At 44.5% G+C, this 143749-nt stretch overlaps 1 protein-coding gene and 22 non-coding genes across 23 annotated transcripts; 1 reads left to right on the top strand and 22 right to left on the bottom strand.

The window, feature by feature from the left end:
• Positions 1 to 45960: 45960 nt before the first annotated feature.
• Positions 45961 to 50280, top strand: LOC137331591 (probable G-protein coupled receptor 139). The gene is made up of 3 exons (XM_067995493.1): positions 45961 to 46087; positions 47113 to 47238; positions 49376 to 50280. Exons 1-3 carry the CDS (start codon positions 45961 to 45963, stop codon positions 50278 to 50280), a joined length of 1158 nt encoding a protein of 385 aa, XP_067851594.1.
• A 37811-nt stretch (positions 50281 to 88091) lies between these two features.
• trnae-cuc (transfer RNA glutamic acid (anticodon CUC)) lies at positions 88092 to 88163 on the bottom strand. Its single transcript has one exon. It is a non-coding gene; the product is annotated as a tRNA-Glu (tRNA).
• A 1826-nt stretch (positions 88164 to 89989) lies between these two features.
• On the bottom strand, positions 89990 to 90061 carry trnae-cuc (transfer RNA glutamic acid (anticodon CUC)). The gene has a single exon. It is a non-coding gene; the product is annotated as a tRNA-Glu (tRNA).
• An 868-nt stretch (positions 90062 to 90929) lies between these two features.
• Positions 90930 to 91001, bottom strand: trnae-uuc (transfer RNA glutamic acid (anticodon UUC)). The gene has a single exon. It is a non-coding gene; the product is annotated as a tRNA-Glu (tRNA).
• An 885-nt stretch (positions 91002 to 91886) lies between these two features.
• On the bottom strand, positions 91887 to 91958 carry trnae-cuc (transfer RNA glutamic acid (anticodon CUC)). The gene has a single exon. It is a non-coding gene; the product is annotated as a tRNA-Glu (tRNA).
• An 868-nt stretch (positions 91959 to 92826) lies between these two features.
• trnae-uuc (transfer RNA glutamic acid (anticodon UUC)) lies at positions 92827 to 92898 on the bottom strand. The gene has a single exon. It is a non-coding gene; the product is annotated as a tRNA-Glu (tRNA).
• Positions 92899 to 93783: 885 nt separating this feature from the next.
• On the bottom strand, positions 93784 to 93855 carry trnae-cuc (transfer RNA glutamic acid (anticodon CUC)). The gene has a single exon. It is a non-coding gene; the product is annotated as a tRNA-Glu (tRNA).
• Positions 93856 to 94723: 868 nt separating this feature from the next.
• On the bottom strand, positions 94724 to 94795 carry trnae-uuc (transfer RNA glutamic acid (anticodon UUC)). Its single transcript has one exon. It is a non-coding gene; the product is annotated as a tRNA-Glu (tRNA).
• An 885-nt stretch (positions 94796 to 95680) lies between these two features.
• trnae-cuc (transfer RNA glutamic acid (anticodon CUC)) lies at positions 95681 to 95752 on the bottom strand. The gene has a single exon. It is a non-coding gene; the product is annotated as a tRNA-Glu (tRNA).
• Positions 95753 to 96621: 869 nt separating this feature from the next.
• trnae-cuc (transfer RNA glutamic acid (anticodon CUC)) lies at positions 96622 to 96693 on the bottom strand. The gene has a single exon. It is a non-coding gene; the product is annotated as a tRNA-Glu (tRNA).
• An 885-nt stretch (positions 96694 to 97578) lies between these two features.
• Positions 97579 to 97650, bottom strand: trnae-cuc (transfer RNA glutamic acid (anticodon CUC)). Its single transcript has one exon. It is a non-coding gene; the product is annotated as a tRNA-Glu (tRNA).
• An 869-nt stretch (positions 97651 to 98519) lies between these two features.
• trnae-uuc (transfer RNA glutamic acid (anticodon UUC)) lies at positions 98520 to 98591 on the bottom strand. Its single transcript has one exon. It is a non-coding gene; the product is annotated as a tRNA-Glu (tRNA).
• An 885-nt stretch (positions 98592 to 99476) lies between these two features.
• trnae-uuc (transfer RNA glutamic acid (anticodon UUC)) lies at positions 99477 to 99548 on the bottom strand. The gene has a single exon. It is a non-coding gene; the product is annotated as a tRNA-Glu (tRNA).
• Positions 99549 to 100417: 869 nt separating this feature from the next.
• trnae-uuc (transfer RNA glutamic acid (anticodon UUC)) lies at positions 100418 to 100489 on the bottom strand. Its single transcript has one exon. It is a non-coding gene; the product is annotated as a tRNA-Glu (tRNA).
• An 885-nt stretch (positions 100490 to 101374) lies between these two features.
• Positions 101375 to 101446, bottom strand: trnae-cuc (transfer RNA glutamic acid (anticodon CUC)). The gene has a single exon. It is a non-coding gene; the product is annotated as a tRNA-Glu (tRNA).
• A 1825-nt stretch (positions 101447 to 103271) lies between these two features.
• Positions 103272 to 103343, bottom strand: trnae-uuc (transfer RNA glutamic acid (anticodon UUC)). The gene has a single exon. It is a non-coding gene; the product is annotated as a tRNA-Glu (tRNA).
• Positions 103344 to 105169: 1826 nt separating this feature from the next.
• On the bottom strand, positions 105170 to 105241 carry trnae-uuc (transfer RNA glutamic acid (anticodon UUC)). Its single transcript has one exon. It is a non-coding gene; the product is annotated as a tRNA-Glu (tRNA).
• Positions 105242 to 106126: 885 nt separating this feature from the next.
• Positions 106127 to 106198, bottom strand: trnae-cuc (transfer RNA glutamic acid (anticodon CUC)). Its single transcript has one exon. It is a non-coding gene; the product is annotated as a tRNA-Glu (tRNA).
• Positions 106199 to 107066: 868 nt separating this feature from the next.
• Positions 107067 to 107138, bottom strand: trnae-uuc (transfer RNA glutamic acid (anticodon UUC)). The gene has a single exon. It is a non-coding gene; the product is annotated as a tRNA-Glu (tRNA).
• Positions 107139 to 108941: 1803 nt separating this feature from the next.
• trnae-uuc (transfer RNA glutamic acid (anticodon UUC)) lies at positions 108942 to 109013 on the bottom strand. The gene has a single exon. It is a non-coding gene; the product is annotated as a tRNA-Glu (tRNA).
• Positions 109014 to 110832: 1819 nt separating this feature from the next.
• On the bottom strand, positions 110833 to 110904 carry trnae-uuc (transfer RNA glutamic acid (anticodon UUC)). Its single transcript has one exon. It is a non-coding gene; the product is annotated as a tRNA-Glu (tRNA).
• An 885-nt stretch (positions 110905 to 111789) lies between these two features.
• On the bottom strand, positions 111790 to 111861 carry trnae-cuc (transfer RNA glutamic acid (anticodon CUC)). The gene has a single exon. It is a non-coding gene; the product is annotated as a tRNA-Glu (tRNA).
• An 869-nt stretch (positions 111862 to 112730) lies between these two features.
• On the bottom strand, positions 112731 to 112802 carry trnae-uuc (transfer RNA glutamic acid (anticodon UUC)). The gene has a single exon. It is a non-coding gene; the product is annotated as a tRNA-Glu (tRNA).
• Positions 112803 to 143749: the final 30947 nt, after the last annotated feature.

The raw sequence follows: 143749 nt of genomic DNA, 5'->3' as shown, positions 1-143749 counted from the left end.
TTAATGCATCAAATTTAATTCTGATAATTATTATTTTATGAACAATGAACAGCCTATCCCTAAAACACTGCCCCGCTATAAAACCGAGGGCAATTAGGGATGGGCAATAAATGCTGGCCTCGCCAGCGACGCCCACATCCCATGATCGAATAAAAAACATAAAACCGATGAGCAGGACCCTGAGCTATTGCAACCCCAACGTGATTCCAACAAAAAGGAATCAGACGCGCTCCTGTTTGCACCACGAGTTCCACACCGAGTGGATGAATTCGGAGAGCCATAGCAGTGAGATCGGTACCGACCGCCGCAGGGACTCTCGGAGTGCGAGAGACGGAAGCATCGGCAGCACCAACGCAAGATTCCCGTTCTCGAATGTAGCCGCTGCCGGCCCTGGCCTGAGCCGTGTCTTGTAACCGCCTGCACGTCTCTTTTTACTGAACGGGACCGATCCAGGTGCAGCTCACACACAGGCTCAGGAATCCCACTCCTGTCAGATTCACGTCTTTAAATGTTGTTTAGATTCAGTGAATTGGGATTTAATTCAATCCTCATCTGCCCTCCATTAGTTCAGTCAGTTCAGGACTTTATCTAAACCGATCGTTGGAGTTCTGTTTTACAGGGTGCCGGCAGTTTAAAACTTTCTCACTCCCACTACTCCCATTAGTAACACTTTTTGCTGCTAACTTCTGCTTAATGCAAAGTGCCCATGAATTGGGGAATTTCTCTTAGGGAATGGGGAACTCTCTCGGATTTGACCCAACCCTCAAATACACAAAGTTATTGTCACTGCTGCTGCACAGGATTAAAGGAAGGGACCGATCCAGAAGCTGTTTAAAATTATTACTGACAAATCAGGGTAAAAAGCAAACGATACATTCTGCTTATCTGCAGGGCTGAGTTCCTGCCAGCTTCTCTGCCTGCCTGTCTCTCTCTCTCCTTGCATATCCGTCTGATGGCGTCTCTGCCTTACTCAAATGCTTTTTGTTTGCTGGCTGCAGTCTTCCCTGCCCAACTGACTGACCAACTACCGGACCGTGTGTCGGAATGAATGACTGTGACTGAGTGTCTGCCCATTTATGGACCTGAACGGCCACATTTCTGAGCTCCTGCCTTCGCTCCATGTCACATGATGAGAACACGCCCATAACCTTCACGACTGAACGCAGGTTTGGTCAGTCTGTTCCCGCAGCTCCTTCGGGAGTTTGATGATTTTGAAATTAATTCTTTTACCTGGGTGACTTATGAAGTTTTGATTAGTGAAATGATTGTGAAAGAGAACGGAGGAGAAGGATTGAAAGTCTTTATGTGTGGGAGAGATGCGATGTTGTTTAACGGAGAAGCAATGCGATTCCAATCAGTGCAGAGAAAGAACTCAGCGGTTCACCTTCTATCTGAACAAATCCTCTGACTTGCTGCTGTGCTGTGGAGATTTCGGTCGTGTAGCGGTTCTCACGTTCGTTTTACACGCGAAAGGTCCTCGGTTCAATCGCGGGCGTGAAAGACTGTTTGGGGACTTGCTCCAGATGAACCTCCAGGAGTAAATTTGTTCTTTGAGAAGGGGCGATAATCGTTCGTTCCTGTTAAATTGAACACCGGCTGCACCAGATTCCTGGTGTCATGAACACTCAAGGTTTTTAACCAGACTCTTAAAACAGTCTGGAAAATGAGAATGGATGAAAATCCATCACTTACGAAGCAAAAAAACTTATTTAATGTTTCACTATCAATGTTAGTATTTCCGTGAGCCTGCAGCAGAAAGTTATCGGATGACCAATGGCGATTACAACAATTATTCATCTTTCACAGACTTTCATTAGTTTCATTAATTAATTTAGTAACGTTCATCGGTCACTGCAACCTCAAGCTTTAGCTCGGTGAAATACCATTTTTGTTTAACATGTGATGTGTTGCGTCTCTCTGGTGTAATCATTTAGCGCGTTCGGCTGCTTACCAATAATTTGGCGACTCAAGACCATCCAGGGACGATACAATATCGAGGATTTCAATGCGTGTTTTCACTGTAAGAAAATGCATCACAAACGAATTTGATGGAGAGGTTAGTGAAATAGTTTGAGTACAACTCGATCTTGCCGTACATCGGATCAGAAAGTGAGATTAGGGACGAGAAATTAAATGTATGCATGAAGGCTGAAGTATTACATTCGTACTTTGAATCTGCCTTTATCAAGGAAGAAGAAGCTGCCAGAATCAATAAAAGAGGAGGTAGTAGAGATACTGGATGGGCTAAAAATTGAAAAAGAGGAGGTACTAGAAAGGCTGGCTGTACTTAAAGCGGATATGTCACCCGGTCTGGATACGATGCATCCTAGGATGCTGAGGGGAGTAAGGGTGGAAATTGCGGAGGTACTGGCCATAATCTTCCAAACGTCCTTAGATATGGGGATGGTGCCAGAGGACTGGAGAATTGCAAATGTTACACCCTTGTGCAACAAAGAGGTGTCAGGTTAAAACTGGAAACTACAAGCCGATCAGTTAAACCTCGATGTTGGGGAAGCTTTTAGAAACGAGAATGCGAGACAAAATTAATAGTCACTTGGACAAGTGTGGATTATTAAAGGAAAGCCAGCAGCGATCTGTTAATGGCAAATCGTGATTAACTAACTTGATTGAGTCTTTGATGAGGTATCAGACAGGGTTGATGAGGGCAATGCGGTTGATGTTGTGTACATGGACTTTAAAAAGGCGTTTGATAAAGTGCCACATAACAGGCTAGTCAGCGAAATTGAAGCCTATGGAATGGGTGGACAGGTGGCAGACAAAATAAAGGTTGATTCTCTATCTCAATACCGTATTCCCGCTCTCTCCCCATACCCCTTGATACCGTTTGTGTCCAGAAATCTATCTATCTCCTTCGTAAATATATTCAGTGACTTGGCCTCCACAGCCTTCTGTGGTAGAGAATTCCACAGGTTCACCACCCTTTGAGTGAAGAAATTTCTCCTCATCTCAGTCCTAAATGACCTACCCCATATCCTGAGACTCTGACCCCTCGTTCTGGACCCCCCTGCCGGGGGAAACATCCTCCCTGCATCCATTCTGTCTTGCCCTGTCAGAATTTTATATGTTTCAATGAGATCCTCTCTCATTCTTCTAAACTCGAGTGAATACAGGCCGAGTCGACACAATCACTCCTCATACGACAGTCCTGCCATCCCAGGAATCAGTCTGGAGAACCTTTGCTGCACTCCCTCTATGGCAAGTATATCCTTTCTTTGATAAGGAGACCAAAACTGCACACAATACTCCAGGTGTGGTCTCACCAAGGCCCTGTATAACTGCAGTACGACATCCTTACTCCTGTACTCAAATCCTCTTGCAATGAAGGCCAACATACCATTTGCCTTCCTAACTGTTTGCTGCACCTGCATGTTTGCTTTTAGTGACTGGTGTACAAGGACAGCCAGGTCCCTTTGTACATCAACATTCCCGAATCTATCACCATTTCAATAATACTCTGCCTTTCTGTTTTTCCTTCCGAAGTGGATAACTGCACATTTATCCACATTATGCTGCATCTGCCATGTTTTTGCCCATTCACTCAACTTGTCTAAATCGACTTGAAGCCTCTTTGCATCTTCCTCACAACTCACAATCCCAGCTAGTTTTGCGACAGCAGCAAACTTGGAAATATTAGATTTGATTCCCTCATATTGTGAATAACTGGGCCCAAGCACTGATCCCTGTGGTACCCCACTAGTCACTTCCTACTCTCTGTTTGTTGTCTGTTAAATAATTTTCAATCCATGCCAGTATATTACCACCAATCCCATGTGCTTTAATTTTGCACACTAACCTCTTTTGTGGGACTTTATCAAAGGCCTTCTAAAAATCCAAATATACCACATCCACTGGTTCCCCCTTATCTATTCTACCAGTTATACCCTCAAAAAACTCCAGTAGGTTTGTCAAACATGATTTCCCATTCATAAATCCATGTTGGCTTTGTCTAATCCCGTTGATATTTTCCAAGTGTCCTGTTATCACATCCTTTGTAATAGACTCGAGCATTTTCCCTCCTAATGATGTTAGGCTAACCGGTCTGTAGTTCCATGTTTTCTCTCTCCCTCCTTTTTTAAAATGGTGGGGTTACATTTGCCACCCTCCCGTCTGCAGGAAATGTTCCATAATCTATAGAATTTTGGAAGATGACAACTAATGCATCCACTATTTCCATGGCTACCTCTTTTAGTACTCTGGGATGCAGATTATCAGGCCCTGGGTATTTATCGGCTTTCAGTCCCATTGATTTCTCCACCCCTTTTTTTTACTAATTCTAATTTCCTTTAATTCCTCCTTCTCAGTAGACACTTGGTTCCCTAGCATTTCTGTGAAGTTACTTGTGTCCTCTTCCATGAAGACAGAACCAAAGTATTTCTTTAATTGCTCTGCTATTTCCTTGTTCCCCATTATAAATTCTCCCGTTTCTGACAGTAAGGGACTCTTGCAAAATTGCAAGACACGTGAAGGAATCTCTCCCAAGCTTCATTTTAAAATCTGTTTGTTCGCAGAACTTGACATTTAAACTATTTTTTTCTTTACTTTAGTCTCTCCCTGTATCTGTCTCATGATTCTCTGTGTTTTCCCCGCATGGACTTCTCAGGCTTCCTTGAACGGCCAAGGCTGATCGAACCTGCAACACGGACAAAGGGTAAAGATAGAAAGACTGAGACGGTAGGAAAAGCAAAGGTGCAACCCAGCTGATGAATTCGTAGCTAATGTCTCCACATTTATGTATCTTTGTCCTCGCAGTGAAAAAATCAGCAATTTGAGTAGAGTACACCTATGGTAAAGTGTATAATATGCGGATGGCGAGACAGACACCAATCGAACCATTGCCAGGGTGATTAAAGTGCCGAATCCTAACGAATAGACCACAAGGTAATTCTGATATTTCTTTGGTGAAAGCAAGCAAGCAAGCAGCCTTTGCTACTTGCCCCTTCGTAATTCAGATAATTTTCGTGCCAGACAAGCTGCTCGCACAAAACGGGAATTTCTGTTAGAACTCCTATCGCGCCAGAAAGTAATGTTCAGGCAGTGACAGCACCAAGTGCAAGTGGGCATGAACATGAAATGGAAAGTGAGGTAAAATACTCCCACAAGCTGCTGACGGACATGTTTCCATTTCCAAAATTCACGCACCCAATCAATGCAGCTCCTTTGAAAGCTGAAAACAACGCAGGTCCCTTGTGCATTATTTGAAGGAACTGGCAATTTAAAGTGGCATCTCCTGCTGCTTCTGTTGGGAGTGAGGGAGAGACACTGTCGATATCTGTGTACAGTTTGATTTTGTACACAACTGTACAGAGAAAGGGTTAATATACCGGGGCTGTGAGATATTGAATATTATTCATATTTAACCACAAGAATATCCGCAGCCAAAAGCTGAAAAGAAGGGAGAGACGAGAGGCCTGAGAATAAACACTGAGCTGAATGAATCACAAAAGAGTGAAAGAAAAATAAATGTCATCAGTTCCACGGTGTCTGGCGGGCAATCTTGAGAGTTCCCTACTTGACTGGTGATTCGGATTCGGCGCCCTCACCATCACGTGATTCGATTCACGGTCAGGGATTTAACTTTAACAAGATTGATGAAGCTATTTAATTAATTACATCAAGCTAATTAAAACTTGTTTGTCGTTATCGCATTGTTTTAATCACTAATAATTAGCTTATAACTTTCTATTTCAGAATGAAGGAGGTGCTGACATGGTTACCGGGAGAGAGAGTCAAAAATTTGACAAGATTTTTGTGCTTTGCATGTGATGAAATTTCGTCATTTTATAGGCTGTATCTTAAGAGTGTGATTAAAAGTCCAGAGCTTATGACACCAGGAATCTGGTGCAGCCGGTGTTAAAATTGACAATTGTAAAGAATCTTACAACACCAGGTTATAGTCCAACAATTTTATTTGAAAATCACAAGCTTTCAGAGATTATCTCCTTCGTCAGGTGAGTGAGTGGGACTCCTTGAACGTTTGGCATTTACAGTCAGAGAACAATACCTGGTGATTACAGATAATCTTTCCAACTGCCCTTTGTCAAGGCAATCAAAGTGTTCAGACAGAGAGGTGTTACCTACAGGATCACCGAATACACAAACGGCCAGAACACAAGACAGAGAGAGAGAGAGAGAGGGAGAAACATCCGAAAGGAAGAGAAAGACAGAGAATGACCCATTGTATTAAAAACAGATAACCTTTATTCGCTGGTGTAGCATGACATGAACCCAAGATCCTGGTTGAGGTCATCCTCATGGGTGCGGAACTTGGCTATCAATTTCTGCTCGACGATTTTGCGTTGTCCTGTGTCTCAAAGGCCGCCTTGGAGAACGCTTACCCGAAGATCGGTGGCTGAATGTCCTTGACTGCTGAAGTGTTCCCCGACTGGGAGGGAACCCTCCTGTCTGGCGATTGTTGTGCGGTGGACACGGGACGCAACCAACAGAGTACCCTTCATCGTCCAGTCCTTCCCTGGAGCGGAGAAACTATGCCATGTTCTCCGGAGCCTTCAACATGTCATCGATGACGACGAACACCTCGCTAAGGCCATCCCCACACCTCCACTACTCGCCTTTAAACAGCCACCCAACCTCAAACAGACCATCGTTCGCAGCAAATTACCTAGCTTTCAGGGGAACAGCGTCCACGACATCACACAACCCTGCCACGGCAAACTCTGCAAGACATGCCAGATCATCGACACAGATACCACCATCACACGAGAGGACACCACCCACCAGGTACATGGTTCATGCTCCTGTGACTCGGCCAACGTTATCTACCTCATACGTTGCAGGAAAGGATGCCCCGGAGCATGGTACATTGGCGAGTCCATTCAGACACTGCGACAATGGATGAACGGACACCGCGCAACAATCGCCAGACAGGAGGGTTCCCTCCCAGTCGGGGAACACTTCAGCAGTCAAGGACATTCAGCCACCGATCTTCGGGTAAGCATTCTCCAAGGCGGCCTTCGAGACACACGACAACGCAAAATCGTCGAGCAGAAATTGATAGCCAAGTTCCGCACCCATGAGAACGTCCTCAACCGGGATCTTGGGTTCATGTCACGCTACACGTAACCCCACCAGCGAATAAAGGTTATCTGTTTTTAATACAACGGGTCATTCTCTGTCTTTCTCTTCCTTTTGGATGTTTCTCCCTCTCTCTCTCTCTGCCTTGTGTTCTGGCCGTTTGTGTATTCGGTGGTCCTGTAGGTAACACCTCTCTGTCTGAACACTTTGATTGCCTTGACAAAGGGCAGTTGGAAAGATTATCTGTAATCACCAGGTATTGTTCTCTGACTATAAATGCGAAACGTTCAAGGAGTCCCACGCTCACCAGACGAAGGAGATAATCTCTGAAAGCTTGTGATTTTCAAATAAAAATGTTGGACTATAAGCTGGTGTTGTAAGATTCTTTACATTTGTCAACCCAGTCCATCACCGGCATCTCCACATCAAAATTGACAATAACAGGCAATTGACGCTGTTTATCACAGGAACGGCCAAACCGGTTCTGCGATCAAGGTGGAAGTAACGCAAGGAGGAATATCTGATATAAAACAAAAGGCAATGGGCTGTGACAAAAATCCACACCGTTTTGCTTTTCCAAAATAAAGGATGTGAAATTTATTCTCTGAACATAGAAACAGTCTGGTCTCGCTCACTACAGAAATCTCCATGTCACAGCGAACCAGCTTTCTGACAACCTTTGCGGCCTCCCTTCGGGCCTTTTGGGGTCATCAATGTCAAGAAGAATTGTGATTTCCGTGAAGCCAATGTAACATTCATTTTTTCATGTGCCTGATATCCGACCGCAGGGTAAACTGTGGACTTCCAGCCCTGCTCAGCTGGCAATGATAACAGCACATTCATTGCATCCAAAACACATATTGAAACCCTGGATCTTTGAGGGGATGAATCCTGAGGAAAAAAATAAAAAAGGCTCGAACTATCAACATTCTGCGCTAACTGATAGCACCACCGAGACAGGTAAATTGGTTATCTGCTAAACCAATAATTCACTGAGCTAAAGCTTGTCTTTGCAGCAACCAATAGAACCGTTGTCTACTGTCAGTTTACTTTTCCAAAATGAATGATTGAAGCTTGAAGGAGTGAAAATCCATCGAGCTGGTCTTCAGAATTAAACCAGCAACTATGAAGTTAAGAGAAACGTGCTGGAGAAATACTCAATTTCAGTGGGGTAACACTGGACCAGAGTAATGTTCAGTTAATATGATTGTCGGGTGGCTCGAGGGTGGATTTGGAATTGCTGAGCGATTTAACTGCGCATTTTCCAGATCTGCTTGGAGCGACATTCCCTTCATCACTTACAGGGACAATTCGATTCTCGGTTTCTTTTCCCCTGACGTTGGAGAAATTTTTTTAAATTGAAAGCGACCTATATCAAAGTGAACCTAGTCACCAACATGCTCACAGATACAAAGCGACCACATAGAAACATAGAAAATAGGAGCAAAAGTAGGCCATTCGGCCCTTTGGGCCTGCTCCACCATTCAAACTGATCATGGCTGATCGTGGAACTCAGTACCGTGTTCCCGCTTTTCCCCCATATCCCTTGATCCCTTTAGCATTAAGAAATATATCTAACTCCTTCTTGAACATATTTGATGACTTGGCCTCCACTGCCTTCTGTGGTAGGAAATTCCATAGATTCACCACTCTTTGAGTGTAGAAATTTCTCCTCATCTCGGTTCTAATTGGCATACCCCATATCCTGAGATTGTTACCCCTGATTCTGGACTCCCCAGCCATCAGGAACATCCTCCCTGCATCTAGTCTGTCGAGTCCTGTTAGAATGTTATATGTTTTGATGAGATCACCTCTCATTTTTCTCAACTCTAGTGAAAATAGGCCTAGTCGACCCAATCTCTCCTCATACGTCAGTCCTGCCATCCCAGGAATCAGTCTGGTAAACCTTCGTTGCGCTCCCTCCATGGCAAGGACATCCTTCCTCAGATAAGGAGACCAAAACTGCACACAATACTCCAGGTGTGGTCTCACCAAGGCCCTGTATAACTGCAGTAAGACATCCCTGCTCCTGTACTCAAATCCTCTTGCAATGAAGGCCAACATACCATTCGCCTTCCTAACTGCTTGCTGCACCTGAATGCTCGCTTTCAACGACTAGTGTACAAGGACACCCAGGTCTCGTTGCACCTCCCCTTTTCCCAATCTATCACCATTCAGATAATAATCTGCCTTTCTGTTTTTGCAACCAAAGTGGATCACCTCACATTGATCCACGTTATACTGCATCTGCTATGTTCTTGCCTACTCACCCAAATTGTGTAAATCACATTGGAACCTCTTTGCACCCTCCTCACAGTTCACATTCCATCCCAGTTTTGAGTCGTCTGCAAACTTGGAAATGTTACATTTAGTTCCCTCATCCAAATCATTGATATATATTGTGAATAGCTGGGGCCCAAGCACTGATCCCTGCGGTACCCCACTAGTCACTTCCTGCCATCCACAAAAAGACCCGTTTATTCCTACTCTCTGTTTCCTGTCTCTCAACCAATTCTCAATCCATGCCAGTGTATTCCCCCCAATTCCCATGTGCTTTAATTTTGCACACTAATCTCTTGTGTGGGACTTATCAAAAGCCTTCTGAAAATCCAAGTACACCACATCCACTGGTTCTCCCCTATCTATTCTACGAGTTACATCCTCAAAAAACTCTAGTAGATTTGCTGACTTTGTCCAATCCCGTTAATGTCTTCCAAGTGCTCTGTTATCACACCTTTTATAATAGAATCTAGCATTTTCCCCGATACTGATGTTAGGCTAACTGGTCTGTAATTCCCTGTTTTTTCTCTTCCTCCTTTTTTAAATAGTGGGCAATTAAAAAAAAAATTGTGGCAATGTCTTTTTATCTGCACAACATTGAATTTGATATTTAACTTAATGGACTGTTTTTTCCTAAAGAAATTTCAGGCACAAATCATGGTTTTGTAAAGAAAACAATCATTTATTATTAAGACACTAGAAAAAATGACATTAGATTTTAAACAAAATCTTGGGTTTATGCCCGATTTTGAACTGCTTTAACAACAATAAAACAACACATTCTGAGTTCCCAATATGCATAACCGTTTGAAAATCAAATGTCTACCTTAGACTAACCCCATAACGAAAGTTATGCACATATGGTTGGCTCAAGCTTGTTGGGACGATTCCAGGTATTTTGATGGATCCCGTTGTAGTGTAGCGTGGCTTTCACTTGTAGCCATCTGCATCACAGGCAATCTGTAACCTGCATCGAGGCATCAAGCTGTGAGGTAGCGAACAGTGATTAAGATTCTACGTCAGGTGCTGCTGCCAGAACTACAACTCTGGGGCGCTGGCTTGTCAACAATAGGTTTCTATAAATACAACCCACAATTGATTAACACTTCATTTGTTTTCTTTCAGTTTCCACAACGTAACCAAGTTAAGTCGGCAGGTGTTCAAACCACCTCCAGCCCTCCTGGAATCGCTCTGGTTAATATGGTGATCTATCTATGCTGTGTGGTCTTTTACAATGTGTCATTATCAATCCTTTTAAGAGTCCTTTTCCATCAGACATGCTGAAGCCGATTTAGTCTCAGGCTTTCGTTTATCAGATTAAGTTTTACTACACAGAGTAGCTGGGAAACTCCTGCAGTGAGTAATGGTCAGGATCAGGGACACAAGACTGAGGGACTTTATTGTGCAGCCTCCAGGCATCACCTTTATAAATGTCAAAATTAAATCCACAAGAGTAATAACCCAGAACAAACATGAACTGTCTGACTTGCTCCATCTGCTGCTGTTCTGCTGGTCAGCACTCTCACACACTTCAGGCTGATCACACAGTCTGTTTGGTTATTTAATGCTTTCTGTGTTCTATTCTCACTCTTGTCTCTACCCTCCTGTCACTTTAGATGTCTGTCCGCCTTTCATTGTGTCTTTTCTCTGTTTATCTCTGTTTATTTTCTGTCTGTTTATCTTATTATTTTTACTTCTACTTCCATTTCTGTCCCTCTGCCGCTGTTTATGTCTCTTTCTTTTTCTATCTGTTACTCTTGGTTTCTTTTCTGTGCGACCCTCTATTTCGTTACCAGTCTTTCCTCTCTGCCTTCTCTGTTTTAGTTTATATCTGGCTCCCTGTCCCTCTCGCTCGTTGTCACTCTCTCTCTCGCCTTCTCTGACTTCACCCATCTTTTTATCTTCCCACGTCTGTCTCCGTATCCTTCTCTCTCTTTTTGTTTGCCTCTGTCTGTCTTTCTCCCTGTGTATCTACTTTTCCCTTTTCTTTCTCTCGATCTGTTCCTTTCTCCTTCCCTTCTCACCTGTCTTTATTTCATTCTGTTTCTTTTTTACTCTCTCCAGCTCTGCTTCTGCATATTTCTTTCTTTCTGTTTCAATTGGAATTCCCTATCTCTTTTTTGCTGTTTCTGAATTTCATTCAATTACTTTCTATCTCTGTATTAATCTTTGTATTTCCCCCTCTCTCTTGTTTTCTATTTTTCGCCTTGCTTTCTAGTCCTCTTTCTCTGATCCTCTTACTGTCTGTTTATATCTGACACTCTCTTGTTCTGCCTCTCTCTCAGTCTCTCGTTAATTTGATTTGATTTCTTCTGTCTATTTACCTCCCTGCTTCTAACACTTTATATTTCTTTTCAGTTTCTCTCGCTCAATCTATCCATGTCTTTGTTCTGTCTCAGAGAGATCTGCTTTCTTTCTCTCTTTATATTTATCTCCTGTCTTAATAACTCTCTATTTCTCTTCGTCTCTGAGTAACTCTGTCTTTGACCCTCTTTGTTTCTATCACTCTCTCACACACCCTCCCTTTTATGTGAATCTGTCGTCATTTTCTGCACTTTTTTAATCGTTACATTTATTTTGTCCCTGTGTTCCCTCTCCGTGTCTCTTTCTATTTTTATTTTTGTCTCCCTCCATATCACTTCTTTTTTGTGGCCCACTTTCTGTCTTCTCGCTGTCTCTTCACTTCTTTCTTTCCCTTTCTGGCTTTTTTTCTGACTATCTACGTTTGTTTCTCCGTCTATATCTCTATCTGTCTTTATGTCTTTTTTGTGGCCTCTCAAGTTTTTTTTCCCTTTCTTTATCGTTCCCCTCCTCAATCACTGTCTATTATTTTGCATTTCCCTACCTCTTCCTTTCTATCTCTCTTTTCCCTGATCCCTCTCTCTATCTCTATATCTGTTTCTGACTTTGACTCTGCCATTCTCTCACTCTTCCTTTCTGACTGTCTGTATTAGTATGTATCCTTGTGTAACTGTGTCCCTTTCCATGCCTCTCTCAATTTCGATCTTTCTTTCTCTTTCTCTCAATCGCACAGACATACAAACACAAACACACACATTCACTCTCCAGGAGCAGCAGTAAATATCCTATGGGGGTAGTTCTATACAATGTAGCTACAGGATAGTAACTAATTTCAGGAGGACATAGACCGACTGGTAAATGGGCAGACACGTGGCCGATGAAATTTAATACAGCGAAGAGTGAAATGATGCATTTTGGTAGGAAGAATGAGGAGAGGCAATATAAACAAAATAGTATAATTTTAAAGTGGCTGCTGTAACAGGGAGACCAATGGGTATAGGTACACACACATTTGAAGGTGGCAGGACAGATTGATAAGGCTCATAAAAAACAGCAAACGGGATCCTTGGCTTGATAAATAGAGACATAGAGTATATATGGAAGGAATTTAAGGTAAATCTTCATAAATCACCTGCTGGGCCTCAGCTGGAGTATTGTACTAATTCTGTGCACTACACTTTAGGAAGGATGTCAAGGCCTTAGAGAGGGTGCAGAGGATATTTACTAGAATGGTACCAGGGATGAGGGATTTACTTTAAGCGGAGAGACTGGAGAAGCTTGGATTGTTCTGCGTAGAGCAGAGAAGGTTATGGGGAGCTTTAGTAAAGCTGTTCAAAATTATGAGTAGCATTGATAGAGTAAATATGGAGAAACTGTTTCCACTGGCAGGAGAGGAGCAACCAGGGGACACAGATTAAAGACAATTGTCAAAAGAACCAGAGGGCAGATGAGGAGGCATGTTTTTATGCAACGAGTTGTTATGGTCTGGAATGAACTCTCTGAAAGGGTGATGGAAGCAGGTTCAATAGTAACTTTAAAAAGGGAATTGGATAAATATTTGAAGGGGAGCAAATTTCAGGGCTATAGGGAAAGAGCGGGGAGTGGGGCAAATTGGATAGCTCTTTCAAAGAGCTGGCAAAGGCACGATGGGTCGAATGGCCTCATCCTGTGCTGTATGATTCTATAATTCCACGATTCTATGTTTGTGTTTGCTACGGGAGTTATGTTAGATGTCGAGAGATCAAGAACCTTCATTTCCATAAGCCTAGTGAGAGGTATTGATCAGGGAAAATTTAGATCGAGAATTATAGAAGGCGAATTCTATATCGGGGGAATATAACAATGATTATACTTGGAAGGATCATGCACTACCTGCAACTCTCTATTTCTCTTTTGATCTCCGTCTTCACCCCTCTGTTTTTTCTCCTTTTTTTTCTCATACTCTGTTTTCCTCTCAAGGTTTACCTATTTCTTTCTCTCCCATCTCGCTCGCTATGTCTCTGTTTATCGCGCCCTCTTTCTCGCTCTCTCGTTCTACCTCTCTTTTCCTCTGTTTTTCACTTTTTGTTCCACGGTCTCTTTCTCTCTCTCTATTTCCCTCCCTTTTTCTCTGTACGTGTATATGTATGTTTCTTTCTGTCTCTCTATTTCTCCCTTTATATCTCTCTCCCTCGTTCTCTTTGTCTCTCTCTCCTTCTGCCTGCCTCTCTCCCTCTGGATATATCTCTCTCTTTCATTCTCCCTCTGTCTCTGTCTCTCTCCCTGACTCTCTCCATCTCTTTCTCCCTCTCTCTCTCTCTCTGTCTCTCTCCCTCTCTCTCCTTCTGTCTGTCTCTTTCTCTCTCTGTCTTTCCCCCTGCTTCTCTCTCTCTCTCTCTCTTTCTCTCTCTCGTCTGTCGGTCCCTGTCTTTCTCTTTCTCTGCCTATCTCCCCCTCTGTGTCTGTCTCGCTCTGTCTGTCTGTCTGTCTCTCTCCCCTCTCGCTCTGTCCATTTATGCAGAGTGCTCCCATTCTGATCAGGCCCACAGCAGCTACTTTGATTGCCAGGTTTGCCCATTTTGCACGGCGGCCATTTAGTTGCAGTCCAGCTTAGCTCTTTGGTGCCGCCATTTTGAGCAGCAATTTATGTGTTGTCTGCAGAGCAAATCCCATCTCAAAAGAGCAGATTATCAATAAAATATAATAGCAGAACCAGATTTAAGATCATTTCAGGACTTTGTGCTGTTAATATAAAATGTACTTTCCGTCCCCTGGGAAGTGTAGGGGATGGAGGATGAAATGGGATTTATTCCAGTGCTTGAAACCATTCAGCTTTTTCTGTGATTTCACTAATTTAACAATTAGATTGAGCGGGTATTTCACCGCGTTCTTCAGCTCCTCGGAATTTAGTCTGGGTCAGGACATAAATACACGTGTTTGTGCAGGAACTGAGAAGCTGCAGCATCTTTGCTGTGTGTTGTGTGATATAAATAGGGTCAGAGAAGGAGGAATAAGACCGAGTGTCTGTTATTCGTGCATCAATGGAAAATACAACCTGTGTCACAAATAACAGTGTAAAACTACCCGATACACTGAAGAGTAAAATGATGGATTTCTTTCGGTTCTCCATCTCTGGGTCCTTGTGATTCTCTCCATTGCTTCGGCCCCGGAGTCCGCTGCGGACTCGACTGGACACTAAAATACGTCTGACCGTCAGAACATTGAGCGGGAAAATCAGGCAGAACGGGACACAAGGGGTTAAAATGCGGTGAAACATCTCAAATGCGGCCCATGCGGTGTAAGTACGGAAACTCGGTTTATTCCTACAACCCATGGGAACATTATAAATTATATGATAATGTTTATATGTAAAGTACCAGGGGACACTCACTGGACAGCCCAGCACACTCACTGTTCCCAGAACCACAGTCCCCGTTCTCTTGATGCAATATTTTGTTTCAGCTTCTCACAACAAATGGTCACAAATTGATCAAAGGTGAAAGCGACTGTGAGACAGACAGAAGCCACCCTGGCTACAAAATCGAATAAGTACAGGAATGACAATGGAAGATAAAACGCATTAATGCGTGTCAATATGGGATCAGAGATAACGACCAGGAGATCGGACGCTGGCATTCCCACCAGGTAACGACTGATACATTTGGAGAGACCCCACTTTTCTCGGGACAGGATCACAATCGCCACCAAGTTAAGTGTAAGAGAGAGAAAATCAAGCAGATCAATTACTGATCAGACCCGGAGCCAAAGCAGAAATTTCCAGCTTTGTTGCTGCATCGAATGGTGGAAAGTGAATCATTGACCTGGGAGCGCTTTCGGGTGGGAATGGAACTAACTGCGTTTCTCTTGCAAAGAGTTCAATGGGCTGAATGGCCCCCTTCTGTGCTGTAACCATTCTATGATTCTATGCTCTTTGGATCCACAATCTCCACATGCTTGCCATGGATTCCAACCCGATCCCTGGCATTTTGATTGGTGTGTCCCTCACGAATCACCCAAACCTTACTGACCTGCATTGGATTCCAGTCTCCTAAGCCTGTTGTTTATTTTTATTCTTCCATGCACTTAAATCCATCAGGGCCTCACCACTCGATATCTCTGGTACCTCCCCCAGCCCCACAGCCCCTGCCAACCACTCTGCTCCTCGACCCCCGGCCGCTTGTAAATCCGCAGTCCATTTGCCCTACTTTTGACAGCGTATGATTCAGGCATATCCACGCTCCAGAATAGCCTCCCTGAGCTCTTCCATCTTCCTTTCCCCCTTTCAGGTGTCTGCCGTAGCTCCGTGGTATTTGTCTCACCTCTGAGGTCAGAAGGTTGTGAGTTCAAGTTACGCTCCAGAGACTTGAACACATAATTCAGGCTGACACTGCAATGCAGTACTTAGGGAGCACAGAACTGTCGGAGGGGTAGCACTGAGAGAGTGCGGTACTGTAGGAGGATCAGTACTGAGGGAATGGAGCACTGTCGGAGGGGCAGTACTGAGGGAGTGCTGCACTGTTGGAGGGGCAGTACTGAGAGAGTGCTGCACTATCGGAGGGACAGTACTAACGGCGCGCTGCACTGTTGGAGGATCAGTACTGAGGGAGTACTGCACTGTTGGAGGGTAAGTAATGATGGAGCGCTGTGCTGTCAGAGGTACTGACTTTCGTAGGACAATTTAATCTGTGGCACCCTCTCAGGTAGATATAAAAAATCACCCGGCAATATTCAAAAAAGGGCAGTAGAGCTCTTTCCGGCGTCCTGTCAACCAATATTATAAAACTGATTTTCTGATCACTTATTTCATTGCATTTATAACCCGTTTTACAGCTCCCAGGGACTGGCGAATCGGATGAAGCTTTATTCGTTGTTCTCTTTTGTTAAAGTCCATAGTCCCAGAGCATAGTATGCAGTTTTGGTGCCCCATTATAAAAGCAACATTAACCATAGAGAGAGCACAGTGTAGTTTCACTTGAATACGACCAGGGAAGGGAAACTTATTAGAAAAGGCTTGAAATACCGGGAATAGAGAAGAGGGAGACTTCAAATTTAAATAGAAACAGGTCATTCGATCCAGCTGGTCCGAGCCAATGTTTATCTTCCAAACGAGATTCCTCCTTCCCTACTTCATCTAACGCTATCAGGATATCCTTCCATTCTTTTCTCTCTCGTGTGTTTATCTAACTTCCCCATTAAAATTCACCTCAACCACTTCATGTAGTAGCAAGTTCCAAAATTCTAACCACTCTGGGTAAAAAAGTTTCTCCTGAATTCCTTGTTGGATTTGTTAGTGATTATTTTATATTGATGAACCCGAGTTTTCTACTCCCCCATAAGTGGAAATATCTTCTCTACCTCGAACCTAACAAACCCCTTCATAATTGTAAAGACCTCTATGAAGGGACCCCTCAACCTTCCCTTTTTTCCAGATCAAAAAGCCCCAGCTTGTTCAGTCTTTCTTGATATTTATAACTTCTCAATTCTGGTACCATTCTTGTGAATCTTTTTTGCCCCTTCTCCAGTGCCTCTATCTCCTTTTTATAATATGGAGACCAGAACTGTGCACAGAGCTGAAACGTTAACTCCGTTTCGCTCTCCACAGATGCAGCCTGTTTTGTGTTTGAAGCATTTTTTGTTTTTATTACAGTATTCTAAGTCTGGTCTAACTAAGGTCCGATACAAGATTAACATATCTTCCCTGCATTTCAATTCTATCCCTCTAGAAATGAATCCCAGTGCTTTGTTTGGTATTTTAATGACCTTGCCCTTCAGTAAGATGGCTGCCTTGCCCCTCAGTGAGTTGGTTGCCTTACTGGTGGATATTTTGATGAGGGCGGGAGTGAATATGTGCATCTCCTTTATTTTAGTGCGATTCAGGGCGGGGATGAATGTTTCCTATCTACACGCTGTGTGTACTGTAATGCACAGGAATTGGCACTGGGACACACAGTGACAGTACAGTACAGAAAAAAAGATAAAGATTGAGAAAGACATTTTGTTTAAGTGTAAAAGCTTGCGTTTGATTCAGGTGCAGGCCTCAATTTTGTGTTTATTCAGTGCCACCATTTTGCGTTAACACAGCACCGGGACATTTATTTCAGGGTACCATCCTTCACTGGGAAAGACACACACTATATAGTGGGCAAGAAATGCACAGTTAAACATAGATACAGATGTTTACAGAGATCAGAAATTGCACAAGCAAAACACATATGCAGCACTTGTCGTTATGTTTAAAAACTGTTCTTTTATTTCAAACTATTGAATAAAGGTTTCTCAAAACTACATCGTGCATCCTCCAATCTGAGTACCAGACCCGACCAATCTGCCGATCTGAGTTTGTACCATTGCATTTCTCTGTTTCTGTTTCAGTGACTCTCTCTCACTTACACCACTCTGTCTCATTCAGTCCTGCTCTGTTTCTCATTCATTCATTCTCTCTCTCTGTTTCTCTCCCCCTTCTGACTTTCTTTCACTTTTTCTTTTTCCACACGACTCTTTGTCTCCCTATCTGCTTTTTTCTCTCTCTCTCGCCTTTTGCCACTATCTGTCTCTCCCTATCTTTCTCACTGTGTTTCCAGTCTGTGCCTCTTTTACTCTGTCTCACTTTCTCTCGCATTATGTCTCATTGTCTCTCTCTTTCACTGTCCCTCTTTTCCTCTGTCTCTCTCATCCCTTATTTCACTCTCCTTGTCTCTCTGTCTCATTCTCTCTTTCCATTCCCGTCTCATTCCCTCTCTGTCTGCCGCTCCCTGTCGCATTCTCTCAGTCTCTCTCTATTTCATTCTATTTGTATACTGTACAAATACAGGAGCTGACACTGAGACACGCACAATTCGTACAGTGCCAGACGGGAGTGAATCGTTCCCTTTACCCATTGTGTACTGTACATGGACAGGAGCTGACAACAAGTTACTGATTCTTTCTCTCCCTTTCTCCTTGTCCCTTTCTATGGCTCCCTCTCTGCTCCTATACTTATCCTGTCTCTCCGCTTCTCTCTGTCGTTCATTCACTCTCCCTCTCTCTCCCTCTGTTGTCTCTCTGAATTTTTCTTGATTGAAAAGTATTGTGATATATTTCAGTATCATTGTTTAAAATAACAACAACAAATCATATTTCAATATCATCTTTATATATTAAAAATTCAGTTAGCGGCTGGAAATCTGTCAGGTAAATCTAATTTCTCAACCTGAAAGATTTTACAGTTTAAAATTGTGCTGGGTCCTGAAGATCAAAAGCCGTTTCCCTTTCAGACATTCCAGCATTTTTAAAGTCCCTGTTATCTTTACAGAGACAGCAGATGGGATTATTCAATGGATATGGACGATTTGTTCGATTCAATAGGATGAGAATTGATTGTGTCCATCATATCTACACAGGATTGAAGTTGTTTACAGTAAACACCCTGAGACAATGAAATGGTTAAACAAATTATGAAAAACTTCAAAATGACAAAACACATAAAGGAAGAGCTGATGGGAGAATATTCAAAATCTTAGGTCGAGGCCAGAGCAGAAGGAAGTTGTCAGCATAATTTCCGTTTCTGTATCTATCGTCTTTGGAGCCGATTCTTTTTAAATTTAGTTCTTTATATGTCTTCGCTGTGCAGTGTGGGATGTGCCAGGTGTCCATGGAGTGCTTGGGCCACAGGGGGAGGGGGAGATAGGCTACCAGGGGACCCAGGCAGCCTGTGTTGTGCAGACAACGGAGAGATGGAGGGATGGGGGGATGTGGAAGGAGAGCTCCAATGTTCAATTAGTTCTGGCCCAGCCCTGTGGGGGTTTGGTGTGAGCTGTGGGTCAGATTTACCTGTTTCCCTGGGAGCCTGTTCTTTGCCCAGTCCTGTGAAAGCTTCGTGAGTAGGATTAGGGTTTGATATTTTCCAAAACTGCGGTGGTAGTCTCAACAAGGGCAAGAGGCAAAGAATTTCAAATCAGCAAAACAGGTCCTTGGAATGTGGCTCGTTCCAACAAGCAGGTCTCCTGGTCAAGCTATCCTGTTCCTGTGCTGTCCTTAGATTAACATGAAAATGGACTGGGGCCTAACAAACAGTTCTCCTGGCCAAAGTAATCGGGTCCTGGGCTGTCCCTGGATTAAAATGACAATGGACGGGCCTCCAAGCGGGCAGACTGAGGGGCATCCCAACATGCCAAAGGCTCAAGCAAGAAGCTCACCTGGGGGAGGATGCGGGGCTAGGGGATGTCGCATCCCAAACCCTTCCCTCTTTCTCTCCAAGCGTGGACACAATCTCTCAGTCAGTCTGTGGTCTTCAGTCTGTCCTGAGTGTCCTTCTGTCTCTCCCAACTTTTCTCTCTGAACTATGGAGCGCATTGTGAACGGAATGGATAGTGAACTGAGTGGGAACATGAGTATTTGTTCAGAGTGGGAATTAGGTGTAGAGGGGGAAGGACAGTGAACAGAGAAGAAGAGATCTGAGAGACCAGGAATAAAAGGATAGGTTAATTGCGGTAAGTAAAGAGTAAGTAAAGTGATAATAATCGGGTATCTAAAGGGAGTTTAGCAAAAAAATGGTTTCTAAATATAACGGACAGGCAGCTGAGACCCATTACCTGCCATTCCTTCGCGATGTGGGAACTTCAGGACGCTTCATGTGTCCTGAAAGGCCAAATGTGCAGGAAATGCCTCCAGTTGCTCGAGCTCAAGCTGAGGATTTTTGAGCTTGATGGGCGGCTGGAGTCACTGCAGAGGATAAGGGAGGCTGAAGTTTTCATGGATCGTATGTTCCAGGATGTGGCCATTCCACAGCCACAGAGAGTTCAGGATAGCAAGTGAGTGGCAATCCAAAAGGGTAGGAAGCATTAGGCAGTGCAGGAATCTTCTGGGTGTGCGCCACTCCCAAACCAGCATTCAGCATTGAATACCAGTGAGAGAGACGACCTCGAAGGAGTGCAGTCCTATGCATGGCACCATGGGGCAAATGGCTGCACAGGGGGGCACAGTAAAATGCAGAAATGCAGTACGCACAGGAGATTCGATAGTCAGTGGAACAGACAGGCGTTTCTGTGACCGCAGATGTGAGTCTCGCATGGTGTGTTGCCTCCCTGGTGCCAGGTTAGAGGACATCACAGAGATGGTGCAGAACATGATGTGGGGAGAAGGGGAACAGCCAGAAGTCGTGGTCCATGTCGGTACCAATGATGTAGGATGTTGATCCTGTGGCAGAAGCTAGGGAGGAAGTTAAATAGCAGGACCTCAAAAGTAGTAATCTCTGGATTACCCCCAGTGCCACGCGCTAGTGAGTACAAAAATGGGAAGAAACGGTAGGTTAATGAGTGGCTAGAGAAATAGTACAATATTAGGTGGGATAAGTCCAAGAGAGAATAAGAGAAGGTCGAAGATAGGTTTAGGGTGCATGTGTGTAAACTCATGAAGCGTGGTAAATAAGGTTGGTGAGCTGCAGGTGCAAATAGCCACATGTGACTATGATGTCATGGCGATAACGGAGACCTGGCTCAAAAAAGGACAGGATTGGGCACTAGATATTCCTGAATACAAGAAGTTCAAGAAAGATGGGGAAGGAAAAAACAGAGGATGTGGTGGCAGTACTGATTAAGTAGAATATTACAGTGCTAGAGGGAGAGGATGTCCTTGAGGGGTCAAGGACAGAATCTATTTAGTTCGAGTTAAGAAAGTATGGAGGTCCCATTGCACGATTAGGTGTTTTCTGCAAGCAACCAACTAGTGGAAAGGATATAGAGGAGCAAATTTGAAGGGAAATTACAGAGAGATGCAAGAACTATAGAGTAGTGATAATGGGGGACTTCAACTATCCTAATATAGATTGGAATAGTAATAATGTAAAGGGCAAAGAGGGGGAGGAATTTCTGAAGTGTGTTCAGGCGAACTTTCTTGATCAGTATGTTTCTGGTCCAACGAGGAAGGAGGCATTACTGGATCTGGGTCTGGACAATGAGGTGCATCAAGTGGAGCAAGAGTCAGTGGGGGAACATTTAGGGAACAGTAATCATATTATCACAAGGTTTAGATTAGTTATGGAAAAAGACAAGGAGCAATCTAGAGAAAAAAATACTTAATTGGAGGAGGGCCAGTTTCAATGTGTTGTGTGCAGATCTGGCCCGGGTAAATTGGAATCAAAGATTGGCAGGCAAAACTGTAATCGAACAATGGGCAGCTTTTAAAGAGGAATTGGTTGGGGTACAGTCTTGGTACATTCCCACGAGGTGCAAAGCCAGAGCTCCCTGGATGACAAAAGAGATAGAGAGTAAAATGAAGCAGAAAGGGGGCGTATGACAGATGTCAGGTTGATAATACAAGTGAGAATCAGGCTGAATCTAGAAAGTAGAGAGGAGACGCGAAAAAGGAAATAAGAGGGCCAAAGATCGAGTACGAGAATACACTGGCGGCTATTATAAAACGGAATCGAAAAGTCTCGTACAGATACTTAAATGGTAAAAATGTAGTGAATGGTGGGGGGTGGGGGTGGGTTGCGTTGGTTAGGCCAAAAAGGAGAATTACGCATGGAGGCAGAGGGTATGGCCGAAGTACTAAATGAATACTTTGCATCTGTCTTTACGAAGGAAGAAGATGCTGCCAAAGTCACGGTAAAAGGGGAGGTAGTTGAGATACTAGAAGGTGTGAAAATTGATAAAGTGGAGTTACTAGAAAGGCTGACCCTCCTGCAAGATGTGGGAAGTCATGGGCACTACCAGTGTCCCTGCCGACCATATGTGCAGGAAGTGTGTCCACCTGCAGCTACTGACCGATCGTATCTCGGAGCTGGAGCTGCTGGTGGATTCACTGCGGAGCATCCGCGATGCAGAGAAACTCGTGGATAGCACGTTTAGCGAGTTGGTCACACCGCAGGTAAAGGGTATACAGGCAGGAAGTGAATGGGTGACCACCAGGAAGAGTAAGAGGTGCAGGCAGGTAGTGCAGGGGTCCCCTGTGGCCATCCCCCTCTCAAACAGATATGCCACTTTGGATGCTGTTGGGGGGGATGACTTATCAGGGGAAGGCAGCAGCAGCCAACTTCCTGGCACCACGAGTGGCTCTGCTGCACAGGCTGGGAGGAAAAAGAGTGGCAGAGCTATAGTGATAGGGGACTCAATTGTAAGGGGAATAGACAGGCGTTTCTGCGGCCGCAACCGAGACTCCAGGATGGTGTGTTGCCTCCCTGGTGCAAGGATCAAGGACGTCTCGGAGCGGCTACAGAACATTTTGGAGGGGGAGGGCGAACAGCCAGCTGTCGTGGCGCACATAGGCACCAACGATATAGGTAAAAAAGGGGATGAGATCCTAAAAGCAGAAAATAGGGAGTTAGGAGGTAAATTAAGAAATAGGACCTCAAAGGTAGTAATCTCAGGATTGCTGCCAGTGCCACGTGCTAGTCAGAGTAGAAATAGGAGGATATTTCAAATGAATACGTGGCTAGAGGAATCGTGCAAGGGGGAGAGATTCAAATTCCTGGGACACTGGAAACGGTTCTGGGGTAGGTGGGACCAGTACAAACCGAACGGTCTGCACCTGGGCAGGGCCGGGACCGCTGTCCTAGGAGGAGTGTTTGCTCGTGCTGTTGGGGAGGGTTTAAACTAAAGTGGCAGGGGGTTGGGAACCTGAGCAGGGAGACAGAGGAAAGCGTAACAGGAAGGCACAGAAGGTATGGAGTAATAGGTAAAGTGTTAAAAAAGGAAAAAGCAGGAACTAAGCGTCACAAAACAGATTTGAAAGTTCTTTATCTGAATGCACGTAGCATTCGTAACAAAATGGACGAGTTAACGGCACAAATAACTACGTATGGGTATGATCTTGTGGCCATTACAGAAACATGGCTGCAGGGTGACAACGACTGGGAATTAAATATACCAGGGTATTTAACAATAAGGAAGGACAGGCAGGAAGGAAGGGGAGGTGGGGTGGCTATGTTAATAAAGGAATTGTAAACAATTTTACAACACCAAGTTATAGTCCAGCAATTTTATTTTAAATTCACAAGCTTTCGGAGGCTTCCTCCTTCGTCAGGTGAACGATGTGAAAATCTGACGAAGGAGGAAGCCTCCGAAAGCTTGTGAATTTAAAATAAAATTGCTGGACTATAACTTGGTGTTGTAAAATTGTTTACAATTGTCAACCCCAGTCCATCACCGGCATCTCCACATCATTAATAAAGGAAGGAATCACTGTAATACAGAGAAATGATATTGGGACAAAGCATCAAGATAATGAAACAGTTTGGGTAGAGATAAGGAAAAGTAAGGGGAAAAAACACTAGTGGGCGTAGTATATAGGCCTCCTAATAGTTGCAACTCTGCTGGAAGAAGTATTAATCAGGAAATAGTCGGGGCATGTAATAAGGGAACAGCTATAATTATGGGGGATTTTAACTATCATATTAACTGGACAAATCAAATTGGGCAGAGCAGCCTTGAGGAAGAGTTCATTGTGTGCATCAGGGATGGATTTCTTGATCCTACAAGGGGGCAGGCAACCTTGGACCTGGTCCTGTGTAATGAGTCAGGATTAATTAATAATGTCCTAGTTAAGGATCCCCTTGGAATGAGCGACCACAACATGGTTGAATTCCGTATCCAATTAGAGGGTGAGAATGTTGATTCTCAAACAAGCGTACTGAGCTTGAATAAAGGAGACTATGATGGTATGAGAGCGGAATTGATTAAAGTGGACTGGGAAATTAGATTAAAGGGTAAGACGGTACATGAGCAGTGGTGTTCATTTAGGGAGTTATTTTACAACTTTCAAAATAAATATATTCCACTGAGGAAAAAAGGGTGTAAAAGAAATGACAGCCATCCGTGGCTAAGTAAAGAAATCAAGGATAGTATCCGACTAAAAACAAGGACATATAAGGTAGCCAAACTTAGTGGGAGGATAGAAGATTGGGAAGTCTTCAAAAGACAGCAAAAAGTAACTAAAGGATTGATTAAGGAAGGGAAGTTAGATTATGAAAAGAAATTAGCAAAAAATATAAAAACAGATAGCAAGAGTTTCTATAGTTATATAAAAAGAAAAAGGGTGGCTAAGGCAAACGTCGGTCCCTTAAAGGATGAGACCGGGAAATAAATGGTGGGAAACATGGAGATGGCAAAAATGCTGAACAAATATTTTGTTTCAGTCTTTACGGTAGAGGACACGAAGAATATCCCAACACTGGACAAACAGGGGACTCCAAAGGGGGAGGAGCTAAATACGAATAAAATCACTCAGGAGATGGTACTCAGTAAAATAATGGGACTCAAAGCGGATAAATCCCCTGGACCTGATGGCTTACATCCTAGGGTCTTGAGGGAAGTGGCAGTAGGGATTGTGGATGCTTTGGTGATAGTTTTCCAAAATTCCCTGGACTCAGGAGAGGTCCCGGCAGATTGGAAAACTGCTAATGTAACACCGTTATTTAAAAAGGGTAGTCGGCAGAAGGCTGGAAATCATAGGCCAGTTAGCCTAACATCTGTGGTGGGTAAAATTTTGGAGTCTATTATTAAGGAGACAGTAACGAAACATTTAGATAAGCATAGTTTAATAGGACAAAGTCAGCATGGCTTTATGAAGGGGAAGTCATGTCTGACAAATTTGCTTGAGTTCTTTGAGGATATAACGTACAGGGTGGATAAAGGGGAACCAGTGGACGTAGTGTATTTAGACTTCCAGAAGGCATCCGACAAGGTACCATATAAAAGATTAATACTTAAGATAAAAAATCACGGGATTGGGGGTAATATTCTGGCATGGGTGGAGGATTGGTTATCGAACAGGAAGCAGAGAGTTGGGATAAATGGCTCATTCTCGGACTGGCAACCAGTAACCAGTCGTGTTCCACAGGGGTCGGTGCTGGGTCCCCAACTCTTTACAATCTATATTAACGATTTGGAGGATGGGACCGAGTGCAACATATCAAAATTTGCAGATGATACAAAGATGGGAGGGAAAGTAGAGAGTGAGGAGGACATAGAAAACCTGCAAGGGGATATAGACAGGCTGGGTGAGTGGGCGGAGATTTGGCAGATGCAATATAATATTGGAAAATGTGAGGTTATGCACTTTGGCAGGAAAAATCAGAGAGCAAGTTATTTTCTTAATGGCGAGAGACTGGAAAGTACTGCAGTACAAAGGGATCTGGGGGTCCCAGTGCAAGAAAATCAAAAAGTTGGTATGCAGGTGCAGCAGGTGATCAAGAAAGCCAACGGAATGTTGGCTTTTATTGCTAGGGGGATAGAATATAAAAACAGGGAGGTATTGCTGCAGTTATATAAGGTATTGGTGAGACCGCACCTGCAATACTGCATACAGTTTTGGTGTCCACACTTAAGAAAAGACATACTTGCTCTCGAGGCAGTACAAAGAAGGTTCACTCGGTTAATCCCGGGGATGAGGGTGTGGACATATGAGGAGAGGTTGAGTAGATTGGGACTCTACTCATTGGAGTTCAGAAGAATGAGAGGCGATCTTATTGAAACATGTAAGATTGTGAAGGGTCTTGATCGGGTGGATGCAGTAAGGATGTTCCCAAAGATGGGTGAAACTAGAACTAGGGGGCATAATCTTAGAATAAGGGGCTGCTCTTTCAAAACTGAGGTGAGGAGAAACTTCTTCACTCAGAGGGTGGTAGGTCTGTGGAATTTGCTGACCCAGGAAGCTGTGGAAGCTACATCATTAGATAAATTTAAAACAGAAATAGACAGTTTTCTAGAAGTAAAGGGAATTAGGGGTTATGGGGAGCGGGCAGGAAATTGGACATGAAGCTGAGTTCGGATCGGTCAAGGCCCTGTGGGTGGCGGAGAGGGCCCAGGGGCTGAGTGGCCGTGTCCTGCTCCTACTTCTTGTGTTCTTTAGATTTGTGGTTGGGATCAGATCAGCCATGATCTTATTGAATGGCGGAGCAGGCTCGAGGGGCCGATTGGCCTACTCCTGCTCCTATTTCTTATGTTCTTATGTTCTGACTATGCTTAAATTAGATAAGTCACCCGGTTCAGATGGGATGCATCCTAGGTTGCTGAGGGAAGTAAGGTAGGAAATTGCAGAGGAATTGGCCGTAATCTTCCAATCCTTAGATACGGGGGTGGTGCCAAAGGATTGGAGAATTGAAAGTATCACACCCTTGCTCAAAAAAGCGTTTATGGATAAACCCGGCAACTACAGGCCAGTCAGTTGAATCTCGGTGGTGGAAATCAGTTCGAAACGATAATCCGGGACAAAGTTAATAGTTAATTGGACAAGTGTGGATTAATAAAGGAAAACCAGCACGAATTTGTGAACCTCAGTCCGTACTATAGACGATTTCATCATTCAAGAATGCTGCTGCGTAGCAGGTACGAGGTCTCTTCACTTGGTTTCCGAGTCTTTGGAAGGTGGCTGCAAATGGCAAATGGCAAGACGGCGTACTGGGAGAGCCCCCCGGGGGCCTGAACACATTTTTTTTTATTTCGCCTGCTCTGTTAAAGGGACCTGCCTAACTAACTTGTTTAACTTGATTGAGTTTTTTGATGATGTAACGGAGAGGGTTGATGAGGGCAATGCGGTTGATGTGTATATGGAGTTTCAAAAGGCGTTTGATAAAGACACAAATAAAAGGCTTGTCAGCAAAATTGAAGCCCATGTAATAAAAGGGCAGTGGCAGCATGGATACAAAATTGGCTGAGTGACAGGCAACAGAGAGTGTGGTGAACGGTTGTTTTTCGGGCTCGTGGAAGGTATACAGTGGTGTTCCCCAGGGGTCGGTAATAGGACCATTGCTTTTCTTGATATATGTTGTAGACCAGAACCACGATGTAGTCACCTCTCGAGTCAACTGACTGAGGATTAGTATCGACAGGCTCAGCACATGGTAGATCAGAACAACGATATATTTCCATATATTCGGGAGGATGAGAGCGATCTGCTATTACCTGGTGACGCCACCAGTAGTGACAATGAAGATAAGACCGTACCAAATCCCAGAAACTAAACGGAGGGAAGTTAACCATGAGATTCAGAGGATGTTGGAACCAGGTGTGATTGAAGAATCACATGGTGAGTGGAATAGCCCGTTGATTTGGTTTCGATACCCGAAACTGAACGAGGATCTAAGTTTGATGCTTTCCCGAGGATGTGTTTGATTGAGAGATTGGGAAAAGCCAATTATCTTACCACTTTCGATATGGGCAAAGGTGACTGGCAGGTCCCTTCAACAGAGTAGGCTTGCCCCGAATGGTGAATAAGAAGCAAGTCGGGGCCTTTTGGGGTGTCGTCGGTTACTACCAGCGCTTTATTCCTGATTTTGCTTCCCTAGCCGCCCCCCACCCCCCAATTCATACGGACCTGACTACATCAAAGGTACCAAACCTGGTACACTGGGAGCCTGAGACGGAAGCTGCTTTAAGGGTCCTGAGCCAAGTGCTGTGTAATGATCCTGTGCTTATGGTCCCAGACTGTAGTCAAAAGTTTGTCTTGCAAACCAATGCCTCCAACGTAGATTTGGAAGCCATACTCTCAAATAGTGAAGGGAGAGGAACATCCTGTGCTTTACCTGAGCAGGAAACCGTTGCAGTGATACGTTATGTTGGAGAAGGAGTGCCTGTCGATTAAATTGGCGGTAGAAACTTAAAATGCTACCTGTTGGGGCGCCGTTTTCTCCTAGTGGCCAATCACGCACCCCTCAAATTGATGCGGTCGAACAGGAAGAAAAATGTCCGGGTTATCCGGTCGCTTCTGTCACTCCAGCCCTTTTGTTTCGAGGTGGCACACCGGACGGGAGGAGCTCACGGGAATTCCGATGCCTTCTCCCGAGTGTATTGCCTCGTGGCGCAGGCCATCAGAGCCCATGGCTCTATGCTGGGGTGGGGGCGGGGGTGGTGGGGGGCGTTGGCGGAGGAGGATGTGCAGTAGAGCAACTGAGGACTCTGATCCCTGAATAAGAGTATGGACCTTTTAAGGAGAACTCCTCTTTAAGAGGAGGGGTATGTTCCTTTTTAAGACACCTCACCCTTAAGAAGTAATTGAGGCTGGAGTGGGTGGAGACCTTTCTCAGTCAGGTGAGAACAAAAGTGAGAGGTCAAGAGAAGTAAAGGTCCACCCCTGAAAAGAGCCCTTGAGGAGTGTTTGTATATGCATATGTATGAAGAATTATCCATCGACTGTGTAGTGTATGTGCAGTTAACCATCGACTGTGCAGTGTACGTAGCAATGCCCATCGACTGTACAGTTGATGCAGTGTTACCCATTGACTGTAGTGCTTGTAGCGTTTCCCATCGACTGTACAGTGTGTAGCGTTTCCCATCGACTGTACAGTGTGTAGCGTTTCCCATCGACTGTACAGTGTGTGTAGCGTTTCCCATCGACTGTACAGTGTGTGTAGCGTTTCCCATCGACTGTACAGTGTGTGTAGCGTTTCCCATCGACTGTACAGTGTGTGTAGCGTTTCCCATCGACTGTACAGTGTGTGTAGCGTTTCCCATCGACTGTACAGTGTGTGCAGTTTCCCATCGACTGTACAGTGTGTGTAGCGTTTCCCATCGACTGTACAGTGTGTGTAGCGTTTCCCGTCCTTTGTACAGTGCATATACTTAGAGCCTTCCAGAGAGTTGCACCGACATTTCCGACGGCTCTGTTACCAGTGTTGGAGCCCAGAAGAGAGAATGGATAGAAGGCTGTTCTCAAGGAAGCAAGTTGTTCAGGAAAGTGTGCAGGAGGTATCGGCTTGGAGGGGATTAAAGATAGGATGGTTTGAAGCTATGGAGGGCATCACATCAAGATGAGAATTGTAAATTGAATTCATTGAGGGATAGAGTGCGATCGTAGGTCATGGTGGATGGTATTGATGGTGAGCAGGAATTGGTGCAGGACAGGGTACGGACAGCACAGCTTTGGACATGGACGAATTTATGGAGGCTGGTGGATGGGAGGCCAGCAAGGCTGAATTCGCGCAGTGAAGTTTGAAGGTGACAAAGGACGGTGTAAGGCTTTCAGCAGGGGAAGGCTTGTGGCAGCGTAGAGTTGACAGTATTCCATACATGGAAGTATGTATTCATGGTGAAGGAGATTACGTGGGAGTTAATATTCAGCTCAGGCTCAAAGGGGATGGCAACATGGCAAATTAGGAACATAGCAACAGGAGTTGGCTATTCAGCCTCTTAAGCCCATTCCAACATTCAGTAAGATAATGGCTGATCTGTATCTTAATTCCAACCACCCGTCTTAGCTCCATACCCCTTAATAGCCTTGCACAGCAAAAATATATTGATGTCAGATTTAGAATGATTAATTGAGCTAGCATCTACTGCTTCTTGCGAGAGAGAGTTCCACACTTTTACAATCTGTTGTGTGACGAAATGTTTCCTAACTTCTCTCCTGAACGACCTGACTCTGATTTTAAGGTTATGCCCCTTTTTACTAGACTCCCCCACCAGAGGAAAATGTTTTTCTCTATCTACCCTATCAATTCCTTTCAAAATCCTAAAAACCTCAGTCAAATGAAGACTGAACCATATATATTCCAGGCAATACAAGCCTAGTTTATGAAATCTCTCCTCATAATCTAAACCTTGCAACCCTGATAACATTCTAATGAATCTGCACTGTACTTCTTCCAAGGCCAATATTTCCTTTCTAAGGTACGGTGCCCAGAACTGAACACAGTACTCCAGATGTGCTCTAACCTGGGCTTTATATAGCTGCAGCAAAACTTCTTTCCCTTTATATTCTAGCTCTCTAGATATAAAGGCTAGTATTCCGTTAGCTTTTTTGATTATTTGAAGCCTTTCCTGATAAGTATATCCTCTCAGATCTGGTATCATCCTTGTGAAACATTTCTGCACCTTCTCCAGTGCATCTATGTCCTCTTTATCAGTCTTTGGTGCCATTATTTTTGCTAATGTTGTTTTCTTGTTTACTTTAACTTTAGTACGTTACAGTCTTTGATGTATTAATAGTTTTGCTGGAATGTAAGGTATATTATCCTCTTCCTCTACTGTGACACAAAATAATTATTCAACAAGTCTGCCATTTCCATATTTTTTTTGCAATATTACCCTTCTTTGTTTTTAAAGGGCCCACATTATCTTTGACAACCCCCTTTTCTTCTAATATAACTGTAAAAACTCTGTGTTAATCTTGACAACCCTCACAACTTTCTTTCGTGTTCCATTTTTGCAGCTCTTACTATCTTTTTGACTTCCTTTGTTGTTCTTCATATCTCTCCCATTCCCTGGATCTACACTATTCTTCACACTTTCGTATGATCTTCACTTTAGCTTTGTTATCACTCACACGTTTTGTCGCTCGTGGCTGTTTTATATGGTAAGTCCAGCTCTTGCCCCTTAGGGATATATACTGGACCTGTATTAAGCTAAATTCTTTTTTGAACACCTCCCACTGTTCATCAGTCGTTTTACCCGATAACAGTTTTGACCAGTTTGCTGTGGTCAGTCTCTGTCTCATCCCGTTAAAGTTAGCCGTACCAAAATCTACAACCTTAGTCACTGTGTTAAGTTTTTCCTTTTCAAACCTAACATTGAATTGGATTATATTATGATCACTGTTAGATAAATGTTCCCTTACTGTTAGATTATTAACTAAGTCTGGCTCATACTCATTACTAAGTCTAATAAAAAGAGCAGGCTAATTGATGTCCAGATACCGACTGTTCCTTTTTTGGGCCTTTCCTCATGTTTTATTTGTAGGAACATAAAAATAGGAGTTGGCCATTCAGCCTATCAAGCCTGTTCCGCTATTCAATAAGATCATGGCCGATCTATATCTTATTTCCATAACTCCTAATGCCCTTGCCTAACATAAATCTATCAATATCAGTTTTGAAACTTTCACTTGACCCTCAGCCTGAAAAGCTTTTTGGGGGAGAGAGTTCCAGATTTCCACTACCCTTTGTGTGAAGAAGTGCTTTCTGACATCAACCTTGAACGGCTTAGCTCTAATTTAATGTTAAGGCCCCTTGTATTGTTCTTCCCTACCAGAGGAAATAGTTTCTCTCTATCTACTCTATCAACTCCCTTGAACATCTAAAACACCTCAATTAAAGTACCCCTTAATCTCATATACTCAAGGAACATTCATCTCTGGCCCCTCCTACGCTGTAAATCCCTTTCCCAAACACTCTCCCCTCTTGCCCCTCCTAAACTGTAAATTCCCCGTCCCACGCACTCTCCCTCTTTGCCCGTCCTAAGCTGTAAATTCCCCTTCCCACACGCACACCCTCCTTGCCACGACCTCACTGTTCCAAATCCAGATTTATCGCAGGCTTTAATTCTCATCCCTTTCTTTCCTGAAGGTGCTGTGTGACGATGAGGCTCGGTCCCTGTCACCGTTTATCCCCTGAAGGTGCTGTGTGATGATGGGGTTCGGTCCCAGTCACTGTTTCTCTCCTGAAGGTGCTGTGTGATGATGGGGTTCAGTCCCACTCACTGTTTCTCCCCCCTGAAGGTGCTGTGTGATGATGGGGTTCAGTCCCACTCACTGTTTCTCCCCCCTGAAGGTGCTGTGTGATGATGGGGTTCAGTCCCACTCACTGTTTCTCCCCCTGAAGGTGCTGTGTGATGGTGGGGTTCAGTCCCAGTCACTGTTTCTCCCCCTGAAGGTGCTGTGTGATGATGGGGTTCAGTCCCACTCACTGTTTCTCCCCCCTGAAGGTGCTGTGTGATGGTGGGGTTCAGTCCCACTCACTGTTTCTCCCCCCTGAAGGTGCTGTGTGATGGTGGGGTTCAGTCCCACTCACTGTTTCTCCCCCCTGAAGGTGCTGTGTGATGGTGGGGTTCAGTCCCACTCACTGTTTCTCCCCCCTGAAGGTGCTGTGTGATGATGGGGTTCAGTTCCACTCACTGTTTCTCCCCCCTGAAGGTGCTGTGTGATGATGGGGTTCAGTTCCACTCACTGTTTCTCCCCCCTGAAGGTGCTGTGTGATGATGGGGTTCAGTCCCAGTCACTGTTTCTCTCCCCCTGAAGGTGCTGTGTGATGATGGGGTTCAGTCCCAGTCACTGTTTCTCTCCCCCTGAAGGTGCTGTGTGATGATGGGGTTCAGTCCCACTCACTGTTTCTCCCCCCTGAAGGTGCTGTGTGATGATGGGGTTCAGTCCCAGTCACTGTTTCTCCCCTGAAGGTGCTGTGTGATGATGGGGTCAGGCCCCTGTCACTGTTTTCCCTCCGGTACCTTGTCAAGTGATAATTCTGAACTTGTGGGCCTGTTCAGCGAGCTGCCAGTTTAAGGGGAGCATCGCAGCCATAATTCCTGGCTGATATTGTCTGGCAAATCTGAGGCCAATGGAAGCACAGCAACAACAACTTGCATTTGCATAGCGCCTTTAACGTAGTAAAACGATCCAAGGCGCTTCACAAGAGCGTTATATCAAAAAATTGAAACCGAGCTGGTTGAAGGCGATATCAGGACAAGTGACCAAAATTGGTCAACGAGCTCGGGGCCGAGGCAACTGAAGGCACAGCCGCCAACGGTGGAGCGAAGGATGTGGGGGATGCACAGGTAAGAGTTTGTGTCACACAGACTTCTCGGAGGTGTGTAGGGCTGGAGGAGGTTACAGAGACAGGGAGGGATGAGGCCTTGGATGGAGGTCAAACAATGTCTACCCGCTATTTTGTTTTACTTGGGCCCACCCTGGCGGCCGCCTGAAATCAAGGCCTTCGGATAGATTGACAGTTGCAAATGAAAGTCACTGCTATTAAACTGAAGCCTGAGGCCAACTTCAGATGGGCCTCGGCCCTCCTCTCTCTTCCTCCACCTCCGCCCCTCCCCTCTTCCTGGCTACAATCATGGCCCGATCCCGAGTGAGAAGGCAACAGTTGTGACTGGGGGCGAGGGCATCGGCCCCAGGGAGGGGTTTTGGTTTGTGGGGGTTCATTGCCTCCCCCCATACCACCACCGAGAGAGGAGATAGCGATGTAAAATCAGACCTTGCAATTCCTCGCAACTCACTCTCCATCCCCTGGATCCCCTCATTGGGTCATAAATAGGTCAGCACATACAGGGGACGTGTGTTACTGACTATTCAATATGTGTGTGTATCGGTGTCACTGCTCGCATAATGCAACCCAGGAGCCTCACACAGCCTGTCGCCCCCTCTCCCTGTAACCAAAACCCTCCAGGGCCTTCTCACAGCCTCTCTCTCCCTCCTCCTGTGGCACAAACCCTCCTGGTCTTTTCGCAGGCTGTCTCCCCCTCCCCTTGAGGCCCTAGCAGCCCACGGACACCTGGCGCATCCCACACTGTCCAGCAACGATAATAAAGGAACTAAAGTTAAACAGAATCTTCTCCAAAGATACAATGCATGCAGAACTGGAATTGGAGCTGACACCTTCCTTCTGCTTTGGTCTGGCCCTTAGGTTTTGTATGTTTCACTGTCTCAGGCTGTATACTGTAAACAGCTTCAATCCTGTGTAGATGTGAGGGACACAATTTAATTGCAACTCTATTTAGTTGAACAAATCTTCCATCTCCATAGAACAATCCCATCTCCTGTCTTTGTAACGATAACAGGGACTTCCAAAATTCTGGAATGCCTGAATGGGAAACAGCTTCTGATCTCAGGTCCCAGCACAATTTTAAACATTAAAATCTTTTGGGTTGAGAAATTAAATTTACCTGACAGATTTCCAGCCGCTAACTCAATCTTTAAAAGATCGTATAAAGAAAACTGAAACTAGCTTATTAACTAGACTAATAAAACTCTAAATAACCGATTTTAAGGCTTGATTTGCTTTAGTTTAGTTAATAATCTAACAACAGAGGCGTGGCAGTGCAGCTCAGACCCGTGCAATGCGCATCCTGTGCCATGTCGGAACTCGAGGACGCTTCCGGTGTCCTGGACAACCACGTGTGCAGGAAGTGTCGTCAGCTGGAGGAGCTGGAGCTCAGGGTTTTGGACCTTGAGCAGCAGCTGGCGTCACTGTAGTGCATCCGGGAGGCTGAGAGTTTCGTGGATAGCACGTTTCAGGAGGTGGTCACCTGGCAGCTTAAGAGAGTGCGGAGGGGGACTGGGTGACCGCCAGACAGACAGGGAGGACCAGGCATCTCACTCTCTAACCAATATTCAGTTCTGAATACTGGTGGGGGAACGGGTTCCCCTGGGGAGTGCAGCCAGAGCCAAGACCAGAACACCATGGGTGGCACAGCTGTACAGGGTGGGGTGGGAGGAGATAGGTCGGGAGAGCAACAGTGGGAGGAGATTCCATAGTTAGGAGAGCAGGCAGGCGTTTCTGCAGCTGCAGGTGCGATTCCAGGATGGTATGTTGCCTCCCTGGTGCCAGGGTCATGGATGTCATTGAGCAGCTGCAGAACATTCTGGGGGAGGCGGGGGGGGGAAGTGGAGGGTGAACAGCCAGAGGTCATGGTCCTTATCGGGACCAATGACAGAGGTAGAAAGAGGGATGAGGACCTGCAGGCAGAGTTTAAGGAGTTAGGAAAAAGATTAAAAAGCAGGACCTCAAAGGCAGGAACCTCCGATTACTCCAAGTGCCACATGCTAGTGAGTATAGAAATAGGAGGATAGATCAGTGGAATGCGTGGCTGTAAAAGTGGTGCAAGCGGGAGGGCTTTAGATTCCTGGGCCATTGGGACCGGTTCTGGGAGAAGGTGGGACCTGTACAAGCCGGATAGGTTCCACCTGGACAGGGCCGGGAACAATATCCTTTCGGGAAGTTTCGCCATTGCTGTCGGGGAGGGTTTGAACTAGCTTGGCAGGGGGATGGGAACATGAGTGTGGATTCAAATGAGATAAAGTCAGAACTGGAAATAGAAGGCAGAAAATTAGTGAGTGAGTCCAGAAGGCAGAGAGAACGAAGGTCAGAAAATAAACAACAGAGGAGTTTGGCAGTCCTTAAATGTATTTACCTCAATGTAAGGAGTATAGGAAAGAAGGCGGATGAGCTGAGGGCACAGATAGACACGTGGCAGTATGATATCTTAACTATTACAGAAACATGGCTTAAAGAGGGCCAGGACTGGCAGCACAACATCCCTGGTTACAGGGTTTTCAGACGCGCTAGAGAGTGGGATTAAAAAGGGAGGGGTGGCAATTTTGGTTAAGGAAACAATTGCAGTTGTGAGGAGGGATGATATTTTACAAGAAGCATGAAATGAGGCCATATGGGTTGAGCAAAAGAGCAAGAAAGGGCAGTCAAACTACTGGGAGTGTAATATAGACGCCCAATCAGTCAGAGGGAGAGAGAAGAGCAAATATGTCGACAAATTTCTGAGAATTGCAAAAACAATAGGGCAGTAATAGTAGGGGATTTCAACTACCCTAATATTAACTGGGATACAAATAGTGTGAATGATATAGAGGGGCAGAATTCTTAAATTGCATACGGGAGATTTTTTTAGCCAGTACATAGCAAGCCCAAAGAGAGAGGAGGTGTGGGGGTGGGGGGGCAGTTCTGGATTTAGTTCTAGGAAATGAAGAGGGGCAGGTGGAAGAAGTAGCAGTCGGGGAGAACTTTGGTGATAATGATCATAATACTGTTAGTTTTAGCATAGTTATGGAAAAGGACAAAGACAAAGCAGCAGTTAAAGTTTTCAATCGGGGAAAGGCCAATTTTACTAAACTAATAAGTGATTTAGCAGAATTAAACTGGAAACAGTTACTTGAAGGTAAATCAGTGTCAGAGCAGTGGGAGACATTCAAAGGGGAGATTCAAGGGGTTCAGAGTAAACATGTTCCCACAAAGAAAAATGGATGGGCTGTCAAACCTAGAGTCCCCTGGATGTCAAGAAGTAATCAGGCTAAGATAACACAGAAAAAGAAAGCCTATGATAGACACCGGGAACTCAATATAACGGAATGCTTAGAGGAGTATACAAAGTGCAGGGGTGAAGTTAAAAAGGAAATTAGGAAAGCAAAGGGAGGGCATGAAAAAAATAGCAGGCAAAATCAGGGAAAACCCAAAGGTGTTTTATAAATACGTTGAGAGCAAGGTGATGACTAAGGAAAGAATAGGGCCTATTAGAGACCAAGAAGGTAAACTATATGTGGAGGTGGAAGAAGTGGGTATGGTTCTTAATGAATACTTTGCATCTGTCTTCACAAGAGAGAGGGATGATGCAGGGATTGAAGTTAAGGAGGAGGGGTGTGAAATATTGGATGGGATAAACACAGTGAGACAGGAAGTATTAAGAGGGTTAGCATCTTTGACAGTCACCAGGGTAAATCACCAGGGCCGAATGAAATGTATTCCAGACTGTTAGAAGAAGCCAGGGAGGAAATAGCGGAGGCTTTAACAATCATTATCCCAACTTCACTGGATACAGGCATAGTCCCGGATGATTGGAGGACTGCTAACTTTGTACCGTTGTTTAAAAAGGGAGCGAAGGATAGACTGAGTAATTACAGGCCAGTCAGTCTAACCTCAGTGGTGAGCAAATTATTGGAATCAATTCTAAGGGACAGGTTAAACTGTCAATTAGAAAGGCACGGACTAATCAAGGACAGTCGCAGGGATATGTTAAGGGGAGGTCGTGTCTGACTAACTTGATTGAATTTTTCGAGGAGATGACAAGGAGGATCGATGAGGGTAGCGTAATTGATGTAGTCTACATGGACTTTAGCAAGGCTTTTGACAAGGTCCCACATGGCAGATTAGTCAAAACAGTAAAGGCCCATGGGATCCAAGGGAATGTGGCAAATTGGATCCAAAATTGTCTCAGTGGCAGGAAGCAAAGGATAATGGTCGACGGGTGTTTTTGTGACTGAAAAGCTGTTTCCAGTGGGCTGCCACAGGGCTCGGTACTAGGTCCTTTGCGTTTTGTGGTATACATTAACGATTTGGACTTAAACGTAGGGGGCATGATTAAGAAATTTGCAGATGGCACAATGATAGGCCGTGTGGTTGATAGTGAGGAGGAAAGCTGTAGACTGCAGGAAGATATCAATGGACTGGTCAGGTGGGCAGAAAAGTGGCAAATGGAGTTCAATCCGGTGAAGTGTGAGGTAATGCATGTGGGGAGACCAAACAAGGCAAGGGAATACACAATAAGTGGGAGGATACTGAGAGGTGTAGAGGAAGTGAGGGACCTTGGAGTGCATGTCCACAGATCCCTGAAGGTAGCAGGACAGGTAGATAAGGTGGATAAGAAGGCATATGGAATGTTTTCCTTTATTAGCCGAAGCATAGAATATAAAAGCAGGGATGTTATGCCAGAACTTTATCAAACACTAGTTAGGCCACAGCTTGAGTACTGCACACAGTTCTGGTCACCACATTACAGGAAGGATGTAATTGCACTAGAGAGGGTACAGTGGAGATTTCCGAGGATGTTGCCAGGACTGGAGAATTTTAGCTATGATGGATTGGATAGGCTGGGGTTATTTTCCTTGGAACAAAGGAGGCTGAGGGGTGATTTGATTGAGGTGTACAAAATTATGAGTGTCCTTGATAGAGTGGATAGGAAGGATCTATTTCCCTTAGCGGAGCAGTCAATAACCAGGGGGCATAGATTTAAAGTGATTGGTAGAAGGATTAGAGCAGAAAAGAGGAAAACATTTTCACCCAGCGGGTGGTGGGGGCCTCAAACTCACTGGCTGAGAGGGTGGTAGAAGCAGAAACCCTCAACTCATTTAAAAATACCTGCATGTGCACCTGAAGAGCTGTGACCTGCAGGCTGCGGACCAAATGCGGAAAAGTGGGATAAGGCTGGTTGGCTCGTTTCTCATCCGGCACGGACACGATGGGCCGATTTGCCTACTTCTATATCGTATATTTTCTATGATTCTATGATTTAATATATTAAAATGCTATAGAAATTTGTTTCATCGTTGTCATTTTAAACAATGAGACTGAAATATTTCACAGTACTTTTCAATCAAGAAAAAAATCAGAGAGCGAGGGAGAGAGACAGGGTGAAATAAAAAAAGCAGAGAAAGAGGGCCAGAGATGTGGACAGGGAGAGAGAAATGTTGACTCAGTGTCAGCGCCTGTACATGTACAGCACACAGATAGAATGAGACAGAGAGACAGGCAGAGAAAGAGAATGAGACAAAGAGAAAAAGTGACAGAGAGGCAGAATGAGAGACAGAAAGGGGGAGAGCGCGAATGAGATTGACAAAGAAAGAGCGATTGACACAGAGAAACAGACATAGTATGGTAGAGAGAGAGACAGAGGGAAAGAGAGACAGAGTCTATAATTGGGAATTAGGTGAGTGAAGGGATTTTTAAGGGTTGATCTTTATCTAAAATTTGACTAAGTTTGGCATCAAGCATTTAACTTAAACTTAATCCTTACTTGCAGTTTTCAGTTAATGGTAAACAAGCAGCCTGAAGTGGCAGTTGGGCACCTAGTTAGTTAGGTGACTGGTTAGAACTGGTAATCTACTGTCAGCTGGGGCTGACTCAGGTGATTGGCATTCCAGCTATCATAAATTCAGAAGGGTTTTGCAAACGCACGGAGTAGCAGCTATCGGTGAAGTCTAGTTTCGACAGAGTCTATAATTCGGAATTTGTTGAGTGAGGGGATTCGGTGCAGTAATGGGTGAGGTGCATTTGATTAGTCAGCGGAGAGGAGCGTGCCGAGAGCGGAGAGGAGCGTACCGAGAGCGGGACACAGCAACAACAAAACATACAGGTAAGGCAGGTAGATGGTTGGTGGTGAGTATCTCTTCTGTGTTCTTCTTTCTTAGGACTGTGGGCTAAATAACTTATAGTATAAAACTAAATAAAAAAAACTAAACTTAACAAGGCCAGTACTTGGTTCAACCTAAAAATAATTTGATTGGCATTGTAGTAATCAATTAAATAAATAGTTATGACAGGACAGGAGATGTGTTAGGCAGCTGCAATATGTGGGAGCTACTGGACAGTTTTGTCCAGGGCGACTACAACTGTGGTAAGTGTTTGCAGCTCGAGGAACTTCGGCTCCGAGTTGAGGAGCTGGAGTCCGAGCTGAAGACATTGCGATGCATCAGGGATGGAGAAATTTACCTGGACACTTTGATGGAGGAGGCAGTCACGCCCCTAGAATTGACACGTGGTCAGGGACAGAAGGGTGTGACTGCGAGTGAGGCAGTTACGGGGATCCAGGAGGAAGCAATGCAGGAGCCTCAGCCTCTGCACTTGTCCAATAGATGGACGAATGCAGGGACTGCAGGGAGGATGAGCAAACTGGCCACAGCAGCGTGGTTCAGGGGGTCATTCAAGTGGGGAAATAAAAAGGAATTTCGTTTTAGTAGGCGACAGTATAGTTAGAGGGATAGACAACGTTCTCTGCAGCCAAGAGCTAGAGTCCCGAAGAATGTGTTGCCTACCCAGTGCTAGGGTAAAGGACATCTCCTCAGGGCTGAAGAGAAATTTGGAGTGGGAGGGGGAGGTTCCAATTGTCATGGTCCATGTAGGTACCAACGAAATAGGTCGGACTAAGAAAAAATGTTCTGCTGGGGAAAGAGGGAGCTGTTCTGTTGGGACAGGCTTCACCTGAACCATGCTGGGACCAGAGTTCTGGCAAACTGAATAACGAGGGCGGTAGAGAAGGCATTAAACTAAATAGAGGGGGGAGTTTAAATTGATAAAGAGAAAAGACAAGGAAGTAGTACAGGAAAGTGATGGGGGTAATGATAAAAAGAGTGTGTCAAAATGTGAAGTCATCCACTTTGGGAGGAAAAATAAAAAAAAGCAAAATATTATTTGAATGGAGAAATACCACAAAATGCTGCAGTACAGAAAGATTTGGGTGTCCTCATACATGAAACACAAAAAGTCAACATAGCAGCAGGAAATCAGGATGGCAAACGGAATATTGGCCTTTATTTCGAGGGGGATGGAGTATAAAAGCAGGGAAGTCGTGCTACAACTGTACAGAGTGCTGGTGAGACCAGACCTGGAGTACTGCATACAGTTCTGGTGCCCTTATTTAAGGAAGGACATACTTGCATTGGAGACAGTTCAGAGGAGGCTCGCTCGGTTGATTCCGGGTATGGAAGGGTTTTCTTATGAGGAAAGATTGGACAGGTTGGGTGTATACTGATTGGAGTTTAGAAGAATGAGAGGAGATCTTATTGAAACATGCAAGATTCTGAGGGGACTCCATAGGGTAGTTGCTGAGAGGATGTTACCCCTCATGGGGGAATCTAAAATTAGGGGACATAGTCTCAGAATAAGGCGTCGCCCGTGTAAGACCGAAATGAGGAGGAATTTCTTCATCCAGAGGGTCGTGAATCTTTGGAATTCTTTACCCCAAAAAGCTGTGGAGGCTGAGACATTGAATACATTCATGGCTGAGTTGGACAAATTTTTGATCAGCAAGGGAGTCAAAAGATATGGGGAAAGGACGGGAAAGTGGAGTTGAGATAAAAATCAGATCAGCCATAATCTCGCTAAATGGTGGAGCAGGCTCGAAGGGCCGAATGGCCTACTCCTGCTCCTATCTCTTATGGTCCTATGGAGGCAGTAAAAGCGAGAGACAATGAGACATCGTGTGATAGGAAGTGAGACAGCAAGAAAAAGGTAGAGAGCAAGAAACAGAGAGCGAAGATGACAGAGAGAGACAAATAATGGCAGAGGGTGAGAGAGAGAAAAAAGCAGACAGGGAATCAAAGATTCATGGAAAAGAGAGAAAGATTTTAAAAAGTGAGAGGGAGAGAGAAACAGAAAGAGGGAAACAATGAGAAACAGTAGGACTGAATGAGGTAAAGAGTGTGTGTGAGAGAGAGACTGAAACAGAAACTGAGAAATGGACTGGTGCAAACTCAGATCGGCAGATTTGGCGGGTCTGCCTTGCAGATTGGTGGATGTAGGATGGAGATTTGAGAAACCTTTATTCAGTAGTTTAAATAAAACAACAGTTTTTAAACAAGGCCTGCATCTATGTTTTATTTGTATAATTTCCAATCCCCGTTCAGACCTGTATCTATGTTTCCGTTTGTATTTCATGCCCTCTGTACAGTGCGTGTCTTTCCCAGTGAGGTGAGGTACTCTGTAATAAATGCTCCAGTGCTGGGTTAACACACAATGGTGGCCCTGAATAAACGCACAATTGAGGCCTGCATCTGAATCAAAATCATTGATTTTACTTTTAAATAAAATGTCTCTGTCAGTCTTATGTGCCTCTTTGTATTGTACGGCCGTTGTGTGCCTCAGTATCAGCTTCTGTACATGTGCAGTACACGGCGGGTGAAAGGGAACGATTCACTCCCGTCTGGTACTGTCCTGTCAGTGTGTGTCTCAGTGTCAGCTCCTGCACATGTACGGCACACTGTGGATAAAAGAGAACGATTCACTCCTGTCTCACAATGCACAGCTCATGTGTTCCTCAGTGTCAGCTCCTGTAATTATACAGTACACAGATAGAATAAGATAGATTCAGAGAGAACGGGAGTAATTTTAACCCCCAAGAGCGGGTGGGTTGGGGGCGGATCTGAGTTTAAAATAACAGCTTTTTGGAGTAGAACAATATGCGTTTGACCCAGGTGCGTTCGGAAGCTTGCGCTTAACAGACACCCAGAAGTCCACCGCACTTAAAGCCGGCGGACCGATACATAAAGGGCAATGTACCTCATTGGAATCGTTGGGGCATTTAATTTCTTGTACATTACAAAGTAAAATTAATTTAACCTTAGCTTCCCATCGCTTCCGATTCATGTCAGGTGAAAGCAGGCGGCAAGGTCCGGGTCCATGAGATTGGTGAGGGCCTTTATTGCACTGCTTGTGAGCCCAGAGGTGAAGGAGTATTCCATCCAAGCCTAACAAGCTCACCTGGCCGACAGGTCACCCAGATCGGAAGACACCATCCCCAAATGGTGGAAACGCCCCCCACCCACCCCATGCTGCTGCCCCTCAACCCGATGCTGGTGGAATCACCACCCACCCCCCGATGTTGGTGACCCCCCCACTGATGCTGGTACCCCGATGCTGGAATCCCCCCCGAGAATGGATGTCCCCAATACTGGATTCCCCCCCCCCCCCCGCCATGGTGGATGCTCCCCGATCTTAAAGGCCAACCCCATTTCATTCATATTTCCGCACCTCCCACCACCCCTCTGATTTGTTCCACCGCCCACGATCTCTCTCCCTCTCGCCACCCTTCTTTCTCTTCCGAGAGGCAGCCAGCTTGTCAATCTGGCTACTTGGTGCGTGGGAAACACGAAGGCACAAATACTGAACTTCCCTTGTGTTGCGATTGCAGATTGCGGCGCACTCCATTGGCTTTCGGGTTTGCCATGCGATTATCTGCTGATGCGCTGGGTTCCCCGCTCCCAGCTAAAACCATGCCCAATGAGGCAGAAAAAGACAGAGGGAATGAGACCGAGAGACAGGCAGGGTGAGTATCGCAGAGAGAGACAGCTGGAGAGAGAGACAGTGAAAGGGAGAGTCAATGAGACACCGTGTGAGAGAAAGTGAGACAGAGGGAAAGAGGTAGAGAGCAAGAAACAGAGAGTGAAAAGGACAGAGATGGACAGATAATGGCAGAGGGTGAGAGAGAGAAAAAAGCAGATAGGGAGTCAAAGAGTCACGGAAAAGAGAGAGAAAGAAAGTCAGGGGGAGAGAGGAACAAAGAGAGGGAAACTGAGAAACAGAGCGAGACTGAATGCGATAGAGGGTTTAAGTAAGAGAGAGACTGAAACAGAAACAGAGAAATGGACTGGTACAAACTCAGATTGCCAGATTGGTCGGGTCTGGTATGCAAGTTGGAGGATGTTGGATGTAGTTTTGACAAATATTTATTCAATATTTTAAATTTAAAAAAACAGTTTTTAAACATAACGACAAGACCTGCACTTGCATTTTACTTGTACACTTTCTGATCTCCGTTCAGACCTGTATCTGTGTTTCCCTTTGTATTTCTTGCCCAGTACAAAGTGTGTGTCTTTCCCAGTGAGGAGAGGTACCCCGTAATAAATGTCCCAGTGCTGTGTTAATACAAAATGGTGGCCCTGAATAAACACAAAATTGAGGCTTGCAGCTGAAACAAAATCACTGCATTTACATTTAAACAAAATGTCTTTCTCAGTCTGTACCTCGTCTCTGTACTGTACGGTTCATGTGTGTCTCAGTATCAGTTCCTGTACATGTACAGTACACAACGGGTAAAAGGGAGCAATTCATTACCGTCTGGTAATGTACGGCCCTTATGTATCTTAATCTCGGCTCCTGTACTTATACAGCACACAGCGAGTCAAAGGGAACGATTCACTCCCCTCTCTGTACTGTACGGCTCATGTGTGTCTCAGTATCAGTTCTCGTACATGTACAGTACGGAGAGGGTAAAAGGATACGATTCACTCCCGTCTGGTAATGTACGGCCTTTGTGTGTCTCAGTGTCAGCTCCTGTACATGTACAGTACACTGTGGACCAAAGAGAACGATTCACTCCTGTCTCACAATGCACAGCTCATGTGTTTCTCAGTGTCAGCTTATGTAATTGTACAATACACAGATAGAGTAAGATAGAGACAGAGAGTTTGGGAGTGGGTAAAAGGGAACGATTCACTCCCATCTGGTCCGTAAATTTTAAGTCTTTTCTATTTTCCCGTGGAAGTAATCCCGGTATTTAAACTCTTCCCTCATAAGTTTCCCTGCCCTGGCCTCATTCGTGTGAATCTACACTGTGCTCTCTCTATGGCTTTAATGTTGTTTCTATAATGGGGCACAAAAATCGCACATAAAACTATGGAACTACGGATTCAACCAAAAAGAATAACTAATAAAGCTTCATCCTCGTCATCAGTCACAGAGAGCAGCAAAACGGATTATGACCAAAGAGTTAAAGGACAAATAACTAATAAAGCTTCATCCTAGTCACTGTTGTTGATCTCCTATTAGTTAGAGGTCTCCCAAAAGGCTGCCTCATACTTGTACAAACCGATTTCCGTGCGATGTCTCTACAAAAATGTCGTTATGTGTTCTACAAGTCGGTGTCCACGAGTAGTTGCCAATGTTAATTTATCTCAACAAATAGGTCCATGATATAAATCTTTTCCTGGCATAAGAATATTCGCCCAGAAATTAATTTTGCTAGTACAGTGGACAACTAATGACACATTCCAATGAAAGTCAACAAAAACTTGTTTTCACAGACCGCCTTTAATGTAACAAACATTCCAAATGGGCTTCACGGAGGAGTGAGGAAAATGGACACAAAAGGAATAAGAAGGTATCAGGAGGATTGGCCAAAACCTTGGCCAGAGAGTGTGTTTAAGGAGGGTGTAAAAGGAGGAAAAGTAAATGGAAAGTTGGAGGGGATAAGGTTGGTTTTAAGGGTAGAATTTAGGTGTCTGAAGAACAATATTGGACCCCCGGCCAATGAAGACGATATTAGGAGGGATATCAAAAGCTTGAAGCAAGAGATGGGTTTCATGGAAGGTCGGAATGAAGGAAAGAAGTTCCCTTTATATACCGCCTTTCAAGACCTCAGGACTTCCCAAAACCGCCAATGAATTAAAAATTGTGAAGTGTAATCACTGTTCTAATGTAAGAAACGCGGCAGCCATTTTGCACACAGCAAGGTCCCACACACTGCAATGAGATAAATGACCAGGAAATCGGTTTCAGTAATGTTGGTTGAGGGATAAATAGCAGCCAGGCCACCGGGGAGAACACCTCATCTGTTTTTTGAATAGTCCCATGGGATCATTTACATCTAACTGAGAGGGAAGATGGGCTCTCGGTTTAACGTGCCACACAAAGGTCGGCACCTCCGACAGTACAGCGCTCTCTCAGTACTGACCCTCTGACATTATAACACTCCCTCCGTACTGCCGCTCTGACATTGCAGCGCTCCCTCAGTACTGACCCTCCAACAGTACCGCACTCCCTCAGTACTACCCCTCTGAAAGTGCAGCAGGCCCTCATGTCTGACCCGCCAACAGTATTGCGCTCCCTCAGCACTACGCTGCAGTGTCAGCCTGGATTATGTGTTCAAGTCTCTGGACTGAGTCGTGAACTCACAACTTCTGGCTCAGAGGCGAGAATGCTTCCACTGAGTCACGGCTGACACCTGAAAGCGGGTGGGGGTGGAGGGGCTTTCTGGAGCGTGAATATGGCTGAAGGTAAAGGAACTGTGGATGCACAGGTGGCCAGAGGTGAAGGAGCAGAATGTTTGGGAGGGATTTTACAGAGATAGTGAGGGGTGAGGCCCTCATGGATTTAAGTGTAAGAAAGAATGAAAATAAACTACAGACTTCGGAGGCTGGAATCCATTTCAGGTCAGTAAGGGCTTGAGTGATTGGTGAGGGATTCACCAAAGAGCCAGGGTGGGGATGGAATCAGTTGTAAGGATGTTGGGGTTGTGGGGTCAAAGATCATGACTTCCCATTTATTAACTTGAGGAAATTGTGGCTCATCTCAAACAGAATGTGGGTCTGACAACACAAATTCATTGGAAGGGTCAAGAGAGGCGAGTGTTTTGTCAGCGTCCGTCTGAAAGCCGGCCAATGTCTGTGGACGATGTCACCAAAGGGCAGCAGGAAGCGGAGGGAGCCAAGGATTGCAGATTTAGAAACATCAGAGATAACGATGATAGGGTGGGAAGAGAAGCTTCTTCTGGCTCTGATCAGAAAGGTGAGTGGAACCAAGCGAGGGGAGTCCCACCACAAGAGGCCAGTGTCCGACGAATGACGAGTTAACGGGTGGGATTGCTGCATGTGTGGAGATGGGGAGGGGTGGGCCATGGAGGAATTTAAACCCAAAGATGAGATTTTAAATATAATGAATGTGGAACTGGGAGCCAGTGAGGGTCAGTGAGGCCGAGCAGGACCTGGTGCTGGTTGGACACGGACAACAGAGTTTTGGACGAGCTCCTGTTTATGGAAGGCGGAGGTTGGGTGGCCGGTCAGGAGTGTATTGGAGGAATGGAGTCTGGAGAGGACAGAGGCATTGGTGAGGGTTTCAATGGCAATGGGCTGAGGAAGGAATGGAGGCGGGTGAGGGAATCAAGGGGCCTTTGTGATGAAGGTCAAATCGGGTCATGAGCTCAGCTCAGTGTTACACGGGACCAATTTTACTGGAGCCGTTAACCAATGTAGAATAAACGGGTAAACATCTGCAGTAAAATAGCGGAGAGAGGAATGTGAATGAGGCACGTTCAGTGTCCGTCCCCTAATATCACCCTCAGTCGTTTCGAGGCTGCAATCCTCAACCTGTCCTTTAACGGTCTCCATGTCAGAGACTAGATATTCAAATTTTAATTGGGAAACTGCAGGAACACGTGGAACTGGTCTGCTTGTGTCCCTGGATTCAGACTAAACTGCGGACGAATCGATAAAATTTATCATTGAATTGGCAGGAGTGAACATGGTCAATACAATTGTATGGAAACTGTAAATGAAGCCGCTCATTATTGCTTTATCAGTGCTGTATGAGCACAGCTTTCAACTTTATTCCCGAGAGAAGTCTGATTAAGATAATGTCTTGAACTTTGAAATGTTTGTGTTATATCACCACATTATTTACATCGGAGTCAAAGTTGCTAATGTAACATGTTTGTTCAAGTAACTATAAGTAATAGCAATGATCAGGGGCATAACCTTGTCAGTAGAGACTTATCCCGTGTATAATTCTGGACTTGTTATAATGGATCAACTCAGGTTGCCTGTTAGAGCTGTGGTTTTCAGGCCAACAGAAGTCACTGCTTCTCTCAGAAATGCATTCTTCATTAATCCGTCAGATAATATTAATTTATTTTCCTGTCCTTGCAGCCGTTGGAGTTCCGGGTAAGCCTTTATATTCACTGCGAATGGTGTAAATCGATGTTAACTCTGCTGATATTTCTTCTCCCTGCATATTTTACACAGCTGAATGATGGAACGTATTAAGTCTCTACTCTTTCATTTTTGTAGGAGCTGCGTTTTATCCGTAATAAACTCGGTATATCCGACCCTGGCATTGTTACTGGCCTATTCTCTGTACTGAATGTATTGTTGAATAATGGTATCTCTTGAACTGCAAAAGGTTCAATCTTGTAGGAGCTGCGTTTTATCCGTAATGAACTCGGTATATCCGACCCTGGCATTGTTACTGGCCTATTCTCTGTACTGAATGTATTGTTGAATAATGGTATCTCTTGAACTTCAAAAGGTTCAATCTTGTAAGAGCTGCATTCTATCCGTAATGGTCTTTGCTTTTCCAACCCTGGCATTGTTATTGGATTATTCTCTGTACTTACTGTATTGCTGAATAATGGCACCTCCTTAGCTTCCAAACGTTCATTATTGTAGGAGTTACATTATATCTGTGATGACATTTTATATCCATTGTTACTGGATTATTCTCTGTAATGAATGTATCGGAATCAGGCGTTAAGAGGTGGTATCAGACCAGGAGGAGCTGTTAACATGTTCCATGTACCATGTTGTGGAACAAACATATGCTGGAATATTAAGATGTTGACGTTTTATTAATTGGACAGTCCCGGTATTTATCGCTTTACATTATAAATACATGAGAAGGAATCTCAATTATTTTGAGATCTGTCTGAAAGAGGCTTTTGATGCTGTTTATTCCATGATTTGTAAATGATATGAACAGTGTAGGTGAACAGCTGGAGACTTGAAGGATCTTTAGAAACATTAAACTATTTCACAGAGGCTTCACTAACAAACTGAGAATAGGATCGGTGGGACACGAGGCTGGTGAACAGAATTCAGGCGCAGGATGATAGGATTTAATCAGATATGAAAATGGACTTAAGAAAGAGAGTAGAGTGAGTGATTGAGAGGGAAAGGGAGAGGCTCTGGTGTGAATAATTAATCAGAATGAACTGCTGAAACTTCCAGTACAATTAAAAATATAAAATGTGATTTGAAGGAGTTATTATGATGTGGTCAGATTGGGTGAGTTTTTATTGTGGGACTCGCTCCTCATGTTTATATCCCTGTCAGGCCCTGTTTTTGTGAATGTTACTTGTTTTCTAAATTAACACCAAATATAATTAAAATTTATTTTCAGTATAGAATCAGTAATTCCTTGATCCTAATGAATTTTTTGGATACTGTATTTTTAAAGCTCGGCTGAATTCAATAAACAACGTGGTTGAATTAATTAATACTTTCAAATTTAATTTTAATTGAATGTACAAAGTAATTTATTGACCACGTTTTATACCCATCACAGGTTCCCTGACACCAATAACCACAGTAATGAACTGTTGATTGTATTAGTTGGATTGTGTTATTGGGACCTATAGATTAGATTCCCTCTAACACTCTGCTGCAGTCTCTCCCTGTGAATCCCAGCCTCTCCTCCCATTGCATTGAATCCTCTGTCTCCTCATCCCTTGTTTCAGTTTGTCCGCTTTCCCAAACCATCTGCTCCTGACTCCCCTCCAGCTCCTGCATGTCCTTTTCCTTGTCTCCTTTCCAATCTCACTCACTGGCTCAGTCTCCAGCTTTCTTTCCCGTTTGCAGCCTGCCTCGTCAGCTTTCTTAACCCTGAGCAATAAACCAGCTGCACCTCCCCCCGTCTCCTTCCCCCCGTTCTCCGTCCTCTCACGTTCCCTACACTTCGCTCTCTTTCCTCTCCTTCTGGAACTCAAATCCGGCTTTAATTCCGCTGGATTCCGAGTGTGTAAAACCCATTCTCCCTTCCCTACCGGCACTGCGCTCTCACTCAGCCCTTCCAGTGGATCCGGTGCTCACTTTATTCATTTTCTTTATTCATCTTCCAATTCATTATTGATCATTGTGTTTAAAAATATCTCTCTGTCTGAAAGCGCTGCCCAGGTCAATCAATCACTTTCCACCCTTCGACGTAGCAACAAAGCTGGAAATCTGACTGCAGATCCTCGCAAACTGCTGCTTTGTCTCCGGGTCTGATCAGTAATTTCTCTGCTTCATTTTCTCTCTCTTACAGTTAACTTGGTGGCGATTGTGATCCTGTCCCGAGGAAAGTGCGGTCTCTCCAAATGTATCAGTGTCTACCTGGTGGGAATGGCAGTGGCCGATCTCATGGTCGTTATCGTTGATGTGATATTGGTGCGGATTAAGGTGATTTATCTCCCATTGTCATTTCTGGACATTACTCCCGTGTGTAGTTTTATTAAGTTCTTGAGTTATGCAGCCACGGTGGTTTCTGTTTGGCTCACAGTGGCTTTTACCTTTGATCGATTTGTGGCCATTTGTTTTGAGAAGCTGAAAACTAAATATTGCACCGAGAGAACGGCGGCTGTGGTTCTGGGAACAGTGAGTGTGCTGGGCTGTTTCGAGAGTCTCCCCTGGTACTTTACATATAAACCTCGATATGTAATTTATAATGTTCCCTGGCGTTGTGTGACTAAAGCCAGCTTCTTTGCTTCCCCCAAGTGGGCCGCATTTGACATGTTTCATCTCATTTTAACCCCTTGTGTCCCGTTCTGTCTGATTTTGCTGCTCAATATTCTGACAGTCAGACGTATTTTACTGGCCAGTCGAGTCCGCAGGGGACTCCGGGGCCGCAGCAATGGAGAGAATCACAAGGACCCAGAGATGGAGAACCGAAAGAAATCCATCATTTTACTCTTTAGTATATCGGGCAGTTTTATACTGTTATGGATGACACATGTTGCATTTTATATTTATGGACGAATTACAGACATTCAGTACTATTATTCCTACTCTGACCCTCGTTATATCACAGAACAGACATCAGTTATGCTGCAGCTTCTCAGTTCCTGCACAAACACGTGTATTTATGTCCTCACCCAGACCAAATTCAGGGAGGAGCTGAAAAACGCGATGAAATATCCATTCAATCTAATCGTTAAATTAATGAAATCATAGAAAGAGCTGAAGGGTTTCAAGCACTGGAATAAATCCCATTTCATCCTCCATTCCCTACACTTCCCAGGGGACGGAAAGTACATTTTATATTAACAGCACAGAGCCATGACATGACCTAAAATCTGGTTCTGATTTCATATTTATTGATAATCTGACCTATTGAGGCGGGATTTGCTCTGCGGACGACACATGAATTGTTGCTCGAAATGGCGGCATTGAAGAGTTCTGCTGGACTTCATCTCAATGGCCGCCCTGCAAAAAGGGCAAACCTGCCAATCAAAGTAGCTGCTGTGGGCCCGATCAGAATGTGTATGCTCCAGATAAAGGGAGAGAGAGAGGGAGGGTGACAGAGAGAGAGAGACACAGAGAGAGACAGACGCAGAAAGACAGAAACAGCGACAGAGGCGGAGACGGAGGAAGAGACAGAGATAGATCGAGAAAAACGAAGTATGAAAGAGAGCGAAAACCAGAAGGGCAGAGATGGAGACCAAAAGGGAAATTGAAATGTGTAGGTGGTGCCGAATCCTTCCAAGTATAATCAGTGTAATATCCCTCCTATATAGATTTCTCCTTCTATAATGCGGGCTCTAAATTACCCCTGACTAATATCCCGTATGCTTTTCAATGAGCCTTATCAATCTGTCATGCGATCTTTAATGGTTTGTGTACCTAAACCCCGGGTCTCTGTGTTCATACACCCCCATCAAAACTGTACCCTTTAGTTTAGATTGCTTCTCCTCAGTCTTCCATCCAAAATGCACCAATTCACAATTATCTGCATTAAATTTCATCTGCCACGTTTCTGCCCATTTCACCAGTCTGTCTATATCCTCCTGAAATCTGCTACTATTCTACATTGTGCAGAAGTATCCCTGTAGGATATTCACCGCTGCTTCTGGAGAGTGTTTAGGTGCCTCTGTTCTTCAGCGTGCTTGGGTGAGAGAGCATGAGAGAGATAGAAAGTGAGTGAACGATAGAGAGTGAGAGAGGAAGTGTGAGTGACGGAGTGGAAGAGAGAGATCAAGTGAGAGAGAGTTTGAGATTGAGCGAGTCAGTGGAAGATAACGTAGGAACATAAGAGCTTAGAAACAGGAGCAGGTGCAGGTCATACGGTCCCTCGAGCCTGCTCCGTCGTTCAATCAGATTATGGATGATCTTCGAGCTCAACTCCACTTTTATCTCCGATCCCCATATCCCTTGATTCCCTTAGAGTTCAAAACTCTATCGATCTCAGCCTTGAATATATTCAACGACTCAGCATCCACAGCCCTAAGGGGTAGATAATTCCAAAGATTCACAAGCCTCTGAGTGAAGAAATTCCTCCTCATCTTAGTCTTAAATGGACGACACCTTATCCTGCGACTGTGCTTCCTGGTTCTCGATTCTCTAGCCAGGGAATCAACCTCTCAGCATCTACCTTGTCAAGCTTCTCATAATTTTATATGTTTCATCGAGATCACCGCTCATTCTTCTAAACCCCAGAGAGTATCCGCCCATTCTATTCAACCTCTCCTCATAATACAATCCTCCCATCCCAGGAATTAATCTAGTGACCCTTCGTTGCACCACCTCTAAGGCAATTATATCCTTCCTTAGATAAGGAGACCAAAACTGTATATAGTACTCCAAGTGAGGTCTCACCAAAGCCCGCTACAATTGTAGTAAGAGTGAGTGAGTGAGCGAATGAGTGAATTTGATAGGAAGAGAGGCATGGAAAGTAAGAGGCACAGTTACACAAGGAGACAAACATACTAATACAAGCAGACAGAAAGGGTGATTGAGAGAATGGCAGAGTCAAAATCAGAAACCGATATAGAGAGAGAGAGATCAGGGAAGACAGAGATTGAAAGGAGAAGGACGGAAAATACAAAATAATAGAGTGACTGAGGAGGAGAAAGGTAAAGATAGGGAAAAAATATGAGACCACGAGAAAGACATGAAGTCAGATTGAGATATAGATGGACAAACACACAGAGATAGTTAGAAGAAAAGACAGAAAGGGAAAAGAAAGAAGTGAAGATAAAAGAAAAAAGTGGGCCAGAGGAAAGAAGTGAGATGGAGAGAGACAAAAATAAAAATAGAAAGTAAGACACGGAGAGAGAACACAAGGACAAAAGAAATGTAACGATTAAAAAGACAGAGAAAATGAAGACAGATTCACATAAAAGGGAGGGAGTGTGTGTGAGCGAGAGATAGAAACTAAGAGGGGTAGAGACAGTTACTCAGAGACGGAGAGCATTAAAGTGAGTTGTTAAGACAGGAGAGAAAATTAAAGAGAGGAAGAAAGCAGTTATGTAAATATATATAGATATTTATAGATATTAATATCTATATATATTTATTTATATATATACACACAGAGGGAAAGAGCGAGAAAGCAGACATGGATGGAAGGAGAGCGTGACACTGACAAAGAATTACAAAGTCATAGAAGCGGAAAGATAAATAGGCAGAAGAAATCAATTCAAAATATCTAGAGACTGAGAGAGAGGCGGAGCAGGAAAGTGGCAGACATAAAAAGACAATTAGAGAAAGAGAGAAAGAGGAATAGAAAGCCGTGAGAAAAATAGAAAACAGGAGAGAGGGGGAGAAACATAAAGTGTGAAGCAGAGATAGAAAGAAATGGAATGAAATACAGAAACAGATGGAAAGAAGTGTTCGAGAAATCAACTGGAAACAGAAAGAAAGAAGTCGACAGAAGCAGAGTTGGAGAGATCGAGAAAGAAACAGAATGAAACAAAGACTGTTGAAAAGGGGAGGAGGAAGAAAGAGATAGAGAGAAAGAAAAGGGAAAAGTAGAAACAAAGACAGAGATAAACAGAGGCAAACAGAAAGTGAGAGAAGGATACGGAGACAAAGGTGGAAAGACAAAAAGACGGATGAAATTAGGAGAGAGACAGCGAGCGATGGGGCTAGGGAGGCAAATGCAAAATACAGAGAAGGCAGAGATAGAAGACAGGCAGCGACATAGAGACAGAGAGACGCGCGTAGAAAAAAGCCAAGAGTAGCAGATAGAAAAATATAGAGACATGAACAGCGACAGCGAGGTGAAAGTTAAAGTAGAAGTGGAAATAACAAAATAGAAAAACATACAGAAAAAAGAAGAGATAAATAATATACACAGAAAACAATGAAAGATGGACAAACATATAAAGTGAAAGGAGGGTAGAGAGGGTGACAATAGAACATAAATAAAAACATTAAATAACCAAACAAGCTGTATAACCTGGAGTGTGTGAGAGTTCTGACGAGCAGAACAGCAGCAGATGGAGCAGGCCAGATAGTTCATGTTTGTTCCGGGGTAACACTCTTGTGGATTTAATTTTGACATTTCTAAAAATGATTCCGGAAGACTGCACAATAAAGCCCCTCAGTCTTGTGTACCTGACCCTGACCATTACTTACTGCAGGAGTGTCCCCACTGCTCTGTGTAGTAAAAATTCTTTTGATAAACGAAAGTCTGATATTAATTCGGCTTCAGCATGTCTGAAGGGAAAAGACTGTCAAAAGATGGAAGGATTGTTAGAAAGATTGTTAACGACACAGTGTAAACAATCACACAGCAGACGATAAATAACCATAGCGACAAGAACGATCCCAGGACGGCTCGATGTCGTTTGAACACCTGCCGACTTAACCTAGTTGCGTTGTGGAAACTGAAAGAAAATAAATGAAGTGTCAATCAATCGTGGGCTGTATTTGTAGAAACCTTTTGTTGACAAGCCACCGTCCCAGAGGTGTGGTTCTGTGTTCAAAAAAAGGTCTTTAAAGGCTGGGCAGAAGTTGAGTGGGGCGAGACACAGATCCACCACGACTGCTTCAACCTCACCCTCGCTTCCTGGCGGCACCACCTCACCTGGGATCTTCCTGACTGCTGGCCACCTCCCAGTTCATGCCTCGATGCAGGTTAACAGATTGTCTTTGAATCAGATGACCTGGTTACAAGAGAGAGCCGTGTTACACTACAATGGTCTCCATCTTCCCGGAAAGCTTGAGCCAACCATAAGGAGATAATTTTCGTTATTGGTTTAGTCTAAGATAGACATTTGATTTCCAAACGGATATGTATTTTGGTAATTCAGAGTGTGTTGTTTTATTGTTGTTAAATCGAATGCTATCGAGCATAAACCCAAGATGTTGTTCAAATTCTAATGTCAATTTTATAGTGTATTAATGATAAATGATTGTTTTTTTTAATAAAGCTATAGTTTGTGTTTGAAGTTTCTTTAGGATAAAGAGCCCATAACATTAAACCTTGGAGATAAAAAGCATTGCCCCAAATTATAATGTAAATTAACTTTGCCCCTTTTTTCTCCTCCATCTGGACCATATGTAACATTCCCAGTGAGCTGCTGGATTCTGTAATAAATCACAATGTACTCTTACCCCTTCTGCTGTGTTACTAAACTGGACAGGGTCCCGCAGCATTTTCCTGCTGTGTTACTGTTACAAATACGGTTATTGTTTCAGATTGAAGAAAAATATGAATATGGAGAAATTACCAGAATCCTAGATCCGATTGAGATTGAGTCCAATTTTACTCTGATTTATTTAATAGGAGCTAGAATTGCATTCTCTACATGAAATGGCTAATTTGACCTTTCCTCCGAATGTCTGGTCTGTCCTTCTCCATAAGCATTACATGGAAATAACCAAATATTAATTGATTATGTTTTTGGAGAAGTTCACATGGTAGTTTAATTACCACACTGCAAAGCTGTCTTTCTTTTAAACACTGGCTAATGCCATTCTCACTCAGTTTGTATCTTTAATTATAGTGCAACAGTGATTTGACAGGAACAGCAAATGAACCCTCTCTGTGTCTCACCATAACAAGCTTTAACTGAAATGTGTGTTTTGTTCATGTATAATATGAGACAATTTTGCATGGTTATAAACATCATACAGTTGACACGTAAGACATGTTGTCTCCAAACTAGATTTAATGTTTACACAAACCCTTTATTGCTTCATTTAATTGCATTAAACTGACACCTTCTTAATTTTCCTTCTCTGTGGAATCCTAACAACCTCTATCACACAGAATTCATTCTCGTAATACATTAATACTGACTTTTATATTCTTAACGCATTTTTCTTATATTACACACTGTGCTCCACATGGGTACAGAGATTTAAATATAAAACAAATCTCCGCCGGAAGGGAATAGGGGAAACATGGAGAGACGGTCTGAAACTGGGGGACAAACATAAACTTAAAGACAAAAATCACCAAAGGAAGGGAAAAAAAGGAAATAACATACAGAGAGAGCCTGAAACTGGTCACGAACACTTCAGGAGAGAGACTGGGAATAACCTGCAGAGAGGGCCTGAAACTGGTCACGGACACCTCAGGAGGGAGAGTGGGAATAACCTGCAGAGAGGGAATGAATTAAGGAATGAACAGAGATTGAGAATGAAAATCACCCAGGAAGAAGAGAGCGAATAAATTAGTATAAGGATCTGATACTTGGAAATGACAAAGATTTAAATCTAAAATTGTGTTCTAGAGTGACACAAGGATAAACACAGCGATAGGGTCTGAAAGTGGGAATACTAATTTCAATAGCAAAATCACGATAGCAGGGAGAGAGGGAAAACATGAAGAAAGGGGCAAATATTGGGAATAAACAAGGACTTAAACATATAAACCACCTCAGGGAGCAGATGTGAAATAACAGAGTGTAGGGGACTGAAAGTGGAGATATGAAGAGAATTATATATAAATATCACCTCGGAAGGGAGAACATACGAACATAAGAATTGCTGGACATAAAATGAGTACGGTCCATCTTGTTCGATACAATGATAACGGAGTTGGTGATTAATCTTAACAATCGATCTCCATCAAAGGTGTAGATTGTGACATGTTGCGATAGTGTAAAACGGGTGAGAGTAAATCGATAGTTCCTGTTACAACTCTCCAATTTTTATTTCATTGAAGTCAATGGAAATAAAATGGGGAGAGATGTAAAACCAGCTGTGGATTCGCTATTACCGTTTTTCACTATCGCACAAGGTCACAATCTACCCCAATGAGTCTACAGCAGACAAAGACATGAGCTGTGGAAAGCTTCGTGAACCTTAGGGCATAAATTGGTCTCCAGCAGACCCAGACATGAACTGTGGAAAACTTTTTGAACCTTAAGGTATAAATTGGTCTTGGGCAGCAGTATAAAACGGGCGGCACCAATCAGCAGCCCCTTCTACAATCAGCCCGATGTCCTTTTCCATTGAAGTCAATTGATGGGAAAATCAGACGAACAACAAAACGGGGTGCTGTTGCACTAACGCACATTTTGCACTGTCGCTCATTTTGCAATATCACTCATTTTTCACCATCGCTCATGTTGCACTATCACTCATTTTGCACTCTCACTCATTTTACGCCATCACTCATTTTTCACCATCGCTCATTCTGCATCACTGCCGAAGACCGATTTTATCCCCAGTTTTTTTCAGATAGCATTGAATTCTGTAATTCATCGGGAGAAACAGTGTGCGATGGGATATCTTGCGATTGGGTTTACAGTCCGCCAGAGGGAAGCTTGTGATGGAATAATTTCATTCCGAAAGTGCTGTTGATGCCAGGGCTCATTCCAGGAACGGGCGCTCCGAGCGATGAGCGCCACTCTCGGGGAGAGCCGATCTATAAACCGCAAGGCCGCAGCTATTTATTTTCTACCCACTAATTTAAACCGGCTGGACACAGAAGAAACCCGTCTGTGGGCCAGAGATTTATCCACCCCGCTACTCGACTTCGATCAGGGCGCAGCACAGGCGGTAGTGGATGGGCCGCCTATCATACATCCAACTCAATTCTCCTTTCCACTGAATTCACGGGGTGTAAAACGGGCGGCCGATTAGCTACCGCCTGTAATTCCGCCCCGCCGAAGTTATATTCATCCATGATAATCCATAGGGCGCAGCCACCAGCCTCCGATTTGATTCGGGGCACTCAGCAGGATCACTGAACATCTGTCAAGCAGCCCAAAGTTTCAAGTCACTTTCCACATTTCGAATAGTCAGACACTTTATCCCTGTACCAATACACTGTTTATTTCTGGGTTCCTCAAATTGAGTCTGCGGAATATAACATATTACTTTTACCCCTATTATCAATGTAACGCAAACTATCTTCACTCGAGCCATTCCGTGTCAGGTCCAACACAGCAACAGCAATGGAACTTGGGCTGATGGGATGTTGATGCGCTTGCAGGAACTGTTTCTGCTCTCATCTCACTTATCCATGCAATGCCTACTGGGTTTAGTCCAGAAACACACACTGGAACGAAACTAGAAACGACGCCATCAGAAACAGTGAAATCTGCAACGGTTCCATGCAGGTCACTGGTGCTGGGATTGGGCTAAAGGTCAGAGTGAGACAGATCAAATTGTTACAATGAAGCTGTGAAAGCCCTGGAATAAGCGGTCATGGCTGCCACTCCCGAAGTAACGAACGCCCTTCGATTCTCCATCAGATCCCTTGCGGCTGCATGAATCACCTTGACTGCCATATTGTCCAGGTTGCTCTGCATGGCCTTACATATCTCCTGTGTTGTCTTACAAATGCGGATCTTGAACTCCCCCAAATGAACGGCCATCTCCAGAATGTGGGAGGTGACTGTCTCCACGGCCTGCACATTAGGTCTGTGCTGCCAAGCCTTAGTTCTGTTGAAGACTGCGGTCCTGGGATCTGGGGCTTTGGGCTCTTCAGCCAAAGGCAGTTATTTCTCGGCCTCGCCAGGGGATGAACAGAGAATTATTTCCAGCTCCTCCTGCTCGGTGCTTCACCCTGTGATATACCCTCAGTCTCACTATAGACATCCTCTCGAGAAGGGGGCATCTGGGCTAGTAATGGAAACGGTGAATCTGGTGCCGCAAAAGATGCTTCGGAGTTACGAAGCTTACTGTCATATCTTTACTTCTTTAAATGGTGTGAGACCTTACAATTAACAACAACTTGCATTTATATCGCGCCTTTAACGTAATGAACCCCCCCAAGTCGCTTCACAGGAGCGTTAGCAGATAAAATCAGAGGACAGCATGTTGGTGACTGGTTGGTGAGTAATACATTTGTTTTGCTCTCTAAGCTAGGGGAGTGGGTTAAGAAGAAATCTATAACTTGCTAATATTGTATTAAATTAATAACTTAAATTAGATAAATAAATTAATTAAAAATAACCAAAAATAAACCGAGTGAATTAATTATATAAAGACTTTAATGAGGCAAATAAATAAAACAAGGTTCTATCGAGATGCCAAGGCAGGTGGTGTGCTATAACTGTAACATGTGGGAGTTTGTGGAAAACAACTTGATCCCAGGCAATACCATCTGCAGTAAATGTCTGCAACTCGCAGAACTTCGGCTCAGACTTGTCCAGCTGGAGTCTGAGCTGCAGTCATTGTGATGCATCAGGGAGCGGGAAGAGTTATGTGGACACTTTTGATTCAGGAAGCAGTCACACCCCTTTGGTTAGGTCCTAGTTTAGATTTGGTCAGTGGTCAGGGACAGGTGGATGTGACTGCGAGTCATGGAGGTAAGGGAACCCCAGATGCAGTGCTGGAGGCGCCTCAGCCTTTGCCCTTGTCTAACAGGTGCAAGATACGGATGTGAACGAAAATATGCAGGGAGGATGGACAAATTGACCATGGAACCATGATAGAGGAGGCCATTCAAGTGGGGGGAGCGAAAAGGAATGTTGTACTATTAGGGGGTAGTATAGTCAGGGAAATAGATACTGTTCTCTGCAGCTGCGATCGGGAGTCCCTAAGGATGTGTTGCCTGCCTCGTGCCAGGGTTAAGGATATCTATTTGCGGCTGGAGAAGAACGTGAGCAGGATGGGGAGGATCCAGTTGTCGTGGTCCATATAGGAACCAATGACATAGGTCGAACTAGGAATGAGGTTCTGCTGAGGGCATTTGAGGAGCTAGGGTCCGAATTAAAATGCAGAACCTGAAAGGTAATAATCTCTGGAATACTACCTGAACAAATTGCTTCCGGACAAAGAGAATAGATGGTTAAATGTGTGGCTGAAAGAGTGGTGTGGGAAGCAGGGTTTTCAATTCATGGGACACTGGCACTGGTGCTGGGAAGAGAGGGAGCTGTTGAATTGGTACAAGTTCCACTTAAACCAGGCTTGGGACCAGTGTCCTGGCGAAACAAATTGCTAGGTAGGTAGACAGGACTTGAAACACGTAAGGGGGGTGGGGTGGGGTGGGTGGGGGTTAGGTAAAGGTAAGTTTATAAGTCTAAATAAAACAGTCACGGCTGTGGAGTAGAGTAGCGATTTGGGTAAAAGCATGCAGAGTGTGTCAAGAAGGGACAGAGTGTTTAACAAAGGTTTTCGGGCATTTGTGACTAAGGTCACATCACGGAAAATTTGTAAAAAGTTAGAATTAAAGGCTCTATATCTGAACGCACGACGAATTCGTAACATGATAGATAATTAATGGGGCAAATAGAGATAAATGGGTTTGATCTAGTAGCCATTATTAAGACGTGGTTGCAGGGTGACCAAGGTTTGGAATTAAATATTGCAGGCTACTTGACGTTTAGAAAAGATAGGCAAAATGGAAAAGGAGGAGTGGTAGACTTGATAATAAAGGATGAAATAAGGACAGTAGTGAGAAAGGATCTTAGCTCAGAAATTCAATATGGGTGGAGCTAAGAAATAAAAAGGTGCAGAAAACACAGGTGTCCCCCTCACAGTAGTTATTGTGTTGGACAGAGTATGAACCAGGAAATGAGAGGAGTATATAACAAGGTTAATTCAATAATCATGGGGGACTTTAATCTTCATACATACTGTGCAAACCAAATTGGCAATGATAGTTTGGATGACGAGTTCATGGAATAGATTAAAAGAAAGGCTTAAAATGTTGCCAAAAAAGAGTAGTAAGCGTGAGGATTGGGAGGGTTTTACAAGTCAGCAATGGCCAAGAAATCGATATTGAGAAGTATGTAAAAAGGAAGTGATTAGCGAAAGTAAACGTCCGTCCCTTAGATCCAGAGATAGGAGAAATTATAATGCGGAGTAAGGAAATGGCAGAGACGTTACACAAATATTTTGTATATGTTTTCACAGCAGAAGACACAAAACATACCGGAAATAGTGAGGAACCAAGGGGCTAATGCGTGTGAGGAACTTAAAGTAATTAAGATTAGTAAAGAAAAAGTACTGGAGAAATTAATGGGACTAAAACCTAACAAATCCCCCGGACCTGATGGCCTACAGCCTAGGAGTTTAAAATAGGTGGCTGCAGAGATAGTGGTGTTGATCTTCTAGAATTCCCTAGATTCTAGAACGTTCCCCGTAGATTGGAGAGTATTCAAGAAAGGAGGGAGAGAGAAAACAGTTAACCTAACATCAGTAGTAGGGAAAATGGTAGAATTTATTCTAAAGGACTTAGTAGTAGGGCACTTAAAAATCATAATAAGATTTGGCAGAGTCAACACGGATTTATGAAAGGCAAATCGTATTTGACAAATCTATTAGAGTTCTATGAGGGTGGAACTAGCAGGGTAGATAAGGGGGAATCAGAGGAGTTAGTATATTTGGATTTTCAAAAGACATTCGATAAGGTGTCACACAAGAGGTTGTTATGCAAAATTAGGGCTCAGAGATTGGAAGTAATATATTTGTATGGATTGAGGATTGGTTAATGGGCTGAAAAGAGGGATAAGGAATAAACGGGTTATTTTTGGGTGGCAGGTTATAACTAGTGGGGTGATGCAAGGTTCAGTGTTTGGGCCTCAGCTGTTTACAATCTATATCAATGACTTAGATGAGGGGACCGAGTGTAATGTATCCAAATTTGCTGACGATACAAAGCTAGGTGGGAAGGTAAGCTGTGAGGAGGACGCAAAGACTTTGCAAAGGGATATCGACAGTTTAAGTGAGCGGGCAAGAAGGTGGCAGATGGAGTATACTGTGGGGAAATGTGAGGTTATTCACTTTGGTAGGAAAAATAGAAAAACGGAGTATTTTTTAAATGATGAGAAACTATTAAGTGTTGTCAGAGGGATTTGGGTGGTCCTTGCACACGTAACACAGAAAGTTAACATGCAGTTACAGCAAACAATTACGAAGGCAAATGGTATGTTAGCCTTTATTGCAAGACGGTTGGAGTGTTAGAGTAACTAGGTCTTGCTACAGGAACGTAGAGATGACGTCGAGAGAGAGACAGAGAGAACAGAACGCCTGGCCAGTGTCAGCTCTCCTTTTCGGGTATTATCTTTTATATTCTGTGACCACTCAGGGAGTGTCAGAGAAACCTAGTGTGTGCGTTTAGATCCTATTTTGGGTATAAAACTGTATGATCTGGTGCAAACTGCATGTCTATATTTAACCAGACGTATAAGCTATATGTATATGATCTAACGACGTGAATAAAGCGAATTGAGAGTTAAGAGAGAATTGACTCTGCTCCTCTTTGTACTAAGCCAATAACTGTAACCGGTGACCTCCGGTCAACACCATAATGGGGCCCAAAAATGCACACTATATTCTGGAGCTACGGGCTTTGACAAAAGAGTATAAGTAATAAATGTTAATCCTAGTCACCAGTCCCAGGGAGCAGTAAAATGGGTTATAATCAAAGAGGAAAAAGACAAATAACTGATAAAGCTTCATCCTACTCAGTGTTGCTGGCCTCCTATTAGATAGAGGACTCCCTAAAGCCTGCCTCAGAGTTGTACAAACCTATTTCAGTGCGATGTCTGTACATAAGCCGAGTTATGTGGTTCTAAAAAAGCGGTGTCCACGAATAGTTGACAACGTTAATTTATTTCAACAAGTCCGTCTATGACATAAATCTCTTTCTTGTACAAGAATATGATCCCAGATGTTACATTTGCTCATAAAATGGGCAACTAATGAACACGTTCCAATGAAAGTTAACAACAACTTGCACGCACAGATCGCCTTTCATGCAATCAACATTCCCGGGCGATTCATGGAGGAGTGAGGGAAAACAGGCACAAAAGGAATAAGAAGATATCAGGAGGACTGGCGAAAACCTTGGTCAAAGAGTGGGTTGAAGGAGGATTTAAAAGGAGGAAAAATAAATGGGGAGTCGGAGGGGATAGGATTGATATTCAAGAGGAGAATTCAGATGTCTGATGGACAAAAATGGACGCCTGGCCAAAGAAGGAGATATTAGGAGGGATGACAAAAGCTTGAAGCAAGAGATGGGTTTCATAGGAGGTCCGAAAGAAGGAAAGAACTTGCCTTTATATAGAGCCTTTCAAGATCTCAGAACGTCCCAAACAGTCAACGAAGTACATTGCGAAGTGTGGTCAGCGTGATAATGTAGGAAACGCGGCAACCATTTTGCAAACAGCGAGCTCTCACACACTGCAATGAGATAAATGATCAGAAAATCGGTTTTAATAATTTTGGTTGTGGGAAAATTATTGGCCAGGACACTGGGGAGAACTCCCTGCACTTTTTTGAATAGTGCCATGGGATCTTTTACTTATACCTGAGAGGGGACCTCAGTTAATGTGTCATCCGAAAGTCAGCACCTCCTACAGCGCATCACTGCATTCGTACTACCCCTCCGACAGTGCAGTGCTCCCTCAGTACTGACCCTTCTACAGTACAGCGCCCCCTCAGTACTGACCCTCCGATGGTGCAGGTCTCCCTCAGTCCTGACGCTCCAACGGTGCAGCACTCCCTCAGCACTGCATTGCAATGTCAGCCGGGACTATGTGTTCAAGCCTGTGGAGTGGAACTTGAACTGACAACTTTCTAACTCAGAGACAAGACTGCTACCACTGAGCCACGGCTGACACCTGAATGTGGGGGAGGGGAATGGAGGGGCTCGTGGTGGGCATCCTGGAGCGTGGATATGGCTGAAGGCATGACTGTGAAATGTAGGGCAAAAGGAACTGCAGATTTACAAGCTCCCAGAGGTGGAGGAACACAGTGTTGGGAGGGGCTGCAGGGCTGCAGGTCGTCAGAGAGGTAGGGAGGGATGAGGCCCTGATAGATTTAAGTGTAAGAAAGAATATAAATAAACTACAGGCTTAGGATACTGGAATTCAATGCAGGTCAGAAAGGGCTTGCGTGATTGGTGAGCCAGGGGTGGGATGGAATCTGCGGCAAGGATTGTGGGACCCAAGTTCATGACTTCCCAATTGATAACCGTAGGAAATTGTGTCTCATCTCAAACAGAATGTGGTTCTAACAACATAAAGTCATTGGATGGGTCATGAGAGGCGATGGTTTCGTCAGCGTTCATCTGAAAGCTGGTCCATGTCTGTGGACTATGTCACCAAAGGGCAGCATGTTGATGAGGGAGCGGAGGGAGCGAAGAATTGGACCTTTAGAGACATCAGAGATAACGATGATAGGGTGGGAAGAGAAACTCTCCTGGCTCTGTTCAGATATTGAGAGGAAACAAGCGAGTGCAGTCCCACCAAAAGAGGCCAGTGTCCGGTGAATGACGAGTTGACGGGTGGGTTACCTGTAGGAGTGGAGATGGGGAGGGGTGGCCCATGGAGGGATTTAAAACCAAGGATGAGAATTCCAAATTTAAGGGATATTGAATTGGGAGCCAGTGAGGGTCAATGAGGCGGAGCAGGACCTGGTGCTGGTTGGTCACGGACACCAGAGTTTTGGACGAGCTCACATTTATGGAAGGTGGAGTTTGTGTGGCCGATCAGGAGTGTATTGGAGGAGTGGAGTCTGGAGGGGACAGATGCATTGAGGAGAGTTTCAATGGCAATGGGCTGAGGAAGGAATGGAGTCTGTGAGGGAATCACGGGACCTTTGTGATGGAGATAAATTGGACCATGAGCTCAGCTCGGTGTTACAAGGGACCAATTTTACTGGAGCCGTTAACCAATGTTGGACAACGGGTAAACATTTGCAGTGAAATAGCGGAGAGAGGGATGACAATGTGGCACGTTCAGTGTCCGTCCCCTAATATTCCCCACAGGAATTTACAGGCTGCATTCCCCATCCCGCCCTTTAACTATTCTCGTGTCAGAGACTCACAATTCATATTTTAACTGGGAAATAGCAGGAACAGAGTGAAACGGGTCTGCTTGTGTCCCTGGATTCAGTCTACGCCCACGGAGAATCGGTAACATTTATAAGTGAATCACCAGAAGTGAACATGGTCCATAAAATTATATGGAAAATATAAATGAATCCGCTCATTATTATTGGTTCAGTCCTATACGAGCACGTATTTTAACTTTATTCCTGGGAGAGTTCTGATTAAGATAATGTCCTGGACTTTCAGATGTATGTGTTATATTCATAACATTATTTACATCGGAGTCAAAGCTGTGATGTAATGTGTTTGTTCAAGTAACTTTAACTAATAGCAGTGATCAGAAGTATAACCATGTCAGTGGAAACTTATCCTGTGTATAAATCAGGGCTTGTTGGAATGGATCATCTCAGAGTGCCTGCCGGAGCTGTGCTTTCCAGGCGAACAGAAGTCACTGCTTCTCACAGAAATGCATTCTTCGGTAATCGGTCAGATAATATTAATTTATTATCCTGTTCTTTCAGCCATTGGAGTTCCAGGTAAGCCGTTATCTTATCTGTTAATGGTGTAAATCGATGATAACTCTGCTGCTGTACTTGGCAAATTAGTTTTCTCCCTGCATGTTTTACACAGTAACATGTTCTATTCTACTGGCTGAATGATGTAATGTGTTAATTCTCTGCTCTTTCGGTCTTGTAGGAGTTGCATTATATCCGTAATGAACTCTCTGTATGCAACCCTGGCTTTGTTACTGGATTATTCTCCGTACTGAATGTATTGTTGAATAATGGTATCTCTTTAACGTCTAAACGTTCGGTCTTGTAGGAGCTGCAACATATTTGTAGTGACCTTTGTATATCCAAACCTGGCATTGTTACTAGATTATTCTCTGTAGTGAATGCAATGTTGAATAATGGTGTTCCCTTGGCTTCGAGACGTCCGGTATTGTAGGAGTTGCATTATATCTGTAATGACCTTTGCATATCCATTGTTACTGGATTATCCTCTGTACTGAATATATTGGAATCAAGCATTTGAGCTAAGAGCTGGTATCAGACCATCAGGAGTTGTTAACAGTTTCATGTTGTGGAACTAACTCATCCTGGAATATGTTTTTATCAGTGTGTTTTCAGTGATTGATAATGAGACAGCTCACGGTCTCAGTGCTACAAGGAGGCAGCACAATGTCCTCCCTCCCCAAATAACATGTTTCCCTTTAACTGGGATTGCAATGTATTTATTGGTTATCACAGTTATGAAATATTATTCCATTAGGTTTGTATCTGACGCCGCTTCAGATGTCTGGCCACTGAGCTGAGTTTGCTGCTGACTCTTGCACATCTCCTGCTCTGCTTCACTGTTGGTGAATTCACTGACGATCATTGGAATTCATTGTAAAACTGAAATGTTTTGATGTCATGTTGTCTCAGTTTGCACTGTATCTGTTGCAATCAGGAGCCCTTCTCTTTATTTGTAGATTATAAGTATGATGTTGGCGTTTTGTTAATTGAACAATCCCGCCATCTATCGCTTTACTGTATAATTACAGGAATCTCAATTATTTTGTGATCTATCTGAAAGAGGCTTTTGATGCTATTTATTCCATGATTTGTAGATGAAGTGAACAGTGTGGGTGAACAGGTGGAGACCCGAATGATCTGTAGAAACATGAAACTATTCCACAGAGGCTTCACTATTTAACAAACTGACAGTGAGAATAGGATCGGTGGACCATGGGACTGGTGAACAGAATGCAGGCACAGGATGATAGAATTTAATTAGATAAGAAAATGGACTTGAGAAAGAGAGTAGAGTGAGAGATAACGAGGCTGTGGTGTGAATAATTCATCAGAATGAACTGCTGAATCTTCCAGTACAATTCAACATAAAAGAGGTGATTTGAAGGAGTTATTATGATGTGGTCAGATTGGGTGAGTTTTTATTGTGGGACTCGCTCCTCATGTTTATATCTCTGTCAGGTCCTCAGTCTGTTTCTATGAACGTTCCTTGTTTTCCAACTTAACACTAAACGTAATTGAAGTTAACTTCAAGAATGGAATCAATAATTTCTTGATCATAAGAATTAATAGGATATTGTATTTTCAAAGCTTGGCTGATATCAATAAACAACGAGCTTGATTTAATTAATACTTCTAAATTTAATTTTAATTGAATGTACAAAGTAAATTTATTGAACACATTTTATATCCAACACAGGCTCACTGACACCAATAACCACAGAAGTGAACTGTTGAGTGCATTAGTTGAATTGTGTTAGTGGGGCCTATAGATTAAATTTCCTCTAACACTCTGCTGCAGTCTCTCCCTGTGAATCCCAGCCTCTCCTCCCAATGCAATGAATCCTCTGTCTCCACATCCCTTGTTTCAGTTGATCCTCTTTCGCAAACCATCTGCTCCTGACTCCCCTCCAGCTCCGACATGTCCTTTTCCTTGTCATACGCCCAATCTCACTCACTGGCTGAGTCCCCAGCTGCCTTTCCCGATTTGCGTCAGCCCCTTTCGGCCCTCATGACCCAGTGCAACAAAACAACTGCACCTCCCCCTGTCCACTCACATTCCCGACACTTCGCTCTCATTCCCTTCCACCTGGAGCCCTAATCCGGCTTTAATCCGATGGATTCCCGGCGTGTAAAAGACAATATCATTTCCCCACCAGCACTGCGCCCTCACTCAGCCCTTCCAGTGGATCCGCTGCTCACATTAATCGTTTTCTGTATCGATCGCCCAATTCATTATTGATCTTTGTGTTTAAAAATATCTCTCTGCCCAAAAACGCAGCCCAGATCAGTGAACCACTTTCCACCGTTTGATGATGAAACAAAACTGGAATTTTTCCCCCAGATCGTCTCAAACTGCTGCTTTGTCTCCGGGTCTGATCAGTAATTTCTCTGCTTCATTTTCTCTCTCTTACAGTTAACTTGGTGGCGATTGTGATCCTGTCCCGAGGAAAGTGCGGTCTCTCCAAATGTATCAGTGTCTACCTGGTGGGAATGGCAGTGGCCGATCTCATGGTCGTTATCGCTGATGTGATATTGGTGCGGATTAAGGTGATTTATCTCCCATTGTCATTCCTGGACATTACGCCCGTGTGTAGTTTTATTAAGTTCTTGGGTTATGCAGCCACGGTGGTTTCTGTCTGGCTCACAGTCGCGTTCACCTTTGATCGATTTGTGGCCATTTGTTGTGAGAAACTGAAAACTAAATATTGCATCGAGAGAACGGCGGCTGTGGTTCTGGGAACAGTGAGTGTGCTGGGCTGTTTAGAGAACGTCCCTTGGAACTTTACATATGAACCTCGATATATAAGTTATAATGTTCCCTGGCGTTGTGTGACTAAAGCCAGCTTCTTTACTTCCCCCACGTGGGCCGCATTTGACATGTTTCACCTCATTTTAACACCTTGTGTCCCGTTCTGTCTGATTTTGCTGCTCAATGTTCTGACGGTCAGACGTATTTTAGCGTCCAATCGAGTTCGCAAGGGATTCCTGGGCCGCAGCAATGGAGAGAATCACAAGGACCCAGAGATGGAGAACCGAAAGAAATCCATCATTTTACTCTTTAGTATATCGGGCAGTTTTATACTGTTATGGATGACACATGTTGCATTTTATATTTATGGACGAATTACAGACATTCAGTATTATTACTCCTACTCAGACCCTCGTTATATCACAGAACAGGCATCAGTTATGCTGCAGCTTCTCAGTTCCTGCACAAATACGTGTATTTATGTCCTGACCCAGACTAAATTCAGGGAGGAGCTGAAGAACGCGGTGAAATACCCATTCAATCTAATTGTTAAATTAGTGAAATCATAGAGAAAGTTAAAGGGTTTCAAGCAATAGAATTAAATCCCATTTCATACACCATCCCCTGGAGACTGAAAGTTCATTTTATGTTAGCAGCACGGAGCCATGAAATGACCTTAAATCTGGTTCTGATATATTTTATTGATTATCTGACCTATTGAGGCAGGATTTGCTCTGCAGGCAGCACATGAATTGTAGCGTAAAATGGCTGCACCGAAGAGCTCAGCTGAATTCATCTAAATGACCGCCCTGCAAAATGGGCAAACCTGCCAATGAAAGTAGCTGATGTGGGGCTGATCAGAATGGGTGCACTCCACATAAAGGGAGGGAGAGAGGGAGAGAGACATTGAGACAGAGAGCGAGAGAAAGAGGGAGGCAGAGACAGATAGACAGAGAGAGACTGAGAGACAGGGTGAGACAGAGACAGAGACAGAGTGAGACGCAGAGAGACAGACAGAGAGAGAGACAGAGTGAGAGACAGAGACAGAGAGAGACAGAGAAAGAGAAAAAGAGAGATGGGGGAGAGAAAGAGAATGAGAAAGAGAGAAACAGCCACACACATAGAGAAAGGGATGGACACAGAGAAAGAGGCAGTGAAACAAAAAGAGAAAAATAGAGGAAAAGAGAGCCCGAATGAGAGAAAGAGAAAACGAGCGATAAACAGAGAGATAGTGAGAGAGGTGGGAGAGAAAGAACGAGGTAAACCGAGAGAGAAAAATAAAGTATGCAAAAGAGAAGGAGAGAGAAGTCCAGAGCAGTGGAGACGGAGACCAAAAGAGAAATGGAGTGTTGCAGGTGGTGCCTATTCCTTACAGTTATAATCACTTTTATATTCACCCTATATTGACCTCCCCTTCGATAATTCCCGCTCTAAATTTCCCCTGACCAATCTTTATAAAGTCAAGGATCCTGTATGTTTTCCTTGAGCATTATCAATCTGTCCTTTCATCTTCAATGATTTGTGTACCTAAATCCCTAGATCGATCAGTCCCTGCATCCCCTTTAAAATTGTACCATTTAGTTCATATTGCCTGTCCTCATGCTTCCATCCAAAATGCATCACTTCACACTTCTCTGCATTAAATTTCATCTGCCACTTGTCGGTCCAATTCACCAGTCTGTCTATGTCCTCTTGAAGTCTGCTACTATCCTGTAACTGCATTGTGTAGTACAACAGCTGCAGGATATTCATCACTGCTTCTGGCGATTGAATGGGTGCGTCTGTTCTTGAGTGTCTGTGAGTGAGAGAGCGACTGCTAGAGCGAGAGAGAGAAAGTGTTGGAGAGAGCGTGAGGGAGTGTATGACAGAGAGAGCGAGAGAAAGTGAGTGAGAGAGTGAGAGAGCGAGAGAGTTAGAGTGAGAGAGGTTGACAGAGAGTGAGAGAGTGAGACGTGAGATAGTGAGTGAGAGAGGGTGAGAGAGTGAGTGAGTGAGTGAGAGCGAGTGATAGGGAGAGCGGCATGTAACGTAAGAGACATAGTTACACAAGTAGACAACATACCAATGCAGGCAGACAGAAAGGGGGAGTGAGAGAATGGCAGATTTAAAGTCAGAAACAGATATAGAGATTTAGAGAGGGAGATCAGGAAAGAGAGAGATAGAAATGAGGAGGGAGGGAAATGCAAGATAGTAGACAGTGACTGAGGAGGAGAAAGGTAAAGATAAGAAAAAAACACGAGAACACTAGAAAGACATAAAGACAGACAAAGATCTAGACGGAGAAAGAAACACAGATAGTCAGAAAAAAGAAAGAAAGGGAAAAGAATGAAGTGAAGAGACATAGAGAAGACAGAAAGTGGGCCAGAGAAAAGAAGTGATATGAAGAGAGACAAAAATAAAAATAGAAAGATAGACACGGAGAGAGAACAAAAGGACAAAAGAAATGGAACGATTAAGAACGCAAAGAAAATTAAGAACGATTCACGTAAAAGGGTGGGAGTGTGTGCGTATGACAGAGATAGAATCAAAGAGGGGAAGGGACAGAGTTGCTCAGAGACGGAGATAAATAGAGTTAATAAGACAGGAGAGAAAAATAAAGACATGAAAAATGCATATATATATATATATCTATATTTATATATATATATATATGTATATCGAGAGAGAGAGAGAGAGAGCGAGGAAGGAGACATCGATGTTTCGAGAGCGAGACACTGACAAAGAATTACAAAGTGTTAGAAACGGAAGCTTAAATAGTCAACAAATCAAACCAAAATAATTAGAGACTGAGAGGGAGGCAGGGCAGGATAGCGTCCGGCGTAAAATAAATAGTAAGAGAAAGAGAGAAAGAGGAATAGAAAGCAAGGAGAAAAATAGGAAGCAGGAGAGGGGGATTATAATGATTAAAACTGAGATTGACAGAAATGGAATGAAATACTGATACAGATGCAAAGAAGAGTTCGAGAAATCAACTGGAAACAGAGAGAAAGAAGTGGACAGAAGCAGAGTTGGAGAGATTGAGAAACAAACAGTATGAAACAAAGGGGAGGAGGACGAAAGAGATGGAGAGAAAGAAAAGACACACAGAGAGAAACAACGATAGAGATAAACAGAAGCAAACAGAAAGAGAGTGATGGATATGGAGACAGAGGTGGAAAGACAAAAAGACGGATGAAATCAGGAGGGAGAGAGAGGGGGGCACAGGGAGACAGATGTAAAAAAGGCAGAATCATAGAAAGTTACCGCAGAGAAGGAGGCCATTCGGCCCGTCGTGTCCGTGCCGGCCGAAAAACAGCTGTCCTGTTTAATCCCACTTTCCAGCACTTGGTCCATAGCCCTGTAGGCTACAGAACTTCGAGCGCACATCCAAGTACTTTTTAAATGACGTGAGGGTTTCTGCCTCTGCCACCCTTTCAGGCAGTGATTTCCAGACCCCCACCACCCTCTGGGTGAAAAAAATTCTCCTCAGCTCCCCTCTAATCCCCTTACAATCACTTTAAATCTATGCCCCATGTTCACTGGCACCTCTGCTAAGCGAAATAGGTCATCTCTCTTCACTCTATCTAGTCCTGTTATAATTTTACATACCTTAACATCACCCCTCAACCTCCTTTGTTCCAAAGAAAACAACCCCATCCTATCCAATTTTTTCTCATAACTAAAATTCTCTAGCCCTGGCAGCATCCTCGTAAATCTCCTCTGTACCCTCTCTCGTGCAATCACGTTTTTCCTGTAATGTGGTGACCAGAAGTGTACGCAGTACTCAAGCTGTGGCCTAACCAGTATTTTATACAGTTCTGTCATAACCTCCCTGCTCTTATATTGTATGCCTCGGCTAGTAAGGAAGGTATCCCTTATGCCTTTTTAACCACTTTATCTACCAGTCCTGCTACCTTCATGGATCTGTGGACGTGCACTCCAAGGTCGCTTTTGATCCTCTACACCTCGAATTATCCTCCCATTTACTGTGTACTGCTTTGTCTTATTTGCCCTCTCCAAATGCATTAACTCACACTTCCTTGGATTGAATTCCATTTTCTCTGCCCACCTGTCCGGTCCATTGATATCTTCCTGCAGTCTACAGCTTTACTCTTCACTATCAACTACACAGCCAATTTTTGTATCATCTGCAAACTTCTTGATCAAGCCTTCTCAAACTTCTCATTCAAGTCCAAATCATTAAAATATACCACAAAAAGCAAGGGACCTTGTATCACAGGGAACAGCCTTCCAGTCACAAAAACACTTGTCAACCATTACACTTTGCTTCCTGCCACTGCGACAATTTTGGATCCAATTAGCCACTTTCCCTTTCATCCCACAGGCTTTTACTTTTTTGACCAGTCTGCCATGTGGGACCTTGTCAAAAGCCTTGGTAAATCCATGTACACTACCTCAAATGCGTTACCCTCATGGCCCCTTCTTATCACCTGCTCAAACAAATCAATCAAATTAGTCAGACATGACCTTCCCTTAACAAATCCATGCTGACAATGACGATCCAGATTCTTTCCCCTCAGTCTGGTTCAGTAATAACTGAAGTCGAATACATTTTAAAGTCCAACACATCTTTAATAGCAGGGTTCTTAGTCTGCAGCATTGATTTGGACTCCTGATAGAGTCCCTCGATGCTGGCAGAGCAAGAACAACAACATACAGAAATCCACACGTTTTTATACAGATGAACAGGGGTTGGAACATACTTAACGAGGGTCAACACCAATCATAAGCCGGGCATAGGTTGCCATGCGAGGTTACATTATTTCCGGCCAATCATAAATCGTCCATGTGCTGATCATGCTGCTGTTAGACATCAAAGGGTATACTTCCTCATCTTCCAACTTGGAATGTTCTTCCCTGTTCCTCCTGTTCCTTATCTCCCAACCTGGAATGTCTTTCAACTTTGGCTAAGCTCGTTACCTATATTGATCTGCCATAAACATGGAGACATTCAGACCAGTCCTTGACTCACATCAAAGACCTATCATTGATAAGACAATGCAGGCCTGCTGACTAAGCAAACATATGGCCCAGCAGGAGGGCCAGGCCACTTGTATCAATCTCAGTTACTAACTAATTAACCCTTTCTAACCATTTTGCATTCTGCTTCTTTGCCACGTAGACATTTTAATATTTTACCAAAAACTGACCACGTCGGGATTCTCTACTATCCTTGATTAACTCGTTCCTTTTTAAATGACGATTTATGCTGTCCTTCAGAATCGATTCCAATAATTTGCCCACCATCGAGGTTAGACTGACTGGAATATAATTACTCGGTCTATCACTTTCTCCCTTTTTAAACAATGGTACGATGTTAGCAGTCCTCCAATCCTCCGGCACCATGCCTGTGTCCATGGGAGATTGGAATATGATTTTAGAGCCTCTGTTATTTTCTCCCTTGCTTCTCTTAGCAGCTGGGGATATATTTCCTCTGTGTCTGGCGATTTATCGACTTTCATAGATGCTAAACATCTTTACCTCATTCAATATTTCATAATCCTCCTCCTTAACTACATTCTCTGCATCGTCCCTCTCTTTTCTGAAGAAAGACGCAATGTATTTATTAAATAACATACACACATCTTCAGACTCCACACATAGGTTTACTGTACTTTCTTTAGTTATCTTTTTACTCTTTGTGTATTTTCAAACATTTTTGGGTATTCCTTAATTTTAGTTGCAGGATTTCTTAATGCCCCCCCCAAATTTGCTTTCCTAATTTCCTTTTTAATATCACGCCTGCACGTTCTATACTTGTCTTGGCTTTCTGCAGTATTGAGATCTCGCTGTCTGACATAAGATTCACTTTTTGACTTATCTTATCCTGTTTGCTTCTTGTCATTCACGGGGCTTTAGATTTGGCAGTCCCGCCCTTTTTCTTTGTGGGAACATGTTTCCTCTGAACCCCTTGAATCTCCCTCTTGAATGCCTCCCACTGCTCTGACACTGATTTACCTTCAAGTAGCTGTTTCTGTCCACTTTTGCTAAATCACTTCTCAGCTTAGTAAAATTGGCCTTTCCCCAATTTAGAACAGTAATCCTGTTCTATTTCTGTCCTTTTCCATAACTATACTAAATCCAACTGAATTATGATCACTACCAGCAAAATGCTCTCCCACTGATACTCCTTCCACGTGCCCAGCTTCATTCCCCAAAACTAAGTCCAGAACTGCCCCTACTTGTTGGGCTTGCTTCGTACTGGCTAAAAAAGTTTTCCTGAATGCACTTTAAGAATTCTGTGCTCTCTATACCTTTTGCACTGATTCGATCCCAGTTAATATTAGGGTAGTTGACATCCCCTACTATTATTGCTCTATTGTTTTAGCACTTCTCAGAAATTTGCTTACATATTTGCTCTGCTATCTCCCTCTGAATGTTTGGTGGTCTATAGTACACTTCCAGCAGTGTGGCTGCCCCTTTTTTGTTCTCCAGCTCAACCCATGTGGCCTAATTTGATGATCCTTTTAACATATAATTCCTCCTCACAGCCATAATTGTTTTTTTGTCACCAATATTGCAACTCCCCCTATTTCTTTATCTCCCTCTCCATCTCGTCTGAAAACTCTGTAACCAGGAAGGTTGAGCTGCTATTCCTGCCCCTGTTTAAGCCATGCTTCTGTACTAGCTAAGATATCGTACTTCCACGTATCTATCTGTGCCTTTAGCTCATCTGCCTTATATTCACTATAATCCTTGCATTGAGGTATATACCATCAAGCATGGCCAAATACTTTTGTTGTCTAGTTTCTAACCTTTGTTTCCTCTGCCTTTAAAACTAATTTTCTGCCTTCCATTTCCAGCTCTGCTTCTCGCCCTTCTGAATCTATGCTCAGGTTCCCATCCCCCTGCCAAGCTCATTTGAACCCTCCCCAACATCACGAGCAAACCACACCACAAGGATATTGGTCCCGGCCCTGTTGAGGTGCAACCTGTCCGACTTGTACAGGTCTCACCTCCCCCTGAAGTGAACCCAATGCCCCAGGAATCTAAAGCCCCCCCTCCTTCCCCATCTCTCCAGCCACGCGTTCATCTGCTTTATCCTCCTATTTCTACAACCGATAGTGCATGGCACTGGGAGTAATCAAGAGATTACTTCCTTTGAGGTCCTGCTTATTAATCTCTTTCCTAACTCCTTAAAATCTGTCTACAGGACCTCATCCCCCTTTCTATCTATGTCATTGGTACCAATATGGGCCATGACCTCTGGCTGTTCACCCTCCCCCTTCAGAATGTACTGCATCTGCTCGATAACATCTTTGACCCTGGCACAAGGGAGGCAATATACCATCCCGGAATCATGTCTGCAGCCGCAGAAACGCCTATCTGTCCCCCTAACTATAGAATCCCCTATCACTATCGCTCTCCTGACCATGCTCTTCCTCCCCTTACAGCTGAGCCACCCATGGTGCTGTGGACTTGGATCTGGCTGCACTCCCCAGAGGAACCCTCTCCCCCACCAGTATTTACATTTGAATACTGGCTAGAGAGTGAGATGCCCTCAGTGGAGACCTGCTCTACCTGCCTCGTCCTCCTTCTCTGTCAGGCGGTCACCTAGTCCCTCTCTGCCTGCACTCTCTTAAACTGTGGGGTGACCACCTTCTGAAACGTGCTATCCATGAAACTTTCAGCCTCGCGGCTGCACTGCAGTGGCACCAGCCGCTGCTCAAGCTCCGAAAACCGGAGCTCAAGCTCCTGCAGTTGATGACACTTCCTGCACTCCAGGAGAGGGAAAGTGTCCTGGAGTTCCCACATGGCACAGGCCGTGCATTCAACTGGTCTGAGGTGCCCTGTATGACTCGATTTATTATATTATTAACTAAACTTAAAAAACCGAAAAAACTTTTTAAAAAACTCACCAGAAAAAAATACTCACCAGCTACTCACCAATCAGCTCCTTCCCTTGTGCTGAATTCACTTCAGGTGTTTTTTTTTTACCTCTCTTCCCGCCGGTGCTCCGCTCTCCGTCCCTTCTCTTGTATTATCCATGATCCGGCGCTCCGCTCTCTCGCTCCTCCTTTTATCGCTGATCCCGCGTTCCGCTCTCTCTCTCCTCTCTCGCTCCTCCTTTTATCGCTGAACACGCGCTCATCTCCCTCTCCTCTCTCGCTCCTCTTATCGCTGATCCCGCCTTCCGCTTTCTCTCTCCTCTCTCGCTCCTCCTTTTATCTCTGATCCCGTGCTCCGTTCTCTCTGCCTGCAGAGAAGGCAGAGAGAGAAGACAGGCAGCGACATAGAAACAGAGAGAGAGAGATGAGTAGAAAAAAAGCCAAGAGTAACAGATAGAAAAGGTTGAGACATAAACAGCGGCAGAGAGATGGAAATTAAATAGAAGTAGAAATAACAAGATAGAAAAACAAACAGAAAATAAAAAAAGGATCAACGATATTACACAGAGAACAAACACAATAAAAGATGGACAACCATATATATTGACAGAAGGGTAGAAACAGGAATGAGAATAGAACACAGAAAGCATGCAATAACCAAACAAACTGTGTAATCAGCCTGGAGTGTGTGAGAGTGCTGACTAGCAGAACAGCAGCAGATGAAGCAGGCCAGACAGTTCATGTTTGTTCCGGGGTAATGCTCTTGTTTATATAATGTTGAGAGTTCTAAAGGTGATGCCTCGAGGCTGCAAAATAAAGTCACCCAGTCTTGTTCAACTGACCCTGACCATTACTTATTGCAGGAGTTTCCCCAGAGCATTTTTGTAGTAAAAATTCACCTGATAAACGAAAGCCTGATATTAAATCGGCTCCAGTATGTCTGAACAAAAAGGATTCTTAAAAAGTGAAAGGACTGTTAAAAGGAGTGTTAAGGACACATTGTAAAAGATCACACAACAGAGGATGGATCGCCAGAGCATCAAGAACGATTCCAGAAGGGCTAGAGGTCGTTTGAACACCTGCCTGCTTAATGTGGTGACGTTGTGGCCGCTGAGACAAAACAAGTGAAGTGTCAATCAATCGTGGGTTGTATTTGTAGCAACCTGTTGTGGAAAAGCCACCGCCCCAGAGGTGTGGTTCTGTGTTAAAAAGGTCTTTGAAAGCTGGCAGAAGTTGAGTGGGAAGAGACACAGATCCACCAGGACTGCTCCAATCTCGCCCTTCGCTTCCTGGCAGCGCCACCACACTTCAATCTTCAAGGCTGCTCCCTGCCTCCCAGTTTGATGCCTCCATGCAGGTTTAGAGACTGCCTGTGAATCAGATGAACTGGTTGCAAGAGAAAGCCATGCGACCCTACAACGGTATCCATCAAAATACCTGGAATCTTTCCGGCAATCTTGAGCCAACTATAAGGATATGACTTTCCATATGGGGTTAGTCTAAGATAAACATTTGATTTCCAAACTGTTATGCATTTTGAGAATTCAGAATGTGTTGTTTTGCTGTTGTTAAAGCAATTCTAAATCGGGCACCAACCCAATATTTTGTTTAAAATCTAATGTCAATTTTCTAGTGTATTAATAATAAATGATTGTTTTTTTTTTATAAAACCCTGGTTTGTGCCTGAAGTTTCTTTAGAAAAAAGACTCCATAAAATTAAATCTTGTGGAGATAAAAAGACATTGCCCCAAATTAAAATGTAAAATCACTTTGCACTTTTTTGCTCCAACATCTGTACCATGTGTAACTTTCCCAGAGACCTGTTGGATTCTATAATAAATCACAATGTACTCTTACCCCCTCTGCAGTGTTACTAAACTGGACAGAGTCCCGCAGCTCTCTTCTGCAATGCTACTGTTACAAATACTGTTATTGCATCAGATTAAATTGAAATATCAATAATGGAGAACGCAAACCTAGATCCGAACTACTTTAACGTTGAGTTCAATTTTACTTTGATTTATTTACTAGAAGCTGGAATTGCATTCTCTACACAAAATGGCTAATTTGACCTTCCCTCCGAATGTCTGGTCTCTCCATCTCTGTAAGCATTATGTCGAAATAACCAAATGTTAATCGATTTTATTTGCAGAAGTTCACGTTTTAGTGTTTAATTCACGCACTGCACCACTGTCTTTGTCTTAAACACCAGATAGTGCCATTCTCACTCAGTTTGTATCTTTAATTATAGTGCAACAGTGATTTAACAGGAACAGCAAATGACCCCTCTCCGTGGCTCTCACCATAACAAGTTTTGACTGGAATGTGTGTTTTGTTCATGACGAAGATGAAACAATTTTGCACGGTTATAATCACCACACTTTAATAGAATAGTAACGGTTGAAACATAAGATATGTTGTCTCCAAACCAGCTATGATTTTTACACAAAGCCTTTGATTCTTCATTAAATTTCATTAAACTGACACCTTCATCCTTACTTTGCCTACCCCGGCAGAATCCTAACGACCTAATCTAAAACAAGTGTAGCCTCTATTAAAATAATACATTCTCATAATACATTAATACTGACTTTTGTATTCTTATTCTTTTTTTACTATATTATACACATGGATATAGAGATTTAAATATAAACTAAATCTGCTCCGGAAGGAGAGAGTGTAAACATGGAGAAACGGTCTGAAATTTGGGAACGACATAAAATTAAAGACATAAATCACCAAAGGAAGGGAAAAAATGAAATTACAAACAGAGAATGGCCTGTAACTGTTCACGAACACTTCAGCAGTGAGACTGGGAATAAGCTGCGAAGAGGGCCTTAAACTGATCACAGGCACGTCAGGAGAGAGACTGGGAATAACCTGCAGAGAGGGAATGAAATTAGGAATGAACAGAGATTAAACATGGAAATCACCTCAGGAAGAAGAGAGCGAATAAATTAGTGGAAGGATCTGATGCCAAGAATCAGCAAAGATTTCAATCTAAAAATGACTTCTGGCAGAGACACAAGGAAAAACACAGAGATAGGATCCGGAAGTAGGAATACAGATTTAGCAGCAAAATCATGATAGCAGGGAGAGAGGGAAAACATGAAGATAGGGGCAAATATTGGGAAGAAACAAGGACCTAAATATAAAAATCACCTCAGGGAGCAGATGTGGAATAAAAATGTGTAGGGGACTTGCGAAAAATAGAGAATTAACCGTAAATATCACCCCGGAAGGGGGGAATTAAACACATAATAATCGCTGGACAAAAGATGAGCAAGGTCCAGCTAGTCCGATACAATGATAATGAAGTTGGTGATTAATCATAGCACTCGATCACCATCAATGGGCTAGATTGTGACACATTGTGATCGTGTAAAAGGGGTGAGAATGAATTGACAGTCCCTTTTACATCTCTCCAATTTTTAATTCATTCAGATGTAAAACCTGCTGCGGATTCCCTGTCACCCGTTTTACACGACCGCACAAAGTCCCAATCTACCCCAATGAGTCGACAACAGACCCAGATATGAGCTATGGAAAGCTTTGTGAACCATAGGGCATAAATTGATTTCTGGCCGTAGTGTAAAACGTTCGGTAACGAATCAGCAGCCCCTTCTACAATCCGCCCGATTTCCTTTAACATTGAAATCAATTGTTTGGAAAATCGGACCAACAATAAAACGGGCTGCTGGTGCTCTATCGCTCATTTTACACTGTCGCTCATTTTGCGCTTTCGCTCATTTTGCACTACTGCCGGAGACCAATTTCAACCCCAGTTTTTTTTCAGAGAGCATTGAATTTTGTAAGTCATCTGGGGAAGTAGTGTGCGATGGGATACTCTGCGATTGTGTGTACAGTCTGCCAGAGAACAGTTTGTGATGGAAAGATTTCATTCTGCAAGTGCTGTTGATGTCAGGGCTGATTCCACGAATGGGCGCTCCCAGCGATGAGCGCCACTCTCGGGGAGAGCCGAGCTCTCAAACACAAGGCCGCAGCGCTTTATTTTCTACCCACTAATTTAAACCGACTGGAGTCAGACGCAACCCGTCTGTGGGCCCGAGATTTCCCCATCCCGCCACTCCACCAGTTGTGTCAGACCTTTAGTTTCTAAAGAAGCAGATTCTAAACGTGCAAAGACAGAAAACCCTGGTGAAAGCAACTCAGAAACAAGGAGGGTAAAATTCAACTTCGACCAGGGCACAACACAGACGGTAATGGATGGGCCGCCCATTATACATCCCACTCAATTCTCCTTTCCATTGAAGTCATGGGGTGCAAAACGAGCGGCCGATGCACTGCGGCCTATAATTCCGCCCCGCCGAAGTTACATTTCATCCCTGATAATCCACAGGGTGCAGCCACCAGCCTCCGACCTGATCCGGGGCACTCAGCCGATTGACTCCAGACTGAAATCATTGAACACCTGTCAAGCAGCCCATATCTTTCCACATCTCGGATAGTCGAACACTTAATTCCTGCACCAAAACATTGTTTAAGCCTGGTCAACTTGAGTATAAGGAATATAACATTTTAATTTATGACTGTTATCAATCTAACGCAAACTATCTTCCCGTCAGCCATTCTGTGTCAGGTTCAATACCGTAACAGCAATGAGACTTGGACATGAGATAAAGAATCAGCCAACGAGGGTAAAATTCAACTTCGACCAGGGCACAACACAGACGGTAATGGATGGGCCGCCCATTATACACCCATTATTGAATGGCGGAGCAGGCTCGAAGGGACGAATGTCCTACTCCTGCTCCTATTTTCTATGTTTTCTATGTTTATGTTTTCTAAGGAATTCAGGAGAAACTTCTTTATCGAGAGAGTGGTTAGAATGTGCAATGTGCTACCACAAGGAGTAGTTGAGGCGACTAGCATAGATGCATTCAAGAGGAAGTTAGATAAGCACACGAGGGAGAAAGGAATAGGAGGATATTCTGATACGGTGAGGTGAAGTAGGGAGGGAGGAGCATAAAAACTGGCTGGACCTGTTGGGCCGAATGGCCTGCTTCTGTGCCGCAGCTTCTACGAGATAGAATGTTGATGTGCTCGCAGGGCCTGCTTCTGCTCTCATCTCACTTGTACTTGCCATGCCTACTGGGTTCAGTCCATAACCACAAACTGGAATGAAACAGCCTCATTAACCACGTCATCAGAAACACTGAAATCAGCAACCATTTCTTGCATGTCATTGGTACTGGGAATGGGCTCGGTTGCGCTGAAGGTCAGCGTGAGACAGACCAAATTGTTACAATGAAGTTGTGAAAGCCCTGAGATATGATGTTGTTAAAGGCATCACACAATTAATCTATGGAAGCCGTAATAGCTGCCATTCAGAAGTAACGAACTCCCTTAGAATCTCCACCAGATTCCTTGCTGCTGCTGGAATCACCTGGACTGTCACATTGTCCAGAGTGATCTGCCTGGCCTCACATACCTCATGCGTTGTCTTACAAATGCGGCTCTTGAACTTCTCCAACTAATCGGCCATCTCCAGAATGTGGGAGATGAATGTCTCCACGGCCTGCACATTAGGTCTGTGCGACCAAGTCTTAATTCTCTTGAAGACTGGGACCCTCAGCCAAGGACAGTTGTTTCTCGGCCTCCCCAGGGGAGAAATATAGAACTATTTCCAGCTCCTCCTGCTCGCTGGTGCTTGGTGCTTCACCCCGTGATATATCCTTAGCCGCACTTTATACATCCTCTCGAAAGGGTTCATCTGGGTTGGTGATGGACACGGTGCAGCAATAGATGCTTTGCAGTTATCAAGCTCACTACCATATCCTTACTTCTTTAAATGGTGGGAGACCTTACAATTAACAACAACTTGCATACATAGCGCCTTTAACTAAAGAAAACACCCCAAGGTGCTTCACAGGAGCGTTATCAGATAAAATTTGGTACCGATCCACAAAATGAGATATTAGGGCAGGTGACCTAAAACTTGGTCAAAAAAAGTTACGTTTTAAGGGGCGTCTTAACGGATGAGTGAGAGGTAGAGAGGCTGAGAGATTTAGAGAGTGAATTCCAGAGCTTCGGGCCTAGGTATTTGAAGGAACTGCCGCGATTGGTGGAGCGATTAAAATCGGGGATGCGCAAAAGGCAGTAATTGAAGGTATGCAGAGAGGGTTATCGGGCTGGAGGAGGTTACAGAGATAGAGGGGGATTTGAACGAAAGAATGTTAATTTTAAATCGAGCCGTTGTCGGAACGGGAGCAAATGTATGTCAACAAGCATAAGGGTGAAGGGTGAACGGGCCTTGGTGTGAGTTTGGATATGGACAGCAGGGTTTTGGATGAGCTCAAGTTTATGGAGGGTGGGATACGGGAGGTCGGCCAGGAGAGCATTGGAATAGTCAAGTCTAGAGGTAACAAAAGCATCGATGAGGGTTTCAACGGGAGATGGGCAGGGCGTAGACGGGCGATGTTACAGAGGTGGAAATAGACCGACTTGGTGAGGAGAGACTATGTGGTCAAAAGCTCAGCACAGAGTCAAATAGGACTCCGACATTGTGAAAAGTTTGGTTCAGCTTGAGACAGTGGCTCAGCAGGTGGATCGAGTCGGTGGCTATGGAATGGAGTTTGTGGTGGGGCCAAAGACAATGGTTTCGGTCTTCCCAATATTTAATTGGAGGAAAATTCATTACTGAATTTCGGACAAGCAGCGTGACAAATCGAAGGCAGTGGAAGGATCGAGAGAGGTAGGTAGGTGAGGTAGAGCTGGGTATGGTTAGAGTACATGTGTGTATCTGATGCTGCATGTAGCGGAGAAATCGGAGGGTGTCAAGGATAGATCCTTGCGGGCCGTTGACCTTCTTCCTCCTAAGTTTCACCACCACATGCTTCGAGTAAGTACAAGACACTTGATGGTGGAATATACAGAACAGACTGTAATCCTTTACAGTGCAGGTGGTCAATTTATACCGTATACAGGAATAGCTCCGGATCCCTCTCTCTTTCGAGCTCTCCCAACTAACTCTGGAACTATCCACCCTTCTTATACACTTCAGTTTTCTGACTTCAAAGGTATACCTCACAGATAAGACTTCATGACTGATCTGTTCTTGGATTCTTTCAAGAACAACTTATTAAATAAACAGTCTTAGTTGAGTACATTCCATAAACAAGACTTCCTGACAAACTGTCCTCGGAACCTTTCAAGAACAGTTTATTGACAGCTTATTTACCTAAACCACCACTCTATACCATGGTTAATTGATCCCTCTACCTATGTTTATTACACTAATCACTAAGTTGTACAATAATCACTCATGGTCGATGCAATCCCAAACACTATCTCTTTGCAACACCCCTTTGTAGATTGTTATCAGACACTTGAAGAAGTCCATCGCCTCTTCTCCCAATTCCCTTCTAGTTTCCTGTTTATCTTATAAAGCCTGTTGCTTTCATAACCATTTGTAGTTATACAGGTTATTTCGATTATTAACCATTAACTCTCCAACATTTCCAACATATTCACCACTTTTTATTTCTTCTTATGCATCATATAGTGAGGTGGACTGTGTATGATGAGATGGACTGTGTATGGTGAGGTGGACTGTGTGTACATTACAGGCTTCAGTTGCTCTTCTGACAGTTGGGTCAATGACATTATCTTCTTTGCCCAACTGCAAAGTGTTAACATGATGATCAGTAACAGAATCTGAGAGGTCACAATGCAAACTATGGGGTGCAATGCAATATTCGAAATTTCCAGTGGCTGATGGTGACCACGCTCGTTACTGCTCCCACTTAGAAACGACTCCCACCCTTGTAATATCTCCCACCCTAGTAACAGCTCCCACCCTAGCAAAGACTCCCAGCCTAGTAACAATGCGACCCAGTAAAGGCTCCCACCCTCTTAACGGCTCCCACCCTAGTAACGACTCCCACCATGAGTGCTTAAACTCACGCTCTGTTCTCGTTTGGATCACCTTTATCTGATCCATATCGTCTTCAGTTCCCAAATCTAACCTCCAATCACTATATTTCAACTTGTTCAGTTCCATCTTCACATGCTCATTACCTATTAATTGTCTACTTTTCTTGATATTTAGTCCCACCTCCATATTACTAATCGAATAGTTAAACTGTCCCACAGTCTTACAATATACCATTGTGGAGCATTCAACAAGGAACCGTCATACATTGATATCGATCAAGTACCGTGTACACAATACAATACATATATATAGTCTGACAATCGATCATATCAATAGTCACAATATTACATTTAGTTCTAAAACATAACAGTCCACGTCTAGCACTATATAACATAGGCTCACAAGTTTCCACACATGGGTTACAATCACCCGAGTTACGTTCTCTCTAATCGGCTGAGTGGGTGGAAAGCTTATCCATCCAAACTTATTATCCAGGCAACTTGTTACATGATAGTGCAGATAGCTGCCTGTTGCGGTATCAAAGGTGGATCCCCAGTCTTCTCGGTCTTTACAAACGTATCGGAGCCCCCCTATAATTAGTCTCACGTCAACATAAGAGTATAGCATTAACATCCTGTGGGATTCACCAGAACTATTGGCAAACCATTTCAGTACACAGTCCGGACAGTAGGGCCCAGGAGCGCAGGTTACCATTAGCAAACTGGCTAAGATGACTAGAAAGTTGACTCCAGCCCAGTAGGGTAATTAAGTGCCTATGGTCTGTTGTAGTGACATTTTCTAGCCATCCATGACAGCTTGAATATCGAGACAGACCACAGCCCAAGATATCTTTAAAGGATCCGAAGTAATTGCTCTTAATTTTATCCCATAAATCTTATGATTCAGTAATTACCATATTTACAAGCTCCTGAGCCATGGCTGATTCAGCCCCGAGCTCACCTTTCATGGGGTGGACCACTGCTTGTACATCTTACAACGCTTTGTAATTTGTTCACGAGGACCTCATTACTCAGCATTAAGGGACGCCGCTCCCAGTGTTACTCAGGCCACTTGGGTATCTAGACGGTCATGTTTTACTCTAATTTGGACACTGGACAAGGACCGTGAACATTTATTATACTTCTGCGACAAATCACATTAGGATAGGATAAATGGTTCACCCTTATAGGAAACGATATCATATTGCCTGCTCTCCCACACAAAAATGTCAGGAGAGTGGAAGTGTTACGTGCAACCTCCCAATATTGCCTGTGTACGTATGTGAAGTATTTACACAGATGTTCATGGCAATATTCCATTGTTGGTTGAAAAGTTTTACGTGTAAGAGGTTTCATTACCATGCCACCACGCAGTGAGAAAGTGACTGAGGATGGTTCCATCATTACCCCAGACCATTGATATCACTCCACACGGAGGCCGAGCCCCTTTTGTGAACAATCTGATAACGGACTTTTTATTGTAAACAATCATAGTGTCCCATACATTCGTCACTGCATCACATAAAAGGCTGCAGCTGCGACGCGCAATCCTCTTTCTTAATACACGTACAAAGTTGTTATTTAATTTACACCGTAAGCACCCTGGCGCAAACATAACAGAAATATAATATTGTCCCCGCATTCCATTGTTGTAAGGACCTTAACTCTGCCGTCCAAAACTGATTCATTGATTCTCAAAGCATTTCACCGAGCAATTATACCAACACAAAGACTCATCTCGGGTCACATCGGTAAAAGCAGTCCCAGAGATACGACAGTGATCATTTACTTCTTCCACCCATTCAGCCCGATGGATAACAAGGCTCGGTTGGACAAAGGCAAACGTTTCATAGGTGAGAGTTTTATTCAGTACCATTGTAAACCAACCATGAGCAAAAACATACCACAGACAAGAGAGTATAACCACGATGCCATTTCTCTGAATCGCATTGGATCGTGGCTCGATTCACGACCAGGGATTCTTTATTAGCGCTCATCTGTAAGAGTAACAACGTTTTCATCGTTCACTTCAACATTTTCTCCTTCTTCTGATTGTTGACAAGGTTCAAGCAGAGTCAAGCACATACTAGAAACCAAAAACAAAAGATACACAATTTTTTGTGGAAGCCGTCAACTTCTTAGCAGGAAGAAGACGGACACAGGCATCACCAACCTGTGCCACACAGCCGTTCACAGCTTTCAAGTTAACTTTTAAAAAAAACTTTGCCGAATGAAGAAGAGCAACATTCCATTCTTCTCTTATAAAGATTTCGTGTCTGCTAAACATGCTCAAAGTTCCGAATACAACTAAACCCAGATTTTTTTTTCGAAGTCGTCTACTCTGACTTTAACACTGTGCAACAATGCTATAGTCCATTCCACTAGATTTCATCAGATTGTTATCACAGAGACAGCAGTAGATCCTTTAAACTTGAGGGAAGGAAACGGAGCGACAGCCAACAGCATCGAAATATTGACAAAGGCTTTTAAAGAGACAATACCATTCAGACAGTCTTTTTACAGAGACAGTGAAAACAAAATAATTTTTACGATGGAATAATGTGTCTCACTCCTGATTTTTTCTCATTTCCCCCTTTTGTGTTCCAAGTGGTTTAATTTGCGTTACACGCGACCATGAGACTCCCAATTACCCAATGTTGACAGCATCTTCAGACAGAAAATCTTCCCACAAACTTTGATCAGCGTCAACACTTTTTAAAGAAAGATAGGCATTTTACAGAAGGCATCAAAGTGCATTGTGTGTCGCTCTAATGGCTTGTTAGATTAAAGAATGATCGGCTGCCCGCTGCTCGATGAGCATTTATGGTGGCGAAAAAGCTAATGTTGATCAGGAACAAGCATTGGGCTCAGTGGTGGGACATTCGTTGGGACCAGAACGACGAGCACCAAGAAAGCAATGTTCCCTGAACTGGAATCTAACCCGGGCCGTGGCGGTGAGAGCGCCAAATCCGAACCACTAGACCACCAGGGAAGCTACGGCTGATGCATGCAAGAGAGGAGTCCAACCTTTTCTTTCCTAATTGTCCCTTTGAAATTCAGGTCTCTTTCGATCCAAAAAAAAGCTGCTGCCCAAAATGGCATTTTCTTTTAGTACATCGGAACATGGAACATTCACGGCACAGCGGGAGGCCATTCGGCCCATCGTGTTTGTGACGGTCATCGAACAACATAAAACACTGGTTCAGACAATGACAGCACCAAGTTCGGGTAGGCATGCACACAAAATGGATGAAAGATGATGGACTTTGGGAGACGATGGGTTTTGCAGATGCCAGGATAAATAAACTGAAAGAGCTCATCAGCCTGCTTCTTTCAGATACTGAATGTCTTTATGCTCAAGAGATGTTCTCACTGCCCATTATCTCCAGTCGCACACTCCTTCCAATCTTGCACACCTCCCTTCGCTTTGTAACCTTGCATTTTTTTACAGTGGGCCTCATTTTGAAGAAAGCGGTGCTGTGATCAGCTGGTGTTGTTAAGGAGATGTAGTGGCAGAAGAGACATAAAAGACTTATATAACAGAGACTGTTCTGACACTGTGAGCTATAGTTAAAGGTTGGCGACAATTAGAGTGTCAGGCAGCAGATCTTTTCCAAATCTGTTAGAAATGGCAACAAAAACCTTCCCACAAACTTTGATCAGTGTCACGACTCTTTAAAAATAAATACTGGCATTTTACAAAAGGCAAGAAAGTACATTGTGTGTCACTCTAATGGGTTGTGAGATAAAGGAATGATGGGCAGCCCCTTGTTGCAACCACAGCAGTGTAAAACTGATAGCGATCAGGAGCAATCACTGGCATCAGAACAAACAGCACTTCACAAGTAACGTTCACTGACCGGGAATCCAACCCGGGCCGCGGCGGTGAAAGCGCCGAATCCTAACCACGAGACCACCAGGGAAGAACATGGCACGATCTTGCAGGCCATCAGTCCAAGCCTCTTTTTCCTATTTGTCTCTGCATTTCACGTCCCTTTCTCCCCAAACAAGCTGCTCGGCCAAAATGGCATTTTCTTTTCGTACATAGAAACACAGAACATTCAGGGCACAGAAGGAGGCCATTCGGCCCATCGTGTCTGCGACGGTCATCGAAGAACATGAAACACTTGTTCAGACAATGACAGCACCAAGTTCGGGTCGGCATGCACTCGAAATGGATGAAAGATGTTGGGCATTGAGGGACGATGGGTTTTGCTGATGCCAGGAGAAATAAACTCAAAGATCTCATCTCCCTCCTTTCAGGTACTGATAATGTTCAAGAGATGTTCTCATTGCCTCAGGCCCATTATCTCCAGTCGCACACTCCTTCCAATCTTGCACATCTTCCTTAGCTTTGAAAACGCTCATTTTTTACACTGGAATTCAATTTGAAGAAAGAGGTGCTGTGATTAGTTGGTGTTGTTAAGGAGATGTCGTGCCAGGAGAGACATAAATGGCGAATGAGAACAGTTACTGTTCTGACACTGTGAGCTACAGTTAAAGGTTGGCGACAATTAAAGTGACAAGCAACAGGTCTTTTCCGAATCTTGGGAGAAATGGCAACAAAAATCTTCCCACAAACTTTGATCAGCGTCAACACATTTTAAAGAAATGTAGGCATTTTACAGAAGGCATGAAAGTGCATTGTATGTCGCTCTAATGGCTTGTTAGATTAAAGAATGATCGGCTGCCCGCTGCTCGATTAGCATTTATGTTGGCGAAAAAGCTAATGTTGATCAGGAGCAAGCATTGGGCTCAGTGATGGGACATTCGTTGGCACCAGAACGACGAGCACCAAGAAAGCAATCTTCCCTGACCGGGAATCGAACCCGGGCCGCGGCGGTGAGAGCGCCGAATCCTAACCACTAGACCACCAGGGAAGCTACGGCTGATGCATGCGAGAGAGGAGTCCAACCTTTTCTTTCCTAATTTTCCCTTTGAAATTCAGGTCTCTTTCGATCCAAAAAAAAGCTGCTCGCCCAAAATGGCATTTTCTTTTAGCACATTGGAACATAGAACATTCACGGCACAGTGGGAGGCCATTCGGCCCATCGTGTTTGTGACGGTCATCGAACAACATAAAACACTGGTTCAGACAATGACAGCACCAAGTTCGGGTAGGCATGCACACAAAATGGATGAAAGATGATGGACTTAGAGAGACGATGGGTTTTGCAGATGCCAGGATAAATAAACTGAAAGAGCTCATCAGCCTGCTTCTTTCAGATACTGAATGTCTTTATGCTCAAGAGATGTTCTCACTGCCTCAGGCCCATTATATCCAGTCGCACACTCCTTCCAATTTTGCACACCTCCCTTCGCTTTGAAACCGTGCATTTTTTTTTACACTGGGCCTCATTTTGAAGAAAGCGGTGCTGTGATCAGCTGGTGTTGTTAAGGAGATGTAGTGGCAGAAGGGACATAAAAGTCTAAAAAAACAGTGACTGTGCTGACACTGTGAGCTATAGTTAAAGGTTGGCGACAATTAGAATGTCAGGCAGCAGATCTTTTCCAAATCTGTTAGAAATGGCAACAAAAACCTTCCCACAAACTTTGATCAGCGTCACGACTCTTTAAAAATAAATACTGGCATTTTACAGAAGGCAAGAAAGTACATTGTGTGTCACTCTAATGGGTTGTGAGATAAAGGAATGATGGGCAGCCCCTTGTTGCAACCACAGCAGTGTAAAACTGATAGCGATCAGGAGCAATCACTGGCATCAGAACGAACAGCACTTTGCAAATAACGTTTCCTGACCGGGAATCGAACCCGAACCGCAGCTGTGAAAGCGCCGAATCCTAACCACTAGACCACCAGGGAAGCACATGGCACGATCTTGCAGGCCATCAGTCCAAGCCTCTTTTTCCTATTTGTCTCTGCATTTCACGTCCCTTTCTCCCCAAACAAGCTGCTCGGCCAAAATGGCATTTTCTTTTCGTACATAGAAACACAGAACATTCAGGGCACAGAAGGAGGCCATTCGGCCCATCGTGTCTGCGACGGTCATCGAAGAACATGAAACACTTGTTCAGACAATGACAGCACCAAGTTCGGGTCGGCATGCACTCGAAATGGATGAAAGATGTTGGGCATTGAGGGACGATGGGTTTTGCTGATGCCAGGAGAAATAAACTCAAAGATCTCATCTCCCTCCTTTCAGGTACTGATAATGTTCAAGAGATGTTCTCACTGCCTCAGGCCCATTATCTCCAGTCGCACACTCCTTCCAATTTTGCACATCTTCCTTAGCTTTGAAAACGCTCATTTTTTACACTGGAATTCAATTTGAAGAAAGAGGTGCTGTGATTAGTTGGTGTTGTTAAGGAGATGTCGTGCCAGGAGAGACATAAATGGCTAATGAGAACAGTTACTGTTCTGACACTGTGAGCTACAATTAAAGGTTGGCGACAATTAAAGTGACAAGCAACAGGTCTTTACCGAATCTTGGGAGAAATGGCAACAAAAATCTTCCCACAAACTTTGATCAGCGTCAACACATTTTAAAGAAATGTAGGCATTTTACAGAAGGCATGAAAGTGCATTGTATGTCGCTCTAATGGCTTGTTAGATTAAAGAATGATCGGCTGCCCGCTGCTCGATTAGCATTTATGTTGGCGAAAAAGCTAATGTTGATCAGGAGCAAGCATTGGGCTCAGTGATGGGACATTCGTTGGCACCAGAACGACGAGCACCAAGAAAGCAATCTTCCCTGACCGGGAATCGAACCCGGGCCGCGGCGGTGAGAGCGCCGAATCCTAACCACTAGACCATCAGGGAAGCTACGGCTGATGCATGCCAGAGAGGAGTCCAACCTTTTCTTTCCTAATTGTCCCTTTGAAATTCAGGTCTCTTTCGATCCAAAAAAAAGCTGCTCGCCCAAAATGGCATTTTCTTTTCGCACATTGGAACATAGAACATTCACGGCACAGTGGGAGGCCATTCGGCCCATCGTGTTTGTGACGGTCATCGAACAACATAAAACACTGGTTCAGACAATGACAGCACCAAGTTCGGGTAGGCATGCACACAAAATGGATGAAAGATGATGGACTTTGAGAGACGATGGGTTTTGCAGATGCCAGGATAAATAAACTGAAAGAGCTCATCAGCCTGCTTCTTTCAGATACTGAATGTCTTTATGCTCAAGAGATGTTCTCACTGCCTCAGGCCCATTATATCCAGTCGCACACTCCTTCCAATCTTGCACACCTCCCTTCGCTTTGAAACCGTGCATTTTTTTTTACACTGGGCCTCATTTTGAAGAAAGCGGTGCTGTGATCAGCTGGTGTTGTTAAGGAGATGTAGTGGCAGAAGAGACATAAAAGTCTAAAAAACAATGACTGTTCTGACACTGTGAGCTATAGTTAAAGGTTGGCGACAATTGGAGTGTCAGGCAGCAGATCTTTTCCAAATCTGCTGGAAATGGCAACAAAAACCTTCCCACAAACTTTGATCAGCGTCACGACTCTTTAAAAATAAATACTGGCATTTTACAGAAGGCAAGAAAGTACATTGTGTGTCACTCTAATGGGTTGTGAGATAAAGGAATGATGGGCAGCCCCTTGTTGCAACCACAGCAGTGTAAAACTGATAGCGATCAGGAGCAATCACTGGCATCAGAACGAACAGCACTTTGCAAATAACGTTCCCTGACCGGGAATCGAACCCGGGCCGTGGCGGTGAAAGCGCCGAATCCTAACCACTAGACCACCAGGGAAGCACATGGCACGATCTTGCAGGCCATCAGTCCAAGCCTCTTTTTCCTATTTGTCTCTGCATTTCACGTCCCTTTCTCCCCAAACAAGCTGCTCGGCCAAAATGGCATTTTCTTTTCGTACAGAGAAACACAGAACATTCAGGGCACAGAAGGAGGCCATTCGGCCCATCGTGTCTGCGACGGTCATCGAAGAACATGAAACACTTGTTCAGACAATGACAGCACCAAGTTCGGGTCAGCATGCACTCGAAATGGATGAAAGATGTTGGGCATTGAGGGACGATGGGTTTTGCTGATGCCAGGAGAAATAAACTCAAAGATCTCATCTCCCTCCTTTCAGGTACTGATAATGTTCAAGAGATGTTCTCACTGCCTCAGGCCCATTATCTCCAGTCGCACACTCCTTCCAATCTTGCACATCTTCCTTAGCTTTGAAAACGCTCATTTTTTACACTGGAATTCAATTTGAAGAAAGAGGTGCTGTGATTAGTTGGTGTTGTTAAGGAGATGTCGTGCCAGGAGAGACATAAATGGCTAATGAGAACAGTTACTGTTCTGACACTGTGAGCTACAGTTAAAGGTTGGCGACAATTAAAGTGACAAGCAACAGGTCTTTACCGAATCTTGGGAGAAATGGCAACAAAAATCTTCCCACAAACTTTGATCAGCGTCAACACATTTTAAAGAAATGTAGGCATTTAACAGAAGGCATGAAAGTGCATTGTATGTCGCTCTAATGGCTTGTTAGATTAAAGAATGATCGGCTGCCCGCTGCTCGATTAGCATTTATGTTGGCGAAAAAGCTAATGTTGATCAGGAGCAAGCATTGGGCTCAGTGATGGGACATTCGTTGGCACCAGAACGACGAGCACCAAGAAAGCAATCTTCCCTGACCGGGAATCGAACCCGGGCCGCGGCGGTGAGAGCGCCGAATCCTAACCACTAGACCACCAGGGAAGCTGCAGCTGATGCATGCGAGAGAGGAGTCCAACCTTTTCTTTCCTAATTGTCCCTTTGAAATTCAGGTCTCTTTCGATCCAAAAAAAAGCTGCTCGCCCAAAATGGCATTTTCTTTTAGCACATTGGAACATAGAACATTCACGGCACAGTGGGAGGCCATTCGGCCCATCGTGTTTGTGACGGTCATCGAACAACATAAAACACTGGTTCAGACAATGACAGCACCAAGTTCGGGTAGGCATGCACACAAAATGGATGAAAGATGATGGACTTTGAGAGACGATGGGTTTTGCAGATGCCAGGATAAATAAACTGAAAGAGCTCATCAGCCTGCTTCTTTCAGATACTGAATGTCTTTATGCTCAAGAGATGTTCTCACTGCCTCAGGCCCATTATATCCAGTCGCACACTCCTTCCAATCTTGCACACCTCCCTTCGCTTTGAAACCGTGCATTTTTTTTTACACTGGGCCTCATTTTGAAGAAAGCGGTGCTGTGATCAGCTGGTGTTGTTAAGGAGATGTAGTGGCAGAAGAGACATAAAAGTCTAAAAAACAGTGACTGTTCTGACACTGTGAGCTATAGTTAAAGGTTGGCGACAATTGGAGTGTCAGGCAGCAGATCTTTTCCAAATCTGCTGGAAATGGCAACAAAAACCTTCCCACAAACTTTGATCAGCGTCACGACTCTTTAAAAATAAATACTGGCATTTTACAGAAGGCAAGAAAGTACATTGTGTGTCACTCTAATGGGTTGTGAGATAAAGGAATGATGGGCAGCCCCTTGTTGCAACCACAGCAGTGTAAAACTGATAGCGATCAGGAGCAATCACTGGCATCAGAACGAACAGCACTTTGCAAATAACGTTCCCTGACCTGGAATCGAACCCGGGCCGCGGCGGTGAAAGCGCCGAATCCTAACCACTAGACCACCAGGGAAGAACATGGCACGATCTTGCAGGCCATCAGTCCAAGCCTCTTTTTCCTATTTGTCTCTGCATTTCACGTCCCTTTCTCCCCAAACAAGCTGCTCGGCCAAAATGGCATTTTCTTTTCGTACATAGAAACACAGAACATTCAGGGCACAGAAGGAGGCCATTCGGCCCATCGTGTCTGCGACGGTCATCGAAGAACATGAAACACTTGTTCAGACAATGACAGCACCAAGTTCGGGTCAGCATGCACTCGAAATGGATGAAAGATGTTGGGCATTGAGGGACGATGGGTTTTGCTGATGCCAGGAGAAATAAACTCAAAGATCTCATCTCCCTCCTTTCAGGTACTGATAATGTTCAAGAGATGTTCTCACTGCCTCAGGCCCATTATCTCCAGTCGCACACTCCTTCCAATCTTGCACATCTTCCTTAGCTTTGAAAACGCTCATTTTTTACACTGGAATTCAATTTGAAGAAAGAGGTGCTGTGATTAGTTGGTGTTGTTAAGGAGATGTCGTGCCAGGAGAGACATAAATGGCTAATGAGAACAGTTACTGTTCTGACACTGTGAGCTACAGTTAAAGGTTGGCGACAATTAAAGTGACAAGCAACAGGTCTTTTCCGAATCTTGGGAGAAATGGCAAAAAAAATCTTCCCACAAACTTTGATCAGCGTCAACACATTTTAAAGAAAAGTAGGCATTTTACAGAAGGCATGAAAGTGCATTGTATGTCGCTCTAATGGCTTGTTAGATTAAAGAATGATCGGCTGCCCGCTGCTCGATTAGCATTTATGTTGGCGAAAAAGCTAATGTTGATCAGGAGCAAGCATTGGGCTCAGTGATGGGACATTCGTTGGCACCAGAACGACGAGCACCAAGAAAGCAATCTTCCCTGACCAGGAATCGAACCCGGGCCGCGGCGGTGAGAGCGCCGAATCCTAACCACTAGACCACCAGGGAAGCTACGGCTGATGCATGCGAGAGAGGAGTCCAACCTTTTCTTTCCTAATTGTCCCTTTGAAATTCAGGTCTCTTTCGATCCAAAAAAAAGCTGCTCGCCCAAAATGGCATTTTCTTTTAGCACATTGGAACATAGAACATTCACGGCACAGTCGGAGGCCATTCGGCCCATCGTGTTTGTGACGGTCATCGAACAACATAAAACACTGGTTCAGACAATGACAGCACCAAGTTCGGGTAGGCATGCACACAAAATGGATGAAAGATGATGGACTTTGAGAGACGATGGGTTTTGCAGATGCCAGGATAAATAAACTGAAAGAGCTCATCAGCCTGCTTCTTTCAGATACTGAATGTCTTTATGCTCAAGAGATGTTCTCACTGCCTCAGGCCCATTATATCCAGTCGCACACTCCTTCCAATCTTGCACACCTCCCTTCGCTTTGAAACCGTGCATTTTTTTTTACACTGGGCCTCATTTTGAAGAAAGCGGTGCTGTGATCAGCTGGTGTTGTTAAGGAGATGTAGTGGCAGAAGAGACATAAAAGTCTAAAAAACAGTGACTGTTCTGACACTGTGAGCTATAGTTAAAGGTTGGCGACAATTGGAGTGTCAGGCAGCAGATCTTTTCCAAATCTGCTGGAAATGGTAACAAAAACCTTCCCACAAACTTTGATCAGCGTCACGACTCTTTAAAAATAAATACTGGCATTTTACAGAAGGCAAGAAAGTACATTGTGTGTCACTCTAATGGGTTGTGAGATAAAGGAATGATGGGCAGCCCCTTGTTGCAACCACAGCAGTGTAAAACTGATAGCGATCAGGAGCAATCACTGGCATCAGAACGAACAGCACTTTGCAAATAACGTTCCCTGACCGGGAATCGAACCCGGGCCGCGGCGGTGAAAGCGCCGAATCCTAACCACTAGACCACCAGGGAAGCACATGGCACGATCTTGCAGGCCATCAGTCCAAGCCTCTTTTTCCTATTTGTCTCTGCATTTCACGTCCCTTTCTCCCCAAACAAGCTGCTCGGCCAAAATGGCATTTTCTTTTCGTACATAGAAACACAGAACATTCAGGGCACAGAAGGAGGCCATTCGGCCCATCGTGTCTGCGACGGTCATCGAAGAACATGAAACACTTGTTCAGACAATGACAGCACCAAGTTCGGGTCAGCATGCACTCGAAATGGATGAAAGATGTTGGGCATTGAGGGACGATGGGTTTTGCTGATGCCAGGAGAAATAAACTCAAAGATCTCATCTCCCTCCTTTCAGGTACTGATAATGTTCAAGAGATGTTCTCACTGCCTCAGGCCCATTATCTCCAGTCGCACACTCCTTCCAATCTTGCACATCTTCCTTAGCTTTGAAAACGCTCATTTTTTACACTGGAATTCAATTTGAAGAAAGAGGTGCTGTGATTAGTTGGTGTTGTTAAGGAGATGTCGTGCCAGGAGAGACATAAATGGCTAATGAGAACAGTTACTGTTCTGACACTGTGAGCTACAGTTAAAGGTTGGCGACAATTAAAGTGACAAGCAACAGGTCTTTTCCGAATCTTGGGAGAAATGGCAAAAAAAATCTTCCCACAAACTTTGATCAGCGTCAACACATTTTAAAGAAATGTAGGCATTTTACAGAAGGCATGAAAGTGCATTGTATGTCGCTCTAATGGCTTGTTAGATTAAAGAATGATCGGCTGCCCGCTGCTCGATTAGCATTTATGTTGGCGAAAAAGCTAATGTTGATCAGGAGCAAGCATTGGGCTCAGTGATGGGACATTCGTTGGCACCAGAACGACGAGCACCAAGAAAGCAATCTTCCCTGACCGGGAATCGAACCCGGGCCGCGGCGGTGAGAGCACCGAATCCTAACCATTAGACCACCAGGGAAGCTACGGCTGATGCATGCGAGAGAGGAGTCCAACCTTTTCTTTCCTAATTGTCCCTTTGAAATTCAGGTCTCTTTCGATCCAAAAAAAAGCTGCTCGCCCAAAATGGCATTTTCTTTTAGCACATTGGAACATAGAACATTCACGGCACAGTGGGAGGCCATTCGGCCCATCGTGTTTGTGACGGTCATCGAACAACATAAAACACTGGTTCAGACAATGACAGCACCAAGTTCGGGTAGGCATGCACACAAAATGGATGAAAGATGATGGACTTTGAGAGACGATGGGTTTTGCAGATGCCAGGATAAATAAACTGAAAGAGCTCATCAGCCTGCTTCTTTCAGATACTGAATGTCTTTATGCTCAAGAGATGTTCTCACTGCCTCAGGCCCATTATATCCAGTCGCACACTCCTTCCAATTTTGCACACCTCCCTTCGCTTTGAAACCGTGCATTTTTTTTTACACTGGGCCTCATTTTGAAGAAAGCAGTGCTGTGATCAGCTGGTGTTGTTAAGGAGATGTAGTGGCAGAAGAGACATAAAAGTCTAAAAAAACAGTGACTGTGCTGACACTGTGAGCTATAGTTAAAGGTTGGCGACAATCAGAGTGTCAGGCAGCAGATCTTTTCCAAATCTGTTAGAAATGGCAACAAAAACCTTCCCACAAACTTTGATCAGCGTCACGACTCTTTAAAAATAAATACTGGCATTTTACAGAAGGCAAGAAAGTACATTGTGTGTCACTCTAATGGGTTGTGAGATAAAGGAATGATGGGCAGCCCCTTGTTGCAACCACAGCAGTGTAAAACTGATAGCGATCAGGAGCAATCACTGGCATCAGAACGAACAGCACTTTGCAAATAACATTCCCTGACCGGGAATCGAACCCGGGCCGCGGCGGTGAGAGCGCCGAATCCTAACCACTAGACCACCAGGGAAGCACATGGCACGATCTTGCAGGCCATCAGTCCAAGCCTCTTTTTCCTATTTGTCTCTGCATTTCACGTCCCTTTCTCCCCAAACAAGCTGCTCGGCCAAAATGGCATTTTCTTTTCGTACATAGAAACACAGAACATTCAGGGCACAGAAGGAGGCCATTCGGCCCATCGTGTCTGCGACGGTCATCGAAGAACATGAAACACTTGTTCAGACAATGACAGCACCAAGTTCGGGTCGGCATGCACTCGAAATGGATGAAAGATGTTGGGCATTGAGGGACGATGGGTTTTGCTGATGCCAGGAGAAATAAACTCAAAGATCTCATCTCCCTCCTTTCAGGTACTGATAATGTTCAAGAGATGTTCTCACTGCCTCAGGCCCATTATCTCCAGTCGCACACTCCTTCCAATCTTGCACATCTTCCTTAGCTTTGAAAACGCTCATTTTTTACACTGGAATTCAATTTGAAGAAAGAGGTGCTGTGATTAGTTGGTGTTGTTAAGGAGATGTCGTGCCAGGAGAGACATAAATGGCTAATGAGAACAGTTACTGTTCTGACACTGTGAGCTACAGTTAAAGGTTGGCGACAATTAAAGTGACAAGCAACAGGTCTTTTCCGAATCTTGGGAGAAATGGCAACAAAAATCTTCCCACAAACTTTGATCAGCGTCAACACATTTTAAAGAAATGTAGGCATTTTACAGAAGGCATGAAAGTGCATTGTATGTCGCTCTAATGGCTTGTTAGATTAAAGAATGATCGGCTGCCCGCTGCTCGATTAGCATTTATGTTGGCGAAAAAGCTAATGTTGATCAGGAGCAAGCATTGGGCTCAGTGATGGGACATTCGTTGGCACCAGAACGACGAGCACCAAGAAAGCAATCTTCCCTGACCGGGAATCGAACCTGGGCCGCGGCGGTGAGAACGCCGAATCCGAACCACTAGACCACCAGGGAAGCTACGGCTGATGCATGCGAGAGAGGAGTCCAACCTTTTCTTTCCTAATTGTCCCTTTGAAATTCAGGTCTCTTTCGATCCAAAAAAAAGCTGCTCGCCCAAAATGGCATTTTCTTTTAGCACATTGGAACATAGAACATTCACGGCACAGTGGGAGGCCATTCGGCCCATCGTGTTTGTGACGGTCATCGAACAACATAAAACACTGGTTCAGACAATGACAGCACCAAGTTCGGGTAGGCATGCACACAAAATGGATGAAAGATGATGGACTTTGAGAGACGATGGCTTTTGCAGATGCCAGGATAAATAAACTGAAAGAGCTCATCAGCCTGCTTCTTTCAGATACTGAATGTCTTTATGCTCAAGAGATGTTCTCACTGCCTCAGGCCCATTATATCCAGTCGCACACTCCTTCCAATCTTGCACACCTCCCTTCGCTTTGAAACCGTGCATTTTTTTTTACACTGGGCCTCATTTTGAAGAAAGCGGTGCTGTGATCAGCTGGTGTTGTTAAGGAGATGTAGTGGCAGAAGAGACATAAAAGTCTAAAAAAACAGTGACTGTGCTGACACTGTGAGCTATAGTTAAAGGTTGGCGACAATTAGAGTGTCAGGCAGCAGATCTTTTCCAAATCTGCTGGAAATGGCAACAAAAACCTTCCCACAAACTTTGATCAGCGTCACGACTCTTTAAAAATAAATACTGGCATTTTACAGAAGGCAAGAAAGTACATTGTGTGTCACTCTAATGGGTTGTGAGATAAAGGAATGATGGGCAGCCCCTTGTTGCAACCACAGCAGTGTAAAACTGATAGCGATCAGGAGCAATCACTGGCATCAGAACGAACAGCACTTTGCAAATAACGTTCCCTGACCGGGAATCGAACCCGGGCCGCGGCCGTGAAAGCGCCGAATCCTAACCACTAGACCACCAGGGAAGCACATGGCACAATCTTGCAGGCCATCAGTCCAAGCCTCTTTTTCCTATTTGTCTCTGCATTTCACGTCCCTTTCTCCCCAAACAAGCTGCTCGGCCAAAATGGCATTTTCTTTTCGTACATAGAAACACAGAACATTCAGGGCACAGAAGGAGGCCATTCGGCCCATCGTGTCTGCGACGGTCATCGAAGAACATGAAACACTTGTTCAGACAATGACAGCACCAAGTTCGGGTCGGCATGCACTCGAAATGGATGAAAGATGTTGGGCATTGAGGGACGATGGGTTTTGCTGATGCCAGGAGAAATAAACTCAAAGATCTCATCTCCCTCCTTTCAGGTACTGATAATGTTCAAGAGATGTTCTCACTGCCTCAGGCCCATTATCTCCAGTCGCACACTCCTTCCAATCTTGCACATCTTCCTTAGCTTTGAAAACGCTCATTTTTTACACTGGAATTCAATTTGAAGAAAGAGGTGCTGTGATTAGTTGGTGTTGTTAAGGAGATGTCGTGCCAGGAGAGACATAAATGGCTAATGAGAACAGTTACTGTTCTGACACTGTGAGCTACAGTTAAAGGTTGGCGACAATTAAAGTGACAAGCAACAGGTCTTTTCCGAATCTTGGGAGAAATGGCAACAAAAATCTTCCCACAAACTTTGATCAGCGTCAACACATTTTAAAGAAATGTAGGCATTTTACAGAAGGCATGAAAGTGCATTGTATGTCGCTCTAATGGCTTGTTAGATTAAAGAATGATCGGCTGCCCGCTGCTCGATTAGTATTTATGTTGGCGAAAAAGCTAATGTTGATCAGGAGCAAGCATTGGGCTCAGTGATGGGACATTCGTTGGCACCAGAACGACGAGCACCAAGAAAGCAATCTTCCCTGACCGGGAATCGAACCTGGGCCGCGGCGGTGAAAACGCCGAATCCTAACCACTAGACCACCAGGGAAGCTACGGCTGATGCATGCGAGAGAGGAGTCCAACCTTTTCTTTCCTAATTGTCCCTTTGAAATTCAGGTCTCTTTCGATCCAAAAAAAAGCTGCTCGCCCAAAATGGCATTTTCTTTTAGCACATTGGAACATAGAACATTCACGGCACAGTGGGAGGCCATTCGACCCATCGTGTTTGTGACGGTCATCGAACAACATAAAACACTGGTTCAGACAATGACAGCACCAAGTTCGGGTAGGCATGCACACAAAATGGATGAAAGATGATGGACTTTGAGAGACGATGGGTTTTGCAGATGCCAGGATAAATAAACTGAAAGAGCTCATCAGCCTGCTTCTTTCAGATACTGAATGTCTTTATGCTCAAGAGATGTTCTCACTGCCTCAGGCCCATTATCTCCAGTCGCACACTCCTTCCAATTTTGCACACCTCCCTTCGCTTTGAAACCGTGCATTTTTTTTTACACTGGGCCTCATTTTGAAGAAAGCGGTGCTGTGATCAGCTGGTGTTGTTAAGGAGATGTAGTGGCAGAAGAGACATAAAAGTCTAAAAAAACAGTGACTGTGCTGACACTGTGAGCTATAGTTAAAGGTTGGCGACAATTAGAGTGTCAGGCAGCAGATCTTTTCCAAATCTGTTAGAAATGGCAACAAAAACCTTCCCACAAACTTTGATCAGCGTCACGACTCTTTAAAAATAAATACTGGCATTTTACAGAAGGCAAGAAAGTACATTGTGTGTCACTCGAATGGGTTGTGAGATAAAGGAATGATGGGCAGCCCCTTGTTGCAACCACAGCAGTGTAAAACTGATAGCGATCAGGAGCAATCACTGGCATCAGAACGAACAGCACTTTGCAAATAACGTTCCCTGACCGGGAATCGAACCCGGGCCGGGGCGGTGAAAGCGCTGAATCCTAACCACTAGACCACCAGGGAAGCACATAGAACGATCTTGCAGGCCATCAGTCCAAGCCTCTTTTTCCTATTTGTCTCTGCATTTCACGTCCCTTTCTCCCCAAACAAGCTGCTCGGCCAAAATGGCATTTTCTTTTCGTACATAGAAACACAGAACATTCAGGGCACAGAAGGAGGCCATTCGGCCCATCGTGTCTGCGACGGTCATCGAAGAACATGAAACACTTGTTCGGACAATGACAGCACCAAGTTCGGGTCGGCATGCACTCGAAATGGATGAAAGATGTTGGGCATTGAGGGACGATGGGTTTTGCTGATGCCAGGAGAAATAAACTCAAAGATCTCATCTCCCTCCTTTCAGGTACTGATAATGTTCAAGAGATGTTCTCACTGCCTCAGGCCCATTATCTCCAGTCGCACACTCCTTCCAATCTTGCACATCTTCCTTAGCTTTGAAAACGCTCATTTTTTACACTGGAATTCAATTTGAAGAAAGAGGTGCTGTGATTAGTTGTGGTTGTTAAGGAGATGTCGTGCCAGGAGAGACATAAATGGCTGATGAGAACAATTACTGTTCTGACACTGTGAGCTACAGTTAAAGGTTGGCGACAATTAAAGTGACAAGCAACAGGTCTTTTCCGAATCTTGGGAGAAATGGCAACAAAAATCTTCCCACAAACTTTGATCAGCGTCAACACATTTTAAAGAAATGTAGGCATTTTACAGAAGGCATGAAAGTGCATTGTATGTCGCTCTAATGGCTTGTTAGATTAAAGAATGATCGGCTGCCCGCTGCTCGATTAGCATTTATGTTGGCGAAAAAGCTGATGTTGATCAGGAGCAAGCATTGGGCTCAGTGATGGGACATTCGTTGGCACCAGAACGACGAGCACCAAGAAAGCAATCTTCCCTGACCGGGAATAGAACCCGGGCCGCGGCGGTGAGAGCGCCGAATCCTAACCACTAGACCACCAGGGAAGCTACGGCTGATGCATGCGAGAGAGGAGTCCAACCTTTTCTTTCCTAATTGTCCCTTTGAAATTCAGGTCTCTTTCGATCCAAAAAAAAGCTGCTCGCCCAAAATGGCATTTTCTTTTAGCACATTGGAACATAGAACATTCACGGCACAGTGGGAGGCCATTCGGCCCATCGTGTTTGTGACGGTCATCGAACAACATAAAACACTGGTTCAGACAATGACAGCACCAAGTTCGGGTAGGCATGCACACAAAATGGATGAAAGATGATGGACTTTGAGAGACGATGGGTTTTGCAGATGCCAGGATAAATAAACTGAAAGAGCTCATCAGCCTGCTTCTTTCAGATACTGAATGTCTTTATGCTCAAGAGATGTTCTCACTGCCTCAGGCCCATTATATCCAGTCGCACACTACTTCCAATTTTGCACACCTCCCTTCGATTTGAAACCGTGCATTTTTTTTTACACTGGGCCTCATTTTGAAGAAAGCGGTGCTGTGATCAGCTGGTGTTGTTAAGGAGATGTAGTGGCAGAAGAGACATAAAAGTCCAAAAAAACAGTGACTGTTCTGACACTGTGAGCTATAGTTAAAGGTTGGCGACAATTAGAGTGTCAGGCAGCAGATCTTTTCCAAATCTGTTAGAAATGGCAACAAAAACCTTCCCACAAACTTTGATCAGCGTCACGACTCTTTAAAAATAAATACTGGCATTTTACAGAAGGCAAGAAAGTACATTGTGTGTCACTCTAATGGGTTGTGAGATAAAGGAATGATGGGCAGCCCCTTGTTGCAACCACAGCAGTGTAAAACTGATAGCGATCAGGAGCAATCACTGGCATCAGAACGAACAGCACTTTGCAAATAACGTTCCTGACCGGGAATCGAACACGGGCCGCGGCGGTGAAAGCGCCGAATCCTAACCACTAGACCACCAGGGAAGCACATGGCACGATCTTGCAGGCCATCAGTCCAAGCCTCTTTTTCCTATTTGTCTCTGCATTTCACGTCCCTTTCTCCCCAAACAAGCTGCTCGGCCAAAATGGCATTTTCTTTTCGTACATAGAAACACAGAACATTCAGGGCACAGAAGGAGGCCATTCGGCCCATCGTGTCTGCGACGGTCATCGAAGAACATGAAACACTTGTTCAGACAATGACAGCACCAAGTTCGGGTCGGCATGCACTCGAAATGGATGAAAGATGTTGGGCATTGAGGGACGATGGGTTTTGCTGATGCCAGGAGAAATAAACTCAAAGATCTCATCTCCCTCCTTTCAGGTACTGATAATGTTCAAGAGATGTTCTCACTGCCTCAGGCCCATTATCTCCAGTCGCACACTCCTTCCAATCTTGCACATCTTCCTTAGCTTTGAAAACGCTCATTTTTTACACTGGAATTCAATTTGAAGAAAGAGGTGCTGTGATTAGTTGGTGTTGTTAAGGAGATGTCTTGCCAGGAGAAACATAAATGGCTAGTGAGAACAGTTACTGTTCTGACACTGTGAGCTACAGTTAAAGGTTGGCGACAATTAAAGTGACAAGCAACAGGTCTTTTCCGAATCTTGGGAGAAATGGCAACAAAAATCTTCCCACAAACTTTGATCAGCGTCAACACATTTTAAAGAAATGTAGGCATTTTACAGAAGGCATGAAAGTGCATTGTATGTCGCTCTAATGGCTTGTTAGATTAAAGAATGATCGGCTGCCCGCTGCTCGATTAGCATTTATGTTGGCGAAAAAGCTAATGTTGATCAGGAGCAAGCATTGGGCTCAGTGATGGGACATTCGTTGGCACCAGAACGACGAGCACCAAGAAAGCAATCTTCCCTGACCGGGAATCGAACCCGGGCCGCGGCGGTGAAAGCACCGAATCCTAACCACTAGACCACCAGGGAAGCACATGGCACGATCTTGCAGGCCATCAGTCCAAGCCTCTTTTTCCTATTTGTCTCTTCATTTCACGTCCCTTTCTCCCCAAAAAAGCTGCTCGGCCAAAATGGCATTTTCTTTTCGTACATAGAAACACAGAACATTCAGGGCACAGAAGGAGGCCATTCGGCCCATCGTGTCTGCGACGGTCATCGAAGAACATGAAACACTTGTTCAGACAATGACAGCACCAAGTTCGGGTCGGCATGCACTCGAAATGGATGAAAGATGTTGGGCATTGAGGGACGATGGGTTTTGCTGATGCCAGGAGAAATAAACTCAAAGATCTCATCTCCCTCCTTTCAGGTACTGATAATGTTCAAGAGATGTTCTCACTGCCTCAGGCCCATTATCTCCAGTCGCACACTCCTTCCAATCTTGCACATCTTCCTTAGCTTTGAAAACGCTCATTTTTTACACTGGAATTCAATTTGAAGAAAGAGGTGCTGTGATTAGTTGGTCTTGTTAAGGAGATGTCGTGCCAGGAGAGACATAAATGGCTAATGAGAACAGTTACTGTTCTGACACTGTGAGCTACAGTTAAAGGTTGGCGACAATTAAAGTGACAAGCAACAGGTCTTTTCCGAATCTTGGGAGAAATGGCAACAAAAATCTTCCCACAAACTTTGATCAGCGTCAACACATTTTAAAGAAATGTAGGCATTTTACAGAAGGCATGAAAGTGCATTGTATGTCGCTCTAATGGCTTGTTAGATTAAAGAATGATCGGCTGCCCGCTGCTCGATTAGCATTTATGTTGGCGAAAAAGCTAATGTTGATCAGGAGCAAGCATTGGGCTCAGTGATGGGACATTCGTTGGCACCAGAACGACGAGCACCAAGAAAGCAATCTTCCCTGACCGGGAATCGAACTCTGGCCGCGGCGGTGAGAGCGCCGAATACTAACCACTAGACCACCAGGGAAGCTACGGCTGATGCATGCGAGAGAGGAGTCCAACCTTTTCTTTCCTAATTGTCCCTTTGAAATTCAGGTCTCTTTCGATCCAAAAAAAAGCTGCTCGCCCAAAATGGCATTTTCTTTTAGCACATTGGAACATAGAACATTCACGGCACAGTGGGAGGCCATTCGGCCCATCGTGTTTGTGACGGTCATCGAACAACATAAAACACTGGTTCAGACAATGACAGCACCAAGTTCGGGTAGGCATGCACACAAAATGGATGAAAGATGATGGACTTTGAGAGACGATGGGTTTTGCAGATGCCAGGATAAATAAACTGAAAGAGCTCATCAGCCTGCTTCTTTCAGATACTGAATGTCTTTATGCTCAAGAGATGTTCTCACTGCCTCAGGCCCATTATATCCAGTCGCACACTCCTTCCAATTTTGCACACCTCCCTTCGCTTTGAAACCGTGCATTTTTTTTTACACTGGGCCTCATTTTGAAGAAAACGGTGCTGTGATCAGCTGGTGTTGTTAAGGAGATGTAGTGGCAGAAGAGACATAAAAGTCTTATATAACAGAGACTGTTCTGACACTGTGAGCTATAGTTACAGGTTGGCGACAATTAGAGTGTCAGGCAGCAGATCTTTTCCAAATCTGTTAGAAATGGCAACAAAAACCTTCCCACAAACTTTGATCAGCGTCACGACTCTTTAAAAATAAATACTGGCATTTTACAGAAGGCAAGAAAGTACATTGTGTGTCACTCTAATGGGTTGTGAGATAAAGGAATGATGGGCAGCCCCTTGTTGCAACCACAGCAGTGTAAAACTGATAGCGATCAGGAGCAATCACTGGCATCAGAACGAACAGCACTTTGCAAATAACGTTCCCTGACCGGGAATCGAATCCAGGCCGCGGCGGTGAAAGCGCCGAATCCTAACCACTAGACCACCAGGGAAGCACATGGCACGCTCTTGCAGGCCATCAGTCCAAGCCTCTTTTTCCTATTTGTCTCTGCATTTCACGTCCCTTTCTCCCCAAACAAGCTGCTCGGCCAAAATGGCATTTTCTTTTCGTACATAGAAACACAGAACATTCAGGGCACAGAAGGAGGCCATTCGGCCCATCGTGTCTGCGACGGTCATCGAAGAACATGAAACACTTGTTCAGACAATGACAGCACCAAGTTCGGGTCGGCATGCACTCGAAATGGATGAAAGATGTTGGGCATTGAGGGACGATGGGTTTTGCTGATGCCAGGAGAAATAAACTCAAAGATCTCATCTCCCTCCTTTCAGGTACTGATAATGTTCAAGAGATGTTCTCACTGCCTCAGGCCCATTATCTCCAGTCGCACACTCCTTCCAATCTTGCACATCTTCCTTAGCTTTGAAAACGCTCATTTTTTACACTGGAATTCAATTTGAAGAAAGAGGTGCTGTGATTAGTTGGTGTTGTTAAGGAGATGTCGTGCCAGGAGAGACATAAATGGCTAATGAGAACAGTTACTGTTCTGACACTGTGAGCTACAGTTAAAGGTTGGCGACAATTAAAGTGACAAGCAACAGGTCTTTTCCGAATCTTGGGAGAAATGGCAAAAAAAATCTTCCCACAAACTTTGATCAGCGTCAACACATTTTAAAGAAATGTAGGCATTTTACAGAAGGCATGAAAGTGCATTGTATGTCGCTCTAATTGCTTGTTGGATTAAAGAATGATCGGCTGCCCGCTGCTCGATTAGCATTTATGTTGGCGAAAAAGCTAATGTTGATCAGGAGCAAGCATTGGGCTCAGTGATGGGACATTCGTTGGCACCAGAACGACAAGCACCAAGAAAGCAATCTTCCCTGACCGGGAATCGAACCCGGGCCGCGGCGGTGAGAGCGCCGAATCCTAACCACTAGACCACCAGGGAAGCTACGGCTGATGCATGCGAGAGAGGAGTCCAACCTTTTCTTTCCTAATTGTCCCTTTGAAATTCAGGTCTCTTTCGATCCAAAAAAAGCTGCTCGCCCAAAATGGCATTTTCTTTTAGCACATTGGAACATAGAACATTCACGGCACAGTGGGAGGCCATTCGGCCCATCGTGTTTGTGACGGTCATCGAACAACATAAAACACTGGTTCAGACAATGACAGCACCAAGTTCGGGTAGGCATGCACACAAAATGGATGAAAGATGATGGACTTTGAGAGACGATGGGTTTTGCAGATGCCAGGATAAATAAACTGAAAGAGCTCATCAGCCTGCTTCTTTCAGATACTGAATGTCTTTATGCTCAAGAGATGTTCTCACTGCCTCAGGCCCATTATATCCAGTCGCACACTCCTTCCAATCTTGCACACCTCCCTTCGCTTTGAAACCGTGCATTTTTTTTTACACTGGGCCTCATTTTGAAGAAAGCGGTGCTGTGATCAGCTGGTGTTGTTAAGGAGATGTAGTGGCAGAAGAGACATAAAAGTCTAAAAAAACAGTGACTGTGCTGACACTGTGAGCTATAGTTAAAGGTTGGCGACAATTAGAGTGTCAGGCAGCAGATCTTTTCCAAATCTGTTAGAAATGGCAACAAAAACCTTCCCACAAACTTTGATCAGCGTCACGACTCTTTAAAAATAAATACTGGCATTTTACAGAAGGCAAGAAAGTACATTGTGTGTCACTCTAATGGGTTGTGAGATAAAGGAATGATGGGCAGCCCCTTGTTGCAACCACAGCAGTGTAAAACTGATAGCGATCAGGAGCAATCACTGGCATCAGAACAAACAGCACTTTGCAAATAACGCTCCCTGACCGGGGATCGAACCCGGGCCGCGGCGGTGAAAGCGCCGAATCCTAACCACTAGACCACCAGGGAAGCACATGGCACGATCTTGCAGGCCATCAGTCCAAGCCTCTTTTTCCTATTTGTCTCTGCATTTCACGTCCCTTTCTCCCCAAACAAGCTGCTCGGCCAAAATGGCATTTTCTTTTCGTACATAGAAACACAGAACATTCAGGGCACAGAAGGAGGCCATTTGGCCCATCGTGTCTGCGACGGTCATCGAAGAACATGAAACACTTGTTCAGACAATGACAGCACCAAGTTCGGGTCGGCATGGATGAAAGATGTTGGGCATTGAGGGACGATGGGTTTTGCTGATGCCAGGAGAAATAAACTCAAAGATCTCATCTCCCTCCTTTCAGGTACTGATAATGTTCAAGAGATGTTCTCACTGCCTCAGGCCCATTATCTCCAGTCGCACACTCCTTCCAATCTTGCACATCTTCCTTAGCTTTGAAAACGCTCATTTTTTACACTGGAATTCAATTTGAAGAAAGAGGTGCTGTGATTAGTTGGTGTTGTTAAGGAGATGTTGTGCCAGGAGAGACATAAATGGCTAATGAGAACAGTTACTGTTCTGAGACTGTGAGCTACAGTTAAAGGTTGGCGACAATTAAAGTGACAAGCAACAGGTCTTTTCCGAATCTTGGGAGAAATGGCAACAAAAATCTTCCCACAAACTTTGATCAGCGTCAACACATTTTAAAGAAATGTAGGCATTTTACAGAAGGCATGAAAGTGCATTGTATGTCGCTCTAATGGCTTGTTAGATTAAAGAATGATCGGCTGCCCGCTGCTCGATTAGCATTTATGTTGGCGAAAAAGCTAATGTTGATCAGGAGCAAGCATTGGGCTCAGTGATGGGACATTCGTTGGCACCAGAACGACGAGCACCAAGAAAGCAATCTTCCCTGACCGGGAATCGAACTCTGGCCGCGGCGGTGAGAGCGCCGAATACTAACCACTAGACCACCAGGGAAGCTACGGCTGATGCATGCGAGAGAGGAGTCCAACCTTTTCTTTCCTAATTGTCCCTTTGAAATTCAGGTCTCTTTCGATCCAAAAAAAAGCTGCTCGCCCAAAATGGCATTTTCTTTTCGCACATTGGAACATAGAACATTCACGGCACAGTGGGAGGCCATTCGGCCCATCGTGTTTGTGACGGTCATCGAACAACATAAAACACTGGTTCAGACAATGACAGCACCAAGTTCGGGTAGGCATGCACACAAAATGGATGAAAGATGATGGACTTTGAGAGACGATGGGTTTTGCAGATGCCAGGATAAATAAACTGAAAGAGCTCATCAGCCTGCTTCTTTCAGATACTGAATGTCTTTATGCTCAAGAGATGTTCTCACTGCCTCAGGCCCATTATATCCAGTCGCACACTCCTTCCAATTTTGCACACCTCCCTTCGCTTTGAAACCGTGCATTTTTTTTTACACTGGGCCTCATTTTGAAGAAAGCGGTGCTGTGATCAGCTGGTGTTGTTAAGGAGATGTAGTGGCAGAAGAGACATAAAAGTCTAAAAAACAGTGACTGTGAGCTATAGTTAAAGGTTGGCGACAATTAGAGTGTCAGGCAGCAGATCTTTTCCAAATCTGCTGGAAATGGCAACAAAAACCTTCCCACAAACTTTGATCAGCGTCACGACTCTTTAAAAATAAATACTGGCATTTTACAGAAGGCAAGAAAGTACATTGTGTGTCACTCTAATGGGTTGTGAGATAAAGGAATGATGGGCAGCCCCTTGTTGCAACCACAGCAGTGTAAAACTGATAGCGATCAGGAGCAATCACTGGCATCAGAACGAACAGCACTTTGCAAATAACGTTCCCTGACCGGCAATCGAACCCGGGCCGCGGCGATGAAAGCGCCGAATCCTAACCACTAGACCGCCAGGGAAGCACATGGCACGATCTTGCAGGCCATCAGTCCAAGCCTCTTTTTCCTATTTGTCTCTGCATTTCACGTCCCTTTCTCCCCAAACAAGCTGCTCGGCCAAAATGGCATTTTCTTTTCGTACATCGAAACACAGAACATTCAGGGCACAGAAGGAGGCCATTCAGCCCATCGTGTCTGCGACGGTCATCGAAGAACATGAAACACTTGTTCAGACAATGACAGCACCAAGTTCGGGTCGGCATGCACTCGAAATGGATGAAAGATGTTGGGCATTGAGGGACGATGGGTTTTGCTGATGCCAGGAGAAATAAACTCAAAGATCTCATCTCCCTCCTTTCAGGTACTGATAATGTTCAAGAGATGTTCTCACTGCCCATTATCTCCAGTCGCACACTCCTTCCAATCTTGCACATCTTCCTTAGCTTTGAAAACGCTCATTTTTTACACTGGAATTCAATTTGAAGAAAGAGGTGCTGTGATTAGTTGGTGTTGTTAAGGAGATGTCGTGCCAGGAGAGACATAAATGGCTAATGAGAACAGTTACTGTTCTGACACTGTGAGCTACAGTTAAAGGTTGGCGACAATTAAAGTGACAAGCAACAGGTCTTTTCCGAATCTTGGGAGAAATGGCAACAAAAATCTTCCCACAAACTTTGATCAGCGTCAACACATTTTAAAGAAATGTAGGCATTTTACAGAAGGCATGAAAATGCATTGTATGTCGCTCTAATGGCTTGTTAGATTAAAGAATGATCGGCTGCCCGCTGCTCGATTAGCATTTATGTTGGCGAAAAAGCTAATGTTGATCAGGAGCAAGCATTGGGCTCAGTGATGGGACATTCGTTGGCACCAGAACGACGAGCACCAAGAAAGCAATCTTCCCTGACAGGGAATCGAACTCTGGCCGCGGCGGTGAGAGCGCAGAATACTAACCACTAGACCACCAGGGAAGCTACGGCTGATGCATGCGAGAGAGGAGTCCAACCTTTTCTTTCCTAATTGTCCCTTTGAAATTCAGGTCTCTTTCGATCCAAAAAAAAGCTGATCACCCAAAATGGCACTTTCTTTTAGCACATTGGAACACAGAACATTCACGGCACAGTGGGAGGCCATTCGGCCCATCGTGTTTGTGACGGTCATCGAACAACATAAAACACTGGTTCAGACAATGACAGCACCAAGTTCGGGTCTGCATGCACACAAAATGGATGAAAGATGATGGACTTTGAGAGACGATGGGTTTTGCAGATGCCAGGATAAATAAACTGAAAGAGCTCATCAGCCTGCTTCTTTCAGATACTGAATGTCTTTATGCTCAAGAGATGTTCTCACTGCCTCAGGCCCATTATATCCAGTCGCACACTCCTTCCAATTTTGCACACCTCCCTTCGCTTTGAAACCGTGCATTTTTTTTTACACTGGGCCTCATTTTGAAGAAAGCGGTGCTCTGATCAGCTGGTGTTGTTAAGGAGATGTAGTGGCAGAAGAGACATAAAAGTCTTATATAACAGTGACTGTGCTGACACTGTGAGCTATAGTTAAAGGTTGGCGACAATTAGAGTGTCAGGCAGCAGATCTTTTCCAAATCTGTTAGAAATGGCAACAAAAACCTTCCCACAAACTTTGATCAGCGTCACGACTCTTTAAAAATAAATACTGGCATTTTACAGAAGGCAAGAAAGTACATTGTGTGTCACTCTAATGGGTTGTGAGATAAAGGAATGATGGGCAGCCCCTTGTTGCAACCACAGCAGTGTAAAACTGATAGCGATCAGGAGCAATCACTGGCATCAGAACGAACAGCACTTTGCAAATAACGTTCCCTGACCGGGAATCGAACCCGGGCCGCGGCGGTGAAAGTGCCGAATCCTAACCACTAGACCACCAGGGAAGCACATGGCACGATCTTGCAGGCCATCAGTCCAAGCCTCTTTTTCCTATTTGTCTCTGCATTTCACGTCCCTTTCTCCCCAAACAAGCTGCTCGGCCAAAATGGCATTTTCTTTTCGTACATAGAAACACAGAACATTCAGGGCACAGAAGGAGGCCATTCGGCCCATCGTGTCTGCGACGGTCATCGAAGAACATGAAACACTTGTTCAGACAATGACAGCACCAAGTTCGGGTCGGCATGCACTCGAAATGGATGAAAGATGTTGGGCAATGAGGGACGATGGGTTTTGCTGATGCCAGGAGAAATAAACTCAAAGATCTCATCTCCCTCCTTTCAGGTACTGATAATGTTCAAGAGATGTTCTCACTGCCTCAGGCCCATTATCTCCAGTCGCACACTCCTTCCAATCTTGCACATCTTCCTTAGCTTTGAAAACGCTCATTTTTTACACTGGAATTCAATTTGAAGAAAGAGGTGCTGTGATTAGTTGGTGTTGTTAAGGAGATGTCGTGCCAGGAGAGACATAAATGGCTAATGAGAACAGTTACTGTTCTGACACTGTGAGCTACAGTTAAAGGTTGGCGACAATTAAAGTGACAAGCAACAGGTCTTTTCCGAATCTTGGGAGAAATGGCAAAAAAAATCTTCCCACAAACTTTGATCAGCGTCAACACATTTTAAAGAAATGTAGGCATTTTACAGAAGGCATGAAAGTGCATTGTATGTCGCTCTAATGGCTTGTTAGATTAAAGAATGATCGGCTGCCCGCTGCTCGATTAGCATTTATGGTGGCGAAAAAGCTCATGTTGATCAGGAGCAAGCATTGGGCTCAGTGATGGGACATTCGTTGGCACCAGAACGACGAGCACCAAGAAAGCAATCTTCCCTGACCGGGAATCGAACGCGGGCCACGGCGGTGAGAGCACCGAATCCTAACCACTAGACCACCAGGGAAGCTATGGCTGATGCATGCGAGAGAGGAGTCCAACCTTTTCTTTCCTAATTGTCCCTTTGAAATTCAGGTCTCTTTCGATCCAAAAAAAAGCTGCTCGCCCAAAATGGCATTTTCTTTTAGCACATTGGAACATAGAACATTCACGGCACAGTGGGAGGCCATTCGGCCCATCGTGTTTGTGACGGTCATCGAACAACATAAAACACTGGTTCAGACAATGACAGCACCAAGTTCGGGTCGGCATGCACACAAAATGGATGAAAGATGATGGACTTTGAGAGACGATGGGTTTTGCAGATGCCAGGATAAATAAACTGAAAGAGCTCATCAGCCTGCTTCTTTCAGATACTGAATGTCTTTATGCTCAAGAGATGTTCTCACTGCCTCAGGCCCATTATATCCAGTCGCACACTCCTTCCAATCTTGCACACCTCCCTTCGCTTTGAAACCGTGCATTTTTTTTTACACTGGGCCTCATTTTGAAGAAAGCGGTGCTGTGATCAGCTGGTGTTGTTAAGGAGATGTAGTGGCAGAAGAGACATAAAAGTCTAAAAGAACAGTGACTGTGCTGACACTGTGAGCTATAGTTAATGGTTGGCGACAATTAGAGTGTCAGGCAGCAGATCTTTTCCAAATCTGCTGGAAATGGCAACAAAAACCTTCCCACAAACTTTGATCAGCGTCACGACTCTTTAAAAATAAATACTGGCATTTTACAGAAGGCAAGAAAGTACATTGTGTGTCACTCTCATGGGTTGTGAGATAAAGGAATGATGGGCAGCCCCTTGTTGCAACCACAGCAGTGTAAAACTGATAGCGATCAGGAGCAATCACTGGCATCAGAACGAACAGCACTTTGCAAATAACGTTCCCTGACCGGGGATCGAACCCGGGCCGCGGCGAGGAAAGCGCCGAATCCTAACCACTAGACCACCAGGGAAGCACATGGCACAATCTTGCAGGCCATCAGTCCAAGCCTCTTTTTCCTGTTTGTCTCTGCATTTCACGTCCCTTTCTCCCCAAACAAGCTGCTCGGCCAAAATGGCATTTTCTTTTCGTACATAGAAACACAGAACATTCAGGGCACAGAAGGAGGCCATTCGGCCCATCGTGTCTGCGACGGTCATCAAAGAACATGAAACACTTGTTCAGACAATGACAGCACCAAGTTCGGGTCGGCATGCACTCGAAATGGATGAAAGATGTTGGGCATTGAGGGACGATGGGTTTTGCTGATGCCAGGAGAAATAAACTCAAAGATCTCATCTCCCTCCTTTCAGGTACTGATAATGTTCAAGAGATGTTCTCACTGCCTCAGGCCCATTATCTCCAGTCGCACACTCCTTCCAATCTTGCACATCTTCCTTAGCTTTGAAAACGCTCATTTTTTACACTGGAATTCAATTTGAAGAAAGAGGTGCTGTGATTAGTTGGTGTTGTTAAGGAGATGTCGTGCCAGGAGAGACATAAATGGCTAATGAGAACAGTTACTGTTCTGACACTATGAGCTACAGTTAAAGGTTGGCGACAATTAAAGTGACAAGCAACAGGTCTTTTCCGAATCTTGGGAGAAATGGCAAAAAAAATCTTCCCACAAACTTTGATCAGTGTCAACACATTTTAAAGAAATGTAAACAATTTTACAACACCAAGTTATAGTCCAACAATTTTATTTTAAATTCGCAAGCTTTCGGAGGCTTCCTCCTTCCTCAGGTGAACGAAATGAAATCCTCGAAATGAAATCGCATTTATAATTCACAGAACATTGCTTGATGATTACAGACAGTTTTTTCAACTGCCCGTTGCCAAGGCAATCAGTGTGCAGACAGACAGTTGTTACCTGCAAGGTCTCAGAATATACAAATCACCAAAAAAAAACAAAACAAAAATAAACAGAGATAGAGAGGTAGAAACATAGAAAAGACAGCAACTGACCCGTTATATTAAAAACAGATAACATTTGTTCGCTGGTGGGGTAACGTGTCGCGTGACATGAACCCAAGATCCCGGTTGAGGCCGTCCTCATGGGTGCGGAACTTGGCTATCAATTTCTGCTCGACGATTTTGCGTTGTCGTGTGTCTCGAAGGCCGCCTTGGAGTACGCTTGCCCGAAGGTCGGTGGATGAATGTCCATGACTGCTGAAGTGTTCCCCGACTGGGAGGGAACCCTCCTGTTTGGCGATTGTTGCGCGGTGTCCGTTCATCCGTTGTCGCAGCGTCTGCATGGTCTCGCCAATGTACCATGCTCTGGGTCATCCTTTCCTGAAACGTATGAGGTAGACAACGTTGGCCGAGTCACAGGAGTATGAACCATGCACCTGGTGGGTGGTGTCCTCTCGTGTGATGGTGGTATCTGTGTCGATGATCTGGCATGTCTTGCAGAGGTTACCGTGGCAGGGTTGTGTGGTGTCGTGGACGCTGTTCTCTTGAAAGCTAGGTAATTTGCTGCGAACGATGGTCTGTTTGAGGTTGGGTGGCTGTTTGAAGGCGAGTATTGGAGGTGTGGGGATGGCCATAGCGAGGTGTTCGTCGTCATTGATGACATGTTGAAGGCTGCGGAGAACATGGCGTAGTTTCTCCGCTCCGGGGAAGTACTGGACGACAAAGGGTACTCTGTTGGTTGCATCCCGTTATGAACCTTCTCTGTCGGTTCAGCCCACAGAAGCTGCTTGGCGGCTTCCCACCTTCGGAAGTCCAGTTGGGAGCCTGAGTCCGACCACAACCACCAGTCACTGAGGCTTATTCATGTATTCAACACATGTGTGACGCAGAGTCTGAAACTGGAGGTTCTGGAAGTCCCTGCACCTGGAGAATTGAGTCTTTATTGGGGTCTTGCAAAGGTCTCAGCCATCGACCTTTGCTGGATGCGATCTACCAAACTCCAGGGCCGTTTGGTCGGTCTTGATCAGCACCCTCCGGTTGTGGCCAATGTAGACAGCGTCTATAGTGCCTCCGCCAACCTGCTTCACACTTTTCAGTTCATTGATCCAACTGCTGAACTTCAGTCGTGAAAGCATCAGAGGGAAAGTCATCGCTCAGGAAACTAGTCCTGTTCCACCCACCACAATCCAAATAGTGGGACATGTGGGTTTGGCGGAGCTTCCTTCAGTGTTTGGCGCATATTCGTGTTCTCCACCACCAAATCCATAGTGGCCAGCTTTACTTATTGCAGGATAATGCCTCACAGGTGAATTGAGGGAGCAATCCCTGCCACAGAGTGAGGACCACTTTCAGAGAGCATCACTGCAGCAGCAGGTTGTGTGGCTGCCATTAATAAAGGAGCAGGGTCTATCGTCCAGTGGATCTTGTATCACCACTTAGCTTGGCTGCGCATCTTGGAGTTCCTTCAGTAACTGCAGCAACAACCACTGCAGATGCCCTTAGATGCTGAGGGCTTCTGTGGCGAGCGAGTGGAGGAGCTGCTTCAGGGTACAAGCATCTCCAGCAGAACTTTCAGGCATTCCCGGATTGGCATGCAAGGAGACACTGTCTCACTTTGCAGCTGAGCCCACCCCATCTACAGGCCCTTTCAGGGACAGCAGTCTTTTCAAAGCTTTCGCCGGACTGCAATGTCTTTGTGTCATGTTAGCCCGTCTTTCCAGATTAGGACCTGGAAAGCAGGGAGCACGCAACAAGTAACCTTCAAGGCCCTCTCCAGCTCTCCCTCTCCAAGCAGTGATTCCTGCCTTTGATAGCCCACCACAGATGTGGATGGATGAGCCATTTCTACTACTTCCATGTGGAAATGGATCACTCGGGACACTTGGGCCTAGGAGACCAGAATTAGTGAGCATCCAATGCATTAGCTCCTTGAGCCTTCATGTTTTCATAATGTAGTTTGGTTTGACCATCAAAGCAACCAGCTACTAATGGGCAAACTGGCAGTTGAGATCAGTATCTTCGACCATCCACACTGAGAGCGAGTGAGTGATAGTCATAGTCATCTTCTTCCTCCAGAAGGACGAACTGTTGGGGATATTTCACCAGTTAAGCCTTGCTCCATCAATTAAGTTTCCACAGGCCTCCTTTGTCACAGCATCTGAACTAGAGCTGCTGGTCCTGAGATCACAGTGTTCTCCAGGTATTGGTGCTGCAGCCATCAGGCTGTTCAGCTTCGATATGGGTGGGAGGCTACATTCAGGATCAATGGACTTCTAGGCCAATCGATATGGATGAGTTCACTTGGCATTTCAACAGGCTCAAGGTTTGAATGCTACAATAAGACATTATATACCTTCAGACTTGATGCGGCGTAAGTCACTGCGCCTCCAGACACACAATTTGACAGTAGTCCGGAGCGCCTACAAACAGGGAGGGGCCCAGACCCGGTACCTCTGTCAACATGACACGTTACTTCCCATTGGTGCTTGAAGCATGGGTTGATATTCTTGGTGCCAATTTTGGTCGGGATGGACAATAAAACAGTCGGCACACTCAGCTAACTTGTAATCCACCCTGACGAGTGGATGATCCACACGTAGGTAGTCCAGAATATCATCAGGAGTTGGGGAGTTAACAAATCAATCTACTTGCTCACATTACTGGACAATCACCAATCTGCTAAAGGACCTCAGGCAGTCAGGGTGGAGACTGGGATAGTCTCTCATTCTTTTGTTTCTAGATTATGTTGTTCAGGATTGCCTGATCTCCAGAATGCTGTAGAAAATTACAGCAGAACGTGATTCTCGTTAAACCTTTCCTGGCCTCACAAACCGTGCTTCTCAGGCACTCCGGTTTTGAATGCTGCCAGTCTGACTTGAGGAGTCCACGGGAGAACACCAAGTCTTTTGAAGACCCTATAAGGTCTATTCGAGATCGAAAAGTTAACATATGTGTGGAGATGGAAGATATGGGTATGGTTCTCAATTAATACTTTGCATCTTTCTTCACAATAACAGGGAATGATGCAGAGATTGAAATTAAGAATGAGTGTGAAATAATGGATGGGATTAACATAGTGAGAGAGGAAGTATTAAGGGGTTTAGCATTTATGAAAGTAGATAAACCGCCAGGCCCGGATGGAATGCATTTCAGGCTGTTAAGAGAAGCAAGGGAGGAAATAACGGAGGCTTTGACTATCACTTTCCAATCCTCACTGGCTCGGCCAGAGGATTGCAGGAATGCTAATGTTGTACGGTTGTTTAAAAAGCGAGAAACAGAAAGACCGAGTAATTAAAAACCAGTGAGTGTAACCTCGATGGTGGGCAAATAATTGGAATCGATTCTGAGGGACAGCATAATCGTCATTTAGAAAGGCACAGGTTAATCAAGGACATTCAGCATGGATTTGTTAAGGGAAGTTTGTGTCTAAATAATTTGATTCAATTTTTTGTGCACTTAACAAGGAGGGTTGATCAGGGTAACATATACGATGTAGTGTACATGGATTTTTGCAAGGCTTTTGACAAGGTCCCACATGGCAGACTGGTTAACAAAGTAAAAGCCCATGGAATCCAAGGGAAAGGGGCTAGTTGCTCCAGAATTGGCTCAGTGGTAAGAACAAAGGGTAATGGTTGATGGTTTTTTTCGTGATTGGAAGGCTGTTTCCAGTGGGTTACCACAAGGCTCAGTACTAGGTCCCTTGCTTTTTGTGGTATATATTAATGATTTGGACTTGAATGTGGGGGGCTTGATCAAGAAGTTTGCAGACGATATAAAAATTGGCTGTGAGTTTGGTAGTGAGGAGGAAAGCTATAGTCTGCAAGACGATATCGATGGACTGGTCAGGTGGGCAGAAAAGTGGCAAATAGAATTCAATCCAGGGAAGTGTGAGGTAATGCATTTGGGGAGGTCAAACAAGGTAAGGGAGTACACAATAAATGGTAGGATATTGAGAAACAAAAGGGACCTTGGAGTGCATGTCCACAGATCCTGAAAGTAGCAGGACAAGTCGATAAGCTGGTTAAAAAGGCATACGGAATACTTCCCTTTATTAGCCGTGGCATAGAATATTAGAGCAGGGAGGTTATGCTGGAAATGTATAAAACATTGGTTAGTCCACAGCTTGAGTACTGCGTACAGTTCTCGTCACTACATTACAGGAAATATGTGATTGCACTAGAGAGGCTACAGAGAAGATTTACGAGGATGTTGCCAGGGCTTGAGAATTTTAGCTATGAGAAAAGATTGGATAGGCTGGGGCTGTTTTCTTTGGAACAAAGGAGGCTAATTGGGAGATTTAATTTAGGTATGTAAAATTATGATGGGACTAGATAGAGTGGATAGGGAGGACCTTTTTCCCTTAGTAGAGGGGTCAGTGATCAGGGGGCATAGCTTTAAAGTAATTGGTCTGCGGATTAGACGGCAGCTGAGGAGAATTTTTTTTTTACCCAGAGGGTGGTGGAGGTCTGGAACTCACTGCCTGAAAGAGTGGTGGAGGCAGAAACCCTCAAATCATTGGCAAAGTAATTGGATGCACACTTGAAATGCCGTAACCTACAGGGCTACGGACCATGTGCTGGAAAGTGGGATCAAGCTGGATAGCTCTTTTTCTGCCGGCACGGACGCAATGGGCCGAATGACGTCCTTCTATGCCGTAACTTTCTGTGGTTCTATGACTCTACCTTTCTTATGGAATCTTCATTCTTCATTCGGACGTACTCCACACACTGCTGGACACAGTCCGAGTGGTACTCAGGGCGAGAAGGGTGGGCACTGCAAGGGAACACACTCTGGCTTCCAGCACAAACAGATCTAATTGATTGTTATTCACGGCTGCTAGATCCAAACAGTAAGGTGAACCTTCAGGATCAGGATCCTGCTAGCTTTTGATTGATGGCCTGGCTTTTGAGATGGAATGTCTATCAGATTCGGGTAGATTAGCAGTATGGTACTGACCGTGGTGGACACAGTACTTGTTTCCCAAACACACCTCTAACATGGAGCCACCCTCCTATCTTTACCAGGTATCACTGCTCAGGTTGGCATTCGTGGGTAATGCTCACTTTATCATAAGTGTCCTGGTCACTTATGATAACGTCCCTTTTAAACTCAACCCTTGTAAACTGCTCCCTTTTAAACTGCCCTCTTGGCAGCTGCTCCCTTGTAAACTGTCCCCTTGTAAAATGATCCCTTGCAAACCGCCCCTTTGTAAATGGATCCGTTGTAAACTGCTCCCTTATAAACTGGTCCCTTGTAAACTGATCCCTTGTAAATTGGTCCCTTGTAAACTGCCCACTTGTAACTTGATCCCTTGTATACTGCTCCCTTGTAAACTGCTCCCTTGTAAATTACCCCCTTGTAAACTGATCCCTTGTAAACTGTCCCCTTATAAACTGTTCCCTTGTAAACTGATCCCTTGTAAACTTTCCCCTTATAAACTGTTCCCTTGTAAACTGATCCCTTATAAACCGTTCCCTTGTCAACTGATCCCTTGTAAACTTTCCCCTTATAAACTGTTCCCTTGTAAACTGATCCCTTATAAACTGTTCCCTTGTCAACTGATCCCTTGTAAACTTTCCCCTTATAAATTGTTCCCTTGTAAACTGATCCCTTGTAAACTGATCCCTTATAAACTGTTCCCTTGTAAACTGATCCCTTGTAAACTGTTCCCTTGTAAACTATTCCCTTATAAACTGGCGCCTTAAAAACTGCCTCCTTGTAAAATGATGCCTTGTAAGCTGATCTCTTGTAAACAGATCCCTTGTAAACTGCGTCTTGTAAACTGTTCCCTTGTAAACTGTCCCCTTTTAAACTGCCCCGTTGTAAACTGCCTCCTTGTAAATTGCCCCCTTGTAAACTGATCACTCGTAAACTGCCCCATTGTAAATTGACCCTTTGTAAACTGATCCATTGTAAACTGATCCCTGTAAACTGATCCCTTTTAAACTGCTCTCTTTTAAACAGCCCCTTGTAAACTGATCCCTTGTAACCTGCTCTCGTGTAAACTGCCCCCTTGTAAACTGATCCCTTGTAACCTGCTCTCGTGTAAACTGCCCCCTTGTAAACTGCCCCCTTGTAAACTGATCCCTTGTAACCTGCTCTCGTGTAAACTGCCCCCTTGTAAACTACCACCTTGTAAGTTGATCTCTTTTAAGCGCCTCTTCATTCTTCAAATAACTCGTCACTTTCCACCCGCCAGCTTGTCTCTTGGGCCTTGTGGGAAGTGTTTGGTCCGTTTCTTTTCCTTGTCCTGATTTGCCTTTGGGTGCAGATTATTGAATATTTTCACGGCTGAGATGAATAGATTTTGGACTCTAGTGGAATCAAGCGATATGAGAATCGGGCGGGAAAGTGGAGTTGAGGTCGAAGCTGAGCCATGATCTGATTGAATGGTGAAGCAGGTTCGAGGGGCCATATGGCCTACTCCTGCTCCTATTTCTGATGTTCTTATGTTCTTATATCAACAAACTGAGTTTTGTGGTGTGCTAAAAGTTAACGTTGCTCGGGAGCCGGTGAGGGAGGGGAAAACCTGTGTCGTGCCCTGCAAAGTCAGGATGCTTATAAAATGTCTTGAAGAGGAGGTCACGTTATCAGTGATTTTCCCTTACATCGTGATAATTAGATTTACATTCTAGCCCATTCGTCCCGTCAATGTTTTGGAACTGGTGTTTCATCCAGTTACTGCTGGCTCAGTAACTGTATTCCAATCCACTGAGCACAGGACGGCCGAAAGGAATGGGATCAGATCCCAGTGAATTAAAGGAATGGGATCAGCTCCCAGTGAATTAAAGGAATGGGATCAGATCCCAGTGAATTAAAGGAATGGGATCAGATCCCAGTGAATTAAAGGAATGGGATCAGATCCAATGGATTAAATGCATGGGATCAGATCCCAGTGAATTAAAGGAATGGGATCAGCTCCCAGTGAATTAAAGGAATGGGATCAGATCCCAGTGAATTAAAGGAATGGGATCAGATCCCAGTGAATTAAAGGAATGGGATCAGATCCAATGGATTAAATGCATGGGATCAGATCCCAGTGAATTAAAGGAATGTGATCAGATCCCAGTGAATGAAAGGAATGGGATCAGATCCAATGGATTAAATGCATGGGATCAGATCCCAGTGAATTAAAGGAATGGGATCAGATCCCAGTGAATTAAAGGAATGGGATCAGCTCCCAGTGAATTAAAGGAATGGGATCAGATCCAATGGATTAAATGCATGGGATCAGATCCCAGTGAATTAAAGGAATGGGATCAGATCCAGTGGATTAAAGGCATGGGATCGGATCCCATGGAATTAAAGAAATGTGATTAGATCCCAATGAATTAAAGGAATGTGATCAGATCGCTGAGAATTAAAGCAATGTGATCAGATCGCAGAGAATTATGGAATGGGATCAGATCCCAGTGAATTAAAGGAATGTGATCAGATTCCAGAGAATTAAAGGAATGTGATCAGATCGCAGAAAATTATGGAATGGGATCAAAACCCAGTGAGTTAAAAACATGGGATCAGATCCCAGCGAATTAAAAGCATGGGATGAGATCGCAGCCAATTAGATGGTTGGAATCAGATCTCAGCAAATTAAATGAATGGGATCAGATTCCAGTAAATTAAAGGCATGGGATCATATCCCAGAGAATTAATTGAATGGGATCAAATCACATCGAATTAAAGGCATGGGATCAGATCCCAGCGAATTAAACGCATATTATCAGATCCCACCGAATTGAATGAATAGGATCAGACACAGTCCCCTCCCCCCACAATCAGACACAGTCCCCTCCCCCAAAAATCAGACACAGTCCCCTCCCCCCACAATCTGACACAGTCCCCTCCCCCAAAAATCAGACACAGTCCCCTCCCCCAAAATCTGACACAGTCCCCTCCCCCAAAAATCAGACACAGTCCCCTCCCCCAAAAATCAGACACAGTCCCCTCCCCCAAAAATCAGACACAGTCCCCTCCTCCAAAAATCAGACACAGTCCCCTCCCCCAAAAATCAGACACAGTCCCCTCCTCCAAAAATCAGACACAGTCCCCTCCTCCAAAAATCAGACACAGTCCCCTCCCCCAAAAATCAGACACAATCCCCTCCTCCAAAAATCAGACACAGTCCCCTCCCCCCAAAAATCAGACACAGTCCCCTCCTCCAAAAATCAGACACAGTCCCCTCCTCCAAAAATCTGACACAGTCCCCTCCCCCAAAAATCAGACACAGTCCCCTCCCCCAAAAATCTGACACAGTCCCCTCCCCCAAAAATCAGACACAGTCCCCTCCCCCAAAAATCAGACACAGTCCCCTCCCCCCAAAATCAGACACAGTCCCCTCCCCCAAAAATCAGACACAGTCTCCTCCCCCCAAAAATCAGACACAGTCCCCTCCTCCAAAAATCAGACACAGTCCCCTCCCCCAAAAATCAGACACAGTCCCCTCCTCCAAAAATCAGACACAGTCCCCTCCCCCAAAAATCAGACACAGTCCCCTCCCCCAAAAATCAGACACAGTCCCCTCCCCCAAAAATCAGACACAGTCCCCTCCTCCAAAAATCAGACACAGTCCCCTCCCCCAAAAATCAGACACAGTCCCCTCCTCCAAAAATCAGACACAGTCCCCTCCTCCAAAAATCTGACACAGTCCCCTCCCCCAAAAATCAGACACAGTCCCCTCCCCCAAAAATCAGACACAGTCCCCTCCCCCAAAAATCAGACACAGTCCCCTCCTCCAAAAATCAGACACAGTCCCCTCCCCCAAAAATCAGACACAGTCCCCTCCTCCAAAAATCAGACACAGTCCCCTCCCCCAAAAATCAGACACAGTCCCCTCCTCCAAAAATCAGACACAGTCCCCTCCCCCAAAAATCAGACACAGTCCCCTCCCCCAAAAATCAGACACAGTCCCCTCCCCCAAAAATCTGAAACAGTCCCCTCCTCCAACGTCTAACACAGTCACCTCCTCCAAAATCTGACACAGTCCCCTCCTCCTAAAATATGACACATTCCCATCCCACAAAATTTGACATAGTTCCCTCCCCCAAAAATCTGACACATTCCCCTCCCCCAAGATTAACTATTTAGATATCTGACATTTTAACAGCATTAGCTCGCCTGTCTACTGAACAGATCACAGAATAATTTCGCCTCGGACGTTGGAGCAAAACGGGCGATAGCGATTAGGCAGCCCTGTTTTGTGCTCGGTCCGATTTCCTTTTCCATTGACTGTTGCTTTTCCCGATGAGATGTTGAACCAGGGCCCCCTCTATCTGTTTCAGTGGACGGAACAGATCCGACAGCACTAAGGCGTGAAGAGTAGGAGAGTCCCCCGATGTTCCAATGAACATTTATCCCCCAACTTTCTGCTCGGGTGTGAAACTGGCGGTAGAAATCAGCGGATTCACAGAAGTTGTTCGATTTTCATTTCAATCATCAGAAACACCAGTTCTACGCCCAAGTGTTAAGTTTTTGTTTGTTCATTCTTGAGCTGTGGGCGTCGCTGGTAAGGCCACATTAATTGCTCACTTCAATTACCCTGAGAAGTTGCTGGTGGGCCTTCTTCAACGGTTGACGTCGCTGTTTCATACAACTGAATGGCTCACTCGGGCACTTCTGAGAGCAGGTAACCTAACAGTCGAACACATTGCTGAGGGATTGGAGGCATATATAGGTCAGACCGGGTAAAGACGGCTGGTTTCCTTCCCAAAAATCATTGATAAACCTGTTTTTAAATGAAACTGGGACAGTTTAATGGTCTGTAATATCACTTTTTAAAAGATCCAATTTCTTTTCAACTGAATTAGAATTCTCAAACTGCCATTTGAACTCAAGTTCGCTGGGTTATTAACACCGTTTCTGGATTATCAGTCCAGTAATATAATCACTACACTACCGTATCGTGATAGGTGGAATCTAGTCCATTAAATGGCCTGATATCTCATTGCAATTTGTTGGGATATGAGAGAGAATTGGTTGCCTGGTGTGCCTACATTACCACAGTTACTCAGCTCAAAAGTACATGAAAGGTGTTAGAAAATGCAAGTATTTTCTTTTCTTCTTCCGATTACTTGTTCAACCCACTATATATATATTATTGCTTCGTGTATAGTGATTATTATGACATGTCTGTGTTGTGATATTTGGCATTAAACCATAGTCGAGTCTCCCGCCCCCTCGATCGGTCAGTCTGTAGATCGGTTCATATTCCTTGTATGTGTTTGTTGTTCTAATCTGACCATTGCTCAGTACAATGGGTTATTGGGTCCCATCTCTTGATTTTTGACGTATGATGAAGACAGTGAGAAGTTTTGGTATTTTGTTATCCCAGAGTGGAGAGGGGAGAAAAACTGCTTATGATGGTGAACTTAAAATAAAACAGAAAATAATATAAATATACAGCAGATCCGTCAGGACCTGAAAAATAGTCTCATCACAAAAAGTTACATCATAAGCAACATGACCAGAAACATCAAACTATCTTCTTTCCACTCAAATGCTGACGAACCAGCTGTGTATTTAGACCATCTTCTGCTTATTTTTTAGGCCCAGAGTAGTTCAGACTGGAGGGCCTGACATGGGTCCTGCCCAATTGCTGCAGTATAATTTCCACTGGTTGAATAAACTTTCACAACGTTTTACTTTATGAGCGGGTGGGTGAATTTATCATTACAAGTTCTTCAATTTCACTCTCTCCAGTCCCCTTGTGTAGTTCCAGCTGTTTAAAAATTCACCCTTCAGTGTGTAAATGACAGGAATCTGTACCAAAGAAATTGTTTCAGCAACGATTGTTTTCTCATTTTGGGAAGGCAGGAAAGTATTGATAATTTACCCAGTTTCCATTGCAGCCCAGACTGAGCCCCACCCTGGGACCTTCCTGTCTGTGATTTTACCCAGATTCCCACTGCAGCCCAGACTGAGCCCCACCCTGGGACCTTACTGTCTGTGCGTTTACCCAGAGTCCCACTGCAGCCCAGACTGAGCCCCACCCTGGGACCTCACTGTCTGTGATTTTACCCAGATTCCCACTGCAGCCCAGACTGAGCCCCACCCTGGGACCTTCCTGTCTGTGATTTTACCCAGATTCCCACTGCAGCCCACACTGAGCCCCACCCTGGGACCTTACTGTCTGTGCGTTTACCCAGATTCCCACTGCAGCCCAGACTGAGCCCCACCCTGGGACCTCACTTTCTGTCCTTTTACCCAGATTCCCACTGCAGCCCAGACTGAGCCCCACCCTGGGACCTCACTGTCTGTGCGTTTACCCAGATTCCCACTGCAGCCCAGACTGAGCTCCACCCTGGGACCTCACTGTCTGTGCGTTTACCCAGATTCCAACTGCAACCCAGACTGAGCCCCACCCTGGGACCTTACTGTCTGTGCGTTTACCCAGATTCCCACTGCAGCCCAGACTGAGCCCCACCCTGGGACCTTACTGTCTGTGATTTTACCCAGATTCCCACTGCAGCCCAGACTGAGCCCCACCCTGGGACCTTACTGTCTGTGCGTTTACCCAGATTCCCACTGCAGCCCAGACTGAGCCCCACCCTGGGACCTTACTGTCTGTGATTTTACCCAGATTCCCACTGCAGCCCAGACTGAGCCCCAACCTGGGACCTCACTGTCTGTGCGTTTACCCAGATTCCCACTGCAGCCCAGACTGAGCCCCACCCTGGGACCTTACTGTCTGTGATTTTACCCAGATTCCCACTGCAGCCCAGACTGAGCCCCACCCTGGGACCTTACTGTCTGTGATTTTACCCAGATTCCCACTGCAGCCCAGACTGAGCCCCACCCTGGGACCTTACTGTCTGTGCGTTTACCCAGATTCCCACTGCAGCCCAGACTGAGCCCCACCCTGGGACCTTACTGTCTGTGATTTTACCCAGAGTCCCACTGCAGCCCAGACTGAGCCCCACCCTGGGACCTCACTGTCTGTGCGTTTACCCAGATTCCCACTGCAGCCCAGACTGAGCCCCACCCTGGGACCTCACTGTCTGTGCGTTTACCCAGATTCCCACTGCAGCCCAGACTGAGCCCCACCCTGGGACCTCACTGTCTGTGCGTTTACCCAGAGTCCCACTGCAGCCCAGACTGAGCCCCACCCTGGGACCTCACTGTCTGTGATTTTACCCAGATTCCCACTGCAGCCCAGACTGAGCCCCACCCTGGGACCTTACTGTCTGTGATTTTACCCAGATTCCCACTGCAGCCCAGACTGAGCCCCACCCTGGGACCTTACTGTCTGTGATTTTACCCAGATTCCCACTGCAGCCCAGACTGAGCCCCACCCTGGGACCTTACTGTCTGTGCGTTTACCCAGATTCCCACTGCAGCCCAGACTGAGCCCCACCCTGGGACCTTCCTGTCTGTGATTTTACCCAGATTCCCACTGCAGCCCAGACTGAGCCCCACCCTGGGACCTTACTGTCTGTGCGTTTACCCAGATTCCCACTGCAGCCCAGACTGAGCCCCACCCTGGGACCTTACTGTCTGTGCGTTTACCCAGATTCCCACTGCAGCCCAGACTGAGCCCCACCCTGGGACCTCACTGTCTGTGATTTTACCCAGATTCCCACTGCAGCCCAGACTGAGCCCCACCCTGGGACCTCACTGTCTGTGATTTTACCCAGATTCCCACTGCAGCCCAGACTGAGCCCCACCCTGGGACCTCACTGTCTGTGATTTTACCCAGATTCCCACTGCAGCCCAGACTGAGCCCCACCCTGGGACCTCACTGTCTGTGATTTTACCCAGATTCCCACTGCAGCCCAGACTGAGCCCCACCCTGGGACCTCACTGTCTGTGCGTTTACCCAGATTCCCACTGCAGCCCAGACTGAGCCCCACCCTGGGACCTCACTGTCTGTGATTTTACCCAGATTCCCACTGCAGCCCAGACTGAGCCCCACCCTGGGACCTTACTGTCTGTGATTTTACCCAGATTCCCACTGCAGCCCAGACTGAGCCCCACCCTGGGACCTCACTGTCTGTGATTTTACCCAGATTCCCACTGCAGCCCAGACTGAGCCCCACCCTGGGACCTCACTGTCTGTGCGTTTACCCAGTTCCCCATTGGGGACCATCCAGTCCCGGGTCACCGGCGGAATCAGCGCTGGGGGACCGGGTGACTGATCCTCGTGACACTGTCGCTGGGCCTCTGACGTCACAATGGGAGACGGCGCTCGCTCAGCTCGAGCCGGAAACCGTTAAAGGGCCGTTAGGATTTAAACCTGGAGCGGGGCCGGTTAAAGGGGAGGGACAGAGAATCGGCCAAAAATGTCCAGACAATGAGACCAATAATGTTTATAAACTGAAATGATCAAATTCCGCTCTCAATCCGGGTCTGGATTGCCACAGCGATTCCAGTTGTCTCCTGCCGTTTGATCCCTCGACAGCCTGAATCAGATTAAAGATTAAACAGGAAATAATCCGAATGCACATCAGTATAAGTAACAGGGAGACTCGAGCTAATATTTCAATCATAATTACAGACAAGTATCACCATAAAAGGGACTGAATCCCATTGATATTTTATTCATTACATTATGCATTAACACAAATACTCACCCGATCCACTCCAGACTCTCGCGGGTCAGTATGAGGGAGCGGAGAGCGGGGACAGGTCGGTCTGTGAAGGAGTTTAATCTCAGGGACAGAAACGTCAGTGACCGGTTTGTTCTGAGGCCAGAGACGAGATCAATTAGTACAAGAATCTGTGAAACCCACACGATCCAGTCTGGGGACCATGGAGAGAGAAATAACAGGAATCAGGGTAAATCCCCAGTGTTCATTAATAACAGTATTACTGATATTAATAAACACTACTTTACTTTTAGTAACATTGACACTAATAATGTACTGTGTTTGTTAATAACAATATTACTGATACTAATAATAATGTAGTGTTAGGCATCCAGTTATTAAAAACACAATCTCACACAGTCTGGTACTTACTGCAGTTTCTGTATTTTACAGTCCGGGTTCCTCAGAGCTGCAGACAGCAGTTTCACTCCTGAATCTCCCTGATTATTTTTATCCAAGAACAGAACCGTCAATGACCGGTTGGTATTCAGAGCGGAGGCGAGATCCTCTGCAAAAGATTCTGTGCGACCGTAATAATTCAGCCTGGGGATCACTGAGAGTGAAAGCGAGAGCGAGACATATAACGAGACAGAGAGAGAAATAACAGGAATCAGGATAAACCACCTGTGTTTATTAATAACACTGTCACTGATACTAATAATCATGTGCAGTGTTAATTAATAACACATTAATAGCATTATTACTGATAATAATAATGTGCAGTGTTTATTAACACTATTACTCATACTAATAATGTACAGTGTTTATTAATAACAGTATTACTGATACTAAAGGTGACATGAGGAAGAAGAACCAAGGGTGACATGAGGAAACACTTTTTTACACAGCGAGTGTTTAGGATCTGGAATGCACTGCCCGAGGGGGTGGTGGAGGCAGATTAAATCATGGCCTTCAAAGGGGAACTGGATAAGTACTTGGAGGTAAAAACAATTGCAGAGCTTCGGGGAAAGGGCGGGGGAGTGGGACTGGCTGGATTGCTCTTGCATAGAAACCGACGTGGACTCGCAAGCTGTATTTTGCTCTTTGTTACTGAATGTTTGGTGTTTCTGCTTCCCTCTCCGACACACGTTGACAGTCCGGTGGCTGAAGCTTGCCCCTAAACCTCAGCAAGAGGGTGGGATGCTCTGACATACAGACTGCTGTAGTTGGTGTCGGCCGACGTGCAAGAAACAGTGAGAAGGAGCCTCTTCAGTGGACGTATCTTGGGCAGTGAGAAAAACAGCAATAAATGTCATTTATTGCAATTAAATTATCAGACTCTTTCAGTGACCTGTATTTACTGATCCGATAATGATTGTCAAATCCCTACTTGTTCAGAGGATCTATTTTAGATACTCCGATCCTGTTATCCTTTGTCACAGTTGTGTAAAATCTGCTTCTTTCTGGTTTAACTGAAATGTTTGTTTTCTTTCATTACTGAGCAACAACACAATCCAAGTCTGTTCTATAATTTGCCGAACAGTTATAGATAAATAAACAGTTACCTCACACCCGGCATTTGTATAGTGCGGGTGCCAGTCACTGGAGCCTTTCACACAGAATGTCGCAGCTCTGTAGATCGAGCTGTTATATTATATCGCAGAATTCGATGACATGAGCCAGCACTGCACAGCCAATTGGGGTCAGTCTTAATGCTTTGTGTGGGTTCCAGTCTCCAAATACATTTTTTTCCACAGCTCCTACTGTGGCCCGTGTTAGTGCTTTATTCTGAGACTCAAACAGGTAGTGAAATGTGTTCAGGAGGTCCCTTTTACCAGTAAAACTCCCTGTATTTCCAATCTGCCTTCAACCATCTCCTTCAACAAGTCAGTAACTCGTCAGGTGGTTTGATGAAGAAATGGACCCAGAATCTCCTTCAGGTGCTGAGCTGACTGTGTGGAGAGGAGAGACCAGCAACAAAATGGAGAAATATCTCAAACCGCCTATCTTCCTTGCTGTGGGCTTCACTGAGGCGTTTCCGGTTGTCACCTGGATCTGGAGTCAGGAATTGTGGGAGGCCAGCTGCAAACTCTTGGATGGTGACATGCGGGAATGTGTACACCACGGTCTGGGCAGAATGATCTCTCTCCAAAAGTTCCATCATGAACCTAGACAGGAACTGGGAAGGTTGCAGTTTGTACTTGTACTCAAATCTTTATTTCTAAACACAATGTTCTTCTCGGAGACTCATGTGAAGGCCATCTCACCGATCTTCAGTAACACATTATGGGGGCTTTCAATCTCTCGGCCATGGTTTTACAGAATACTATAAATATAATAGGAATATAGTTGGGTGATGGTCTTTCTCTCCACTTTTCATGGCCACGGCCTCTTGCCAACATTTCATGTTCCACAAGTGTCCAACGTCGAACAATAGAAATGACCGTTAGCTCAACGAATCGATCAACCAGCTGGGAAATCAATGTTTCAGTTTGTTCCCGGAATGTTTCCTTGTGTTTCTGTTGAACATCTTCAATTAGAGTAGAAAAAAGTGGTTTTCAATGTCAGCTGTATTGAGATAAAACAACTTCTCAATATCATTGTACTATTTAGTAAAATGTTGCAAGACTTCATTAACAGGTTCATTAGAGGAGAGTGTGGGAAATGAAAACAACGTTAATGGAAACCTCGCTTGAAGGTAACCAATGGCTGTGAAAAGTTTCAAATCCTCACTTGATTCCAATATTTATTGAACATGGAGACATCTATGGAGGTGATATTTTCCCTCTGATGGTTATAGCTATCAGCCCTGCCTTGTATTGTAGACCTTTCTTTACAAATCCACCCATGATTCTGGTTATACAGCAGTAGAGGTTCTAGTGGATCGATCTTTGAAACCGTCAGTGGTGCTTACCTGCTGCAGAAATGGCAAATAGAGTGTTGGGTATCAGTGGGAGCAGGACAGACTGTGAATGGACAGAAGTTCGACCGTTACTCTATCAGGCCGAGGGCAGGTTATCTGGGGTAATGTGTGCAATGGGAGAGAGACAGACTGTGAATGGACAGAAGTTCCACTATTACTCTATCAGGCCTAGGGCAGGTTATCTGGGGTATTGTGTGCAACGGGAGAGGGACAGACTGTGAATGGACAGAAGTTCCACTATTACTCTATCAGGCCGAGGGCAGGTTATCTGGGGTATTGTGTGCAACGGGAGAGGGACAGACTGTGAATGTTATTGTATCAGGCCCAGGGCAGGTTATCTGGGGTGTTGTGCGCACTGGGAGGGGGACAGACTCTGAATGGACAGAATTTCCACTGTTATTGTAACAGGCATTGAACAGGTTACCTGGGGTATTGTGTCTAGTCGACTGAACAGGATGAATGATTTGACACAGAGGGAGATGAGAACAATGATTACATGTCAGGAATTAAGGCTGAGGAAAGCGCATAGGAGTTGGATTTGTTTTATTTGGGGAAGAGTCTCAATTATTGAAATATCCGAACGGAGTTCACAAAATTAATGCAGGAAAGACACTTGAGTGACCCCAATTAATTAATAACGGAGATAACTGAAATGGAGATGTCGGGATCAAGAAGGGAATTCAGAATAATAGAGCGGAAGTGTTAATTATTGACATGCGATTTGTGCCAAATTATGTTATTGGGTTCAGGAGCACGTATCAATCAGGAAATTTCTTAGAATTATTTATAAGGGAGCAAGCTTAGGAAGGGGAGAGCTTTTTGTAAAGCATGGTGTGCGATGTGCATCTCAGTAAATAAAAGCTTGTGAACAACAGACGACTTGGTTTCAGTATCCAATCCTTCACCGCCTGAATATTCTGATGTAGCAGGGGGTACCAGGGAAGGACACTAAAGGGGCAGTGTAAGTGGGGTGAAAAGATAATTTGAATGTGTTTCTGTCGATGCACTGAGAGGAGTAGTAGGTGGCGTCCTCTGGAACAGGGACAGGCTTATTTGGGATAGATGGGCTTTTCCTGTCCCTAAACATTCTCCTGTTGTATTGTGTTTTATAAAATGCGAAGAGTTTTTAAGTGGTTATACACAAACGGAAACTGGATGTATACTTTTATTTAACAACCCTGGCATAGACAGGCGTTTCTGCGGCCGCAACCGAGACTCCAGGATGGTGTGTTGCCTCCCTGGTGCAAGGATCAAGGATGTCTCGGAGCGGCTACAGAACATTTTGGAGGGGGAGGGCGAACAGCCAGCTGTCGTGGTGCATATAGGCACCAACGATATAGGTAAAAAAGGGGATGAGGTCCTAAAAGCAGAATATAGGGAGTTAGGAGGTAAATTAAAAAATAGGACCTCAAAGGTAGTAATCTCAGGATTGCTGCCAGTGCCACGTGCTAGTCAGAGTAGAAATAGGAGGATATTTCAAATGAATACGTGGCTAGAGGAATGGTGCAAGGGGGAGGGATTCAAATTCCTGGGACACTGGAAACGGTTCTGGGGGAGGTGGGACCAGTACAAACCGGATGGTCTGCACCTGGGCAGGGCCGGGACCGCTGTCCTAGGAGGAGTGTTTGCTAGTGCTGTTGGGGAGGGTTTAAACTAAAGTGGCAGGGGGTTGGGAACCTGAGCAGGGAGAGAGAGGAAAGCGTAACAGGAAGGGACAGAAGGTATGGAGTAATAGGTAAAGTGTTAAAAAAGGAAAAAGCAGGAACTAAGCGTCACAAAACAGATTTGAAAGTTCTTTATCTGAATGCACGTAGCATTCGTAATAAAATGGACGAGTTAACGGCACAAATAACTACGTATGGGTATGATCTTGTGGCCATTACAGAAACATGGCTGCAGGGTGACAACGACTGGGAATTAAATATGCCAGGGTATGTAACAATCAGGAAGGACAGGCAGGAAGGAAGGGGAGGTGGGGTGGCTATGTTAATAAAGGAAGGAATCACTGTAATACAGAGAAATGATATTGGGACAAAGCATCAAGATAATGAAACAGTTTGGGTGGAGATAAGGAATAAGAAGGGCAAAAAAACATTAGTGGGCGTAGTATATAGGCCTCCTAATCGTTGCAACTCTGCTGGAAGAAGTATTAATCAGGAGATAGTCGGGGCATGTAATAAGGGAACAGCCATAATTATGGGGGATTTTAATTATCATATTAACTGGACAAATCAAATTGGGCAGAGCAGCCTTGAGGACGAGTTCATTGAGTGCATCAGGGATGGATTTCTTGAGCAGTATGTAACTGATCCTACAAGGGGGCAGGCAACCTTGGACCTGGTCCTGTGTAATGAGTCAGGATTAATTAATAATGTCCTAGATAAGGATCCCCTTGGAACGAGCGACCACAACATGGTTGAATTCCATATCCAATTAGAGGGTGAGAAGGTTGATTCTCAAACAAGCGTACTGAGCTTGAATAAAGGAGACTATGATGGTATGAGAGCGGAATTGATTAAAGTGGACTGGGAAAATAGATTAAAGGGTAAGACGGTACATGAGCAGTGGTGTTCATTTAAGGAGTTATTTTACAACTTTCAAAATAAATATATTCCACTGAGGAAAAAAGGGTGTAAAAGAAATGACAGCCATCCGTGGCTAAGTAAAGAAATCAAGGATAGTATCCGACTAAAAACAAGGACATATAAGGTAGCCAAACTTAGTGGGAGGATAGAAGATTGGGAATTCTTCAAAAGACAGCAAAAAGTAACTAAAGGATTGATTAAGAAAGGGAAGTTAGATTATGAAAAGAAATTAGCAAAAAATATAAAAACAGATAGCAAGAGTTTCTATAGTTATATAAAAAGAAAAAGGGTGGCTAAGGCAAACATAGGTCCCTTAGAGGATGAGACCGGGAAATTAATGGTGGGAAACATGGAGATGGCAAAAATGCTGAACAAATATTTTGTTTCAGTCTTTACAGTAGAGGACACTAAGAATATCCCAACACTGGACAAACAGGGGACTCTCGGGGGGGAGGAGCTAAATACGATTAAAATCACTCAGGAGATGGTACTCAGTAAAATAATGGGACTCAAGGCGGATAAATCCCCTGGACCTGATGGCTTCCATCCTAGGGTCTTGAGGGAAGTGGCAGTAGGGATTGTGGATGCTTTGGTGATAGTTTTCCAAAATTCCCTGGACTCAGGAGAGGTCCCGGCAGATTGGAAAACTGCTAATGTAACACCGTTATTTAAAAAGGGTAGTAGGCAGAAGGCTGGAAATTATAGGCCAGTTAGCTTAACATCTGTGGTGGGTAAAATTTTGGAGTCTATTATTAAGGAGACAGTAATGGAACATTTAGATAAGCATAATTTAATAGGACAAAGTCAGCATGGCTTTATGAAGGGGAAGTCATGTCTGACAAATTTGCTTGAGTTCTTCGAGGATATAACGTATAGGGTGGATAAAGGGGAACCAGTGGACATAGTGTATTTAGACTTCCAGAAGGCATTCGACAAGGTGCCACATAAAAGATTATTACTTAAGATAAAAAATCACGGGATTGGGGGTAATATTCTGGCATGGGTGGAGGATTGGTTATCGAACAGGAAGCAGAGAGTTGCGATAAATGGTTCATTTTCGGACTGGCAACCAGTAACCAGTGGTGTTCCACAGGGGTCGGTGCTGGGTCCCCAACTCTTTACAATCTATATTAACGATTTGGAGGAGGGGACCGAGTGCAACATATCAAAATTTGCAGATGATACAAAGATGGGAGGGAAAGTAGAGAGTGAGGAGGACATAAAAAACCTGCAAGGGGATATAGACAGGCTGGGTGAGTGGGCGGAGATTTGACAGATGCAATATAATATTGGAAAATGTGAGGTTATGCACTTTGGCAGGAAAAATCAGAGAGCAAGTTATTTTCTTAATGGCGAGAGACTGGAAAGTACTGCAGTACAAAGGGATCTGGGGGTCCTAGTGCAAGAAAATCAAAAAGTTGGTATGCAGGTGCAGCAGGTGATCAAGAAAGCCAACGGAATGTTGGCTTTTATTGCTAGGGGGATAGAATATAAAAACAAGGAGGTATTGCTGCAGTTATATAAGGTATTGGTGAGACCGCACCTGGAATACTGCATACAGTTTTGGTCTCCATACTTAAGAAAAGACATACTTGCTCTCGAGGCAGTACAAAGAAGGTTCACTCGGTTAATCCCGGGGATGAGGGGGCGGACATATGAGGAGAGGTTGAGTAGATTGGGACTCTACTCATTGGAGTTTAGAAGAATGAGAGGCGATCTTATTGAAACATATAAGATTGTGAAGGGTCTTGATCGGCTGGATGCAGTAAGGATGTTCCCAAAGATGGGTGAAACTAGAACTAGGGGGCATAATCTTAGAATAAGGGGCTGCTCTTTCAAAACTGAGATGAGGAGAAACTTCTTCACTCAGAGGGTGGTAGGTCTGTGGAATTTGCTGCCCCAGGAAGCTGTGGAAGCTACATCATTAGATAAATTTAAAACAGAAATAGACAGTTTTCTAGAAGTAAAGGGAATTAGGGGTTATGGGGAGCGGGCAGGAAATTGGACATGAAGCTGAGTTTGGATCGGTCAATGCCCTGTGGGTGGCGGAGAGGGCCCAGGGGCTATGTGGCCGGGTCCTGCTCCGACTTCTTGTGTTCTTTAGATTTGTGGTTGGGATCAGATCAGCCATGATCTTATTGAATGGCGGAGCAGGCTCGAGGGGCCGATTGGCCTACTCCTGCTCCAATTTCTTATGTTCTTCTTATGTTCTTATATCACCGATCAGTGTAATATTAGAACTGAAAACATTCGGAGTTCTTTTCAATTGTTTTGCCAATAATTACACCCCATTGTTACATTTTAATATATGAGATTCAGATACTGCAGCTTTGGAAATTACAAAAATGTTTCTGCTAGGGAGCAAATTGGCAAGTAAGGGGCTCCATAATTAAGAAATATATAATATATATATATTTTTCTCAGGGTGTGGAAGCGTCAATGGCAAGGTAGCCACTTATTTCTCAGTGTATTAGGATCCTGCTTGGTGTGTATGGCCGTTCAGACTGTATCAGGATCCTGCCAGTTCTGTTTGCGGTTTCACAGTGTACCAGGATCGTGCCAGGTGTGTATGGCGTTTCAGCCCCATGCTGCCAATGAATCTGTGCAAAAAAAATGGCAATCGAGAAAATAAGGAGACTAAAGACAGACAAATCTCCAGGACGTGATGGTCCCCACCCCAAGGTAATAAAAGTAATAGATGAGGTAATTGTAGATGCTTTAGCCATGATCTTCCACATCTCGCTTGATTCAGAAAATGTCCTCTTGGATTGGAAAATTGCAAGCCATTATTTAAGAAGGGCGGGAGAGATAAACTAGGAAATTATAGGTCTAATTGTGTTGCGTCTGTTGCGGGGAAGTTCAAAGAACCTGTTATTAGGGACAGGGTTACTGAGCCCTTCGACGAACATGAACTGATCAGATATAGCAAGCATGGTTTTTAAAGTGTAAGTCACGTCTAACGAACCTAATTAAATCTTTTGACGATGTAAACAACGTGGTGGATAAGGGAACGTCTGTTGATGTTATTTATATGGAATTCTAGAGGGCATTTGGCAAGGTTCCACACAACAGAATGTTAATAAAAAATGAGAGCACATGGAATTGGAGGCAACCTATTGACACGGATAGGGATTTGGTTAAGAAGTAGGAGATAGAGATTAGGTATTATGATTATGTATTCAAATTGGCAAGATGTGACTTGGGGTGTCTACCAGGGATTTCTATGGGGGCTGCAGCTTTTCACTTTATTTATAAATGACTTCGATGAAGGAATGGAGAGATATACATCCAAGTTTGCTGACGACGCCAAATTAGGTTGGAGCTGAAATGTGCAAAAGGATATTGATAAATAATTGCGTGGACAAACTGTGGCAGATGGCGTTCAACGTGGAGAAATGTGAGGACATTCACTTTGGACCTAATATACATATATATATATATATATCAGAATATTTTCTAACTGGTGAGTAGCTTGGAACTGTGTAGCAGCAGAGAGATGTAGGGATCAAAGTACATAAATCATTAAAATCTAGTGCACAGGTACACAAGATAATTGAAAAGGCGAATGGAATCTCAAGGGGGTTGAAATACAAAGGGGTGTTATATAAAACTCAGGTTAGACTGCAACTGGAGCACTGCATTCAGTTCTGGACACCGCAAATCAGGAAGGACATACTGGCCTTGCGGGGCGGGGGTGCAGTGCAGATTCACTGGAATGATACCGGGGCTATAAGGGTTAAATTTTGAGGACAAGCTCCTTATACAAGTCTTGTATTCCCTTAAATATAGAACATTAAAGGGTGATCTGATGGACGTGTTCAAGATGATTAAAGGAGTTGATAGGGTAGATGGAGAGAAACTATTTATTCTCGTGGGATTTTCTGGAACAAGGAGGCATAACCTTTAAATTAGAGCCAGGCCTTTCAGAGCTGTTGCCAGGAAACACTTCTTTATACAAAGGCTATTGGAAATTTGGAACTTTTTCCGCAAAAAAAGCTGTAGAGGCGAAGTTAATTGAAAATGTTAAAACTGAGATTGATAGATTTTTGTTAGGCGAGTTTATTAAGGGTTAGGGAACCAAGACGGGTAGAATGAGTGAAGACACAGATTAGCCACGGTCCAATAAAATGGCGAAACAGGCTCGAGGGGCTGAATCACCTACTTCTGTTCCTATGTTCCTATAAACATCACATACACACCCAGTCTTCAATATAAACTTCACACTGATTCATACACACCCACACTTCATATGGAAACCTCGCACTCATATATATATATATATATATATATATATACTCCCATATTTTATAAAGCAAAAGCGCAGTCATGTACACGGGCCGAGTTTATAAATTCCATGGATCCTGTTTGCAGTTCTCACCAAAATCTGCTCACTGAACGGTGAACTGTTTCCAGACACTGTTCGTATTGCTTTGTATATTAAGCATTGGGTTTGCTGCCGTCCGCTGAGAGCAGGCCATGAATCCGAGCGCGATATCGGCCCGAGCGTTGAATGCTGCTTCTGACGGATGTCTCCGTCTCCAGGAGCTGGTAGTGATTAGAAAGGTCTTGTGTCACACGAAGTGTCTGAACAGCCCATAGATTAATGAAGGTCATCAGTGCAGTGCCTAAACCTCGAGGTTCAATAATAGCATGCCTGACATCAACTTAAAAGGCGTTGTTTTCGAAATATGTTGTGGTCAGAGTTTCTTTTTGGACGTCACTGAGGCTACATCATTCAAGATGGCATCTTTTCTTTGCTGCATCACAATAAAATTTGGCTGATTAGTTCTTCAGTGTCAAAGGGTGAATTGCATGATCCCCTCATTTATTTCATGTAAGAACCAAACACAAACACACGTTTACATTCAGATGGACACAGAGATAAACACAGCAAGATACACAGGCAGTCTCTGGAAACCATAGGGAAATAGGCAAGAGAAATTGATGAGTAAAAAGTGGCCTCACATTCATCAAACTAACCTGATCTGCTCTAAGGCAACCGATAGATATCAACGAGAGAGCTGGCGAGATTTGGCACCGTGGCTTAGTTAAAGAAATAACTTGTTTAATAAATCGGATTTAGATCCCGGGTTCGACTCCCAGCGAGACTTTCGTTTGTCTTACTTTCCGTAGTGATACTTACTAATTTGTGAATTGAAGTAAAAAAAAATCCCACAACGTTATTTGTCTGAGTTCAGGAGCCAAAAAGGAACGGATTCCAGAATTGCAGCGCAGAAGTGCTCCTGCATACTGCTGACACGCAGAATGTATCCGGAACACATTTTGTGGATTCTGGTCTTGGGGGCTGATTGTAAGAACTTCTTTATTTATAACCAGCAACCCACCTCCCACTCAAGGGTGCGAAGCGAAGCTGGTTTCAGAGCAGTTTTCGATGTTCAGCTTTTGTCCGCAATGTGCAAATAGTAGAAACTCTTTTAAAGCACATCTTAGTGTCAATAAGAATATTAGACATGGGTAGTTGGGATGGAACCATCTCTTACAATAAGTACAAATGGTAATGAATTATAAAATGAAACAGCCGTTCTAACCTTTCAGTCTCTCCGTCATTTTCTCGGTGAGTGGGTGAAAACCAACAGAACAAGGCAGAACAAAGGGCGAATCAGTTTATGTTGTTTCCTTTTCCTTCGGGCGAGAACAGTTGAAGAGAATGATTTCTGTTTGCTGCTGGACAAATAAATGGAATGAGCGGTGCATCTGATCCCCATGATACCCAATGAAGCATCCAATTATATATCTGATGTAGGTGGTGGAAAGACTTTGGGGAGTCAGGAGGTGAGTCGCTTGCCACAGAATACCCAGCTTCAGACCTGCTCTTGTAGCCACAGTATTTATTTGGCTGGTCGAGTTAAGTTTCTGGTCAATGGTGATCCCCAGATGTTGATGATGCGGGAGTAGGCAATGATAATGCCGTTGAATGTCAAAGGGATGTGGTTAGACTGTGTATTGTTGGAGATGGTCATTGCCTGGCACTTGCCTGGCGCAAATGTTAATTGCCACTTATCAGCCCAAGCCTGGATGTTGTCCAGGTCTTGCTGCATTCGGGCACGGACTACGTCATTATCTGAGGGGCTGTGAATGGAACTGTAAACTGTGCAATCGTCCGCGAACTTCCCGATTTCTGACCTTATGATGGAGGGTAGGTCATTGATGAAGCAGCTGAAGATGGTTGGGCCTGAGACACTGTCCTGAGGAAATCCTGCAGCAATGTCCTGCGGCTGAGATGATTGGCTTCCTACAACCACTACCATCTTCCTTTGTGCTAGGTATAACTCCAGCCACTGGAAAGTTTCCCCCCTGATTCCCATTGACTTCAATTTACGAGGGCTCCTTGGTGCCACACTCCACTCGGTCAAATGCTGCCTTGATGTTAAGGGCATTCACTCTCACCTCACTTCTGGAATTCAGCTCTTTTGTCCATGTTTCGACCAAGGCTGTAATGCGGTCTGCAGCCGAGTGGTCTTGGCAGAACCCAAACTGAGCATCGGTGAGCAGGTTATTGGTGAGTAAATGCCGCCTGATAGCACTGTCGATGACACCTTCCATTACTTTGCTGATGATTGAGAGCAGACTGCTGGGGCGGTAATTGGCCAAATTGGATTTGTCCTGCTTTTTGTGGACAGGACATACCTGGGCAGTTTTCCACATTGTTTGCTAAATATCAGTGTTGTTACTGTACTGGAATAATTTGGCTAAAGGAGCGGCTAGTTCTGGAGCGCAAGTGTTCAGAACTAAAGCCTGGATGTTGTCGGGGCCCGTAGCCTTTGTTGTATCCACTGCACTCAGCCGCTTCATGATATCACGTGGAATTAATCGAATTGGCTGAAGACTGGCTTCTGTGATGGTGGGGATATCGGGAGGAGGCCGAGTTGAATCATCTACTCGGCACTTCAGAAGTCCAGAAGCATAAAGAATAACAGATATATCCTGATGATGTCAAATAGAGATGAGAGAATTTTGTCGATGTGTAGAATCATAGAACCATATGTGCCGTCTCTATGAAGGATCTGTCCAAATTAGCCCCACTCCCCAGCTTGTTCTCCGTAGCCCTGCAGGTTATTTCTTTTTAAGTACATGTTCAATTGCCTTTGGAAAGTTTCTATCGAGTCTGATACCAACACACTTTCATGAAGTGCGTTCCAGATCTTAACAACCCTTAGTGTGAAAAAACTCCGAATTTCCCCTCTCGTTCGTTTGTCAATTATTTTAATTTTATGACCTCTGGTTCTGACCCACTTACCAGAGGAAACAGTTTCTCCTTACTTGCTCCATCAAAACCCCTCACAGATGTGAATACTTCTATTAGGTCCCTTGTTAACCTTCTCTGCACTAAGGAGAGCAATCCCAGCTTCTCCAATCTCTCCACATAACTGAAGTCCCTCATCCCTGATATCATCCTGGTAAACCTCCTCTGATCCATCTCCAAGGCCTTGACACCCTTCCTAAAGTGTGGTGTCCAGAATTATTCACAATATTCCAGCTGAGGCCTAACCAGTGATTTCTAAAGTATTAGCATGACTTCCTTGTTTTTGTATTCAACGTCCCTATTTAAGAAACATAAGAAATAGGAACATGAGTAGGGCATACGGCCCCTCGAGCCTGCTCCACCATTCAATAAGATAATGGCTGATCTTCTACCTCAACTCCACTTTCACGCCCGATCCCCTTATCCCTTGATTCACTTGTTGTCCAAAAATCTATCGATCTCAGTCTTGAATATTCTCAACGACTCAGCATCCGCAGCACAATGGGGTAGAGAATTCCAAATATTCACGACCCTCTGAGTGAAGAAATTCCTCCTCATTTCAGCCTTAAATGCCCGACCCCATATCCTGAGACTATGTCGCCTAGTTCTTGGCTCTCCAGCCATGGGTAACATCCTCTCAGAAACGACCCTTTCCAGACCAAAGCTGAGTGTCCCATATACTTAATGAACCATATTATCAAATTGTCCTGCCACCTTCAAAGATTTGTGAATATGCATCCTCAGGTCCCTCTGCTCTTGCTCCCCCTCAAAACAGTACCATTTAGTTCAAACTGCCTCTCCATGTTGTTCCTCCCAAATTGAGTTATTTCACACTTATCGGCATTAAGTTGCACTTGCTATGTGTCTGCCCGTTTCACCCGTCTGTCTATGTTTTCCTGAAGTCTGCTGCTATCTTGCTCACCAATTAGGATATGGGCAGCAGAGACTTAGATGAGCTCAAGTTTATGGAGGGTGGAAAATGGGAGGAAGGCCAGGAAAGCATTGGAATATTCGAGTCTGGAGGTAAAAAAGGCATGGATGAGGGTTTCAGCAGCAGATAAGCTGAGGCAGGGGCATGGACAGGCGATGTTATGAAGGTGGATGTAGACTGCCTTGGTTATGGAGCGGGTATGTTGTCACAAGCTCATCTCAGGGTTAAATAAGGCACCAAGGTTACGAACGGTCTGGATCAACTTCAGACAGTGGCCGGGGAGAGGGATGAAGCCACTGGCTCTGGAACGGAGTTTGTCGTAGGGTTGAAAACCATTAGCTTCAGTCTTCCCAATATATAGTTGGAGGAGATCTATTGCACTATCTCATTCCACCCTGACTATTACTTCGTCAAATAACTCAATCAGGTTAGTCAGATACGATTTACCTTAAACAAATCCGTGCTGGCTTCCCTTATTAACCCATGCTTCTCAAAGTTAGAATTAATTTTGTCTTTGAAAATGGTCTCTCGCAGTTTTCCCAGCATCGAAGTGAGATTGATCGATCATAACATAAGAACATAAAAAATAGGAGCAGGAGTAGGCCATACGACCCCTCGAGCCAGCTCCGTCATTCAATCATATCATGGCTGATCTTCAACCTTAACTCCACTTTCTTGACCGATCGCCTTATTCCTTGGTTCCTCGAGAGTCCAAAAATCTATCCAACGCAGCCTTCAATAGACTCAACGACTCAACATCCACTGCCCTCTTGAGTAGAGAATTCCAAAGATTCACAAACCTTTGATTGGTGAAATTCCTTCTCATCGCAGTCTTAAATGGTCGACCCCTTTTCTTGCGACTATGCCGGCTAGTTCTAGACTCTCCAGCCAGGGGAAACAACCTTTCAGCATCTACCCTGTCAAGCCCCCTCAGAACCTTATAAGTTTCAATGAGATCATCTCTCATTCTTCTAAATTCCAGAGAATATAGACCCATTCTGTGAGTGTAGCAGACACAGAGCGAACAGCTTGAGAGTTTGGTAAGTGTGGGAGTTTAAGAGTGAATCGCTTTTAAAATCTAGTGTGAATGAACTGTTAAAGTTCAATTTTAAACGTTAATTTTTTAAGTATCTGTCAGGCTTAAGCAGAGACAAACAAGCAAGCTCTCCTACTGCAGAGCTGCTGTAGTTAGTTAATTGGTTAGCTAGATTAAACTGGTTCCTGAATCAGTAGCAGAGCAGGGCTGACTCATCTGAGTCAAAAACAGTAGAAATACAGGGGCTTGTGAGTGCAACCAGCACAGGGTGAACAGCTTCAGAGGTTGGTAAGTGTGGGAGTTCGGTGAAGTGGTGGATGGAGATGATGATTTGCCTTGATTTTCCTAACTTGTTCTGCAGAGCGGCGGCGGACCTGAGCAGCAGAAGTTCGAGAGCGGGGATAAAAGCAGCAGACCTGCAACAAGAGAACACTGCAGTGTGACTCACAGGTGAGACAGGTAAGTGATTGGTAGTGACTGTGGGCTAAGATTTAAGTTAACATGGAGCATATAACTAAATTTTAACAATTAAACTTAATTTAATTAATCTAAAATTAAACAAGGTAAATAATTTGATCAACACTAAATTAATTAAATACAATAATGGGAGAACAGGAAATGTGTTGCTGCTGCAATATGTCAGAGCTTGTGGACATTTTGTCCAGGGCGACGACAGCCCTGTCTGCAGCTCGAGGAACTTCGGCTCCGAGTTGAGGAGCTGGAGTTCGAGCTGTGGACATTGCGAGATATCAGGGAGGGAGAAAGCTACCTGGACATTTTGCTTCAGGACACAACCATACCCCTTAGATTAAATACTTCAAAATTGACACGTGGTCAGGGACAGGAAGGTTTGACTGCAAGTGAGGCAGGTACGGGGATCCAGCAGTTAGTATTGAAGGAGCCTCAGTCCCTGCGCTAGTCCAATAGATTTGAGGTTCTTGCAACCCTTGTGGACAAGTGCGGGGACTGCGGGGAGGACAAGCAAACTGACCACGGCACCGTGGAACACGAAGCTGTTCAATTCGGGGGAATGAAAAGGAAGGTGGTTGTAGTTGGCGACAGTATAGTTAGGGGGATAGACACTGTTCACTGCAGCCAGAGTCCCGAAGGTTATGTTGCCCACCCGGTGCCAAGGTTAAGGACATCTCCTCCGGGCTGGAGAAGAAATTGAAGTGAAATGGGAAGGATCCAGTTGTCGTGGTCCACGTATGTACCAACGACATAGGTAGGACTAAGAATAAGGTTCTGCTAAGAGAGCTTGAGCAGCTCAGGACTAAATTAAAAAGCAGAAACACAAAGGTGATGATCTCTGGATTATTACCTGAGCCACGAGCAAATTGGCACAGGGTCAATAGGATCAGGAAGATGAATGCGTGGCTTAAAGATTGTTTTGGAGAACTGGGTTTCGATTCGTGGGGCAATGGCACCAGTACGAACAACAGTTGGGACGGACTACACCTGAACCATGCTGGGATCAGAGTTCTAGCGAATCGAATAACTAGGGAGGTCGATAGGGCTTTAAACTAAATAAGCGGGGGAGGGGAGGGTCCCGATGGAGGGAAGTCTAGAATGCTAAAGAGAAAAGACAAAGAAGCAGCGCTGGAAAGTAATTGGGGTAAGGAAAACCCGATTGTGTCAGGAAGGGACAGAGGGTACCAACAAAAGACAAAAAATAGGGTCCGAGTCAGAAAAAATGGTCATAAGACAAATAGGATCATAGTACACAAAATATTAAGATGTCTAAAAA

This window comes from Heptranchias perlo, chromosome 2 (genome assembly GCF_035084215.1).
Source record: "Heptranchias perlo isolate sHepPer1 chromosome 2, sHepPer1.hap1, whole genome shotgun sequence".
NCBI lineage: Eukaryota > Metazoa > Chordata > Chondrichthyes > Hexanchiformes > Hexanchidae > Heptranchias > Heptranchias perlo.
The sequence above is the reverse complement of the archived record's forward strand: the minus strand, read 5'-3'. Positions and strand labels throughout refer to the sequence as shown.

Bases quoted from the DNA above. Each gene is read 5' to 3' on its own strand.
- LOC137331591 (XM_067995493.1), top strand. From the start codon at position 45,961: ATGTCTGTGGACGATGTCACCAAAGGGCAGCAGGAAGCGGAGGGAGCC. The intron at 46,088-47,112 runs GTGAGTGGAACC...GGATCAACTCAG, and splicing joins TTCTGGCTCTGATCAGAAAG to GTTGCCTGTTAGAGCTGTGG. The intron at 47,239-49,375 runs GTAAGCCTTTAT...TCTCTCTTACAG, and splicing joins TGCAGCCGTTGGAGTTCCGG to TTAACTTGGTGGCGATTGTG.